The sequence below is a fragment of the Thermobia domestica genome, chromosome 7 (genome assembly GCF_964235325.1).
Source record: "Thermobia domestica chromosome 7, izTheDome1.hap1.1, whole genome shotgun sequence".
In the NCBI taxonomy this organism is placed as follows: domain Eukaryota; kingdom Metazoa; phylum Arthropoda; class Insecta; order Zygentoma; family Lepismatidae; genus Thermobia; species Thermobia domestica.
In genome coordinates, this window is record NC_137460.1 from 171,658,963 (window position 1) to 171,803,141 (window position 144,179).

Below are 144,179 nucleotides of genomic sequence, written 5' to 3' on the forward strand. Positions count from 1 at the left end.
TGATGGGTCACTTGCGATATTGCTGGCATCCCTGAGCTTGTGAAAGTTTTTGTAATATGCATCTGTAACACCAGAAATCACCTTAAAATGAGAACATTAAGATCTTTAACGTGATGTCACTAGACTTCAATGTAATAGTATTTTATACTGTCTCAAAAGAGATATTAATCAGGGAGGAGAGCGATTTCTAAGTGATGCGGTGACTAAAGAAATAATTTTCAGGATGGACCGCGATGTTCGATTTTTAATTAGTGTTTTAGGTGGCCACAGGCGTACCAATAATTCGAGGGTTCTCTTTCGAGGTGTCCGATAAGGCTAAACGGCTTCGACGTTCCTTCTTAAAATATTGTGAAATCTAGAAGTCAGCGGTGGACATCGGCATGTATTACCAAATTCTTCTTGGCTTGCAGCTAGCAAAGGCATTCAACACCCAATCGGAGGCCGCATGTAACTAGGTCTTAAATCGAAACAATAGTGCCTTTAAAGCTATTTAATTCACATTATACAATGGCGTTCCATTTTTAAAAAATCGTGGATTTACTTTTCCCTTTAATAAGACGATTGTATCACCAGTGATGAAAATTTTTCGGAAAATGTGGAACCGAAAATTTTCCAGATAATATTCCGATGCAAAATATCATACACTTGTTTTCCTACATCGTTGTATAGTCGTGATGTGAGGTGGAAAATTTTCTTCTATACTTTTCCGGAAAACTTTCCGTTAACAAATATCAATCAAGTAACAATTCCTAAGTATTCATAAAATTGATTAAAATAATGTATAGAAATGTTAAAAAGTGAAAGATCGTTTAAAGAATCTGAAAATTTTCTTAGCCCAGACAATTTTCAGTACTATGTAGGAACATGTGAAACTATTTTTCATGAACCGTAGAATTGTCTGTCCTATACAGTGATGAAAATTCTCCGAGTCATAATAACATACTCCCCATTCCTACATCTTTGTTTAGCCGTGATGTTAGGTTGAAAATGTTCTTCTATATTTTTCCCTAAAATTTTCCGCTCTTAACAAAAATCAGTGCTCAAGTAACAGAACGTCAGTATTCATAAAATTGATGAAATCATGTATAAAGATGTTAAAAAGTGAAAGATCGTTTAAAGAATCTGAATATTTTCATGGCTCACACAATTTTCAGTACTATGTATTAACAACTGAAACAATGTTTTATAAATCGAAATATTTTGTGTCTTGTATGGAAAAATTGAAGAAATTTTTTGGTCTAAAACTTTTCATTTTGAAAAAAAAAAGTAAAACAACTTTTTGTGTATCGGAAAGTTTTATTGATCTGTAGAAATAAATGTAAGGAATTTTTATAAATCTGAAAATTTGCATCACGATGAAACAACTGGAATAAACTTTTCGAACAGATAATTCGAACAGATTTTGATATGATTACAATTCCTGTAGAGGAACATTAGACAGCAACTAATTATAACTTTCCAATTAGATTTCGGGAACCAGAAAATTTTCTATTACTAGAAGTTGGGAAGTAAAAATTTACAAAGTCTCTCTCTCTCTCTCTCTCTCTCTCTCTCTCTCTCTATTATATGTACTTATGTATAAATGTTACAGAATGTGCAGAATGTAAATCTATAAAAGTAGTAAAGCTATGAGAAAACCGTCTTATGCGTATTAAACTGACGAAATCTAATATTGTAAGATCAAACGTGGATTCCGAAGGAAGAACGAATTGAAGTTTTTGAAACATTCTAGAAATGAAGAATCGTTAGATTTTTACTTCTTGAAACTTTTTAAGACAATATTTATTATCAATAAATTTTACAGCTAAACATCGATGTAGGAATTCGTAGAGTATGCTTTTGTGAATCGGAAAACATACATGACTTTTTATAAATTGAAATATTAAATAATAGAATGGTATGTTTGTACTCTACGAACTTAGGTTCTCTGCACTTTGCATACACAAACACACACACACACACATACACACACAGAAAGTGAGAGAGAAAGGAGTTGAATGACTTAATTTTGAGTTTAACGTCCCTTTCAGCGGCGTGACTATATAAGACGGGACCAACAGATTAACGAGAAATCCGAACTACAGTTGGTGCACTAAGCTGCTACTGAAGCTTACCAGAATATTCTCACCGGTGAGAAAACGTTGAGATGATTGAGAAATGCTAACCCTGCAATATGCTTAATAAGAGGGTGCGATTATTGCAGTCTGTAGCGGAAGATGAGAGGATAAGAAATAATTTTGAGGATGGACGGGGATATTCAATTTTCAATTAGTTTTTTAGGGACAACAAGCGTGCTAATAATTCGAGGGTTCCCTTTCGAGGTGTGCGGTCAATCTAAACGGCATCTACGTTCCTTCTTGTAATGCTGCGAAATTTAGAAGTTAGCAGTGAACATCGACATGTATTAGTTAATTCCTATTGACCTACAGCTAGTAAAGGAATCAACACCAAATCGGAGGCCGAAAGATCTTGTATTCTTTAACTGGGCCATAAAAAGGAAGCCGTAGTCACTTAACTCACATTATACAATGGCATACCATTTAAAAAACCGTGGATTTAGTTCTCCCTTTAATAAGATGGGTGTATCAAACACGTATAGCTTCCGGAACTTACAGTGGATTGTTTTAGGTGGGCCCTTGGGATTGAAAAATGTTGTGATACCATATGTAAAAAACATAAGTATTAATTTATCAATGATAATCAAGCAATAGCTATACTTCCCGTTTATATGCTACTACAATACTCTTTGAGAGTGCTTGTTGCTGAAGAAATCTACATTAGCCTGATAAAAACTGTTTAATCCAACGAATTGCGTTGTTACGAATAAATAAATCAACCCTCGAAGCTAACAAATATGCATTTAGTTAGCATCAAATATGCTCATTACGGAATACACTAGGTAGCATACACTAGGTCACGGTCTATCATTAATTCCGATTGTATTTGTCAAACAAACTTTGGATAGCTATTCATATTATGAAAGCTTCGCCAAAACCATTGTTGATTGTGAGATACACAAGGAGCAAAATGTAGCCGTATATGGACAGCAGTAATGGAAGAAATTACAAACGGGGAATCTGTAGCTGTTGTTTGGCCTAGTTCAGATCTTTTAAAAATCTTGCTATAAGACATCTTGAGAAGTTCCTGACTCTCTTATGGCCATATACAAGCAGAACTGAAAGGAAATGCTATGAAATCATTAAATTAAGAGAAACTCTGGCGTTATTAAAAGAATGCTTTTACTTTTTTCATGATGGAACAGGCTGTAACACGACCTTTATTATACTCACATGAAACAGTTTTCAGCCTACAAGATTCTTAAAATAGAAAATGAATATTGCAAGTTAGAGTCTTCAAACAACCATATCTCAATCCTGACAAAATGGTTATAATTAGACATATTCGCATTTATGGAGAAGGAAACATATCCTCTTTGGCATAAGCATTTATCAGGTATAAAAAGAACTTACGAAACTTCAATATGGCCACTTTCCCCCTACTAACACGGCAGCTGTGGAGCAACCAACTCGGAATACTTCAATGTCCGGGAGCGATATGGTCTAAGCATGAACCGAATCGAATAAGGTTTGTGTGTCAAAGAGGATATGCAAATTCCAGGACCCGCACAGCTACCATCAGCTCCAGCCGGATAAGCTTACTTACCTGTACATAAAAAGTGACAGCAAGATAGGATTGTGAATGGGCCACATGTTAGTGAAAAGAGCCGATATGAAGTATTCAAGGTTTTGTGCATTCTGCCAAAGGAGTTCATGTACTAATGGCAGATCGGTGGACAATCAGATATAGATGATGTCGGACAACAGCTGTAGAAAACCAATGTGTCATTGACAACGACTTAATTGTTGATTCAATTAATTATGATTATTATTTTGTAATAACGTCCACGCCTTATAGAAAAAACAAAATGGACACGAAGACAATCTTGATGTAAATTTCAATGGAGCTATAAAGATAAGGTATAAAACAAGAAGGTGGTTTATGATCTAATTAAATTTTTTTGGAATCCATTAACACGAACGGCTTTGGTACCCGATGAGAAAACGAAACCGTTGCAGGACACATTAATTTAAACGAGCTAAACTAATTCATTGGATATCACATTCGAGTACTACAGTATAATTCAATTGTACGTTGATAACATTTGTTTAATATCTGATTGTTTATTTGTTAAGATGTTCAACAGCAGATTATTGACTCCAAAAATTCTGCCATCTGCATGGACACTTAAAATTGTGTAACAACCGTTTACTTTTCGACTCCTACAAAGAAGCAAAGTTTATCACTCTTAATAAAGAACGATGTTTGTATATTGCGCACATGCAAACACTCATGCACTTTTTTATCCAAGCCTTGGTCGTAAGAATGAAAGCTCTAATACACGTCGATTCCAGTTGGTTTCATCTTATTGCCCTAGGTATAAGCGACATAAGGATAATCAATACTTTGTGTTTAGCACCTTCTTCCTTTGCGGCTGTACCAAGCTGCTTTTCAGACAGAAGCGCACGAAGCTAACCAATATTGCTTAACAGTTATATTACACTTATGCTCGTAAGCTTGTAAAGGATTCACATGCAGGAGATTGGCCTGAATCTCTAGTATGTGATCCTTAGATAATTAGCTACCTTGTAGAAAAAGGCCCGCCTCTCTCGGTTTTTGAGACAAGTCCTGTCGTTAAATTACTAAAGCAAGCGTAGTAAAGCACTGATTCACGCTACAAAGAAAATACACAGGCCTGGTAGGACAGGTTTAAAATAGAGACATCAACAAAATTATCAATTGATGAATTTTTTTTACTTTGGTTACAATGGGATAGTTTTAGTTAATTACACCTGAAAGATTTAAAACTTCCTAGCCTCACTTACCACATCTTGGACCACAAGCCATGAACTTCCCCTCTTGGGAATAGTTTTCGAGTCACGCTGCCCGAAGAAAGTGAAACAGACTGGGAATAACCTCCGATTAGACTGAAAGTTAAACTTGGGTGTATAAAAATTTTCGAAGCGTCTTTTATAACCTGTCTCACTTCATCAAGATGCTATATTGATAACGCTACGTATCTCTCACTATGATCTTTAGGTATAGAAACTTAAAATCTCTCTGGCTCGCACGGCTCATCTTCCGCTACAGACTGCAATAATCGCACCCTCTTATTAAGCATATTGCAGGGTTAGCATTTCTCAATCATCTCAACGTTTTCTCACCGGTGAGAATATTCTGGTAAATTCAGTAGCAGCTTAGTGCACCAACTGTAGTTCGGATTTCTCGTTAATCTGTTGGTCCCGTCTTATATAGTCACGCCGCTGAAAGGGACGTTAAACTCAAAATTAAGTCATTCAACTCCTTTCTCTCTCACTTTCTGTGTGTGTATGTGTGTGTGTGTGTGTTTGTGTATGCAAAGTGCAGAGAACCTAAGTTAGTAGAGTACAAACATACCATTCTATTATTTAATATTTCAATTTATAAAAAGTCATGTATGTTTTCCGATTCACAAAAGCATACTCTACGAATTCCTACATCGATGTTTAGCTGTAAAATTTATTGATAATAAATATTGTCTTAAAAAGTTTCAAGAAGTAAAAATCTAACGATTCTTCATTTCTAGAATGTTTCAAAAACTTCAATTCGTTCTTCCTTCGGAATCCACGTTTGATCTTACAATATTAGATTTCGTCAGTTTAATACGCATAAGACGGTTTTCTCATAGCTTTACTACTTTTATAGATTTACATTCTGCACATTCTGTAACATTTATACATAAGTACATATAATAGAGAGAGAGAGAGAGAGAGAGAGAGAGACTTTGTAAATTTTTACTTCCCAACTTCTAGTAATAGAAAATTTTCTGGTTCCCGAAATCTAATTGGAAAGTTATAATTAGTTGCTGTCTAATGTTCCTCTACAGGAATTGTAATCATATCAAAATCTGTTCGAATTATCTGTTCGAAAAGTTTATTCCAGTTGTTTCATCGTGATGCAAATTTTCAGATTTATAAAAATTCCTTACATTTATTTCTACAGATCAATAAAACTTTCCGATACACAAAAAGTTGTTTTACTTTTTTTTTTTCAAAATGAAAAGTTTTAGACCAAAAAATTTCTTCAATTTTTCCATACAAGACACAAAATATTTCGATTTATAAAACATTGTTTCAGTTGATAATACATAGTACTGAAAATTGTGTGAGCCATGAAAATATTCAGATTCTTTAAACGATCTTTCACTTTTTAACATCTTTATACATGATTTCATCAATTTTATGAATACTGACGTTCTGTTACTTGAGCACTGATTTTTGTTAAGAGCGGAAAATTTTAGGGAAAAATATAGAAGAACATTTTCAACCTAACATCACGGCTAAACAAAGATGTAGGAATGGGGAGTATGTTATTATGACTCGGAGAATTTTCATCACTGTATAGGACAGACAATTCTTCGGTTCATGAAAAATAGTTTCACATGTTCCTACATAGTACTGAAAATTGTCTGGGCTAAGAAAATTTTCAGATTCTTTAAACGATCTTTCACTTTTTAACATTTCTATACATTATTTTAATCAATTTTATGAATACTTAGGAATTGTTACTTGATTGATATTTGTTAACGGAAAGTTTTCCGGAAAAGTATAGAAGAAAATTTTCCACCTCACATCACGACTATACAACGATGTAGGAAAACAAGTGTATGATATTTTGCATCGGAATATTATCTGGAAAATTTTCGGTTCCACATTTTCCGAAAAATTTTCATCACTGGTGATACAATCGTCTTATTAAAGGGAAAAGTAAATCCACGATTTTTTAAAAATGGAACGCCATTGTATAATGTGAATTAAATAGCTTTAAAGGCACTATTGTTTCGATTTAAGACCTAGTTACATGCGGCCTCCGATTGGATGTTGAATGCCTTTGCTAGCTGCAAGCCAAGAAGAATTTGGTAATACATGCCGATGTCCACCGCTGACTTCTAGATTTCACAATATTTTAAGAAGGAACGTCGAAGCCGTTTAGCCTTATCGGACACCTCGAAAGAGAACCCTCGAATTATTGGTACGCCTGTGGCCACCTAAAACACTAATTAAAAATCGAACATCGCGGTCCATCCTGAAAATTATTTCTTTAGTCACCGCATCACTTAGAAATCGCTCTCCTCCCTGATTAATATCTCTTTTGAGACAGTATAAAATACTATTACATTGAAGTCTAGTGACATCACGTTAAAGATCTTAATGTTCTCATTTTAAGGTGATTTCTGGTGTTACAGATGCATATTACAAAAACCTTCACAAGCTCAGGGATGCCAGCAATATCGCAAGTGACCCATCAACTTGTCAATCATTTTAACGCGCTTTCGCTTTACTAATTTTACAAAACAATAACTTACGAGCTCACCGTGATATTCCTTTTTTCTCTGCTAATGACCTTGTTTCGCACGTCACTGGGTTTCGCATATCACTCGAATATTTCGAACTAGCAAGTCCTAAGGACTATTAGACCAGCCGTACCTTTCCCATTTGAATCCACCCGCACTCGTGCGTTATACTGCACGCAAACTGATTCCACTCCTTCTAATGCAAGCATCATGGCGGATTTTGACATCTACTGTTATTTTTTATTTTTTATCTATCTATCCTATGCTTTTTATCTAAATGCATCCTGATATCTACAATTCGTAATACCATTATTGCTGCAGAAAGCCACACCTGCAGCCTTCTAGATAAATCAAATCTTTTCCCATATCAAAGTAATGCTTCAAGATATTTTAGTCTATTACAACGTGAGAGTTGCAATAAAAAAATCTGAATTTCACCACCCTTCTTATCAAATATTACTATGTCGGGTTGGTTGTAGTAATGCTAACTGCTTCCATTCGTTGTAACACGTACCTCAACATCTCCTCTTAGTAAAATGTTATCTGAATGTTCGTGATGTCTACACTTGGTAATACAATGTTCTCTGAAAACATTCTGAAGTATAGTTCTAAGCACATAACTGTTTTTCGATTTTCTTCTTAACGGCCATGGATATGTTCGCAAACATAACAGGCCAAATGACAGTCTGATTCAGTGTTAGAGATGTGTACACTTCGTAAATCCTACTCAGCTCTGTACGTAAGTCCTAGTGAGCAGAAACGACACTAATTAAATCCATATTTGATAGCCTCTAGTGATAACACACATGAGACTTTGTTTAAATAATATATCTGTAAGAGCACAACTCTTTGGATTAAACAGTTTTTATCAGGCTAACGATCAAGAAAAAGGTGAGAGCGTTATGAGTGCTAAGTAAGGTTATTCAGCAGGAAGCACTATCAAAGAGTATTATAGTTGCATATAAACGGAAAGTATAACTACTGTTTCATTATCATTAATAAAGTAATATTTTGTTTTTTTTACATTTGGTATCACAACCTTTTTCAACCCCAAGGGCCCACCTAAAACAGAGATGCTGTACGTTCCCAAAGCTAAACGTTTGTGATGCCCTCGTCTTGTTAAAGGGTGAAGTAAATCCACGGTTTTTTAATTGGTACGCCTCTCTATAAGGTGTGTTAAGTAGGTCTGAAAGCACTACTGCTTCGTTTTCAAGACCGAGGTAAACAATACAAGATCCTGCGGCCTCCGATTCGGTGTTGAATTCCTTAACTGACTGTAAGCCAATAGGAATTAACGAAAACATGCCGATGTCAAATGCTGACCTAAATTTCACAGCATTTTAAGATGGATCTTTTAAGCCGTTTAACCTTACAAGATATCTTGAAAAAAAAAAAACCTCGGAATATTGTCACTCCGTTTTACCCTAAACCAAAAATTAAAAACCCCGTCCAACCTCTAAATTATTTCTTTAGTCACCGCATCACTCAGAGATCGCTTCCATCATTGATTAATATCCCTCTTAGATAATGTAGAATACTATTACAATGAAGTTAAGTGAGCTTACTGCTAATGTTCACATTTTGAGCTTACTTCTGACGTTGCAGATCCATACTACAAAAAGCTTCAAAGGCTCATTGATGCCTAGCCTATGGCTACTGACCCATCAGCTTGTCCAACTTTTTATCGCGCTTTCTCATTACTAATTTAGCGAAAACAATTGAAGAAGGATAAATATAACACATAAGACCATGAGAGAGCTACAATTAGTAATACGATTTTTTCTGCAGAAAGCCACAGCAGGCAGCCTCGCAGATAAATCTCAAATATGAAAGTGATGTTTCAACACATTTTAGTCTTTTAGAGCGTGCGAGAGGCGATTGAAAAATCTTAATCTCACGTCCCTTCCAATCATATATAGCTATGTCTGGTTGGTTGTAGTGCATGCTAACTGCTTGCATTTGTTTTGATAAGAGAACAACAAGCAACTCTACATCACTTCTTAGTAAAATGTTATCTCAATGTTTCGTGATGTATTGACTTGGTAATGCAATGTTCTCGGAAAACAGTCAGAAATATATAAGCACATATATGTGAGATTCGACTTTCTTCTAGCCATTGTTACCAGCTCTTAGCTGGACTGTCCAGGGAATGTACTCTATGCAGTTTGCCATGATATTTCGCAATATGCAGCGAACAACTATGAAGAATTCTTCAGACGACTTGGTGCTTCTATTTTTGTAAAGGAATTTACTTGGTGATCTAGGGTGGCTCTGGTCAACGGCCATGGATATGCTCGCGAACATACCAGTCCAAATGAAAGTTTGGTTCAGTGTTAGAGAAGTTTACACATCGTAAGGCTCAGAGAAGATACCTATGAGTCGGTGGAGAGTACACGCTAGCTCCTTTCACGTAATCGAGATGAGGTAGATTTGAATTTAATAAATATGATTACTGGAGGTCTTTTTCTTGATCATTCCGTCTCTGATATGAAAAGTGTCGAAAAGTATTGAAACAGTTGGTGCATTAGTCTGCTACTGAAGCTTACCAGAAATTTACTCGCCGGTGAGGAAACGTTGAGAAGATTGAGAAATCATAATCCTCCAATAAGCTTAATAAGAGTGTGCGATTATGGCAGACGTAGTGCAAGATGAACCGTGCGAGCCAGAGACATTTTAAGGTTGTATAGCCTAAAGATCAGAGTGAGAAATTCGTATCATTATAAATATAGCATCTTGAAGAAGTGAGTCAGGTTATAAAAGACGCCTCAATAATTTTTATAGACGCAACTTTAACTTTCAAGCTAATCAAAAGTTAATCGGAGTCTCTTTTACTTTCTTTGGGCAGCGAGACTAAGTTCCCGAATACAGTTCCCAAGAGGGGAAATTCGTGGCTTCTGGTCCAAGACGTGGGAAGTGTGCCTAGGCAGTTTTATATCTTTAAGGTGTACTTAACTGAAAATCTCCTAAAGCAACCTAAGTAAAAAAAAAAAAAAAAAAATCTGTCAGTTGATAATTTTGCTGACGTCTCTGTTCTAAACCTGTTGTACCAGGCCTGTACATATTTTTTGTATTGCGAATCAGTGCTTTACAACACTAGCTTTAGTTATTCATCGCCAGGACTTGTCTCACAGGTCGAGAGAAGCGGGACTGGTTCTAAAAGGTAATCACGATCCAATTACCTAATGACCAACTATTAGTGTTTGAGGCCAATAAAATACATATGAATCCTTTACCAACTTACGACTATAAGTGTAATATAACTGTTACGGAAAGTTGCTATGCTTTGTGGGTTTCTGTCTGGCAAGCAGCCTGGTAGAGTCGCAAAGGAACAACTGCTGATAAATATAGATTTATTATCCTTATGTCGCTTATACCTAGGGCAATAAGTTGAAACCAACTGGAATCGACGTCCATTAGAGCTTTCATTCTTACGACCCCGTCTTGGATAAAAATGTACTTGGAGTGTTTGCATGTACGGAATATCCAAAAATCGTTCTTTATTAAGAGTTTTAAACTTTGCTTCTATGCAGGAAAGACGAAAAGTAAACGGTAGTTACAAAATTTTAAGTGTCTTTGCAGATGGCAGGATCTTTGGAGTCAATTATCTGCTGTTGAACATTTTAACAGATAAACGATCAAAAAAGACAGAAATGTTATCAACTCATAATTGAATGATATTGTAGTACGCGAATGTGATATCTAACGAATTGGTTAAGCTCGTTGAATTAAATGTGTCCTGCTACGGTTTTGTTTTCTCGTCGGGTATCAAAGCCGCATCTTTTAAGAGATTCCATAATATGTAAAAACAAACAACAAAAAAAAATACATTTTTATGTTTCATAACTTGCCTTTATACCTTCATTTACAGATACATGTTTCGTCATTATCTAGAAGATTCTCTTCCGATCTACCATTTGTACATGAACTCCTTTGGCAGAATTCACGAAACCTTGAATACTTCATATCGGCTCTTTTACACTATCATTTGGAATGTTCACAATCCTATCTTGTAGTCACTTTTTACTTACAGGTAAGTAAGCTTATCCGGCTGGAGCTGATGGTCCAGGATAGCTCTGTGGATCCTGGAATTCGCATACACTCACCTTATTCGTTGGCTTCATACTTAGATCATTTCTGTCTTGTACTTGCTGGTACTTCCGAATTGAATGCTGCACAGCTGCCGTGTTAGTAGGAGGAAAAGTGTCCATATTGAAGCTTTGTAACGACTTCCTTCTTATACCTGATGTGGCTTATACGAAGAGGTGAACAGGCGAATGAAAATGTCTAAACTCTACCATGTTGTCAGGATTTAGATTTGGTTTGTTCAAGACTGTGACTAACTTGTATAGTTCTTTTTCTTTTTGAAGGATCTTTAAGACTGTAACTTTTGACCTGTGAGTATAGCTGAGGTCGTGTCACAGAATGTTGCATCATGAAGAAAGTGAAAGCAGTCTTCTAAAGACCCTAGTGTTTCTTCAAATTTTATAATTTCGTAGCATTTCCTTTCAGTTCTGCTTGTATGTAGCCATAAGCAAATCAGCAATTGCTCATGAAGTCTTCTAGCAAGATTCTTAAATAATCTGAAACTGACATATCAACATCTACAGATTTCCCGTTAGTAGTTTCTTCCATTACTGTTGTAGATATACAGCTAGCTACCTTTTGCTTCTTCGAAAACTGTTTGTATCATTTGAAGCCGTCTAGTATTGTTCTCTAACTTTCTCAAGAACTGTCATTGAATTGTCGTGGCTTCTATGGCATAATTAATATCGTTCGTTGCAGATATTTCCCGAAAGCTCTTTCTTGTCTTTCGGTAATTTCCGTGTGTAATTGTTTTTTTTATCCATAAAATATAAGGTGAAAATGCTGCTTAACATAATTTATATACGTACTTAACGCAGATATCACATGCCATTTTTGTCCAAACCATTCCGTATAGATGGACCCCTCCTCCTACGTGCGGGTTTTGAAACACAATGGAACAGAGACTCTGACATATACACCGCAGTCGAATTGATATTCTTACGAATTAAGAAATTATCACATCAGGAAGGAGGCATCAGCTCAACGTGCCGCTCAGATGACAAACTGTTTCTCACAAAAGTCTTGTAGAACTTCTCCTATCGTAACAGTATTTAGGGTTCAAGGATTAGTCTTGCTGACGTAGTGTCTGACGTTGAGTTTATCCCCCAGAAGATTTTGTGGCTTTCATTAAGCACTGTTCGATAATTATATCATTTGGACTTCGCTCCGAAGGCCTCTTTTTCTGCGAATTGTGAAGGTTTGTTGTGTTGTTAATTTCTTGTAATAATGTGATACCGTAGTTGCCTCCAAGGCTTCTATCTGATGAGTGTTGTGATGTGCAAATTTTGCGTAGAAAAGACCAGCTGCGTGGGAAAACAGAAACTAATTTAATTGCCTACAAATGATGTTTCTAGTCCCCTGTTCGAACTACTTGCTTTGGATGAATAGCAATACGATTCTGACATTCTCTGTATACTGCAGCCAAAGTTTACCGCTTCGGTATAGGTCATCGTCTTAATTTTTGAGATTTCCTCAAAATCGTTTTTTTTTTTTTTTTTTTTTTTTTGCAGCTTCATTTTATAATAAATGTCGCTGATTGATTTCCTCATCCAGAAATTTTTGAAAAAGATCGCAGATCCTAGATTTTGTCATGTCTACAGAGGGTTATAAATGTCTTCATTGCCACACGTAGAGGTCGCCGAGCAAACTATATTCATGAGTTTTCGACTATCTTGAGTAGGCATTTCGATTCAGCATTTCACTAATGTTTTTTCGCGTACAGGATACCCCAAAGTACCTCTATACCATTCCCTGACATAATGTATCGAATCGTCCTAGAAATTACTTAAGTGGAAACTCCTAAGGGCGGTACAATTTTGGACAGTTCAGAAGTTTCCTCTTCTGCAGCTACGATTTGAACACATTTCAGTATAATCGATAACCTAATGTAATAACACATTTGCTCTTTCCACTTTTCTTGCACTTATTTACTTTATACATAAGAGTAGAATATATAGTATAGGCACTTGATATTGAATTATTGATGAGATACAAAGGAACTACACTGCTTATATCAAAAGCGGAGGTTTGTATCTCAAATTCCACAATCGTTGTGGGAATGGCTTCACAAGATGAATAGCTATCCAAAGGATGTTTGAGAAAAGATAATTGACACGCGAGACGCAGGTGAAGACTTGATTAAATCTTCCGAATAAGGCAGCATTGACAAACCTAGCATTAGAGAGGAAGATGTCAGAATTACGAAATGTGATTCGATATTCTTATCAAGACAATGCTACCGTGATATCATATTACTTTTTCTTTCAAGAACTTGGATATGGAGTATTTTCATCAAGAGACTTCTGAAAATAATGACTTTTTCTGCTCCATGAAATGTGTGGCACTTTGTTACTTATGAAAGCATATAGTGAGCACATATGAACAGTTTATTTCATTAGCCCACAGTTTTTTTGCTTTCTGATGACCAGTTTTACAAAGTTGGTAGCGAACATAAGGCAGACTATACCATAAATATTTTCCACCTAACCGTTTAAGGGAAGATCTCAAAGGAACTTAAAATAGATTCTTCATTTGTCTCATCTACCCTGATCACCGGTCTCAGGCTCAAAGTAAGGCTCTTTCGGAGATCAGAATATAATGGGTAACATAGCAAGTTTTACAGGATAAAATTGGGAAAATATTGTTAATGATTACCGGACCATAGTGTATCCTATACAACGCTGTATGTAAGACCAAGTGAGCAGCAAGAACGCTAATTAAATCCATATTTATAGCTTCGAGTGTTAACACACATGAGACTTTGGTTAAACCATGGTTAAAAATCGAATATCACCGTCCATTTTCAAAATTATCTATTTAATGACCGCATCACTTAGAGTTCGATTTCATTTCGGATTAATATGTCTTTTGAGACAATGTAGAAAACTATTACAATGAAGTCAATTGACATTAATGCTAATGTTCTCAATTGATTTCTGAAGTTGCAGATGAACATTACAAAAAGCGTCACCAGCTCAGGGATGACTGGCCTATCGCTAGTGACCCATCAACTGGTCCATCATCTTAACGCGCTTTCTCATTACCTGTTTTATGAAAACTATACCTTTTTAGCTTAACCTGATATACATTCTATCTCAGTTTAAGACTTCTTGTACCACCCGTCACTGGGTTTATACTGGAAAAATTCGAACTTGATAGTCTTAAGATCTATATGTACTACTGTAGTTTTCCTATTTCACTCCACCTGATCTCGTATGTTGTACTGAATGCAAACTGATTCCACTCGTTCTAATGCAAGTATCATGGCGGATCTGGACTTCTACTGATATTATCTTTTTATTTAAAAGCAATTTGATATCTACAATTAGTAATACCATCAGTTCTTCAGAAAGCCACAGCCGGCAGCTTGTAGATAATCTTAAATCTTTTGCCATATGAAATTAATGTTCAATAGATTCTAGCCTATTACAGCTTTTGAGATGCCGATGAAAAATCCTAATCTCACTACGCTTCTCATCAAATATTACTATCTGTTTGGTTGGTCTGAACTCTCTTGGCAGAATGCACAAAACCTTGAATACTTCATATCGGCTCTTTTATACTAACATGTGGCTTATTCACAATCCTATCTTGCAGTCCCTTTTTATGTACAGGTAAGTAACCCTATCCGGCTGGAGAGGATGGTAGCTGTGTGGGTCCTGGAATTCGCATACCCTAAACTCATTCTATTGGGTTCATGCTTAGACAATTTCGCTCGGACTTGGAGGTACTTCCTCTTTGGAAGCTGCACAGCTGCCGTGTTAGTAGAAGGAAAATTGGACATATTGACGCTTCGTAAGTACTTCCTTGTTATACATGATATGGCTTATACCAAAAAGGACCTGTTTCCTTATCGATAAATGCTAATAAGAAAAGTCTAATCATGACCATTTAGTCAGGGTTGAAAATTGGTTGGTTGAAGATTCTGACTAACCTGTAAAATTCTTTCTCTTTTTGAAAGATCTTGAAGGCTGGAACTATTCTCTTTTCAGTATAGCTGAGGTCGTGTCTCACTCAGCCTGTTGCATCATGAAGAAAGCGAAAGCAATCTTTTAAAGACTCCAGAGTTTCTTCAAATTTAATAATTTCGTATCATATCCTTTTGTTCTGCTTGTATGTGACCTGAAGAGAATTAGCAAATGCTCATGAAGTCTTCTAGCAAGATCCTTAAAAGACCTGAATCAGACCCATCAACATCTACAGTTTTCACGTTTACAGTTTCTTGCATTACTGTTGTCCATATACAGCTACTTTTTCCTCCTTCGAAACTGTGTGTATCATTGAAGACTGAGCGATATTCACCTCTGTCGAATTCATATTCTTGCGCAACGATGTATTATCACACAAGAAAGGTGACATTAGCTCAACGTATTATCATTTTTATTTCGCACCGGAAAAACTCTTTTTCTGCGAACTTTGATTGTTCCTTGAAATGTTAATTTCTTGTAATCTTCTGATACCGCTGTTGCCTCCAAGGCTTCCATCAGCTTAATATAGTGATGTCATCTTGCATAGAAATGATGACCAAGTGCTTGAGAAAAGAGAAGCATTAATTAATTGCCTACAAATGATGTTTCTAGTACCATGTTCGATCCAGTTCCTTTGGAAAATAGCGATACGATTTTGACCTTCTCAATATACTGCAGCCAAATTTACCGCTTCGGTATAGGTCATTGTCTTAATTTTGGGATTTCCTCGATATCGCTTTTTTTTTTCATGAAGCTTCATTTTTTTTTTTTTTTTGTAAATGTGCATATTGATTTCCTCATCCAGACATTGTTGAATAAGATAGCTGATCCTAGATTTTGTCATCTCCTCAGAGGATTGTAAATGTCTTCATAACCACATGTAAAGGTCGCAGAGCAAAGTCTAGAGCGACTTTTCAATGATCCTGAGTAGGCATGGCCATTCAGCATTTTCACTAATGTTGTCTTAGCGTACACGATATCCCAAAGTTCTACGATACCAATTCTTGTCATAACGCCTCCAATTGTGACTAGAAATTACTTAAGTGAAAACCTACTAAAGGAGGTAGAACTTTGGACAGTTCAGAAATTTCATAAGTTGCAAGTACGATTTGAACAACTTTCCAGTATTAAAGCTGATCTAATGTCATAACATGTTCTTTGTCCATTTTTCTTGCACTTATTTACTGTATGCACAAGAGTAGAATATATATTATAGATACTTGATGTTATTTACTTAAGAAATACAGAAGGCCTACACTTCTTATATCAAAAGGTGTGGTGTGTATCTCAGCATTCCAAGATGAATAGCTATCCAAAGGTTTTTTGAGAAAAGGAAATCAGCACGCGAGACGCGAGCGAAGACTTGATTAAATCTTCTGATGAAGACGGTATTGACACACCAAGAACTTGAGTGTATAGCATTAGAGGGGAGGAGTATATCAGAATTGCGAAATATGATACGATATTCTCATGAAGAGAATGGTACCGTGATATCAGATTACCTTTCATTCAAGAACTTACATATGAAGAATTTACATCAAGAGACTTCTGAAATGAATGATTTTTCTGCTCTATGAAATTTGTGGCACTTGGTTACAATTTAAAGCTTACAGTGACCTTCTATGAAAAAATTATTTGATTAGCCCACAGTATGGTTGCTTTGTGATGACATGTGTTACTAAGTTAGTAGCGAACGCGGGATTGACTATACCGTAAATATTTTCCACCTACCGTGTAAGAGAAGATCGCAAAAGAACTTAAAATCGTTTTTTTGTTTGTCTCATCGATCCTGATCACCAGTCTCATTCCCATAATAAGGCAGTTTCGGAGATCAGTATATAATGGGTTCCATAGAAAGTTTTACAGAATACAATCTGGAAAATATTATTAATGATAGATTGGAACCTAGAGAAGGCTACACAACTCTCTATGTAAGCCCTAGTGAGCTGCAAGGACGTTAACTAAACGCATATATGATAATAGTAAGTGTTAGAACACAGGAGACTTTGTTCAAATAAATTATCCGTATAAAGTTTTTGGATTAAACAGATTCTATAAGGCTAACGATCAAGAAAAAGGTGAGGGCGTTATAAGTGCTAAGTAGATTTCCTAAGCAGGAAGCACTCTCAAATAGTATTGTAGTTGCTTATAATCGGAAATATAGAAATAACTTGACTATCATTCATGAATTAATGCTTATGTTTTACATATGGTTTCATAACTAGTTTCAATCCCAAGGGCCAGTTTAAAACAAACCGCTGTACGTTCCCAAAGCTATAGATCTGTGATACCCACGCCTTATTAAAACGAGAAGTGAATCCACGGTTTTCAAATACTACGCTATTGTTTAATGTGAATTAGGTAGCTCTAAAAGCACTACTGTTTTGTAATTAAGACCTAAGTACACAACACAAGATACTGCGGCCTCCGATTTGGTGTTGAATGACTTTGTTAGCTGTAAGCAAACAGCAATTAAGGAATACTTGCCGATGTCAACCGCTGACTTCTAGATTTCACAGCATTTTAAGAAGTAACGTCGAAGCCGTTTAGCCTTACCGGATACCTCGAAAGAGAACCCTCGAATTGATGGCACGCCTGTGACCCTTTAAACCACTAATTAAAAATCGAACATCCTCGTCCATCCTGAAAATTACTTCTTTACTCACCGCATCACTTAGAAATCCCTCTCTTCACTGATTAATATCTTTTTTGAGACAAAGTAAATTACTATTACAATGAAGTCAAGTGACATCAACGTCAATGTTTTTAAAGTTCACATTGCCGAAGCGTATTACAAAGAGCTTCAACAGCTCAGGGATGCCAGCCCTATCGCAAATGACCAATCAACTTGTCCGTCACTTTAACGCGCTTTCGCATTACTAATTTTACGAAAACAATAACACGAGCTCACCGTGATATTACTCTTTTCTCAGCTAATTTCTAGTTTCGCAAGTCCTGAGTTACGCTCGTACTCGAATATTTCGAATTAGCAAGTCCTAAGGACAATATGAGCTGCCGTGCTTTTCCCATTCCGACCCACCCGCACTCGTCGGTTGTACTTTATGCAAACTGATTGCACTCGTTCTAATGCAAGTATCATGGCGGATCTCGACATTTACTTTAGTATCTTTTTTATGAAAATGCATCTTGATATCTACTATTAGTAATACCATTATTGCTGCAGAAAGCCACAGCCGGCAGCCTTCTAGATAAATTTTAAATATTTTGCCATTTAGTCTATTACAGCGTGTGAGTTGCAATTGAAAAATCCTAATCTCACCACGTTCTTATCAAATATTAGTATGTTTGGTTGGTTGTAGTGCATGCTAACTGCTTGCTTTCGTTTAATAAGAAAACAACACATATCTGAATATCTCCTCCTAGTAAAATGATATCTGTTGTTTCGTTATGTCTGCACATGGTAATACAATGTTCTCTGAAAACATTCTGAAGTATAGTTCTAAGCAGATAACTATGTTTTTCGATTTTCTTCTTGCCGGTGTTAACGGCTCTCAGCTGGACTCTGCAAGAAATATACTCTAGGCAGTAGCCATGATATTCCTTTTTATTCAGAGAAATACTATGCCGAATTCTACAGATGATTTAGTGCTTTTAATTTGTAAAGGAATTTCCTTCGTGTTCTAGGATGGCTCTGGTGAACGGGCAAGGATATGTTCGCAACCATACCAGGCCAAATGACAGTCTGGTTCAGTGTTAAAATGAATACACTTCTTAAGTTTCAGCTGCTGGCGATTAATCGAGTACATTTTTTGGAGTAGCTTTCTGCTCTTGAGAAGATACCTTTGAGTCGATGGACAGTACACGCACATCTATTTACGTCAGCGTGATGAGGTGCTGTTGAGTTTAATGAATAAGATTACAGAAATTCTTCTTGTTGATCATTCCGTCGCAGATATGAAAGGGGTGGAAAGCAAACTCACACGTTAAGGATTTTAAACGCGCCTGCCCTATAAAGACTCCTAATATTCCATGTTCCAAATCTCATGTCCATTTTCTTTTGCTGAGGTCGTGCCAAATTATCAGTTCTTCTCCGAGGCTTTTGTGAATATTTCTGAACGCGTTTTTTTCTTTTTTTTTACAGGATGAGGTTGTTAGCCCCACCCAAACCCCCAAGCTGGAGGAACACTCATAGTCGGCTGTCCGTGACTACCTATTCAGTATATTCTCTAGAGCCCTTCCCCTTGATCCGCAACCTGAGGACGCGACATGCCGTAGTGACAAGAACCCACGTTACACGGAGTGAAGTGTGTCAAGTTATAAAAGACGTTTAGTAATTTTTTTGGACTAATCGAAAGTTAATCGCAGTCTCTTTTACTTCTTTGCGCAGCGAGACTAAGTCCTCGAACACCATTCCCAAGAGAGGAACTTCATGGCGTGTGGTCCAAGATGTGGGAAGTGAGCCTAGGAAGTTTTATATCTTTCAGAAGTACTTAACTGAAAATCTCCCAAAGTAACCTTAGTACAAAAAAAAAAAAAAAAAAAAAAATGTCAATTGATAATTTTGTTGATGTCTCTGATTGCTCACCTGTTCTACCAGGCCTGTATAGCTTCTTTCTATCGCGAGTCAGTGCTTTTACTACACTAGCTTTATTTATTCATCGGCAGGACTTGTATCAGAAACCAAAAGAAGCGGCCCTGGTTGTAGAAAATACCTAATTACCCATTTACCTAAAGATCGCCTGCTAGAGATTCAGGCCCATAACTTGGATGTGAATCCTTTACAAGCTTACGACCATAGGTGTAATATAATTGTTACGGAAAATTGTTAAGCTTCGTAGGCTTCTGTCTCAAAAGCAGCTCGGTATAGCCGCAAAGGAACAAGGTGCTAGGCAATAAGCATTGATTATCCTTATATCGCATAAATCCAAGGGCAATAAGTTGAAACCAACTGGAATCGAAGTCTATTAGAGCTTTCATTCTTACAACTCCGTCTTGGAAAGAATTGTACTTGGAGTGAAGGAATATCCAAACATCCTTCTTTATTAAGAGTGTTAAACTTTGCTTCTTTGTAGGAGAGTCTAAAAGTAAACGGTAGTTACACAATTTTAAGTGTCCTTGCAGATGGCAGAATAATTGGAGTTAATATTCTGCTGTTGAACATCTTAACAGATAAACAATAAAAATATGGACAACAGTAATAGAAAAAACTTCAAACGGAAAATCTGTGGCTGTTGATGGGTCTTATACAGTTCTTTTAAGAATATTGCTAGAAGACTTCATGAGCAGTTGCTTCCGTGTTTTCACAACTGGTCATCTTTTCTATGTAAAATTTCCACATCACTATTCTCAGCAGATGGAATCCTTGAAGGCAACCACGGTATCAGATGATTACAAGAAACTTAACAACTCAAGGAACTTTCACAATTCGCAGAAAAGGAGGTCTTCTGGTGCAAAGCAAAAGGGATATGATTATCGAACAGTGCTTAATGAGGCCACGAAATTTTACTGGGGGATTAACTCAACGTCAGACACTACGTTGGTAAATTAACCCTTCTCTCCCAAATACGGTCACGATAACAGAAGTTCTAAGGACCTTTGTAGGAAACAGTTTGCATCTGAGAGGCACGTTCAGCTAATGCCACTTTACTTGTGTGATAATATCTCATTCCGCATGAATGTCAATTCGAATGCGGTGAATATTGTAGAGTCTCTGTTCACTTGAGTCTTAAAATCCTCACGTAGAAGATAGTGTCCTTCTACGCGCAATGGTGTGTATTAATCATGGCAAGTCATATCTGCGTTATATATGTATATAAATTATGTTAAGCGTTTTTTGCACCTTATATTTTATGGATATAAATTACAAAAAAACACTGAAAGTGGCGACAGGCCATAAAGAGCTTACGGGATATATCTGCAACGATCGAATTTAATTCTGCCATTGAAGCAACGACAATTGAATCACAGTTGTTGAGAAACTTCATATGAAGAAAACAGTTTGCGAAGGAGCAAAAGGTAGCTGTATATGGATGGGTTCTGGATCAAACTTGCGTCCTTTAAAAATTTCGAGGTGTCTTTTCAACCTTGACTCACTTAAACACGATGGTATATTGATAAGCCTAAGTATCTCTCACACTAATCTTTCATCTTATAGAACCCTAAAATCTTATAGAAACTTAAAATATCACTAGCTAGCACGGTTCAACTTGCACCACAAACTGCCATAATCACACAGTCTTATTAAGGTTATTGTAAGAATTGAATTTCTCAATCTTCTCAACGTTTTCTCACCGGTGAGTGAATTTCTGGTACGCTTCTACTCAGAAGCAGACTAGTGCACAAACTCAGGTTATCGACACCTTTCATATCTCAGACGGAAAGATAAACAACAAAAATTTCTGTAATCATATTTATTAAATTCAACACTACCTGATCTCGCTGACTTGAATACAGTATGCGTGTCCTCGCCACCGAGTCAGAGGTATCTTCTTAAAAGCAGAAAGCTACTCCAAAAAATATACCCCATTAATCGCCAGCAGTTGAGGCTTACGAAGTGTACTCATCTCTAACACTGAACCTGACTGTCATTTCGCCTGGTATGTTTGTGAGTATAACATGGCCGTTGACCAGAGCCATCCTAAATCACCAAGTAAATTCCTTTACAAAAATTAAAGCACCAAATCGTCTGTAGAATTCTGCATAGATTTTCACTGGATATAGAGAAAAATCATGACAAACTGCCTACAGTCCAGCTAAGAGCCGTTAACATTGGTAAGAAGAAATTCGAAACACACAGATATGTGATAAGATCTATACTTCAGACTGTTTTTAGAGAACATTGTATTACCAAGAGCAGACATCGCGAAACATTTCGACAGCATTTTACAAAGAGTAGGTGTCGGGATACGTGTTGTTCCCTTATCAAAACAAATGCAAGCATTTAGCTGGCACCACAACCAGCCAGATCAATTTTTATTTGATAAGAAGTGTAGTGATATTAGGACTTTTCAATTGCAACTCACACGCTGTAATAGACTAAAATCTTTTGAAACATTACTTTTATATTGCAAAAAATTCAACATTATTTACAAGGCCGCCGGCTGCGGCTTTCTCTAGAAATAATGGTATTACTAATCATAGATATCATGATGCATTTAGATAAAAAGATAACAGTAGATGTCGAGATCCGCTATGATACTTTAATTAAAACGAGTGGAATCAGTTTGCATGCATTACAACCGACTTAGCGGATGGGTTGAAATGGAAAAAATACAGCAGGTCATATTGTCCTTAAAACTAGCAAATTCGAAATATTCGAGTTAAAACTCAGTGACGTGCGGAACAAGAGTCTAAAGCTGATAAAGAAGGAATATCACGGTGAGCTCTAAAAGTATTCTTTTCGTACAACAAGTAAAGCGAAAGCGCGTAAAAAAGATGGGCATTTTGACGGATCACTTGCAATAGGGCAGGCATACCTGAGCTGTTGGAACTTTATGTAATATGCATCTGCAACGTTAGAAATCACCTCAAATTGAGAACATTAGCAGGGATGTCAATTGACTTAAATGTAATAGTATTACACATTGTCTCAAAAGCGATATTAATCAAGTAAGTAAGCGATCTCTATAACTTTGGAAATGTACAGCGGCTTCTTTTAGGAGGTTCCTTGGGATTGAAAACTATTGTGACACCAAATGTAAAAAAAAAAATAATTAAGAAATTATGAATGATAATAAGCAATAGCTATACTTACCGTTTAAATGCCACTACAATACTATCTGAGAGTGCTTCATGCTGAAGAAATCTACTTAGCACTCATAACGCTCTCTCCTTTTCTTATCGTTAGCCTGATAGAAACTGTTTAATCAAAAGAGTTGTGTTCTTAAGTATCTATGATTCAAACAAAGTCTCCTGAGTCTTGACACTCGGGGCTATTAAATGTGAATTTAATTAGATTCCTTGCTGCTCACTAGGACTTAGATACAGAGTTTTGTAGGATTCTCTAGGTTCCGGTCAATTATTAATATTTTCCCGACTGTATCCTGTTAAACTTTCTATGGAACCCATTATATTTCAACCTCCGAAACATAATTACTTTGGGCATGAGACCGGTGATCAGACATAATGATAGACTTGAACATAATCATACACAAATCTGTATGTAAACTCTAGTGAGCAGCAAGGACGCTAACTAAATGCATATTTGATAGCTTCGAGTGTTAACAAACAGGAGTCTTTGTTTCGGTAATTCATCCTTAACTACACAACTCTTTAGATTAAACAGTCTCTATATGGTAACGATCAAAAAAACGTGAGTGTGTTATGTGTGCTAAGTAGATTTCTTCAGCAGGAAGCACTCTCGAATACTATTGTAGTTGAATATGAACGGGAAGTTCAGCAATTGCTTCATTATCACGATAAATTAATACTTATTTTTTTTACATTTGGTATAAGAACATTTTTCAACCCCAAGGGACTACCTAAAAAAAAACTGTTTGAAAAACTTGAAATAATCTGAACTGCACTATTCTCGAATATTTGTGTTGAAAGTAACAATGAGTTAATTCCGTGTAATATTTCGGCGGGAATAGTTTGGAATCACACAAAAAGGCGAAGTTTGACGCAACTACGGAATTCTTGTGTTACCAAGAAGCCGCCGATTCAAAATGAACGATCTTTTTTCATACTGTACAAAACCCGGTTAATGACGATAATGAAGAAGCCTGAATCAAGATATAGAAGTTCATAGTACAAGATTTTGAGAAATGATTCTTCTTCAGATGCCAGGGCTAATAGCTCATCTGTCTGGCAGAGAATATGGTTTACTTTCAGAAGGATTTGACATAATAAGTTAGTTGGAAAAAGACATTGATGGCAGCGTAAGTCAACCAACTTCAACTATTAGCCAACTTATATTTTATATCTTTCATGAGAAAGCAGGCAATATTGAAAGCACAGCAAGGCACAAAGGCTATCGCGAGCAACCCTTTCCTCTACATGTTGGACTGAGCGGTTATGCTAAAACTCGTAAAAAATATTTCATAAAATAAATGCATTCACTAGGGATTTGTATATCGTCTACATGTGTAAAGGAAATATCTTCAATTCTTTCTGAGTACTTGATAAATCAAAGTGACTAAATGTATGTCGTGCAACTCTTCGTCGAGGTGTTTTAACCATTCCAACATTAGATAATATTGACTACAATACTTCTAGCACGTCAAGGATTCTTTTCATGGTACGAACATTTCCATTTTCCAGCATCTGTCTAAAGATAACCTTGGCATTCAAGGTGACCATGTCTCAATTGATAATGTCTACCGTCAAATGGGGTGAATAGAAACACATTTTTGGCTATATGAGAATATAAGTCTGGTAATGTTAAATATTTCGCGTATCAGATTATTCCAAAAGAAAGGTCTTAATATGCTAATGAATTTCAGTAAACGTCATATTAATTTATCAACTCCACTTTTCTTCACCTTGATTTTTCTTAATGTTTCTATTCACCCCTACCCATGGGGTGAATAGAAACAATTACTTTATTTTCATTGTTGTTTCTTTTATACTATTGGAAAGGTAAAAAAGAAACCGCGTATTTGTTGAAACGAACGATTTATTTGATACCTGCAAGATATTAGTTCAATAAGACCAGTATTACATAAGTTACAAACTTATAAAACAATACAATGCACAATATAGGTATAAACGACCATATAGTTTTGATGATATTTGAATAAGATTTAAACCACTGAAATCATCAGGGAAACTTATTATGAGTTGAGTTGATTTTGAGGTTTACGTCCCGTTCAGCAGCGAGGCTATATGAGACGTGGACCTACTGATTAACGTAGAATCAGAACTACATGAGCTCCAGCCGGGAATCGAACCCGGGTCTCCCTCGCCAAAGGCGCGTACGCTAACCGCTTAGCCACGGAGGGCCCCGAAAGTTATCATATACTTAAAGCGTGCTGACGATTTCCTAATAAAACCCAACAGTTTCGTTCTGAAAATTTCATTGTTTATGTGCTCTCTTATAAAACACTCCCACATATGCATCATGTTCCCATTTTTGCACTTGGGTGCTGAATAGTCTCATCGAGTTTTAGCTTCTCATTTTACCACAGCAAAATCACCAGCTTTAGAAAATCATCATCTAGTTCGTGATCGTCTGGAATGTTGTCTTCTGGAGTGTTGTCTTTCTCCTCTTCCGACAATACAAAGGTAGGTTGAGTTTCGTTGTGATTTGATGAAAATGTATCATTTTCAGAAAACAAACCAAAACTATTACCAGAAACATCTATTCGTACTCTCTTCTTCCCTTATTTAATTTTTTCATCTTCTCTCATGCTCCTGAGAAGATCCATAAGGAAACGGTTTACAGTCTGATATGACTTTTGCTGTTCTGTTTCTTCTCGTTCATTGTCTTTTTTTGGCAACATCCTCAGTATTTGGTCTCGACAAAGGGGAAAAATTCCACACTTTTCAAATCCAGCCCTGATATTTTCCTTCTTCAGTTTCGCACTTTTTTTTTTTTTCAGAAGACTTGGAAATTTGTTCTTAGAGATGGTTGATACATTCCTATCAGGTCCTTTTTTCTGCTCCTCAAGAATTTTCCACTCCTTGAGGAATTTCAAGAATTTCCCAAGAAGTGTTTCTATTCACCCCACTAATTAAAAATCATAACAATAACCCAGTAAAGTTAAATTTTGATTGAAAATAATTTACAAAAGGAAAACTTTTACTATGAACGTCAGTAAATGAAACAACAAACTACAAAATAGGCATATGTTCAAATGCAACAAATATGAAAATGTCATACTTACCAAGAAAGTTTAAGGAGCGCTAAAATACCGTGTAAGATTTCAGTAGCACATTAATGCTACTGCCGTCTACCTCAGTGTTCCCAACTCAGTAAAACATTTTGTCTCTGCCCTGGACACTTTAGCCGTATAAGACTATGTTAAGAAATTTCAGTTTTCTTGATTAATTTATCGTCCAGATAAATCCAAATCTAATCTGGGAGTTTTGTTTCTATTCACCCCCATGTTTCTATTCACCCCATTTGACGGTATATAAAAAAGAGAACTGCTCCAGTTCTCCGTGATTAATATGCTCTTGTACTTCCTTCTTATATCACTGATAAGGAACTAGTTTTACCTCATCAGAACATGCAGTTTGTATAGATAGTTCTTCACGAAGTGGATTTTTCGCAGAAGAAGAAGAAAAAAACGCTGAATGTCAGCTTGATGCATGCTTAAAAATGACACTACTTGCACTTGCTCTGTACACCATGCCTCGAAAACTCAAAACTTTGTACATGCCATGTCTGCTTCGGTTGTTTAAGGATGAATCTAAATTTATTGCTTTGATACGGCACGGAATGAATGTTGTACCAGAACTTACAGACAAACTCACCAAAAACAAATAATGGATTAATTACTATTTGCCTTGGGAAACGATTGAGTTATATGGCGAAGATCAAATTTTGACACATCCAACAAGCCTTTCGGCTTCTTATAGGCAAATGGTTAGATGGAAGTGGTGGGTAAAAATTTTATTCAAATCAGATGTAGCAACGGCAGCAACTGCTGACAGTTTATTGTAAGTAACTCACATTACAAAATATCGTTTTGCTCATCAGTATACTCTGACAGTTTTACATCATTTGCTGCGTGATGCATATCAGAATTCTCCATCAGCGCTATCTTTCAATGACGAGTACACTGAAAAGGGATCGTCGTGTCCAACGTTTAAGTTTCGGATAATGTATTACCGTCTCGTGATTTTACTCTTAATTTACATCTGAGCCATACGCCAAGGGAATTTCAAGCTCTACGTTGAAACACTAAAACCAATTGCAGAATGGTTTTTCGCAACGAACCATCTGAACTGTGCTCGTTGGGGTTCACGTTCGCATTTTTGATTTGAAGAATTTGGAAGAAACACATCCTGAGATTATGAATGCTTTCGAAATGGGTTACTTTGTGTTAAGAAAGACATCAAGACCTTTCTCTGCAATAGCTATAGTTCGGCTCACAAACAGAATAACAAAATTGTAAAAGGGGATGGCGAAGCAATTGGTCTCTTAGACGACTTCAATGCTCTTGTAAAATGGATGACAGCAGGACCAGGAATTAGTAGGCTAATTAACGAAATTAAAATGTCATATAATGATAATGATTTTGATAATAAGCACCATGAAGATTACTCGTCGATGCAAGAAAAATTTAAATCGGCTGTTGGAAAGATGAAAGAAGTCTTCGTCGAATTTGTGGAATACGTTTGTAGAAAATAGTGGAGTTGTTAATGTTGCTTCCAGAATCATCTATAGCAGTGATATACGGTAATTGAATCCCTATATTCAGTAGAAGAAAAGGGGTCTAAGGTGTACAAGGAATTTGTGCATGAAGATAAGTAGAATGAACCAAGCAATTCTTTTCTCTTATGAAAAAATCTTCTCTAGTGCTCCATTCTTCCATTTAAAAAAGACAAACAGAATAAAATAAAATTACTTTAGACGGACGTTGAGCTAGTCTCTCGCCTACTACACGTCAGTCTCTATACTTGGAAAAATTTTTTCAGCACGAGAATCAACCAATTCTACAGTCTCTCTACCATAATTCACAATCCTCAAAGTCGGATTTACTTATGCATTTAGAGAGTGAAGCCAACGTCAAAGAAGAACACTTTCCTAATTCTTGTGACGTTTTATTATTTGATGGAGAATTTAGGTTCACATTTTGCAACCGGCATCAGTAGAAACATTTTATGATTATTTCAATGCAATTTCATAAAATATGCTCAAAGAGAAGAGGACACATTCCATGGAAAGCGAGTGGATTTGATATAGGATATAATCTCTTCAGAGAGCATAAATTTTTCCTCAAGAGAAAGCAGGGGTCTAGCAATAATGAGAAAAGTAACACGAACTACACCATTTCCTTCGTAACCACGAAAATGAAGAGCTGTTTCTTTTTCTTGGAAGTATATGTGTTAAAAGGAAGGAAGTAAATTTGAGGAAGCAACAAGCAATGGATATAATATAGAAACTTCAAGATACCTTCCAACTTTTTAAAACAAGTCATCAGGAAATTATTTAAAAGAATTGATAGTAGGATAATGTTATATTCCTTTGATGCAACAATAAATGGACGAAAGAAGATAGTTATCCGTACAGTTGACACAATTGTTGTAATACTTGCTGTATCGTTTTTCTACGACTTTGAACGACACGGTCTAGAAGAATTATGAATATCTTCCGGCACAAAGAAACCATCGAATTCTGCCAATTCATCATATTTCAAAAACATAAGGAAACAAAAATCAACTACGTTAAGAGACTTCCACGCGTTTGCAGGATGTGATACAGTGTCATACTTTCTCGGAAATAGAAATATATCACCATGGGAAACATTGCTTTTGTATACAGAGGTTACCACACCTTTCCTATCAATTTCACACCCTGTTTACTGGTACAATATAAACAATCCACATAAGCGAAGATTGTTTTAATTCACTAACACGATATGTTGTCCTAATATATCCAATAACAAGTGAAACATTTCAAGTTAATAAATCCCGGCGACTAATCCTCCAACTTGTCATGCCTTGTTTCTTCACACAAAACGTGCAACATACCAAACTAGACAAATCTGGGCCAGGCAATAATGAAGACAGCATATATTCCTTTACCACTAAACTGGGGATGTAGTGACAATGGAAGTGAACTTTCTCCAACATGGGCTTCCATTCCAGTTGTATACGATGCATGTAGAAAATTCTTTTTGAAATGTGCCTGCAAACACATATACCCCAATATGTTGTTGTAGTAGTGCAATCGCCCCGTGCAGCTTTTTTGTGTAATATGTATAGGGGAACATGTGGAAAGGTGATGGAAACTTAAGACGAAAATCTAGACCAATAAAACTTTAAAGTAGTACTCATTATTTTAAAAAATTCTGTTGATCCATAGTAAATTTACACCACGTTGGAAATGTACCAATAAATAGTTAAACTTAAATTTATGGTCTTTTAGAATAACTTGTACACAGAGTAATATTAACTGTTCGTCGAAATCATAAAACTGTTTCTACGCGTAAAAAACCAAAAGATATACTGTGAATTTCAAATTATCGAACCAAATGTTTGTGTTGTATTTCTGTTCTTACAATACGAAAGAAATTATTTACTTTCTAATTTATAACAATATATTGCTTTATGTATAATCCTTATAATATTGTAAAGGATGTAAAACCAATGTCTATGGTTTACATACATGAACTTACTTCTTAAGACTTCCTGTGCAGTTCCCTTTCAATTCAGATAAAACCATAAACCTTATCTAACGTAACGCTATGCACGTATTTTCTTAAGATATTCTTAAATTTAATTCATGTGTAAAAGTGAATAGTAACAGAATAGGTGATATTGGTTTGTGCGTATTCGTAAAGAAACTAACCTTTATGTTTTATAATTAATGGTCGCCATATGGGATTCATAACCGGGCTTGATCAGGCTACTTTGTGCTTCTGCTGAAAGTGAAAATTGTGAAGAACACATCACAAGAGAATGATTTGTTTCGTACAATGCAGCGTCCATGAGTAATGTTTTATTACGGTAAATGAACACTCTTTCGATATTTGGGAAAATCAATCGACTCAACGTGAATCTTAAAATTGTCATAATTTCGTTGTTTATTAACCAATCTGAATGAAATATATACAAAAAGTAAGATAATCTAACACTCTTTAAAAAGTTATACCACATATTTTTTGATAATCCTAGCCGTTTACTTGTTATTTTAAAAAATATAAGTAAAATCCATCAGAAGAAATGCAAAGTTCCAAAATAACAAATTTTTGTAGGTGTTAATTTCTGAGCGAAGTAAAAACTTGTTAATTTTATAGACCCTGTTTTCTTCTACGTTGTTTAGTTTTTGAATCGTGAAGATTCGACTATTAGTTATATTCCACGCGTATAGTATATTATAGTCTAAAACTAACCCTATGAATTCGTAGAGGAGGCCATATTTATAGTCATATAATTGATTCTTCCCACCTGTCAGAGTGGAGCCACTTCGATTCTTGCTTAGTTGGATCAGGAAAACTACTTAACCGACTTGCACCTTTATAAAAGAAAGTGCAGGATAATTCCCGTAAGATCCCCTACTAAGTAAGGCTGTTACGGAGGTTAGAATATAATGAATGGGTTCCATACCAAGTTTTACTGGATACAATCGGGAAAATATTATTAATGGTAGACCGCAACCTAGTGAATCCTACAAAACTCTGTACGTAAGCCCTAGTGAGCACCAAGGACGCTAACTAAATGCATATTTGATAGCTTCGAGGGTTAACACACAGGAGACTTTGTTTAAGTAATTTAGCCATAACAACACAACTTAGATTAAACAGCTTCTATCAGATAACAATCAAGAAAAACGAGAGAGTGTTATGAGTGCTAAGTAGATTTCTTCAGCAGGAGTATTGTAGTATTGTAGTTGCATATGAACGGTTAATATATCAATTGCTTGATTATCATGATAAATTAATACTTATATTTTTACATATGGTATAACAACCTTTTTCAAACCCAACGGCCTACCTAAAAAAAAATGCTGTGCGGTCCCAAAGCTATACGTCTGTGATACCCTCTTCTTATTAAAGGGAGAAGTAAATCCATGGTTTTTAAAATTCTACGCCAATTTATAATGTGAGTTAAGTAGCTCAAAAAGCACTTTTCCTTCGTTTTTTAATTCCTAGGTACAAATACAAGATCCTGCGGCCTCCGGTTCGTTTTTGAATTCCTTTACTAGCCGTATTACAGATTTTAGTGTATTACAGCGTGAGTTGCAATTGAAAAATTCTAATCTCACTAGGCTTCATATTAAATATTACTATTTCTGGTTGGTTGTCGTGCTTGTAGTGGTTGTAGTGCTTTCGTTTTCATAAAAGAACAACACTTATCTTCACATCTCCTCTTAGTAAAATGTTGTCTAAATGTTTCGTGAAGTCTGCACTTGGTAATACAAAACGGTCTCTGAAAACGGTCTGAAGTATAAATGTGTTTCGACTTTCTTCTTGCCAGTGTTCACGGGACTTAGGTGGACTGTGCTGGAAATGTACTCTAGGCAGTTTGCCATGATTTTCCGATATATGCAGCGAACACCTATGCAGAATTCCACAGACGACTTGGTGCTTTTTGTTAGTAAAGGAATTTACTTGGTGATCTAGGATGACTTGTCAAAGGCCATGGATATGCTCGCAAATGTACCAGGTCAAATGTCAGTCTGGTTGAGAATTAGAGATGAGTACACTTCCCAAGCCTCAACTGCTGGTGATTAATCGGGTACATTTTGTGGAGTAGCTCACAGTTCTTGGGAAGATACCTTTGAGTCGGTCGACAGGACACGCAAGCTCTATTCAAGTCAGCGAGATGACGCAGTGTTTAATTTTATAAATAAGATTACAGAAATTCTTCTTGTTGATCATCCCCTGTCAGAGATGAAAGGTGTCGAAAATCAAATGCATTTGGTTCACTATTCTGCTACTGAGCGGAAGCTTACCCTGAAAATTTCTCACCTGTGAGAAAACGTTGAGAAGATTGACAAATTCAAATCCTCCAGTAAGCTCAATTAGAGTTTGCGATTAAGGAAGTCTGTAGTACAAGATTAAACGTTTGAGCCAGTGAGATTTTAAGGTTTTTTTTAGCCTAAAGGTTAGTGTGAGAGATACGTAGCGTTATCAATAGAACATCTTCATAAAGTGAGTGAAAGTAGCAGAAGATGCCTCGAAATTGTTTATAGACAAAAAAAAAAAAAACTCTGACAATTGATAATACTCTTGATTTGTGTGTTCATACAGACATGTATAACTTTTTTGTATCGCGAATCAGTGCTTTACACAGCTATCTTTTGTAATTCATTTGCAGGACTTGTCTTAAAGGTCAACAGAACCGGGTATGGTTTTACAGCTAATGAAATCCCCAATTCTCTAAAAATATACTACTAGATTTTGAGGCCAATAAAATGCATGTGAATCCTTTACAAGCTTACGACTATAAGTGTATTATAATTGATACGAAAATTTGGTAAGCATTGTGGGCTTCTGTTTGCAAAGCAGCTTGGTATAGTCGCAAAAGAATAAAGTGCTGAGCAGTAAGCATTGATTATCCTTGTGTCGTATAAAACCTAGGGCAATAAATTGAAAACAACTGGGTTCTAGCTGTAGTAGAGTTTTTAATCTTGCGACCCCGTCTAGGATAAAAATGAATATGCAGTGTACGAATGTACGGAATATCCCAACATCTTTCTTTATTAAGATTGTTAAACTGATTGTAGGAGAGTCGAAAACTGAATGGTAGTTACACAATTTCAAGTGTCCATGCAGGTGGCAGAATCGTTGGAGTCAATCATGTGCGGAAGCCCGCTTCAATAATCCTATCAATTGGAACTTCGCTCCCGAAGGCCAGTTTTTCTGAGAATTGTGAAAGTTACATGAGTTGTAAATTTCTTGGAATCAACTGATACCGTACTTGCCTCCGAGGCTTCCATCTGCTGAGTTAGTGATGTTCAATATTTGCATAGATACGATGACCAGCTGCGTGAGAAAACGGAAGCAAAAATTTAATTGATTACAAAAGAAGTTTCTAGTCCCCTCTTCGATCTAGTCCCTTTGGATGAATAGCAATAAGATTCTGAGGTTCTCTATATATAATGCAGCCGAAGTTTCTCACAAACCAGGAGATGACGGGTCCTACAACGTAATCACGTACCTTATTACCTAAGGATTACCTACTAGAGTTTTAGGCCAATAACCTGTTTGTGAATGCTTTACAAGCTTACGACTATAAGTGTAATTAACTGTTACGGACGTAATGAGCCTCTCAACTTTCTGTCATTATCAAACCTCTCATAGCAGTCGTAGTAAAGTGCGTGATTAATAATATTTTGCATTATGTTCATAATCTATTATATAAAAGAGAACGCACAAATCCTTTGTTAGCTCATCACGCTAATACGGCTGAACCAATTTCTTTCATTTTTGGGGGGTTATTAGGATTTGGACCCTAGATGGTTTTTATCTTATCACTTTAATTTTTAATTACCAGTGTCTTGAGATAATTGACCAATCAAGTGTCCATAACGTACATATCCTTTGTTAGTTCAACATAGGTATAAAAATAAACGTATTTATATGCAACCCGCATGACCGTGTCACTCGGAGGATTAACATAAATGACAGGCGCTATAATGTTAACATTTACTGCAATTTGAAAGCGAAAAAGTAAAAATTATCTAAGTAACAAAGTTTATTGCGTTCCGGGGTGACCGCAGCGAAGCGGGGTGAACGCTGCTAGTCATGAATAATTTAGCTGTGAAGTTCAGCAATCTTACATATAGAACATCGAGGGAATTTTAAGCTATTTAATGCATAATTACGTTTTCCAACATTTTACTCACTAAATTAATTAAACTTATAAACAGTCTGTTATAATAACTTCAGTAGTCCGACGATTTCACTTTTCTTTTGAATTATTAGAACAGCAAAGTATACTGTATTAAACTTTCTTCTAAGAAACACACTTTGTTGCAACTTATTCTCACACAAACTAGAAGAAAAGAAAATGCATCTACTAAGTATTTAAAGAGATCACATGATTACTAGTACATAAAGCTCATGAACATAAATGCAAAATTCTAATAAAATTTAATACATTAAAATAACATTCAGTAATCATAATTAAACAAATACATATGCCAATAATTAAACGTTGAATACAACTATTTAGACAAAATAAAACGAACAGGTTGAATATACCTATTTAGGCAGAATAAAACTGGAACAGAATAAACAGTCTCTTAGACGGAAAATCGTCAAGCTTCGTAGGCTTATGTCTGAAAAAAAGCTTGGTTCAGTCGCAAGGAACAAGGTGCTGATTATTCTGCATTCATTATCGTTATATCGTATAAAACCTAGGGCAATAAGTGGAAACCACCTGAGATCGACGTGTAGTAGAGCGTTCATATTTACGACCCCGTCTTGGATAAAAATGTACATGGAAAATTTATATGTACGGAATATCCAAACATCTTTCTTTATTAAGAGTGTAAGACTTTGATTCTTGGAAGAAGAGTCGAAAACTAAACGGTAGTTACAAAATTTTAAGTATCCTTGCAGATGGTAGAATCCTTTGAGTCAATTATCTGCTGTTTAACATTATCACAGATAAACAATCAAACAATGAACAAATATTATAAACATACACTTGATTGATACAGTAGTCCGCGAATGTGATATCTAAATGAATTGAATTAACTCATTAAATTAAATGTGTCCTGCTATGGTCTCGTTCTCTCTTTGTGTACGAAAGCCGCTTGTGTTGAAGGATTCCAAAATATGTAAAGATAATAATAAACCACCACCATGTTTTATACCTGGTATCTCTCTATATTTTCATTTAAAGTTACATCAATATCGTCTTCATGTCCATTTTGTTAGGTCTGTAAGAGGGGGACGTTAATACAAGATAACGACCATAACTGAGTGGATTAAAAACTAAGGCGTTATCAATGACATATTGATTTTCTACAGCTGTTGTTCGTCATCATCAATATCAGAATGTTTCCCGATTCGGCATTTGTTCATGAACTACCTTGGCAGAATGCACAAAACCTTGAAACTTTATATCGGGTCTTTTACACGAACATGTGGCTCGTTCACTATCCTATCTTGCGGTCACTTTTTATTTACTGGAAATTAAGCTTATCCGCCTGGAGCTGATGGTAGCTGTGTGGATGCTGGAATTCGCATACACCAACCTCATTCGAAGGAGCCTAGACCATTTCGCTCCTGGAATTGAAGATACTTCCGAATTGATTGCTGCATAGCTCCCGTGTTAGTACAGGGAAAAGTGGCCATATTGAAGCTTTGTAACTAGTTCCTTGTTATACCAGGAAGGACATGTTTCCTTCTCCATACAGGCGGATAACAAATACCTAATCTTTATCATTATGTCAGGATTGAGATTTGCTTGGTTGAAGACTCTGACTATCTTGTTCAGTTCTTTTTTCTTTTTGAAGGGTCTTGAAGGCTGGCAACTATTCCCACCTGAGGTCTTGTAACAGCCGCTTGCATCATTAAAAAAATCAAAGCTATGTTTTAAAGACTAAAGAGTTTCTTCAAAATTTAATGATTTCGTAGAATTTCCTTTCAGCTCTGCTTGAATGTGACATTAAAAGACTGAAGAGCTTCTCATGAAGTCTCCTAGCAAGATTCTTAAAACACCTGAATCACACCCAGCAACAATTACAGATTTCCCGTTTATAGTTTCTTCAATTATTTTTGTCCATATACAGCTACCTTTTGCTCCTTCGAAAATTGTTTCCTACATTCGAAGAACCTCAACAACTGCGATTGAATTGTCGTTGGCAGAATTGCGGAATGGCAGATGGCAGAATTAAATTCGATCGTTGCAGATATTTCCCGTTAGCTCTTTATGGCCTGTCGGCACTTACAGAGTCTAATTGTAATTTATATCCATAAAAGATAATTTGCAAAAAACGCTTAACATAATTTATATACATGCTTAACGCAGATATGACTTGCCATGATTAGTCCACACCTTTGCGTGTAGAAGGACGCTTTCTTCTACGTATGGATTTTCAAACTCAAGTCAACAAAAGAGACTGCAATATTCACCACAGTCGTATTGACATTCATGTGGATTGAGATATTATCACACAATTAAAGTGGCATTAGCTCAACGTGACGTCTGATGACAAGCTGTTTCTTAGAAAAGGTCCTTAGAACTTCTGTTATCGTGACAGTATTTGGGAGAGAAGGGTTAATTTACTAACGTAGTGTCTGACGTTGAGTTAATCACCCAGTAAAATTTCGTGGATATCCCTTTTACTTCGCACCAGAAGGCCTACTTTTCTACGACTTGTGAAAGTTCCTTGAGTTTTAATTTCTTGTAATCATCTGATACCGTAGTTGCCTTCAAGGATTCCATCTGCTGAGTATAGTGATGTGGAGATTTTACATAGAAATGATGACCAGCTGGGTGAAAAAACGGAAGCAATATTTTAATTGCCTGCAAAAGAATCCAAATGAAGTTCGATCCAAATGAAGTTTCTAGTCCCCTCTGGATAAATATCAATACCATTCTAACTTTCCCTATATACTGCAGCCAAAGTTTACCGGTTCGGTAAGGGTGATCGTGTTATATTTGAGATTTCATAAACATCGTTTTTTTTCATGCAGATTCATTTCCTTGTAAATGTTGCATATTGATTTCCTCTTTTAGACATTTTTGAATAAGATCGCAGATTTTAGAATGTTTCATCTCTTCAGAATGTAAATCTATTCATAACTACATGTAAAGATAGCCGAGCAAAGTCCTTAACTGAGTTCTCAATGATCGTGTGTATTCATGGCAATTAAGCATATTCACTTACGTTTTTTACACCTACAGGATACCCCAAAGTTTTTTTTATACCATTTCCTGACATAAAGTATCGAATCGTGCTTATAAATTACTCAAGTGAGGACCTCCTTAGGGCGGTACAACGTTCGAAAGATCAGAAATTTCCTCAGCTGCAGATAGGATTTGAACACCTTTTACGTATACATAGCTGAATGAATGTCATAACAAATATGCTTTGTCCACTTTTCTTGCAGTTATTTACTGTATGCAGAGGACTAGAATATATTATTGTTATTTGATGTTGAGTTATTGAAGAAATACACTGTTTATATCAAAAGGAAAGGTGTGTAACTAGCAATTCGAGAATCCTTGTCGCGAAGATTTTACAAGATGAATAGCTATTCAAAAAAAGATTGAGAAAAGGACGCGGAACAAGAGTCATTAGCTGATAAAGAATGAATATCACGGTGAGCTCTAAAAATATTGTTTTCGTAAAAACTAGTAAAGAGAAAGAGCGTAAAAAAGATGGGCATCTTGACGTATCACTTGCAATACGGTAGGCATACCTGAGGTTTTGGAGCTTTTTGTAATATGCACCTGCAACGTCAGTAAACACCTCAAAATGAGAACATTAGCAGGGATGTCAAATGACTTAAATGTAATAGTATCCTACATTGTCTCAAAAACGATATTAATCAAGGAAGAGAGCTATTGCAGAGAAAGGTTTTGATGTCTTTCTTATCACAAAGTAACCCATTTAGAAAGCATTCATAATCTCAGGATGTGTTTCTTCCACATTCTTAGATCAAAAATGCGAAGAAGAATCCAACGAGCATAGTTCAGGTGGTTCGTTGGGAAAAAACATTCTGCAATTGGTTTTAGTGTTTCAACGTAGAGCTTGAATTCCCTTAAGAGTAAAATCACGAGACGGTAATCCATTATCCGAAACTTAAATATTGGACACGACGATTCCTTTTCAGTGTACTCGTCATTGAAAGATAGCACTGATGGAGAATTCTGATATGCATCACGCAGCAAATGATGTAAAGCTGTCAGAGTAATCTGATGAGCAAAACGATCTTTTCTAACGTGAGTTACTATCAATAAACTGTCAGCGGTTCCTGGTGTTGCTACATCTGAATTGCATAAAATTTCTACACACCACTTGCATCTAACCATTTGCCTAAAAGACGCAGAAAGGCTTGTTCGATTTGTCAGAATTTGATCTTCGCCATATAACTCATTCTTTTCACAAGGCAAATAGTAATTAAACCATTATTTGTTTTTGGTTGTTTGTCTGTAAGTTCTGGTACAATATTCATTCCGTGCCATATCAAAGCAATAAATTTAGATTCTTCCTTAAACAACGGAAGCAGACAGCATATACTTGGCATGAACAAAGTTTTGAGTTTTCGAGGCATGGTGTAGCAAATGCAAGTAGTGTCATTTTTAAGCATGCACCAAGCCAACAATCAGTGTTTTTTCTTCTTCTTCTGGGCAAAATCCACTTCGTGAAAGAACTATCTCTACAAACTGCGCGTTCTGTTGAGGTAAAACTGGTTCCTTATCAGTGATATAAGCAGGAGGTACTAGAGTTAATTTTTCGGGGAGAACAGGAGGAGTTCAGTTTTTTATATTGATATTATCCAGTGAGACATGGTCACCTTAACTGCCAAGGTTGTCCTTAGACAGATGGTGGAAAGTAGAAATGTTCGTACCATGAAAAGAATCCTTTGATGTGTTAGAAGGATTGTAGTCAATATTATATAATGTTGGAATGGTTAAAACACCTCTACGAAGAGTGGAAGGACATACATTTCGTCACTTTGATTGATCAAGCTCTGAGAAAGAATTCAAGATATTTTCTTTACACATGTAGACGATATACAAATCGTTAATGAATGCAATTATTTTATGAAATATTTTTTACGAGTTTTAGCATAAACGCTCCGTGCAACATGAAGAGGAAAGGGTTGCTCGGGATTGCGTTTGTGCCTTGCTGTTTTTCTTTTAATATCGGAAGCTTTCTGATGGAAGATATAAAATATAAGTTGGCTAATAGTTGAAATTGGTTGACTTACGCTGCCAACAATGTCTTTCTCCAACTCATTTATCAGATCCTTCTAAAAGTAAACCATATTCCCTGCCAGACAAATGAGCTAATAGCTCTGGCCTCTGACGGAGAATTTTTTCACAAATTCTTTTACTATGAACTTCTATATCTTGATCCGGGCTTCTTCATTATCGTCATTGAACGTGTTTTGTACAATATAAAAAGATTGATCATTTTGAATCGGCGTCTTCTTGGTAACACAAGAATTGCGCAGTTGCATCAAAGTTCACCTTTCTGTGTGATTCCAAACTATTCCCGCCGAAACAATACACGGGATTTGTCGGCTATCTTTACATGTAGTTATGAATAGATTTACTACATTCTGAAGAGATGAAACATTCTAAAATCTGCGATCTTATTCAAAAATGTCTGGATGAGGAAATCAATATGCAACATTTACAAGGAAATGAATCTGCATGAAAAAAAAACGATATTTATGAAATCTCAAATATAACACGATCACCCTTACCGAACCGGTAAACTTTGGATTGTGAACGAGCCAAACGTTCGTTTAAAAGTACCGAGTTGAAGTTACAAGGTGTTGTGCATTCTGCCAAGGTAGTTCATAAAGAAATGTCGGATCGGGAGACAATCTGATATTGTTGACCAACAAGAGCTGTAGAAAATAAATATGTCATTGATAACGCCTTAGTTTTTAATCCACTCAGTTATGGTCATTATCTTGTAAAAACGTCCCCGTCTTATAGACCAAACAAAATGGACACGAAGACGATATTGATGTAACTTTAAATTAAAATATAGAGAGATACCAGGTATAAAACATGGTTGTGGTTTATTATACTCTTTACATATTTTGGAATCCTTCAACACAAGCGGCTTTCGTACACAAAGAGAGAACGAGACCATAGCAGGACACATTTAATTTAATGAGTTAATTCAATTCATTTAGATATTACATTCGCGTACTACTCTATCAATCAAGTGTATGTTTATAACATTTGTTCATTGTTTGATTGTTTATCTGTGATAATGTTAAACAGCAGATAATTGACTCAAAGGATTCTGCCATCTGCAAGGATACTTAAAATTTTGTAACTACCGTTTAGCTTTCGACTCTTCTTCCAAGAATCAAAGTCTTACACTCTTAATAAAGAAGGATGTTTGGATATTCCGTACATATAAACTCTCCATGTACATTTTTATCCAAGACGGGGTCGTAAATATGAACGCTCTACTACACGTCGATCTCAGGTGGTTTCCACTTATTGCCCTAGGTTTTATACGATATAACGATAATGAATGCAGAATAATCAGCACCTTGTTCCTTCCGACTGTACCAAGCTTTTTTTCAGACTTAATCCCTCGAAGATTGACGATTTTCCGTGTAACAGACTGTTTATTCTGTTCCAGTTTTATTTTGCCTAAATAGGTATATTCAACCTGTTCGTTTTATTTTGTCTAAATAGTTGTATTCAACGTTTAATTATTGTCATATGTATTTGTTTAATTTTGATTACTGAATGTTATTTTAATGTATTAAATTTTATTAGAATTTTGCATTCATGTTCATAAGCTTTATGTACTAGTAATCATGTGATCTCTTTAAATACTTAGTAGATGCATTTTCTTTTCTTCTAGTTTGTGTGAGAATAAGTTGCAACAAAGTGTGTTTCTTAGAAGAAAGTTTAATACAGTATACTTTGCTGTTCTAATAATTCAAAAGAAAAGTGAAATCGTCGGACTACTGAAGTTATTATAACAGACTGTTTATAAGTTTAATTAATTTAGTGAGTAAAATGTTGGAAAACGTAATTATGCATTAAATAGCATAGAAAATTCCCTCGATGTTCGATATGTAAGAATGCTGAACTTCATAGCTAAATTATTCATGAATATGAACATAATGCAATATATTATTAATCATGCACTTTACTACGACTGCCATGAGAGGTTTGATAATGACAGAAAGTTGAGAGGCTCATTACGTCCGTAACCGTTAATTACACTTATAGTCGAAGCTTGTAAAGCATTCACAAACAGGTTATTGGCCTAAAACTCTAGTAGGTAATCCTTAGGTAATAAGGTACGTGATTACGTTGTAGGACCCGTCTTCTAATGGTTTGTAAGAAACTTCGGCTGCATTATATATAGAGAACCACAGAATCTTATTGCTATTCATCCAAAGGGACTAGATCGAAGAGGGGACTAGTAACTTCTTTTGTAGTCAATTAAATTATTGCTTTCGTTTTCTCACGCAGCTGGTCATTGTATCTATGCAAATATTGAACATCACTATACTCAGCAGATGGAAGCCTCGGAAGCAAGTACGGTATCAGTTGATTCCAAGAAATTTACAACTCATGTAACTTTCACAATTCTCAGAAAAACAGGCCTTCTGGAGCGAAGTTCCAATTGATAGGATTATTGAAGCGGGCTTCCGCACATGATTGACTCCAACGATTCTGCCACCTGCAAGGACACTTGAAATTGTGTAACTACCATTCAGTTTTCGACTCTCCTACAATCAGTTTACAATCTTAATAAAGAAAGATGTTGGGATATTCCGTACATGCGTACACTGCATATTAATTTTTATCATAGACGGGGTCGCAAGATTAAAAACTCTACTACAGCTGGAACCCAGTTGTTTTCAATTTATTGCCCTAGGTTTTATACGACACAAGGATAATCAATGCTTACTGCTCAGCACTTTATTCTTTTGCGACTGTACCAAGCTGCTTTGCAAACAGAAGCCCACAATGCTTACCAAGCCCACAATGTTTCCCCGGTGACAAATTTTCTGGTAAGCTTTATTAGCAGACTAGTGTATTAGCGTTTCGACACTTTTCATATCTCAGACGGAATCATCAACAAAAACAATTCCAGTAAGATTATTTATTAAATTCAAAACTACCTCATCTCGCTGACAATAAAAATGAATACTGCTAAGCACCTTGTTCCTTTGTGACTGTACCAATCTGCGACCTTGACAGTCTGAAGAGTATTACCCCTTGTTACATCGACCTGATGTTAAATGATCGTTTATGTGTGTGTGAGTGCTTTTTTTTTTCATATTCACAAGTGCAAGAATGGTTTCGTTGAACGTAACTAAATTATACAGATCTATGTATGCGGAACACGAATATTTCCAAATATAGAATTAATATGAACGATAATCGTACCACATTTTAACAATATATAGTAGCGTGAAATACTGGTATTAAAATGATATAACAAACAGGCATAAGCTTTTTTTCTAGCATGGCAACTCATTAAAGGTAACTCATTAAATTTTGGGAATTACAAATTATCACCTTACGCGTCGTTGTATTCCTATTCTTTTTCACGTTCAAGCGACGAAAAAAGAAATTGTAGTAATAGTGATAAAAATCGAATTCGAGATTTCAATGAAATCTAGTTTCACGCCCCCAAATATCGAAAAAGTGACTTTGATGTCTGCCCATCTGTTCGTATGTTGGTTGTCATGCTTTTACATGCATTCAAATAGAGGCCATACTGTTCGACGTATGACTTAAGTCTACATGAAGGTTTTATAACACTTTATCGTTTCGAATTCTATATTCTCCGACACTTGAAAATAAGGGTATTTTACTCTAGGATGAAAATTTAAAATAATTAAATTGTTTCAAAAATAGCTGTAAAGATTTTGTTTATTTATTTATTTATTTTTACAAATATAGTTTGAATCTTTGCTCTGAAAAAATACATAAGGTGTAATTTTTATATGGGATGCGTATTTCCAGCAATTTTCTTAATCACATTTCATAAATAATTGTATCATTAATAATTTAACAATATGACACAACTCGTTCGTCCTGTAAACATTAAGAAGAGGTAGTTTACTCTTCTCCGACGATTTTCCCATTAACGCCTGACGCAATTTTGTTCATAGTTCATAAATGAATGTCACATAAAGAACCTAACGATATGGTATAACTCCATCATCCTAAAAAGCTAGAAGTGGTATATTACTTTTCGGGGCAATTTTTACCCTACGATTTTGTCGAGAATGACTCTGGCAATTTTGTTCGAATTTCAGAAATAGCATAATTCGTTTGTCCGGAAAGATACACAAGGGATATTTTATTCTTGGGGAAGACTTTTTTGACGATTTCTCAGAAAGTACTCAGACACTTTTGCTCATAGGTCACATACAATTTTTCCTTAATAATTCTAATATATGGCATAAGTTATTTCTAACGGAAATATGACCAATGGGTACTTTACTTTTGGACATAAGTTGCTTCGAACTAAGTTTTCCAAAAACACATTATTTTATTCGCATTTCCCAAATAAATGTATCAGTAATAGCTGCAGCCTAACAGGAGTCAGTTTAAGAAATTCGAGCGAGAAAATTCACTGCGTTTAATCCGTACCCATTCTTAAATATATTTTTAAATGTTACACCTAATCACAATTTTCCTAACAAAATCGAAACTTCTATTTAAATGTGCCTTGATGTGGCCAAATGGTTCAAGTCCATTGGTTCTGGATTTGATTCTAGGCGAGAGCTAGTATATTTTTATCCAACGTTAAGGTATAGGTATTAAGTAGGCGCAAAGAGAAAAGTGTTGAAACAAACCTAACCAACCTAATAAATAATACAAAGAAATAATACAATATTACAAAATTATAGAAGAAACGTTGTTAATATTATATATTTGCGTGTGAGATTGTCCAACCGATGACTGTCAACTCCAAAGGTAAGATAGTGAAACATCCAATACCAGGTTAATCAGTGGTCTCTACGTAAAGCTATCGTACTAGGAAGTGATTGAGAAACCAAAAAATGTTGTAATCGCTGGGAGACATGTTGGGAGAATACATTGGGGGAGAGACTTTAACTCATGAATAGTCTACACCTTCATTGGTGTATTGAAGTGCGTAGGTGGTGTGTGTTTAGCACATCCGGTTCCTTTGTTGTTAGTCCCAGCTTTCTAGACCGGATGCAGTTATTCCCGGTAGAAAATACAAGAAAATATACATTTCTATTACTATTAAAGTAAATAATTACACTCATTCCCTCAATGTGATACTTCTTTGTTTAACTGTATAGAGAGCTGATCCGTGGAAGAATCGTTCATAATAATAAATAAAATAGACTCGACAAATATTCTTGTAAATAGTAGGTAAAAGTTTGCGTCACACTGTTCGTTTTGCTGGGCACGCCAGTGTGCCATGTTAACCGGTTCTGGCACACAGGAATATAGGGAATCGCTTTCTATTTTTTCCTAACTATTTTAACTGCTTCAATTGAAATCAATTTATAATAATAAGAGAGTGAATTTAGCCTTCTTACCCTTCGATTTAGAAATAAGGTCCGCTAGAATTTTATATATAAAAAATAATAATACTCAGAATTTCATAGAGAAGTTTGTTTTATTCGAAATGACATACTTCCTGCAACTGTTTGGGTTAAAATTATTTGAAATCAAATCTTTAAGTTTTACGACCCACGGTTATACAGGCTAGGCCAAAGGACACGGTGATGATGAGAAATGAATACAATGGTGGAATGAAAAAAGTGAGAGAAAACGGGAGAACCTCGAGAAAACCCATGCACATGGTGTTTCTCCACCACAAAATTTATATCTTTCAGGTGTACTTAACTGAAAGTCCCCTAATGTAACCTAAGTACAAAAAAAATCTGTCAATTGATAATATTGTTGATTTCTCTGTCCTACACATGTTCTACCAGGCCTGTAGAACTTCTTAATAATCAAGTTCTTAAAGAAATAGTAATGTGATATCACGGTTGCATTGGTTTGATAAGAATATCGTATCACATTTCGTAATCCTGACATCCTCTTCCCCTATAATACAATATACTCATCTTCTAGGTATTTCAATACTCTCTTCCTCGGAAGAATGAATCAAGTCTTCACTCGCGTCTCGCGTATCGATTCCCTTTTCCCAAACAAACCTTTCAATACCGTTCCATCTTGTGAAAGTTTCGCCACAACGATAGTGTAATTGTGTAATACACACTTCTCCTTTTGAAATAAGAAGAGTTACAGCTGCGGCTTTCTGAAGAACTAATGGTATTACTAATTGAAGATATCAGGATGCATTTAGATAAAAAGATAATAACAGTAGATGTCGAGATCCGCCATGATACTTGATTAGAACGAATCGAATCACTTTGCAAGCAGTACAACGGACGAGATCGGGTGAATTGGAATGGTAAAAGTAGGGAGCTCATATTGTCCTTAGGACTAGCAAATTCGAAATATCGGAGTTTAAACCTAGTGACGTGTGGGACAAGAAGTCTTTAACTGAGAAAGAATGTATATCAGGTTGAGCTATTAAGGCATTGTTTTCGTAAAACTAGTAATGAGTAAACACGTTAAAATAATGCATAAGTTGATGGGTCACTAGCGATAGTCCAGGCATCCCGGAGCTTTGAAGCTTTTTTTAATATTCATCTGCAACGTTAGAAATCACATTAAAATGAGAAGGTTAACAATAATCTCACTTGATTTCTTTGTAATAGTATTCTCCATTGTCTGAAAAGAAATATTAATCAGGGATGAAAGCGAACTCTGAGTGATGCGGTGATTAAAGAAATAATTTTGAAAATGGACGGAGATTTTCAATTTTTAATTACAGTTTAGGGTGCAACAGCCGTGCCAATAATTGGAGGGTTCTCTTCCGAGGTATCCGGTAAGGCTAAGCGGCTTGTAAGTTCCTTCTTAAATTGCTGCAAAATTTAGAAGTCAGCAGTGGACATCGACATGTATTCCTAAATTCTTATTGACCTACAGCTAGTAAAGGAATTTTTAACAGAATCGAAGGCCGCAAGATCTTGTGCTTTTTACCTAGATTCCTGAAACGAAGCAGTAGTGCTTTTAGAGCTACTTAACTCACCTTATAGAGAGGCATACCATTTAGAAAACCGTGGATTTACTTCTCCCTTTAATAACACGATGGTATCACAGACGTTAAATTAAAAGAAACTCTAGCTAGTTTAAGAGACTGCTTTCACTTTTTTTCATGATGGAACATGCTGTGACAGGACCTTAACTATACGCAGAAGAAACAGTTGGCAGCCTACTGGATTCTTCAAAAGGAAAATGAATTGTGCAAGTTAGTCTTCAACCAACCAAATTTCAATCCTGACAAATAGTTCAACATTAGATATATCTTATTCGCATTTGTGGAGAAGAAAAATGTCCTCTTTGGTATAAGCATATAAGGTATAACAAGGAAGTAGTTACGAAGCTTCAATACGGCCACTTTTGCCCCTACTAACACGGCAGCAGTGGAGCAATAAATTCGAAAGTACCTCAAAGTCCAGGAGCGATATGGTCTAACCATGAACCGAATCGAATAAGGTTGGTGTGTCAAAAAGGATATGCGAATTCCAGGACCCACACAGCTACCATAAGCTTCAGCCGCGTAAGCTAACTTACCTGTAGATAAAAAGTGACTGCAAGACACGATTTTGATCGAGCCACATGTTAGTGTAAAATAGCCGATATGAAGTATTCATGGTTTTCTGCATTCTGCCAAAAAAATTCATGTATAAATGGCAGATCTGAAGACAATCTGATATAGATGATGGCCATCAACAACTGTAGAAAACCAATGTGTTATTGACAACGAGTTAATTGTTGATCCAATCAGTTATGATTGTTATTTTGTAATAACTTCTTCGCCTTTTAGAAGTAACAAAATGGACATGAAGACGATCTTGATGTAACTTTAAATGAAGCTATAAAGACAAGGTATAAAAATTGAAGGTGGCTTATTTTTCTCTTTACATATTTTGGAATCCTTTCACATGAGCGGCTTTCGTATCCGAAGAGAATACGAAACAGTTGCAGGACACATTAAATTTAACGAGCTAAATTAATTAATTTAAACATCAATTCTGTACTAGAGTATAAATCAATTCTACGTTGAAAACATTTGTTTATTTTTTATTATTTATTGTTAAGATCTTCAACAGCAGATGTTTAACTGCAAATATTCTGCCATCTGCAAGGACACTTAAAATTGTGTAACTACCGTTTACTCTTCGAATCTCCTACACAGAAGCAAAGTTAAAACAGAAGCAAACACTCTTAATAAAGAACGATGTTTAGTTATTTCGTACATGCAAATACTCCATGTACATTTTTTTCTATGACGAGGTCGTAAGAATGAAAGCTCTAATAAACGTCGAATCCAGTTGGTTTCAACTTATTGCCCTCGGTTTTATGCGACATAAGGATAATCGATACTTACTGCTCAGCAGTTGTTCCTTTGCGACTGTACCAGGCTGCTTGCCAGACAGAAGTCCACAAAACACAGCAACTTTCCGTAACATTTATATTACACTTATAGTCGTAAGTTTGTAAAGGATTCATATGTATTTTATTGGGTTCAAACACTACTAGTTAATTTAAGGTAATTAGGTCGTGATTACCTTTTAGAACCAGTCCCGCTTCTCTCGGCCTGTGAGACAAGTCCTGGCGATGAATTACTAAAGCTAGTGTAGTAAAGCACTGATTCGCATTACAAAGAAAATGTACAGGCCTGGTACAACAAGTTTAGAACAGAGACATCAACAAAATTATCAACTCACAGATTTTTTTTTTTTTTTTTTTTTTTAATATATATAGGTTACTTTAGGAGATTTTCAGTTAAGTACACCTGAAAGATATAAAACTGCCAAAGCACACTTCCAACATCTTGGACCAGAAGCAACGAATTTCCTCTCTTGGGAACTGTGATCGAGAACTTACTCTCGCTGCCCAAAGAAAGTAAAAGAGACTGTGATTAACTTTCGATTAGCCTGAAAGTTAAAGTTGCGTCTGTAAAAATTATTGAGGGCTATACAACCTTAAAATCTCTCTGGATCGCACGGTTCATCTTGCACTACGACTGCCATAATCGCACACTCTTATTAAGCTTATTGGAGGATTATGATTTCTCAATCTTCTCAACGTTTTCTCACCGGTGAGTAAATTTCCGGTAAGCTTCAGTAGCAGACTAATGCACCAACTGTTTCGATACTTTTCGACACTCTTCATATCAGAAACGGAATGATCAACAAAAAGAGCTTCAGTAATCATATTTATTAAATACAAATCAACCTCATCTCCATTACGTGAATTAGGCTCGCGTGTACTCTCCACCGACTCTAAGGTATCTTTTCAAGAGCAGAAAGCTACTCCAAAAAATGTATTCCATTAATCGCCAGCAGTTTTGGCTTACGATGTGTATACTTCTCTAACACTGAACCAAACTTTCATTTGGACTGGTATGTTTGCGAGCATATCCATGGCCGTTGACCAGAGCCACCCAAGATCACCAAGTAAATTCCTTTACAAAAATAGAAGCACCAAGTCGTCTGAAGAATTCTTCATAGTTGTTCGTTACATATTGCGAAATATCATATTAAACTGCATAGAGTACATTCCCTGCAAAGTCCAGCTAAGAGCTGGTTACAAAGGTTAGAAGAAAATCGAAACACACATATATGTATTTAGATCTATATTGGATTACTATATTAGATCATTACCAAGTCCATACATCACGAAATATTGAGATAACATTTTACTAAGAAGTGATGTAGAGTTGCTTGTTGTTCCCTTATCAAAACAAATGCAAGCAGTTAGCATGCACTACAACCAACGAGACAAAGCAATATTTGATAAGAAGGGAGGTGAGATTAGGATTTTTCAATCGCATGTTGCACGCTCTAAAAGACTAAAATCTGTTGAAACATTACTTTCATATTTAAGATTTTCTACGAGGCTGCCGGCTGTGACTTTCTGCAGAAATAATTGTATTACTAATTGTAGCTATCTCATGGTCTTATCTGTTATATTTATCCTTCTTCAATTGCTTTCGTAAAAGTAGTAATGAGAAAGAGCGTTAAAAACATGGACAAGTTTATGGGTCAATAGGCATAGGTTAGGCATCAATGAGCCTTTGTAGCTTTTTGTAATATGCATCTGGAACGTCAGAAGTATTCTCAAAATGAGAATATTAGCAGTAAGTTCACTTGACTTCATTGTAATAGTATTTTACATTATCTCAAAAAGGTTATTAATCCATGATGGAAGCGATCTCTGAGTGATGCGGTGATTAAAAAAGTAAATTTGAGGTTGGACGGGGTTTATAATTAGTGGTTTAGGGTGCAACCGGAGTGCACATAATCCGAGGGTTCTTTTTCGAGATATCTGGTAAGGTTAAACGGCTTATAAGTTCCTTCTTAAAATGCTGTGAAATTTAGGTCAGCAGTGGACATCGGTATGTATTCCTTAATTCCTATTGGCTTACAGTCAGTAAAGAAATTGGTAAAGATCTTGTGTTGGTTTCCTCGGTCTTAAAAACGAAGCAGTAGTGCTTTCAGACCTACTTAACACACCTTATAGAGATGCGTACCATTTAAAAAACCGTTGATTTACTTCACCCTTTAATGAGACAAGGGCATCACAAATGTCTAGCTCTGGGAACGTACAGCATCTTCTATTTAGGTGGGCCCTTGGGGATGAAAAAGGTGTGATACCAAATGTAAAAGCCATAAGTATTAATTTATCAATGATAATCAAACAGTAGTTATACTTCCCGTTTATATGCAACTATAATACTCATTAATAGTGCTTCCTACTGAAGAACCCTACTTTGCACTCATAACGCTCTCACCTTTCTCTTGATCGTTAGCCTGATAAAAACTGTTTAATCCAAAGAGTTGTGTTCTTACAGATATATTATTTAAACAAAGTCTCATGTGTGTTCTCACTCGAGGCTGTCAAATATGCACGTAATTAGTATCCTTGCTGCTCACTAGGACTTACATACAGAGCTGAGTAGGATTCACTAGGTTCCGGTCTATCATTAATAATATTTTCCCGATTGTATCTTGTAAAACTTGCTATGGGACACATTATAATCTAACCTCCGAAACAGCCTTACCCTCGGTCTGAGACCGGTGATCTAATCAATGAGACAAATAAAGAATCGTTTTTATGTTCTTTTGAGATCTTCTCAGACGGTTAGGTGGAAAATATTTAAAGGATAGTAGTCCTGTGTTCGCTACCAGCTTCCCAACACTGGTCATCACAAAACAACCAAACTGTGGTATAATGAAATAATCTTTTCATATAAACTCACTGTATGCTTTGATTAGTAACTATGTGCGCTCATTTGATAGAGCAGAAAAGTCATTCATTTCATAATTCTCTTGATGAAATTCTCTATATCTAAGTTCTTGGTGAAAAAGTATAATGATATTTCGGTAGCATTGTCACAATTGGTAATACTAAAATCCTTTTCCCCACTAATGATATATACTCATGTTGTTGGTGTCTCAAGCCTGTCTTGTTCGGAAGAATTAATTAAGTCTTCACTCCCTTCTCGCGTATCGATTTCTTTTTCTCAAACAAGTTTTGGATAGTTATTCATCTTTTAAATGCCTCGCCACAACGATACTGGAATGCTGAGATACACACCTGTATTTTTGCAACCTTGACTTATTTCCTTAAGATATTTTATTGATAAAGCTACGTATCTCTATCACTAACATTTAGGCAATAAAATCTTAAAATCTCATTGCTTCGCTCGGATCATCTTGCACTACAAACTGCCATATAGCACACTCTTATTCAACTTATTGGAGGATTTGAATTTCTCAATCTTCTAAACGCTTTCTCAACGGTGAGTAAATTTCTGGTAAGCTTCCGCTTAGGAGCAGACTAGTGCACCAACTGTATTAGCTTTTCAACACCTTACATATCTGAGACGGCATGATCAACCAGAAGAATTTCTGTAATCATATTAATTAAAATCAACACTATCTCATCTCACTGACGTGAATAGATGTTGCGTGTCCTGCCCACCGACTCTAAGGTGTCTTCTCAAGAGCAGAAATCTACTCCAGAAATTTGTACCCGATTAATCCCAGATGTTGAGACTTACGAAGTGTCCTCATCTCTAACACTGAACCAGACTGTCATCTTGATGTAACTTTAAATGAAGGTATAGAGAGGGACAAGGTATAAAACATGAAGGTGGTATATTATTCTTTTTACATATTTTCGACATGAAGACGATATTGATGTAACTCTGAAGATATAAAGACAAGGTATGAAACATGAAAGTGGTTTGTTGTTATGTTTACAAATTTTGAAATTCTTTAACACCAGCGGCTTTGGTACCCGAAGAACAAACGAAATCGTAGAAGGACACATTTTTTTTAACGAGCTAATCCAATTTATTTAGATATCACATTCGCGTACTAGTGTATCATTTAATTGTATTTTTATAACATTCGTTTCTTGTTTGATCTTTTATCTGTTAACATGTTCAACAGTACTTAGTAGACTCCAAGGATCCTGCCATCGGCAAGGGCACCAAAAATTATGTAACTACCGTTTAGTTTTCGTCTCTCCTATAAAAAAGAAAAGTTTAACACTCTTAAAAAAAAAATGTTGGATATTTCGTACATGCAAATACTCCATGTACATTTTTATTCAAGACAGGATCGTAAGAATGAAAGTTGTTTTCAACTTATTGCCCTAGACTTTATAGGACCTAAGGAATATCAATGATTAGTGCTCAGCAGTACGGCTTTGGTGCCCGAAGAGAAAACGAAACCGTTGCAGGACACATTTAATTTAACGAGCTAAACTAACCAATTTGAATATCACATTCGAGTACTACATTATAATTCAATTGTACGTTGATAACATTTTTTTATTGTCTGATTGTTTATTTGTTAAGATGTTCAACAGCAGATGACTGACCGAAAATTCTGCCATTTCCATGGACACTTAAATTGTGTAGCTACCATTTACTTTTCGACTCTCCTACAAAGAGGCAAAGTTTAACACTCTTAATAAAGAACGATGTTTGTATATTCCGTACATGCGAACACTCCATGTACATTTTTATCCAAGACTTGGTCGTATGAATGAAAGCTCTAATACACATCGATTCCAGTTGGTTTCAACTTATTGCCCTAGGGATAAGCGACATAAGGATAATCAATGCTTTGTGTATAGCACCTTCTCTTTTTTTCGGCCGTACCAAGGTGCTTTTCAGAGAGAGGCCCACGAAGCTTAAGAATTTTCCGTACCAGATATATTACACTTATGGTCGTAAGCATGTAAAGGATTCACATGCAGGTTATTGGCCTGAATCTCTAGTAGGTGATCCTTAGGTAATTAGGTAATAAGGTACTTTGTAGAAGCAGGCCCGCTTCTCTTGGTTTGTGAGACAACTCCTGGCGATGAATTACTAATGCTATCGTAGTAAAGCACTGATTCGCGATACAAAGAAGATATACAGGGCTGGTAGAAAAGCTTTAGAACAGAGACATCAAAAAAATCTGAATTGACAGAAATTTTTTGTACTAAGGTTATTTTGGGAGATTTTCAGTTAAGTACATACACCTCAAAAATATATAATTTCCTATGCTCACTTCCCACATCTTGGACCACAAACCATTCATTTCCCCTCTTGGGAATAGTGTTCCAGAAATTAGTCTCGCAGCCTGAAGAAAGTAAAAGAGACTGCGATTAACTTTCGATTAGCCTGAAAGTTAAACTTGCGTCTCTAAAAATATTCGAGGTATCTTTTATAACCTGACTCACTTCAAAAGATGCAATATTTATAACGCTACGTATCTCTCAGTTTAGGCCTTAGTAACAAAATCTCTCTGGCTCTCACGGTTCAGCTTGCACTACAGACTGCCATAATCGGACACTCTGTATAAGCTTATTGGAGGATTAGGATTTCTTAATCTTCTCAAAGTATTCTCACCGGTCAGAAAATTTTTGGTAAACTTCAGTAACAGAATAGTGCACCAACTGTATTAGCGTTTCGACAGTTTTGATATCTGAGATGGAATCATCTAAACAAAATATTCCAGTAATCTTATTTATTAAATTCAAAACTACCTAATCTAGCTGAGAATAATAATGATTACTGCTAAGTCCTTGTTCCTTTGTGACTGTACCAAGCTGCTTTCCAGACTAATTTACAAGTCAGCAGTGGACATCGGCATGTATTCCTTAATTCCATTGGCTTCCAGTCAGTAAAGGAATTCAACACCGAATCGGAGGCCGCGAAAACTTTTGTCGTGTATCTTGGTCTTAAAAAGGAAGCAATATTTTTTTAGATCTACTTATCTCACATTATACAATGGCGTGCCATTTGAAAAACTGTGAATTTGGAAACGAACAGCGGTTAGTTTTTGGTGGGTCCTTGGCATGGTAAAAGGTTGTGATGCCAAATGTAAAAAACATAAGTATTTACGGTATAGTCAGTCATGTTTTCACTACCAAATTAGTAACACTGATCTTCGCAAAGCAACCAAACTGTAGGCTAATCAAATAATCTTTTCATATAAGTTCACTGTATGCTTTTATTAGTAACTAAGTGCCACACATTACATAGTACGGAAAAAGTCATTCATTTCAGAAGCCTCTTGAAGAAAATTCTCTATATCCAACTTCTTGAACAAAAAAGTATCTGATATCACGGTAGCGTGGTCTTGATAAGAATGTCGTATCACATTTCGTAATTCTGACGTCCTTTTCCCTCTAGTAGTATATATTCATGTTGTAGGTGTGTCAATGCTGTCTTACTCGAAAGAATTAATCGTCTTCACTCGCGTCTCGTGCCTCGATTTGCTTTTCTCAAACAACCTTTGGATAGCTATTCATATTGTAAAAGCATCGCCACAACGAGTGTGGAACTGTGACGTACACACAACTTCTTTTGATATAATCATGTAGTCCTTCTGTATATCTTCAATAATTGAACATCAAATAGCAATGACTAGCAACGATTCTACTCATCTGGATGCAGTAAATAATTACAAGAAAAGTGCACAAAGCACATGTTTTATTACGTTAGATCAGCTATTATACTTTAAAGGTGTTCTAATCGTACCTGAAATTGAGGAAATTTCTGATCTGTCCAAGTTGTACCAACCTTCGGAGGTTTCGACTTAAGTAATTAATAGGCAGGATTGGATACATTATGTCAGGGAATGCTATAAAGAATGTTGGGGTATCCTGTACTCTAAGACAAAATTGGCGAAAATGCTGAATGGCCGTGCCACTGAAGATCATTGAAAACTCACTTCTCGACTTGCTCGGCCATCTTTACGTGTGGTTCTGGAGAGATTTTGCTAATCTCTGAGCAAATGACACAATCTAGGATCTTATATCTCATTCAACAATTTCTGGATTGTAAAATCAATATACAACATATAGAAGGAAATGAAGCTGCAGGGGAAAAAAACGATGGATGACCTTCACCTAACGGGTAAACTTTGGCTGCGGTATATAAAGAAGGTATAGTCTATTAGTATTAATCAAAAGGAACTAGATCGAACAGGGGACTAGCAAATTCATTTGTAAGCAATTAAATTAATGCTTCCGTTTACTCACGCAGTTGGTCATCTCTTGTATTGAAATTTGCACATCACTATACTCAGCAGATGGAAGGCTAGCAGTCAACTATGGTATCGGATGATTACAAGAAATTAACAACTCAAGGACAATTCGCAGAAAAAGAGGCCTTCGGAGCGATGTTCCAAGTCATATAATTATCGAGCATTGCTTAATGAAGGCTACGAAATATTTCGGGGGATTAACTCGACGTCAGACGCCACGTTAGCGAGACTAATCCTTGAATCCTAAATAGTGTTACGATAGGAGAAGTTCTGCAAGACTTTTGTGGGAAACACTTTGGCATCTGAGCGGCACGTTGAGCTATGCCTCCTTCGTGGTTTGATAATTTTTCAATACGCATGAATATCAATTCGAATGCGGTGAATATTGCAGTCTTCAAATGATGCAAACAGTTCTCGAAGGAGAAAAAGGTAGCCGTATATGCACAATAGTAATGGAAGATACTACAAACAGGAAATCTCGAGATGTTGATGGGTCTGATTCAGGTCTTTTAAGAATCTTGCTAGAAGACTTGATGCGCATTTGCTGATTTCCTTAAGGCATCATACAAGCAGAACTAGAAAGAAAATGCTACGAAATTATTAAATTTGAAGAAACTCTAGAATCTTTAAAAGACTGCTTTTCCTTTCTTCAAGTAGCAACAACCTGAGACACGACCTCAGCTATACTCAGGAGTGAATAGTTCCACCCTTCAATATCCTTCTACAAAAGAAAAAAACTGTACAAGTTAGTCAAAGTTTTAAAACAAGCAAATCTCAATCCTGACAAAATGATCAAGATTAGACAATTGTTATTCGCCACTATAGAGAAAGAAACATGTCGTTCCTCGAATAGGCCACATCAGGTATAAGAAGGAAGTAGTTACAAAGTTTCAATATGGCCACATTTCCCCTGCTAACACGACAGCTGTGCAGCATTCAATTCGGAAGTACCTACAAGTCCAAAAGAGAAATGGTCTAAGCATGAAGCCATCGAATCAGGTAAATGTATACGAATTCCAGGACCAGGTAAGATCAGCTCCAGCCGGATAAACTTACTTACCTGTAGATAAAGAGCCACAGCAAGATAGGATTGTGAACGATCCACATGCTAGTATAAAAGAGCAGATACATAGTATTCAATGTTTAGCGACTTTTGACAAAGGTGTTTATGTACAAATAGCAGATCGGAAGAAAATCTGGTTTAGATGTTGTCCAAAATCTGTTGTTGTATACAGATTATAGGGGAAGATGATGTCAGAATCACGAAAAGTGATACGATATTCTATTCAAGACAATGCTACCATGATATCAGATTAATTTTTCATTCAAGAACTTGGATATAAAAATTTTCATCAAGAGATTTCCCAAATGAATAACGTTTTCTGCCCTATGAAATTTGCGACACTTAATAATCAAAGCATACAGTGAGTTTATATGTAAAGATTATTTGAATAGCCCACAGTTTTACTGCCTTGTGATGACCAGTGTTACTAATTTCGTAACGAACACAGGACTGATTATACCATAACTATTTTCCACTGTCTAAGTGGCTAAGAGAATATCTCAAAGGAAGTAGATTCTTTATTTGTCTCTTCGATCAGATCACCAGTCTCACGAGTATGGTAAAGCTGTTTCGGAGGTTATTATATAATGGGTTCAATAGCAAGTTTTACAAGATACATTCGGAAAAATATTACTAATGATAGATTCGTACATACTGGATCCTACAAATAGTTATGTAAGGTCTAGTTAGTAGCAAAAGTGCTAACTAAATGCACATTTGATAGCTTCGAATGTCTTTGTTTAAGTACTTTATACCTAACTACACAACTCTTTTGATTAAACAGTTTCCATCAGGTAACGATCAAGAAAAAGTGAGAGTGTTATGAGTGCTAAGTAGATTTCTTCAACAGGAAGCACTCTCGATTAGTATTGTAGTTGCATATGAATGGGAAGTATAGCAATTGCTTGGTTATCATGATAAATTAATACTTATTTTTTTTACATTTCGTATAACCAACTTTTTCAAACCCAAGGGACTACCTAAAATAATTAAGTGTTTGAAAAACTTGGAATAATCACAACTGCAGTATTCTCGAAGTATTTGTGTTGAAAGTAACAATGAGTAAATCCCGTTTAATGTTTCGGCGGGAATAGTTTGCAATCACTCAAAAAGGCGAAGATTGAGGCAGCTGCGCAATTCTTCTGTTACCAAGAAGCCGCCGATTCAAAATGAACAATCTTTCTATACTGTACAAAACACGGTTAATGACTATAATGAAAATGACTGAATCAAGATATACAAGTTCATAGTACAAGATTTTCTGAAAGGATTCTCGTAAAAGGCTAGAGCTAATAGTTCATGTGCCTGGAAGAAAATATGGTTTACTTTCAGAAGGATCTGACATAATAAGTGTGTTGGAGAAAGACATTGATGAAGATGCTATGGAACTAAGCCGTGTTGTTAAGATGGTTCGAAAGGATATGGTAAACCACAAGTCTTTTTTCAGGAAAATTTGAGAATCTCTGCCAGGAAGATTCTGTTTGTCCTTCAATAATAGCTGCTGCCGTTAATATGTTACTTTATGGTTCAACTGCCACCCTGATAACAGCGTATGTCAACCAACTTCAACTATTAGCAAACTTATATTTTATAACTTCCATGAGAAAGCAAGCGATATTTAAAAAAAAGCAGCAAGGTACAAATGCAATCGCGAGCTACCCCTTCCTCTCCATGTTGGACTGAGCATTTATGCTAAAACTCGTAAAAAATGTTTCATAAAATAATTCCATTCATTAGGGATTTGTATATCGTCTACATGTGTAAAGGAAATATCTTCAATTCTTTCTCAGTGCTTGATAAATCAAAGTGACGAAATGTATGTCCTCCACTCTTCGTCGAGGTGTTTTAACAATTCCAACATTAGATAATTTTGACCACAATCCTTCTAGCTCAAAAAAGGATTCTTTTCATGGTACGAACATTTCCATTTTCCAGCATCTGTCTAAGGATAACCATGGCATTCAAGATGACGATGTCTCACTGGATAATGTCTATATAAAAAAGAGAACTGCTCCTTTCTCCCCGATAAATATGATCTAGTAACTCCTGCTTATATCACTCATAAGGAACCAATTTTACCTCAACAGTACCCGCAGTTTGTAGAGATAGTTCTTTCACGAAGTGGATTTTCGCAGAAAAAGAGGAAGAAGTTGAGTCTGATGTTGTCTTGATGCATGCTTAAAAATGACACTACTTGCACTTGCTCTGTACATCATGCCTCGAAAACTCAAAACTTTGCACATGTCAAGTACATGCTGTCTGCTTCCGTTGTTTAAGGAAGAATCTAAATTTTTTGCTTTGATACGGTACGGAATGAATGTTGTACCAGAACTTACAGACAAACTCAACAAAAGTCAAATAATGGATTAATTACTACGTATTTGTCTTGGAAACGAATGAGTTATATGGCGGAGATCAAATTCTGACACATCGAACAAGCCTTTCTGCGTCTTATAGGCAAATGGTTAGATGGAAGGGATGGGTAGAAATTTTATGCAAGTTAGATGTTGCAACACCAGGAACCGCTGACAGTTTATTGAAGTAACTCACATTACAAAAGATCGTTTTGCTCATCAGATTACTCTGACAGTTTTACATCATTTGCTGCGTGATGCACATCAGAATTCTCCATCAGCGCTATCTTTCAATGACGAGTACACTGAAAGGAATCAACCTTTAAGTTTCGGTTAATGTATTACCGTAACGTGATTTTACTCTTAATTTACGTGAGAGCCATACGTCAAAACAATTTCAAGCTCTACGTTGAAGCTCTAAAACCAATTGCAGAATGGCTTTTAGCAATGAACCACCTGTTGAACTATTCTCGTTGGATTCCCATTCGCATTTTTGATTTTAGGAATTTCGAAGAAACACGTCCAGAGATTATGAATGCTTTTGAAATGGGTTACTTTGTGATAAGAGAGACATCAAAACCTTTCTCTGCAATAGCTATAGTTCGGCTCACAAACAGAATAACAAAATTATAAAAGGGGATTGCGGGGCAATTGGTCCCCTACACAACTTCAATGCTCTTGTCAAATGGATGACAGCGGGACCAGAAATTAATAGGCTGATTAACGAATTCAAAATGTCATATAATGATAATGATTTTGATAATAAGCACCATGAAGATTATTCGTAGATGCAAAAAAAATTTAAATCGGCTGTTGGAAGGATGAAAGAAGTCTTCTTCGAATTTGTGGAATCCGCTTGAAGAAAATAGTGGAATTGTTAATGTTGCTTTCAGAATCATCAATAGCGGTGATATTCGGTAATTGAATCCCTATATTCAGCAGAAGAAAAATGGTCTAATATTTACAAGGAATTTGTGCAAGAAGATAAGTAGAATGGACCAAGCAATTCTTTTCTCTTATGAAAAAATCTTCTCTAGTGCTTCATTCTTCCCTTTAAAAGAACAAGACAATCTATTATATAAAAGAGAACGCACAAATCCTTTGTTAGCTCATCACGCTAATACGGCTGAACCAATTTCTTTCATTTTTGGGGGGTTATTAGGATTTGGACCCTAGATGGTTTTTATCATATCACTTTAATTTTTAATTACCAGTGTCTTGAGATAATTGACCATTCAAGTGTCCATAACGTACAAATCCTTTGTTAGTTCATCATAGGTATAAAAATAAACGTATTTATATGCAACCCGCATGACCGTGTCACTCGGCGGGTTAACATAAATGACAGGCGATATAATGTTAACATCTACTGCAAGCATATTTCACGGGTATTAAACACATGAGATATGGAGTTGTGCATTTAAATTTTCATTTCAACCCAGCGAAGCGGGTAATATATGCTAGTATTGAATATCCTTATGTCGTATAAAACCTAGGGCAATAAGTTGAAACCAAATGGGTTCGACCTGTAGTACAGTTTTTAATCTTACGACTCCGTCTAGGATAAAAATGTATATGCAGTGTACGCATGTATGGAATATCCAAACATCGTTTTTTATTAAGATTGTTAAACTTTGATTGTTTGTAGGAGAGTCGAAAACTAAACGGTAGTTACACAATTTTAAGTGTTCTTGCAGGTAAGAGAATCCTTGGAGTCAATTATCTGCGCATGCACTCTTCTTCAATAACCATATCACTTGGAACTTCGCTCCAGAAGGCCTGTTTTTCTGCGAATTGTGAAAGTTACATGAGTTGTTAATTTCCTGTAACCTACTGATACCGTAGTTACCTAGAAGGCTTCAATCTGCTTAGTATAGTGATGTACTAATTTTGCTTAGATAAGATAACCGGCTGCGTGAGTAAAACAGAAGCAATAATTTAATTGCCTACAAAGAAGTTTCTAGTGCCCTCTTCGATCTAGTCCCTTTGGATGAATAGCAATAAGATGCTGAGCTTCTCTATATATAAAGCAGCCGAAGTTTCTCACAAACCAAGAGAAGACAACGAAGTTTCTACAAGGTAATTACGTACCTAATTACCTAAGGTTTACCTACTAGAGTATCAGGAAAATAACCTGCTTTTTATACTTATAAAAGCTTAAATTTAATTGTCAAGCTTCGTGGGCTTCTGTGTGAAATGCAGCTTGGTACAGTCGCATGGAAGAAGGTGCTGATTATCCTGGATTGATTATCGTTATATCGTGTAAAACGAAGGGCAACAAGTTGAAACTACCTGGGATCGACGTGTAGTAGAGCGTTCATACTTACACCCCGTGTTGGATAAAAATGTACATGGAGAGTTTGTATGTACGGAATATCCAAACCTTCCTTCTTTATTAAGAGTGTTAAACTTTAAATCTTAGAAGGAGAGTAGAAACCTAAACGGTAGTTATACAATCTTATGTGTCCTTGCAGTTTATTTGCTGTTGAACATCTTAACACGTAAACAATCAATCGAAAATAATTGTTATAATCATACGATTGAAAGATACTTGTAGTACGCGAATGTGATTTCTAAACGAATTAATGTAGCTCGATAAATAAATGTTTCTTTCTCTCTTCGGGTACCAAAGACGCACGTGTTAAAAGATTAAAAACTTCGTAATCATATAAACAAACCACCTTCATGTTTTTTACCTTGTCTTTATACCTTCATTTAAAGATACATCAATATCGTTTACATGTCCACTATAACGTGGGGACGTTATTACAAAATAATAATCATAACTGATTGGATCAACAATTAAGCCGTTGTGAATGACATATTGGTATTAGATTCATTGTTGTTCGTCATGGTCTATATCAGAATGTCTTCCATTTGTAAGTGAACTCTCTTGACATAATTCACAAAACCTTGAATACTTCTTATCGGCTTTTTTGGACTAACATGCGGCTCGTTCACAATCCTATCTTGTTGTCACATTTTATCTTCCGGTAAGTAAACTTCTCCAGGTGGAGCTGATGGTAGCTGTGTGGCTGCTGGAATTCGCATACACTAACCTAATTCCGTTGCGTTCATGCTTCGACCTTTTCTCTCCTGGACTTACAGGTACTTCCGAATTGAATGCTGCCAGCTTCCTTGGTAGTAGGGGAAAAAAAGGTAATTTTGAATCTTTGCAACTCTTCCTTGTAATACTTGATACGGCTTATAGCAGGGATGACATATTTCCTTCTCCGTACAGGCGGATAAGAAATGTCTAATCATGACCATTTTGTCAGGATTGAGATTTAGTTGGTTCTGACTGATTAGATTGCATAATGCCTTTTTTTTTGAAGGATCTTGAAGGCTGCCAGCTATTCTTGTCTGAGTTTAGTTGAGGTCATGTCACAGGCTATTGCATCACGAAAAAAGTGAAAGAAGTCATTTAATGACGCTAGGGTCTCTTTGTATTTAATGATTTGTAACGTTCATTTCAGTTCAGCTTGTATGTGGCCTTATCAGAAAATGCAACTGCTCATGAAGTCTTCTAGCAAGATTCTTATAAGATCTTAATCAGACCCATCAACAGCTACAGATTTCCCGTTTGAAGTTTTTTCCATTATTGTTGTCCCTATACAACTACCTTTTAAGCCGTATCATTTTAAGCATTGCATCACTTTATGCCGTCTATAATTGATCTCCAAGACAATGCTGAATGGCCATCACTACTCAAGATCTTTGGGATCTCGCTTCTAGACTTTGCTCGGCGACCTTTACGTGTGGTTATGAAGAGATTTACGAGACTGAACAAATGACACTCTTGGATCTGCGATCTTATTCGACAATTAGTGGATTTTGAAATCAATATGGCGTTTCCGTATTCAATATGACGTGATGATATCAATATGACAATTAATGTTTCCGGTTTGGCTCGAAGCCCGGTTTGGCTAGTATCTTTTCTATGCAAAATTTCCACAGAACTGTACTCAGCAGAGGGAATCCTTGGTGGCAAATACGGTATCAAGTGATTTCAAAGAAAATAACAAAAGAATCTTTCACAATTCGCAGAAAAAGTGCTTCTGCGCTCAGTAGCGGATTAGTGCACCAACATTATTTTCTTTCCAGCTGTTTCATATCTGTGACGGAATGATCAACAAGAAGAATTTCTGTAATCTTATTCATTAAATTCAACACCACCTCATCACGCTGACGTAAATAGAGATTGCGTGTACTCTCCATCGACTCAAAGGTATCTTCTCAAGAGCAGAAAGCTACTCCAAAAAATGTACTCGATTAATCGCCAGCAGCTGAGGCTTAAGAAGTGTATTCATCTTAACACTGAACCAGACTGTCATTTGGCCTGGTATGGTTGCGAACATATCCATGCCCGTTGACCAGAGCCATCCTAGAACACGTAGGAAATTCCTTTACAAATTAAAGCACTAAATCATCTGTAGAATTCGGCATAGTATTTCTCTGAATAAAAAGGAATATCATGGCTACTGCCTAGAGTATATTTCTTGCAGAGTCCAGCTGAGAGCCGTTAACACCGGCAAGAAGAAAATCGAAAAACATAGTTATCTGCTTAGAACTATACCTCAGAATGTTTTCAGAGATCATTGTATTACCATCTGCAGACATAACGAAACAACAGATATCATTTTACTAGGTGGAGATATTCAGATATGTGTCGCTTTTTTATTAAAACAAAAGCAAGCAGTTAGCATGCACTACAACCAACCAAACATACTAATATTTGATAAGAAGCGTGGTGAGATTAGGATTTTTCAATTGCAACTCACACGCTGTAATAGACTAAATGGCAAAATATTTAAAATTTATCTAAAAGGCTGCCGGCTGTGGCTTTCTTCATAAATAATGGTATTACTAATTGTAGATATCAGGATGCATTTTGATAAAAAGATACTAAAGTAAATGTCGAGATCCGCCATGATACTTGCATTAGAACGAGTGCAATCAGTTTGCATGAAGTACGACCGACGAGTGCGGGTGGGTCGAAATGGGAAAAGTACGGCAGCTAATATTATCCTTCGGACATGCTAATTCGAAATATTCAAGTCACGTGCGTAACTCAGGACTTGCGAAACTAGAAATCATTAGCTGAGAAAAGAGGAATATCAGGGTGAGCTCGTGTTATTGTTTTCGTAAAATTAGTAATGCGAAAGCGCGTTAAAGTGACGGACAAGTTGATTGGTCATTTGCGATAGGGCTGGCATCCCTGAGCTGGTGAAGCTTTTTGTAATACGCTTCGGCAATGTCAGAAATCACCTTAAAATGTGAACTTTAAAAACATTGACGTGGATGTCACTTGACTTCATTGTAATAGTAATTTACCTTGTCTCAAAAAAGATATTAATCAGAGAAGAGAGGGTTTCTAAGTGATGCGGTGAGTAAAGAAGTAATTTTCGGGATGGACGAGGATGTTCGATTTTTAATTAGTGGTTTAGAGGGTTACAGGCGTGCCATCAATTCCAGGGTTCTCTTTCGAGGTGTCCGGTAAGGCTTAAGGCTTCGACGTTCCTTCTTAAACTGCTGTGAAATTTAGAAGTTACCAGTGGGCATAGGCTAGTATTCCATAATTGCTATTTGCTTACAGCTAACAAAGACATTCAACACCGAATCGGAGGCCGCAGAATCTTGTGTTGTGTACTTAGGTCTTAATAACAAAACAGTAGTGCTTTTAGAGCAACTTAATTCAAATTAAACAATAGCGTAGTATTTGAAAACCGTGGATTCACTTCTCCTTTTAATAAGGCATGGGTATCACAGTCCTATAGCTTTGGGAACGTACAGCGGTTTGTTTTAGACTGGCCCTTGGGATTGAAAATAGTTATGAAACCATATGTAAAAACATAAGTATTAATTTATGAATGATAGTCAAGCTATTTCTATATTTCCGATTATAAGCAACTACAATACTATTTGAGAGTGCTTCCTGCTTAAGAAATCTACTTAGCACTTATAACGCCCTCACCTTTTTCTTGATCGTTAGTCTAATAGAAACTGTTTAATCCAAAAAGTTTTTACGGATAATTTATTTGAACAAAGTCTCCTGTGTGTTAACACTTACTATTATCAAATATGCGTTTAGTTAACGTCCTTGCAGCTCACTATGGCTTACATAGAGAGTTGTGTAGCCTTCTCTAGGTTCCAATCTATCATTAATAGTATTTTCCCGATTGTATTCTGTAAAACTTTCTATGGAACCCATTATATTCTAACCTCCGAAACTGCCTTATTATGGGAATGAGACTGGTGATCAGGATCGATGAGGCAAATAAAGAAACGATTTTAAGTTCTTTTGCGATCTTCTCTTACACGGTTAGGTGGAAAATATTTACGGTATAGTCAATCCCGCGTTCGCTACTAACTTAGTAACACATGTCATCACAAAGCAACCATACTGTGGGCTAATCAAATAATTTTTTCATAGAAGTTCACTGTAAGCTCTAAATAGTAACCAAGTGCCACACATTTCATAGAGCAGAAAAATCATTCATTTCAGAAGTCTCTTAATGAAAATTTTCCATATGTAAGTTCTTGAATGAAAGGTAATCTGATATCAGGGTACCATTCTCTTGATGAGAATATCGTATCATATTTGGTAATTCTGTATATTCCACCCCTCTAATGCTATATACTCAAGTTCTTGGTGTGTCAATACTGTCTTAATTAGAAGATTTAATCAAGTCTACGCTCGCGTCTCGCGTGTTGATTTCCTTTTCTCAAAAAACCTTTGGATAGCTATTCATCTTGCGAATGCTTCGCCAGAACTACTGTGGAATGGTGAGATACACACCTCACCTTTTGATATAAGAAGTGTAGGCCTTCTGTATTTCTTAAGAAAATAACATCAAGTATCTATAATATATATTCTACTCTTGTGCATACAGTAAATAAGTGCAAGAAAAATGGACAAAGAACATGTTATGACATTAGATCAGCTTTAATACTGGAAAGGAGTTCAAATCGAACTTGCAAATTATGAAATTTCTGAACTGTCCAAAGTTGTACCTCCTTTAGTAGGTTTTCACTTAAGTAATTTCTAGTCACAATTGGAGGCGTTATGTCAAGAATGGGTATCGTAGAACTTTGGGGTATCGTTACGCTAAGACAACATTAGTGAAAATGCTGAATGGCCATGCCTACTCAGGATCATTGAAAAGTCGCTCTAGACTTTGCTCTGCGACCTTTACATGTGGTTATGAAGACATTTACAATCCTCTGAGGAGAAGACAAAATCTAAGATCAGCGATCTTATTCAACAATGTCTGGATGAGGTAATCAATATGCACATTTAAAAAAAAAATGAAGCTTCATGAAAAAAAAAGCCATATCGAGGAAATCTCCAAATTAAGACAATGACCTATACCGAAGCGGTAAATTTGGCTGCAGTATATTGAGAAGGTCAAAATCGTATTGCTATTTTCCAAAGGGACTGGATCAAACATGGTACTAGAAACATCATTTGTAGGCAATTAAATTAATGCTTCTCTATTTCTAAGCACTTAGTCATCATTTCTATGCAAGATGACATCATTATATTAAGTGGATGGAAGCCTTGGAGGCAACAGCGGAATCAGAAGATTACAAGAAATTAACATTTCAAGGATCAATCAAAGTTCGCAGAAAAGGAGTTTTTCCGGTGCGAAATAAAAATGATAATACGTTGAACTAATATCACCTTTCATGTGTGATAATACCTCGTTGCGCAAGAATATCAATTCGACTGAGGTGAATATCGCACAGTCTTCAAATGATACACACAGTTTCGAAGGAGGAAAAAGTAGCTGTATATGGACAACAGTAATGTAATAAACTATAACCTTGAAAACTGTAGATGTTGATGGGTCTGATTCAGGTCCATATAGCGGAATATCATGGCAAACTGCCTAGAGTATATTCCCAGCAGAGTCCACCTAAGTAAGGCTCGTTAACACTGGCAAGAAGAAAGTCGAAACACACAGATATCTATACTTCAGACCGTTTTCAGACAACATTGTATTACCAAGTACAGACTTAACGAAACAATTACACAACGTTTTATTAAGAGATGTGGAGATATGTGTTGTTTATTCTCTAAACTAATGCAACCAGTTACCAAGCACAACATCCAACTATACATAGTAATATTTGATACGAAGCGTAGTGAGATTAGATTTTTGAATAGCAACTCACCCGCTGTAATACACTAAAATCTGACAAAACATTTGATTCACATTTCAAAAGAGTTAAGATAATCTACAAAGCTGCCGGCTTTGACTTTCTGCAGAAATAAAGGTATTACTAATTGTAGATATCAGGATGGATTTAGATAAAAAGATAATAACAGTAGATGTCGAGATCCGCCATAATAGTTGCATTAGAACGACTGGAATCTGCTTGCTTGCAGTACAATCGACGAGATCGGGTGGATTGATATGGGAAAACTATAGTAGCTCATATATTCGTTAGGATTTGCAAATTGAAAAAAATCGAGTGATGTGCTAAACTAGTAGTCATTAGGTGAGAAAAAAAAAATATCACGGTGAGTTCGTAAGTTATTGCCTTCGTAAAATTAGTGAAGGGAACGCGAAGTTTAAGTTAGCGTCATTGTAGTGTAGTTCGGAAAAGAAGCACGGAGGAATCTGTGTCTTTACAAATGATGTAAAATATACTGAATTAGATATGTTAGTTCATCTGTGAAATGCACATTCAAGCAACGGCCCTGAAACTAAATGAGTAATGTTTACATAATATGTCTAGATAGACTTTATGCTGGCGATATGTCTATCTTTTTTCATAAATTAGAATCCATGCTGAATCATTTGTTTGTTAAGCCTCGAAATGTAATTATTTGTGGTGATGTAAATATTTATTGGTTAATTGACTCGAAGTATGTCTTAGTTAGAGGGTTTGCTGAACATATTTTATATGCATGCCGTTAAAAACGAACCCACGCGATTTGGAAAAACAGCTTTAGATCAGTTCATAATTATGAAAAATCAACCAATCAATGTATCACGTGTTTTCAATCCTGGTTTTTCAGATCGTGACGCTATATACGTAAAATTACCATTGATAGATAAATTAGTTAAAATAAAAAACTATACAGCTTTAAAGAGATCCTTTACATGGTCGAATATTCAATATGTGTTATTTAATAAGTCAAGAAACATGGGAGGAGATATATAAATATAGTTGCATGGATGATAAGTTTAAAGCTTTTATGGACACATTTTTATATTATTTTAACATAGCTTTTCCTCTAAAAAGGCGTACTATTTCGAAACGCATTGATAAAATTTGGATTATAATGGATAAACAATCCACAGCAAATTGCTGATATATTTAACGATCATTTTGTGAATTCAGCTGATCAAACGAAAAATACTGATCACTCAAAAATAATGCCGAATCCCAAATCAAGGAGAAATAAACACAAAGCCTATGTTCTTATATCCAGTTTCTCTAGATGAGTTAATAGGAATAATTAAATCTTTATCAAACAGCAGTTCTTCAGGTATGGATGAAATTCCTTCCATTGTAATTATAAAATGTGCGAAACATACCACATATCAACATTGTTACCTTATAAATTTCTCGTTAGAAAACGGTATATTTCCCACGCTACTTAAAAATGCTAAGGTTCTTCCAACTTTTAAAAAGGGTGATGAGAATGTCATGACAAATTATCTACCTATTTTAGTGCTATCGACATTTTCAAAAATATGAGTCAGTCATGGCAAGACGTCTTAACAATTTTTTAATAAATCATAATAATATCTCGACTTTTCAGCACGAATTTCAGAAGAATAAAAGTATTGATACCGCTTTATTTGATTTTCTTACAGATGTCCTGAAATCACTCGATAATAAGAATTATGTTATAGGTTTATTCATCGATCTGTCAAAGGCAATTGAAAAAATTGATAACAATATTATGCTATATAAATTGTCTCAATATGGCATACGTGGCGTAGCAAACCAGTGGTTTTCATCCTACCTAACAAATAGCTGTCAAACTGTTCAAATTACAAAAGCTGAATCAAATCGATCCTGCACTTTCTTCTCAAAACAAACAAAAATTACCAGAGGTGTCTCTCAGGGCTCTATTTTAGGCCCTACTCTATTCATAATTTATTTGGTCTAGGAATTAATTCGTGCGGGTGGACAAGAGATGGCGCAACGAACGGAGCGTCCCACAGTTCCGTGTATCCACACATGTGTTGCAAACCCCTGTCATCGCGTATCGTTCGTAGTATAGGGCAGTGGATTAAAGAGTAAACAACACGTTTGTAGTTAAGTGAACATGGCGCAATTTGTGCCTGATAAAGTGTTTTTGCGGGGTGTCCTGCTGCATTACTTTAACATGCAGAAAAGTGCGACTGAAAGTCATCGTATTTTGGTGGAAGTGTATGGTGACCATGCTCTAGCTGAGCGAACGTGTCAGAAGTGGTTTGCACGGTTTAGAAGTGGTGATTTCGGCTTGGCAGACCAAGAGCGAGCTGGACAGCCAAAAAAATTTCAAGACGAAGAATTGACAGCAATGCTCGAGCAGGATTCGTGTCAAACGCAGGAACAACTTGCAGCAGCATTAGGCGTTGATCAAACAACAGTCTCCAAACGCTTGAAAGCCATGGGAATGATTCAAAAGATGTCACATTGGGTTCCACATGAATTGAAAGACAGAGACGTTGAAAGACGAAAAACCATTTGCGAATTGCTGCTTCAACGACAGAGCAGAAAGGGGTTTCTGCATCGAATTATTACGGGTGATGAGAAATGGATCCATTACGAGAACCCTAAACGAAAAAAGGCCTGGGTGAAACCAGGTGAACCAGGTCCATCACAACCAAAACGAGATATTCACTGTGCAAAGGTTATGCTGTGCATATGGTGGGATATGAAAGGTGTGGTGTACTATGAGCTGCTGCAACCGGGTGAAACTATGAATGGAGAACGTTATCGACGACAATTAACGCGTTTGAAGCAAGCTCTGGCCTGAACACGACCAGAATGGGAGAACAGACATGATAAACTTATTGTTCAACATGATAACGCTCGCCCACATTTCGCAAAACCGGTCAAAACCTATTTAGAAAATGTCGGATGGGAAGTTTTACCCCACCCGCCGTATTCACCAGACGTTGCTTCTTCGGACTACTACTTGTTCGATTGCCTGAACAACGCTTTGATTGGACAGCGGTTTACTTCTTCAGAAGATATCGAAACATGGGTCTCTGACTGGATCGCTTCCAAGGATGAGGACTTCTTTCGCCACGGAATCCGTACATTGCCTGACAGATGGGCGAAAGTGGTGGCTAGCGATGGACAATATTTTTCTTAAGGTATTTATGTATTTGTGTTTGTACTACAATTTAAATGTGTGCGTACCAACCGCACGAATTAATTCCTAGACCAAATACATAAATGATTTGATAAAAACTTTACACCCCACAAAATGCATGCTATATGCTGATGATATAAATATAGATATTACTGAACAAGACCCAAATTTAGTATTGGTAAAGACAGAAAAGGTTATAAGCAAAATAGTCACTTGGTTGAATGCAAATAATCTTCTCCTAAATACAGATAAAACAGTCAAAATTAACTTTCGTTTTCCAGGAAATAATCCATCCTTCCCTTCGCTAAACATAAATGGAAAACAAATTGAGTATTCTAATGGAACAAAATTCCTTGGTGTATGTTAAAACATTAAATAAAAAATTGATTTATGTTTTGCGTTCTTTAGGTTACGAGATACAGTTTCACAAAATAGCCTATTATCGATATACTATGCAAAAGTCTAATCACTCCTCAGTTTTGGAATTATCTTTTGCGGGTCAGCCGCATGCAGTCAGGAAATATTTCGGATACAAAAGATAATACTACGAATAAATTAACACTAAATAAAAGAACATCATGTAAATAAATATTTAGATCATAAAATATTTTAACCCTTCCAAGCCTATACATATATAAATCTATACACTTCGTGAAATAAAACTAACAGATGTTTATACAAACAAGATATATTCATGCATACAACATGCGGCAATTAAACGACATTTACGTAGTAGAACAAAATTACTCCAAGTACCGAAAAGAAGTTTCTTTAAATTGTACGAGACTTTATACTATGTTACCGTCACATTATAAAGAGGTAAATTTTAATACTCATAAATTCGTACTTTGTTACTTTCTAAAGCATATTATTCAGTTCAGGAATTAGCAAATGATAGCGATGTATGAATATGATGTATTTATCTAAAAAATTTAACATGTGATGTTTATTATAATTTTGTACTTCAAATGGTGTAATAAGCTGTATACGTATAAAAATTATGTTAAACGTTTTTTGCACCTTATATTTTATGGATGCAAATTCAATTAGACAGTGAAAGTCTCGAAAGGCCAGAAAAGGCTTACGTTAAATATCTGCAACTACCGAATTTAATCCTGCCATTGAAGCTACGACAATTCAATCAAAGTTGTTGAGAAACTTCAAATGAAGCAATCAGTATTCGAAGGAGCAAAAGGTAGCTGTATATGGACAACAGTAATGGAAGAAACTTCAAACGGGAGCTGTTGATGGGTCTTATACAGATCTTTTAAAAATCTTGCTAGAAGACTTCAAGAGCAGTTGCTGATTCTCTTAAGAGCACACACATGCATAACTCAAAGGAAAAGCTATGAAATCTTTAAATTTTAAAAAATCTAGCGTCATTAAAAGACTGCTTTCACTATTTTCATGATGCAACAGACTGTGACACGACTTCAGCTGTACACAGGAGAGAGTAGTTGGAAGCCCACAAGATCCTTAAAAAACCAAAATAATTGAGTAAGTAAGTCGGTCTTCCACAACCAAATCGCGATCCTCACAAAATAGATAAGATTAGACATTTCTTATTCGCCTGTATGCAGAAGTATGCATGTCCACTTTGGTATAAGCCATATCAAGTATAACAAGGAATAAGTTGCAAATCATTAGTATGGCCACTTTTCCCCCTACTAACACAGAAACTGTACATCATTCAAATAGGAAGTACCTACAAGTACAAGAGAGAAATGATCTTAGCTTGAACCCAACCATTGAGGTTAGTGTATATGATTTCCAGGACCCACAATTTTAACATCAGCTCCAGCCGGATAAGCTTACGTACCTGTAGAAGAAAAGTGACTGCATAATAGGAGTGTGAACGAGCCACATGTTAGAGTATAAAATCCGATATGAAGTATTCAAGGTTTTGTGCATTCTGCCAAAGGAGTTCATGTACAAATGGCAGATCGGTTGACAATCTGATATAGATGATGACGAACAACAGCTGTAGAAAACCAATATGTCACTGACATCTACTTAATTGTTTATCCAATCAGTTATTATTATTATTTTGTAATAACTTCCCCGCCTTATAAAAAAACAAAATGGTCATGAAGACGATTTGGTGTAACTTTAAATGAAGGTAAAACATTAAAGTGGTTTGCTGTTATGTTTACATATTGTAGAAGATTTTATGACGAACGGCTTTGGTACCCAAAGAAAAAACAAAACCGTAGCAGGACACATTTAATCTAACGAGCTAAACCAATTCATTTAGTAATCACACTTATGTACTACAGTATCATTCAATTGTATAACATTCTTGTTTGATTGTTTATCGGTTAAGATTTTGAACAGCAGATATTTGACTCCAAGCATCATGCCATCGGCAAGATAATTTAAAATTTTTTAACTACCGTTTAGTTTTTGTTCTCCAACATAGAATCAAAGTTCACTATAAGAACACTCTTAATAAAGAACGATGTTTGGATATTCCGTACATGCAAACATTCCATGTTCATTTTTATCCAAGACAAGGTCGTAAGAAGGAAAGCTCTAATAGACGTCGAAACAGTTTCACTTTATTGCCCTAGGTTTTATACGAGATTAGGGTAATTAATGTTTAGAGCTCAGCATCTTGTTGCTTTGCGGCCGTACCAAGCTGCTTATCAGAAAGTAGCCCGCGAAGTTCAAGAATTTTCCGTAACAGTTATATTACGCGAGATGCGAGTGAAGACGAATTATTCTTACGAGTAAGACAGCTTTGACATACAAAGAACATTTGTACATATCACTAAAGAAGAAAAGGATGTCAGAATTACGAAAAGTGATACGATATTCTTATCAAGACAATGCTACCGTGATATCAGATTACTTCTTCATTCAAGAACTTGGAGAATTTTCGTCAAGAGACTTCTAAACCAATGACTTTTTTGCTCTATTAAGCGGCACTTAATTACTAATCAAAACATACAATAAGGTTATATGGAAAGATTATATGATTTACCAACAGTCTGGTTGTTTTGCGATGACAAGAGTTGTTAAGTTAGTAGCGAACAGAGGACTGAATGTACCATAAATATTTTCCACTTAACTGCCTAAGAAAAGATCACAAACGAACTTGAGATCGTTTGTGACTTCTTTATTTATCTCATTGATTATATCACCAGTCTCAGGCCCAAGGTAAGGCTGTTTTGCAGGCTGGAATATAATGGGTTACACGGAATGTTTTACAAAGTTTTAATAATTGACCGGAACCTAGAGAATCGTACACAACTATGTATGTTGACCATAGTGAACAGCAAGGACCCTAATTAAATACACATTTATAGCATCGAGTGTTAACACACATTAGACTTTGTTTAAAAAATATTACCGTAAGAACACCACTCTTTGGATTAAACAGTTTCTATCAAGCAAACGATCATTATGTTTTTTACATTTGGTATCACGATATTCTTCCATCCCAAGGGCCGACCTAAAACAAACCGCTGTACGTTCCCAAAGCTATACCTCTGTGATACCGTCGTCCTATTAAAAAGAGAAAAAAATCCACAGTTTTTTAAATGGTACGCCAATGTATAATGTGAGATAAGTAGCTCTAAAAGACTACTACTTCGTTTTAAAGACCTAGTTACACGACACAAGTTTCTGCGTCTCCGATTCGGTGTTGAATTCCTTTACTGACTGGAAGCCAATAGGAATTAAGGAATACATGCCGATGTCCACTGCTCGCTTCTAAATTCCATTCTGAAAAGCAGATTGGTACAGTCACAAAGGAACAACGTGCTTAGCAGTGTTAGCGAGATGAGGTAGTTTTGAATTTAACAAAATAAAATAACTGGATTTTTTTTTGTTGATCATTCTGCTTGTCAAAACGCTAATACAGGTGGTGCACTCAGCTGCTACTGAAGCTTACCAGAAATTTTCTCACCGGTGAGAAAACGTTGATATGATTGAGAAATGCTAATCCTGCAATAAGCTTAATAAGAATATGCGATTACTGTAGTCTGTAGTGCAACATAACAGCGCGAGCCAGAGAGATTTTGTTTCTGTAGCCTAAAGATCATAGTGAGAGATAAGTAGCGTTATCAATATAGCATCTTGATGGAGTGAGTCAGGTTATATAAGACGCCTAGAGAATTTTTATAGTCGCAAGTTAAATATTCAGCGTAATCAAAAGTTAATCGCAGTCTCTTCCACTTTCTTCGGGCAGCAAGGCTAAGATCTCGAACACTATTCCCAAGAGGGGTAATTCATGGCTTGTGGTCCAAGATGTGGTAAGTGAGCCTAGGAAGTTTCAAATATTTCAGGTGTACTTAACTAAAAATCTCCCAAAGTAAACTAAGTACAAAAAATTCTATCAATTGATAATTTTGTTGATGTCTCTGTTCTAAACCTGTTCTACCAGGCCTGTGTATCTTCTTCGTATCGCGAATCAGTGCTTTACTACGCTAGCTTTAGTAATTCATCGGCAGGACTTGTCTCAAAAAGCGAGAGAAGCGGGCCTGGTTGTACAAGGTACCAAATTACCCAATTACCTAAGGATCACCTACTAGAGTTTCAGGCCAATAACCTGCATGTAAATCCTTCACAAGCTTACGACCGTAAATGTAATATAACTTTTAAGCAAAATTGTTAGGCTTCGCTCGCTTCTGTCTGAAAATCAGCTTGGTACAGCGGCAAAGGAAAAGGTGCTAAGCACAAAGCATTGATTATCCTTATGTCGCTTATACCTAGGGCAATAAGTTGAAACCAACTGGAATCGACGTGTATTAGAGCTTTCATTCTTACGACGCCGTCTTAGATAAAAATGTACATGGAGTGTTTGCATGTACAGAATATACAATTATCGTTCTATATTAACAGTGATAAATTTTGCTACTTTGTAGGAGTCGAAGAGTAAACGGTTGTTACACAATTTTAAGTGTCCATGCAGATGGCAGAATTTTTGGAGTCAATAATCTGCTGTTGAACATCTTAACAAATAAACAATCAGACATTAAACAAATGTTATCAACGTACAATTGAATTATACTGTAGTACTCGAATGTGATATCCAAATGAATTAGTTTAGCTCGTTAAAATAAATGTGTCCTGCAACGGTTTCGTTTTCTCTTCGCGTACCAAAGCCGTTCGTGTTAATGGATTCCAAAAAAATTTAATTAGATCATAAACCACCTTCTTGTTTTATACCTTATCTTTATAGCTTCATTGAAATTTACATCAAGATTGTCTTCGTGTCCATTTTGTTTTTTCTATAAGGCGTGGACGTTATTACAAAATAATAATCATAATTAATTAAATCAACAATTAAGTCGTTGTCAATGACACATTGGTTTTCTACAGCTGTTGTCCGTCATCATCTATATCTGATTATCTACCGATCTGCCATTAGTACATGAACTCCTTTGGCAGAATGCACAAAACCTTGAATACTTCATATCGGCTCTTTTCACTAACATGTGGCCCATTCACAATCCTATCTTGCAGTCACTTTTTACTACAGGTAAGTAAGCTTATCCCGCTGGAGCTGATGGTAGCTGTGCGGGTCCTGGAATTTGCATATCCTCTTTGACACACCAACCTTATTCGATTCGGTTCATGCTTAGACCATATTGGTCCCGGACATTGAAGTACTTCCGAGTTGGTTGCTCCACAGCTGCAGTGTTAGTAGGGGGGAAAGTGACCATATTGAAATGCTTATGCCAAAGAGGATATGTTTCCTTCTCCATAAATGCGAATATGTCTAATTATGACCAGTTTGTCAGGATTGAGATATGGTTGTTTGAAGACTCTAACTAGCAATAATCATTTTCCTTTTAAAGAATCTTGTAGGCTGCCAACTGTTTCTCCAGCGTATAGTTAAGGTCGTGTCACAGCCTGTTCCATCATGGAAAAAATGAAAGCAGCATTTTAATCTCAGAGTTTCTTTTAATGATTTCATAGCATTTTTTCAGTTCTGCTTGTATGTGGTCATAAGAGAATCGGCAACTGCTCAAGAAGTCTTCTAGCAGGATTCTTTAAAGATTTGAATTGGCCATTGAACAGCTACAGATTTCCCGTTTGTAAAATCTTCCATTACTGCTGTCCATATACGGCTACATTTTGCTCCTTGTGTATAGCACAACCACAATGGTTTTGGTGAATCTTTCACAATAAGAATAGCTATCCAAAGTTTGTTTAACAAAAGAAATCGGGACAAGAGACGCGATTGAAGGCGATTAATTCTTTCGATTAAATAGTATTGACACACCAAGAACATGAGTATATACTACTAGAGGGGAAAAGGATGTCAGAATTACAAAATGTGATACGATATTCTTATCAAGACTATGCTACCGTAATATCAGATTACTTTTTTATTAAAGAAATCGGATATGAAGAATTTTCAGCAAGTTACTTCTGAAATGAATGACTTTTTCTGCTCTATGAAACGTGTGGCACTTAGTTGATAATAAAGGCATACAGTGAGCTTATATGAAAAGATTGTTTTATTAGCCCAGTGTGGTTGCTTTTCGATGACCAGTGTTATAAGTTTTTGCGAAAACATGGCTCACTATACCGAAAATATTTTCCACCTAATCGTCTAACTCTAACGACCTTTAAATCGATTCTTTATTTCTCTCATCGATTAGATCATCGGTCTCAGGACCAAAGTAAAGCTGTTTCGAAGGTTAGAATATAATGGGTTAACAGCAAGTCTTACAGGATTCAATCGGAATTAATGGTAGATTGTGACCTAGTGTATGCTACTTAGTATATTCCCTAGTGAGCATATTTGATGCTAACTAAATGCATATTTGTTAACTTCGAGGATCGAGTTATTTATCCGTAAGGACGCCATTCTTTGGATTAAACAGTTTTTATCTGGCTAATGTAGATTTCTTCAACAAGAAGCACTCTCAAAGATTATTGTAGTAGCATATAACTGGGAAGTATAGCTATTGCTTGATTATGATTGATAAATTAATACTTATGTTTTATACATATGGTATCACAACCTTTCTCAATCCCAAGGGAACACCTAAAACAATCCGGTGTAAGTTCCAAAAGCTACTCGTGTGTGATAACCTCGTCCTACTAAAGGGAGAACTAAATCCATGGTTTTTTAAACGGTACGCCATTGTATAAAGTGAGTTAAGTGATTCTGAAAGCACTACTGCTTCTCTTTTTATGGCCTAGCTAAAGAATACAAGATCCTGCGGCCTCCGATTCGGTGTTGATTCCTTTAGTAGCTGTAAGCCAATAGGAATTAACTAATACATGTCGATTTTCACTGAGAATTTCTAAACTTCGCAGCATTTTAAGAAGGAACGTAGAAGCCGATTAGCCTTACCGGACGCCTCGAAAGGGAACCCTCGAAATATTGACACGCTTGTTGTCCCTAAAATGCTAATTAAAAATTGAATATCCCCGTACATTCTCAAAATTATTTCTTTAATAAACGCATCACTTAGAGATCGCTTTCGTCCCTGATTAATATCTCGTTTGAGACGATGTAGAAACTACTACAATCAGGTCAAGTGACATCCCTGATAACGATCTCATTTTAAGGTATCGAAAGTCGCAGATGCATATTACAAAAAGCTTCACTATCTCCGGGATGCCAGCTGTATCTCAAGTGACTCATGAGCTTGTTTATCATTTTAGCTCGCTTTCCCTTTATTAGTTTTACGGAAACAATACCTTATAAGCTCACAAGGAAAATTTTCTTTTCTCAGCTAAAGACTTCTTGTTCATTACGTCACTGGGTATAAACTCGAATATTTCGATTTTGTAAGTCTTAAAGACAATATATGCTTCCGTGCTTTACCATTTCAATCCACCCGAAGCAGTCGTTTGTATTGCATTCAAAGTGATTCCCATCGTTCTAATGCAAGTATCATTCCGGATCTCGACATCTACTGCTATTATCTCTGTAGCAACAAAGGGACTAGATCGTCAGGGGACTAGAAACTTCATTTTTAGTCTATTAAATTAATTCTTCCGTTTCTAACGCAGTTGGTCATCTCTTGTATGCAAAATTAGCACATCACTCTACTCAGCAGATGGAAGCCTTGGAGGCAACTACGATATCAGATGATTACAAGAAATTAACAATTCAAGTTACTTTCACAAGTCGCAGAAAAGGAGGCCTTCTGGTGCGAAGTAAAAGGGATATGAGTATCGAACAGTGCTTAATGCGGCCAGGAATTTTTTTGGGGGTTTAACTCAACGTCAGACACTACGCTAGATTTATAATTCATTCCTATATACTGTTACGATAACTGAAGTTCTACAGGACTTTTGCGGTTAACATTTTGACATCTGAGTGGAACGTAGAGCTAATGCCACCATCCATATTTGATTATATCTGAAACACAAGAATGTCTATTATACTGCGGTGAGAGACATATTGGTTTTCTGCAGCGTTTCTTCCTCCTTATCTGTATCAGATTTTTTCCGATCTGCCATTTGTACATGAATCTCTTGTCAGAATACACAAAGCATTGAATACTTCATATCGGCTCTTTTATACTAACATGTGGCTCGTTCACAATCCTATCTTGCAGTCACTTTTTATCTACAGGTAAGTTTATCCTTTTGGAGCTGATGGCATTTGTGTGGGTCCTGGAATTCATATACATTAACCTCATTCGATTGGGTTCATGCTTATACGTTTTCGCCATTCTGGATTTTCACTTGTATTGTCCTAGCGTACAGGATACCTCAAAGTTCTTCTATACCATTCCCTGAAATAAAGTAGCTAATCGTGCCTACAAATTACTTAAGTACAGACTTCCTGAGGGCGGTTAAACTTTGGACAGTTCAGAAATTTCCTCAGCTGCGTGTACGATTTGCAAATTTTAAAGTATATTGGCTCATGTAGTAAAGTCATTACAGAAGTGCTTTGTCAACTTTTCTTGTACTTATATATTGTTTGCAGAAAAATAGAATTTATAGGATTAGTACTTGATGTTGAATTATTGGGGATAAACTTATATTTTATAACTTCCATCAGAAAGCAAGTGATATTAAAAAAAAGCAGAAAGGTACAAATGCAATCGCGAGCTACCCCTTCCTCACCATGTTGGACTGAGCATTTATGCTAAAACCTGCAAAAAATGTTTCATAAAATAATTGCATTCACTAGGGATTTGTATATCGTCTACATGTGTAAAGGAAATATCTTCAGTTCTTTCTCAGTGCTTGAAAAATCAAAGTGACGAAATGTATCTCCTTCCACTCTTAGTCGAGGTGTTTTAACCATTGCAACATTAGATAATATTGACTACAATTCTTCTAGCACATCAAAGGATTCTTTTCATGGTACGAACATTTCCATTTTCCAGCATCTGTCTAAGGATAACCTTGGCATTCAAGGTGGCAATTTCTATAAAAAAAGAGAACTGCTCCTTTCTCCCCGAAAAATATGCTCTAGTACCTTCTGCTTATATCACTGATAAGGAACCAATTTTACCTCAACAATACCCGCAGTTTGTAGAGATAGTTCTTTCAAAGTGGATTTTTCGCAGAAGAAGAAGAAAAAAACGTTGATTGTTGGCTTGATGCATGCTTAAAAAAGACACTACTTGCACTTGCTCTGTACACCATGCCTCGAAAACTCAAAACTTTGCACATGCCAAGTATATGCTGTCTGCTTCCGTTGTATAAGGAAGAATCTAAATTTATTGCTTTGATACGGCACGGAATGAATGTTGTACCAGAACTTACAAACAAACTCAACAAAAAACAAATGGATTAAATACTATTTGCCTTGGAAAACGAATGAGTTATATGGCGAAGATCAATTTCTGACACATCGAACATTTCCTTCTGCGTCTTATAGGCAAATGGTTAGATGGAAGGGGTGGGTAGAAATTTTATGCAAGTTAGATGTAGCAACACCAGGAACCGCTGACAGTTTATTGAAATTAACTCACATTACAAAAGATCGTATTGCTCATCAGATTACTCTGACAGTTTTACATCATTTGCTGCGTGATGCATATCAGAATTCTCCATCAGCGCTATCTTTCAATGACGAGTACACTGAAAGGAATCATTGTTTAAGTTTCGGTTAATGTATTACCGTATCGTGATTTTACTCTTAATTTACATCAGAGCCATACGTCAAAGGAATTTCAAGCTCTACGCTGAAACTCTAAAACCAATTGCAGAATGGTTTTTCGCAATGAACCACCCGTTGAACTAATCTCGTTGGATTCCCGTTCGCATCCACGCGTTTGCAAGATGTGATACAGTGTCATACTTTCTCGATAATGGAAATAATTCAGCATGGGAAACATGGCTTTTGTATACAGAGGTGACCACAGCTTTCCTAACAATTTCACACCCTGTAATCCACAAGAGCGAAGATTGTTTTAATTCACTGCCACGATATGTTGTTCTAATATATTGAATAACAAGTGAAACATTTCAAGTTAATGAATCCCGGCGAGAAATCCTCCAACTTGTCATGCGTTGTTTTTTCAGACCAAACGTGCAACATACCAAACTAGACAAATCCGGGCCAGGCAATAATGGCAATTCCTTCACCAGAAAACTGGGGATGGACTGACAATGGAAGTGAACTTTCTCCACCATGGAAATCCATTCCACTTGTATACGAAGCATGTAGAATATTCTTCTTGAAAGTGCCTGCAATCACATGTACCACAATATATTGTTGCAGAAGTGCAAGTGCCCCGTGCTGCTTTTTTGTGTTCTGTGGGTAGGGGAGCATGTGGAAAGGTGATGGAAACTTAAAACTAAGATCTAGACCAATAAAACTTTAATGTAAGTAGTACTCAATATTTTTGAAAATTCTGTTGATCCATAGTAAATTTACACCACGTTGGAAATGTACCAATAAATACATAAACTTAAATGTGATTCTTATAGAATAGCTTGTACACAGAATATAATTAACTGTTCGTCGAAATCATAAAACTGTTTCTACACGTAAAAAAACAAAAGATATATATTGTTAATTTCAAATTATCGAGCGAAATGTTTGTTATATTTCTCTTCTTACAATACGAAAGATATTATTTACTTTATTATTTATAACAATATATTACTTTATGTAATTTCCTTATAATATTCTTAGGGATGTAAAACCAATGTCTATGGTTTACACACATGAACTGATGAAACCATTTGAACCATCAGATGAGACCATAAAACTTTTCTAACGTCACGCTATGTACGTATTTTCTTAAGATATTCTTAAATTTAATTAATGTGTAAAAGTGAATAGTAACAGAATAGGTGATATTGCTTTGTGCCTATTCGTTTACAAATCTAGATACTCGGGTCAATATTTCGCAAGAAGCAAACCTTTACGTATTATAATTAATGGCCGCCATATGGGATTCATAGCCGGGCTTAGTCAGGCTACCTTTACCTTCTGCTGAAAGTGGGACATGTGAAGAACACATCACAAAAGAATGATTTGTTTCGGACAATGCAGCATCCATGAGTAATGCTTTATTACGGTAAATTAACTCTCTTTCCATATTTGGGAAAATCAATCAACTCAACGTGCATCTTAAATTTGTCATAACTTCGTTGTTTATTAACCAATTGAATGAAATATATACAAAAAGTAAGATAATCTAACACTCTTAAAAAGTTATATGACATCTTTTTCGATAATCCCAGCCGTTTATTTGTTATTTTAAAAAATATGAGTAAACTCCATCAGAAGAAATGCAAAATTACAAATTAATAAATTTTTGTAGATGTTAATTTCTGAGCGAAGTAAAAACTTTTGTTAATGTTTTAGTCCCTGTTATCTTCTACGACGTTTAGTTTTTGAATCGCGAAGATTCGACTATTAGTTAAGTAGATATAGTTTAAAACTAACACTATGAATTCGTAGAGGCGGCCATTTTATCTAGCCGACATATTGGATTCTTCCCACCTGTCATAGTGGGGCCACTTTGATTCCTGCTTAGTTTGATCAGGGAAACTACATATCCGAGTGGACCTTTTTATCACAAAGTACACGATACTTCCCGTAAGATCCCCTTCTAAGTAAGGCTGTTACGGAGGTTATAAAATAATGAATGGGTTCCATACCAAGTTTTACTGGATACAATCGGGAAAGTATTATTAATGATAGACCGGAACTTGGTGAATCCTACACAACTCTGTACTTAAGACCTAATGAGCAGCAAGGGCGCTAACTAAATGCGTATTTGATAGCTTCGAGGGTTAGCACAAAGGAGACTTAGTTTAAGTAATTTAGCCATAAGAACACAACTCTTTAGATTAAACAGTTTCTATCAAGTAACGATCAAGAAAAACGTGAGAGTGTTTTGAGTGCTAAGTAGATTTCTTTTCTTCAGCAGGAAGCACTCTCGAATAATATTGTAGTTGCTTATGAACGAGAAATATAGCAATTGCTTGATTATCATTATAAATTAATACTTCCTGTTTTACATATGGTATAACAACCTTTTTCAACCCCAAGGACCTACCTAAATCATACTGCTGTCCGGTCCCAATGCTATACGTCTGTGATACCCTTTTGTTATTAAAGGGAGAAATAAATCCACGGTTTTTAAAATTCTGAGCCAATTTATAATGTTAGTTAAGTAGCGCTAAAAGCACTTTTGCTTCGTTTTTAAGTACTAGGTACACAACACAAGATCCTGCGGCCTCCAGTTCGGTGTTGAATTCCTTTATTAGCTGTAAGCCAATAGGAATTAAGAAATACATGCTGATGTCCCCTGCTGACTTTCTAAATTTTTTAGAATTTACGATGGACTTTCTAAACCGTTTAGCCTTAACGGACACCTCGAAAGAGAACCCTCGAATTATTGGCACGCCATTTGCAGCCTAAACTACTAATTAAAAATCGAACATCCCCGTCCATCCTCAAAATTATTTCTTTATTCACCACATCACTCAGAGATCGCTTTCATCCCTGATTAATATCTCTTTTGAGATAATGTAGAATTCAATTACAATCAAGTCAAGAGACATCCGAGCAATTGTTCTCATATAAGGTGGTTTCTAAATTTACAGATGCACATTACAAACAGCTTCACCAGCTCAGGGATGCCTGCCCTATCGCAAGTGACACATCACTTGTCCATCATTTTAACACCCTTACCCTTCACTAATTTTACGAAAGCAGTAACTTACGAACTCACCGTCATATTCCTTTTTTCTGACCTAATGACTTCTAGTTTAGCACGTCACTGGGTTACGCACGTCACTCGAATATTTCGAATTTCCAAATCCTATCGAACATATGAGCTACTATTGTTTTACCATTTAAATGCACCCGATCTCGTCGATTGTACTGCAAGCAAGCTGGTTCCACTCGTTCTAATGCAAATATTACGGCGGATCTCGTAATCTACTGTTATTATATTTTTATCTAAATGCGTCCTGAGATGAGTACACTTCCCAAGCTTCAACAGCTAGCGATTAATCGGGTACATTTGTGGAGTAGCTCTCTGTTATTGGGAAGATACCTTTGAGTCGGTGGACAGGACAAGCAAACTCTATTCACGTCAGCGAGATGAAGTAGTGTTTAATTTAATAAATAAGATTAGAGAATTCTTCTTGTTTATCATTCCGTGTCAGAGATGAAAGGTGTCGAAAAGCATATGCATTGGGTTTACTAGTCTGCTACGGAGCGGAAGCTTACCAGAAAATTTGCAGCGGTGAGAAAACGTTGAGAAAATTGAGAAATTCAAATCGTTCAGTAAGCTTAATTAAAGTGTGCGGTTATGGTATTCTTAGTACAGTATTGAATATCCAAACATGATGAACCGTGTGAGCCAGTGAGATTTTGTTTTTTTTTAGCCTAAAGGTTAATGTGAGAGATACGTAGCGTCATCAATATAGCGCCCTCATAAAGTGAGTGAAGGTAGCAAAAGACGTCTCGAAATTTTTATAGAAAAAAAAAATGTCAAATGATAATATTCTAGATTTGTGTGTTCATACCTGTAACACCAGCCATGTATAATTTTCTTGTAACGCAAATCAGGGCTTTACACCGTCATCATTAGTAATTCATCAGCAGGACTTGTCTTAAAGGTCAAGAGAACCGGGAATGGTTTACAGCTAATCAAATACCTAATTACCTAAGGATATACTACTAGAGTTTGAGGCCAAGAAAATGCACGTAAATCCTTTACAAGCTTATGACTATAAGTGTAATATAACTGATATGACAAGTTGGTAAGATTTATTAGCTCTTGTGTGCAAAGCAGCTTGATACAGTCGCAAAAGAACAAAGTGCTGAGCATTGATTATCCTTACGTCGTATAATACCTAGGGCAATAAGTTGAAACCAACTGGGTTCCACCTGTAGTAGAGTTTTTAATCTTACGACTCCGTCTAGGATAAAAATGTATATGCAGTGTACGCATGTATGGAATATCCCAACATCGTTCTTTATTAAGATAGTTAAACTTTTATTGTTTGTAGGAGGGTCAAAAACTAAACGGTAGTTACACAATTTTAAGTGTCCTTGCAGGTAAGAGAATCCTTGGAGTCAATTATCTACGGAAGCACTCTTCAATGATCATTCACTTGGAATTTGGCTCCAGAAAATTTTTTTCCGAATTGTGAACTTCACATGAGTTGTTAATTTCTTGTAATCTACTCATACCGTAGTTACCTCCAAGGCTTCTATCTGCTGAGTATAGTGATGTTCTAATTTTGCTTAGATAAGATGATCGGCTGCGTGAGAAAACAGAGCAATAATTTAATTGCCTACAAAGAAGTTTCTAGTGCCCTCTTCGATCTAGTCCCTTTGGATGAATAGCAATAAGATGCTGAGCTTCTCTATATATAACGCAGCCGAAGTTTCTCACAAACAAGAGAAGACAACGAAGTTTCTACAAGGTAATTACGTACCTAATTACCTAAGGATTACCTACTAGAGTATCAGGTTATACCCTGCTTTTTAAACTTATAAAAGCTTAAATTTAATTGTCAAGGTTCGTGGGCTACTGTGTGAAAAGCAGCTTGGTACAGTCGCAAGGAAGAAGGTGCTGATTATCCCGCATTGATTATCGTTATTGGAATAAAACGAAGGGCAACAAGTTGAAACCACCTGGGATCGACTTGTAGTAGAGCGTTCATACTTACACCCCGTGTTGGATAAAAATGTACATGGAAAGTTTGTATGTACGGAATATCCAAACCTTCCTTCTATATTAAGGGTGTTAAACTTTAAATCTTAGAAGGAGAGTAGAAACCTAAACGGTAGTTACACTATTTTAAGTGTCCTTGCAGATGGCAGAATCCTTTGAGTCAATTATCTGCTATTAACCAACATAACAGATAAAAAACAAAAGAATAAACAATTGTTATAAACATACACTTGATTGATACAGTAGTACGCGAATGTGATATCTAAATGAATTGATTTTACTCATTAAATTAAATGTGTCCTGCTATTGTTTTGTTTTCTCTTTGTATACCAAAGCAGCTCGTCTTAAAGGGTTCCAAAACATGTAAAAAGAATAATAAACAACCACCTTGTTTTATACCTGATTTCTATATTTTCATTTAAAGTTACATCAATATCGTCTTCATGTCCATTTTGTTTGGTCTGTAAGACGGGGACGTTTTTACAAGATAATGACCATAACGGAGTGGATTACAAACTAAGGCATTATCAATGACATATTTATTTTCTACAGCTCTTGTTCGTCATCATCAATATCAGATTGTCTCCCGATCCGACATTTCTTCATGAACTACCTTGGCAGAATGCACAAAACCTTGTAACTTCAACTCGGTTCTTTTACACGAAAGTGTGGCTCGTTCACAATCTTATCTTGCCGTTACTTTTTGTTTACAGGTAAAAAGATGATCGTAGCTGTGTGGATGCTGGAATTCGCATACACCAACCTCATTCGTTTGGGTACATGCTTAGACCATTTCGCTCCTGGACTTGGAGGTACTTCCGGATTGAATGCTGCACAGGTCCCGTGTCATTGGGGGGAAAAGTGGCCATATTGACCTTTGTAACTATTTCCTTGTTATACCAGGGAGGACATGTTTTTTTCTCCATACAAGCGGGTAACAAATGCCTAATCTTGATCATTATGTCAGGATTGAGATTTGCTTGGTTGAAGACTCTCACTACCTTGTACAGTTCTTTTTCTTTTTGAAGCATCAGGAAAGCTGGCAACTATTCTCACATGAGGTCGTGTAACAGCCGGTTGCATCATTAAAAAAATGAAAGCTGTGTTAGATAAAGAGAAAGGACTCTAGCTGTGATAGAGAAAGGACTCTAGAGTTTCATTAAAATTTCATGATTTCGTTGCATTTCCTTTCAGTTCTGCTTGTATGTGGCATTAAGAGAATGAGGAACTAAGCATGAAGTTTTCTAGCAAGATTCTTAAAACACCTGAATCAGACCCAGCAACAATTACAGATATCCCGTTTTTAATTTCTCCATTACTGTTCCCCATATACAACTTTTATTTGTTCCTTCGAAAACCTTTTTGCATCATTTAAAGCAGTCTAGTATTGATATTCAAGTTTTACAGTAATCAATCGGGAAAATATTTTTAGTGAAAGAGCGGAACCTAGTGAATCTTACGCAACTCTGTTTGTAAGACTTAGTGAGCAAAAAGGACGCTAATTAAATGCTCAGTTGATGCAATGCTTCAAGTGTTAACACACAGAAGACTTTGATTAAATAATATATCCGTAAAAACCCAACTCTTTGGACATCTCTTCATACTAAAATGTTATCTGAGTGATTCGTGATTTCTGCACTCGGTAATATATATTTCCTTGAAAACAGTCTGAACTATAGACCTAAGCACATATCTATGTGTTTCGCCTTTCGTCTTGCCAATGTTAACTGCTATTAGCTGAAATGTGAATGGAATATACTCTAGGCAGTTTGCCATGATATTGCGCAATATGCAGCGAACAGCTATGCGGAATTCTACAGACGACTTGGTGCTTCTATTTTAGTAAGGTAATTTACTTGGTGATCTAGGGTGCCTCGGGTCAAAGACCATGGACTGCTCGCAAACATACCAAACTAAATGACAATCTGGTTCAGTGTTGGAGACTAGTACACACTGTCGAGTAGCTTTCTTCTCTTGGAAGATACATTCGAGTCGGTGGACAGGACAAGCAAGTTCTATTCACGTCAGTGAGATAAGGTTGAGTTGAATATAATAAATGAGATTACAGAAATTATGCTTGTTGATCATTCCGTCTAAGATATGAAAGGTGTCGAAGAGCTAACAGAGCTTGTGCAATAGTCTGCTTTTGATCGGAAACTTACCATAAAATTACTCACCAGTAAGAAAATGTTCAGAAGATTGAGAAATGCAAATCATCCAACAAGTATAAGAAGAGTGTGCGACTATGGCAGTCTGTAGTGGAAGATGAACCGTGCGAGCTAGAGAGATTTAAGGTTCCATAGCTGAAAAGTTAGAGAGAGAGATACGTAGTATCATCTTGATAAAATGAGTTATTGCAAAAAAACGCCACGAAATATTTTATAGACGCAAGTTCATTTTTCAGGTTAGTCGAAAGTTTATCGCAGTCCCTTTTACTTTCTGTGGACAACGAGACTAAGCTTTAGAACACTAACTATTCCCAAGAATATAAATTCATGGTGTCTGGTCCAAGATGTGGGAACAGACTAGGAAGTTTTATATCTTTCAGGTGTGCTTACTTAAAGTCTCCCAATGTAACACACATACAAAAAAAAATCTTTCAATTAATAATTTGGTGATGTCTCTTTCTACACCTTTTCTAACAGGCCTGTATAACTTCTGTGGAATGCGAAACAGTGCTTTACACCGCTAGTATTAGTAATTCATCGGCAGGACCTGTCTTACAGGCCCAAGAGAAGCGGGCATGGTTTTACAAACTAAACAAATACCAAGTTACCAAAGGATATACTACTAGAGTTTGAGACCAATAAAATGGATGTGAAACCTTTACAAGCTTACGACTAGAAGTGTAATATAACTGTTACGGAGAGTTGGTAAGCTTTGTGGGCTTCGGTCTGGAAAGCAGCTTGGTACAGTCGCCAAGAAACAAAGTATTGAGCAGTAAGCATTGATTATCCTTATGTCGTATAAAACCTAGGGCAATAAATTGAAACAAACTAGGATCGACGTGTAGTAGAGCTTTCATTCTTCTGACCCCATCTAGGATAAAAACGTACATATAGGGTTTGTATGTATGGAAAATCCAAACATGGTTCTTTATTAAGATTGTTAAACTGATTGCTTGTAGGAGAGTGAAAACTAAACGGTAGTTACACATTCTTAAGTGTTCTTCCAGATTGCAGGATCCTTTGAGTTGAGTTGAGTTGATTTTAGTTTAGCGTCCCTTTCAGCAGCGAGGCTATATGAGACGTGGTCCTACTGATTAACGTGGAATCCGAACCACATGAGCAGGATCCTTTGAGTCAAACATTAGCTGTTGAACATCTTAACATGTAAACAAGGAAACAAAAACATTTGTTATAATCATACGATTGAAAGATACTTGTAGTACGCGAATTCGATATCTAAATGAATTAATTTAGCTCGATAAATAAATGTTTATTTTTCTCTTCGGGTACCAAAGCCGCTCATGTTAAAAGATTAAAAACTACGTAATCATATAAACAAACCACCTTCAAGTTTTTTACCTTGTCTTTATACCTTCATTTAAAGGTACATCAATATCGTTTTCATTTCCACTTTGTTAAGTCTATAACGTGGGGACGTTATTACAAAATAATAATCATAACTGATTGGATCAACAATTAAGCCGTTGTCAATGACATAATGGTATTAGGTTCATTGTCGTTCGTCGTCGTCTTTATCAGAATGTCTTCGGATCAGCCATTTGTACGTGAACTCTTTTGACAGAATTCACAAAACCTTGAATACTTCTTATCGGCTCCTTTGCACTAACTTGCGGCTCGTTCACAATCCTATCTTGGAGTCACTTTTTATCTTCAGGTAAGTAAGCTTCTCCAGGTGGAGCTGATGGTAGCTGTGTTTCTGCTGGAATTCGCATACACTAACCTCATTCGATTGGGTTCACGCTTAGACCTTTTCTCTCCTGGACTTACAGGTACTTCCGAATTGAATGGTGCCACCTTCCGTGGTAGTAGGGGGAAAAAGGTATTTTTTAATCTTTGCAACTCTTCCTTGTATAGCTGATACGGCCTATAGCAGGGAGGACATATTTCCTTCTCCGTACAGGCGGATAAGAAATTTCTAATAATGACCATTTTGTCAGGATTGAGATTTAGTTGGTTCTGACTGATTAGATTGGATAATTCCTTTTTTTTTTTTTTGTAGGATCTTAAAGGCTGCCAGCTATTCTTGTCTGAGTTTAGTTGAGGTCATGTCACAGGCTGTTGCATCACGAAAAAAGTGAAAAAAGTCATTTAATGACGCTAGAGTCTCTTTTAGAGAGTCTGTTTTAAACTGGCCCTTGGGATTGAAACTAGTTATGAAACCATATGTAAAACATAAGCATTAATTCATGAATGATAGTCAAGTTATTTCTATATTTCCGATTATAAGCAACTACAATACTATTTGAGAGTGCTTCCTGCTTAGGAAATCTACTTAGCACTTATAACGCCCTCACCTTTTTCTTGATCGTTAGCCTTATAGAATCTGTTTAATCCAAAAACTTTATACGGATAATTTATTTGAACAAAGTCTCCTGTTTTCTAACACATACTATTATCATATATGCGTTTAGTTAACGTCCTTGCAGCTCACTAGGGCTTACATAGAGAGTTGTGTAGCCTTCTCTAGGTTCCAATCTATCATTAATAGTATTTTCCAGATTGTATTCTGTAAAACTTTCTATGGAACCCATTATATACTGATCTCCGAAACTGCCTTATTATGGGAATGAGACTGGTGATCAGGATCGATGAGACAAACAAAAAAACGATTTTAAGTTCTTTTGCGATCTTCTCTTACACGGTAGGTGGAAAATATTTACGGTATAGTCAATCCCGCGTTCGCTACTAACTTAGTAACACATGTCATCACAAAGCAACCATACTGTGGGCTAATCAAATAATTTTTTCATAGAAGGTCACTGTAAGCTTTAAATAGTAACCGAGTGCCACAAATTTCATAGAGCAGAAAAATCATTCATTTCAGAAGTCTCTTGATGTAAATTCTTCATATGTAAGTTCTTGAATGAAAGGTAATCTGATATCACGGTACCATTCTCTTCATGAGAATATTGTATCATATTTCGCAATTCTGATATACTCCTCCCCTCTAATGCTATACACTCAAGTTCTTGGTGTGTCAATACTGTCTTCATCAGAAGATTTAATCAAGTCTTCGCTCGCGTCTCGCGTGCTGATTTCCTTTTCTCAAAAAACCTTTGGATAGCTATTCATCTTGCGAATGCTTCGCCAGAACTACTGTGGAATGCTGAGATACACACCACACCTTTTGATATAAGAAGTGTAGGCCTTCTGTATTTCTTAAGTAAATAACTACAAGTATCTATAATATATATTCTACTCTTGTGCATACAGTAAATAAGTGCCATTAAAATTGACAAAGAACATGTTATGACATTAGATCAGCTTTAATACTGGAAAGTTGTTCAAATCGTACTTGCAACTTATGAAATTTCTGAACTGTCCAAAGTTCTACCTCCTTTAGTAAGTTTTCACTTAAGTAATTTCTAGTCACAATTGGAGGCGTTATGTCAAGAATTGGTATCGTAGAACTTTGGGATATCGTGTACGCTAAGACAACATTAGTGAAAATGCTGAATGGCCATGCCTACTCAGGATCATTGAAAAGTCGCTCTAGACTTTGCTCTGCGACCTTTACATGTGACATTTACAATCCTCTGAGGAGATGACAAAATCTAGGATCAGCGATCTTATTCAACAATGTCTGGATGAGGAAATCAATATGCACATTTACTAAAAAAAAATGAAGCTTCATGAAAAAAAAAAGCGATATCGAGGAAATCCCAAAATTAAGACAATGACCTATACCGAAGCGGTAAATTTGGCTGCAGTATATTGAGAAGGTCAAAATCGTATTGCTATTTTCCAAAGGAACTGGATCGAACATGGTACTAGAAACATCATTTGTAGGCAATTAATTAATGCTTCTCTTTTCTCAAGCACTTGGTCATCATTTCTATGCAAGATGACATCACTATATTAAGCGGATGGAAGCCTTGGAGGCAACAGCGGTATCAGAAGATTACAAGAAATTAACATTTCAAGGAACAATCAAAGGTAGCAGAAAAAGAGTTTTTCCCGTGCGAAATAAAAATGATAATACGTTGAGCTAATGTCACCTTTCTTGTGTGATAATACCTCCTTGCGCAAGAATATGAATTCGACAGAGGTGAATATCGCTCAGTCTTCAAATGATACACACAGTTTCGAAGGAGGAAAAAGTAGCTGTATATGGACAACAGTAATGGAAGAAACTATAAACGTGAAAACTGTAGATGTTGATGGGTCTGATTCAGGTCTTTTAAGGATCTTGCTAGAAGACTTCATGAGCATTTGCTAATTCTCTTCAGGTCACATACAAGCAGAACAAAAGGATATGATACGAAATTATTAAATTTGAAGAAACTCTGGAGTCTTTAAAAGATCGCTTTCGCTTTCTTCATGATGCAACAGGCTGAGTGAGACACGACCTCAGCTATACTGAGAAGAGAATAGTTCCAGCCTTCAAGATCTTTCAAATAGAGAAAGAATTTTACAAGTTAGTCAGAGTCTTCAACCAACCAATTTTCAACCCTGACTAAATGGTCATGATTAGACTTTTCTTATTAGCATTTATCGATAAGGAAACAAGTCCTATTTGGTATAAGCCATATCATGTATAACAAGGAAGTACTTACGAAGCGTCAATATGTCCAATTTTCCTTCTACTAACACGGCAGCTGTGCAGCTTCCAAATAGAAGTACCTCCAAGTCCGAGCGAAATTGTCTAAGCATGAACCCAATAGAATGAGTTTAGGGTATGCGAATTCCAGGACCCACACAGCTACCATCCTCTCCAGCCGGATAGGCTTACTTACCTGTACATAAAAAGTGACTGCAAGATAGGATTGTGAATAAGCCACATGTTAGTATAAAAGAGCCGATATGAAGTATTCAAGGTTTTGTGCATTCTGCCAAGAGAGTTCAGACCAACCAAACAGATAGTAATATTTGATGAGAAGCGTAGTGAGATTAGGATTTTTCATCGGCATCTCAAAAGCTGTAATAGGCTAGAAACTATTGAACATTAATTTCATATGGCAAAAGATTTAAGATTATCTACAAGCTGCCGGCTGTGGCTTTCTGAAGAACTGATGGTATTACTAATTGTAGATATCAAATTGCTTTTAAATAAAAAGATAATATCAGTAGAAGTCCAGATCCGCCATGATACTTGCATTAGAACGAGTGGAATCAGTTTGCATTCAGTACAACATACGAGATCAGGTGGAGTGAAATAGGAAAACTACAGTAGTACATATAGATCTTAAGACTATCAAGTTCGAATTTTTCCAGTATAAACCCAGTGACGGGTGGTACAAGAAGTCTTAAACTGAGAAAGAATGTATATCAGGTTAAGCTAAAAAGGTATAGTTTTCATAAAACAAGTAATGAGAAAGCGCGTTAAGATGATGGACCAGTTGATGGGTCACTAGGCCACAACGATTGTGGAATTGTGTAATAAACACTTCTCTTTTTGAAGTAGGCAGAGATACAGCTGTGGCTTTCTGAAGAACTTATGGTATTACTAATTGAAGATATCAGGATGCATTTAGATAAAAAGATAATAACAGTAGATGTCGAGATCCGCCATGATACTTGATTAGAACGAATCGAATCACTTTGCAAGCAGTACAACGGACGAGATCGGGTGAATTGGAATGGTAAAAGTAGGGAGCTCATATTGTAATAGGGACTAGCAAATTCGAAATATCGGAATTTAAACCTAGTGACGTGTGGGACAAGAAGTCTTTAACTGAGAAAGAATGTATATCAGGTTGAGCTATTAAGGCATTGTTTTCGTAAAACTAGTAATGAGAAAACACGTTAAAATAATGCAATAGTTGATGGGTCACTAGCGATTGGCCAGGCATCCCGGAGCTTTGAGGCTTTTTGTAATATTCATCTGCAACGTCAGAAATCACCTTAAAATGAGAAGGTTAACAATAATCTCACTTGATTTCTTTGTAATAGTATTCTCCATTGTCTGAAAAGAAATATTAATCAGGGATGAAAGAGAACTCTGAGTGATACGGTGATTAAAGAAATAATTTTGAAAATGGACGGAGTTTTTAATTTTTAATTACATTTAGGGTGCAACAGCCGTGCCAATAATAGGAGGGTTCTCTTCCGAGGTATCCGGTAAGGCTAAGCGGGTTGTAAGTTCCTTCTTAAATTGCTGCAAAATTTAGAAGTCAGCAGTGGACATCGACATGTATTCCTAAATTCCTATTGACCTACAGCTAGTAAAGGAATTTATAACCGAATCGAAGGCCGCAAGATCTTGTGCTTTTTACCTAGATTCCTAAAACGAAGCAGTAGTGCTTTTAGAGCTACTTAACTCACCTTATAGAAAGGCATACCACTTAGAAAACCGTGGATTTACTTCTCCCTTTAATTAAAAGAAACTCTAGCTTGTTTAAGAGACTGCTTTCACTTTTTTTCATGATGGAACAGGCTGTGACACGACCTTAACTATACGCAGGAGAAACACTTGGCAGCCTACTGGATTCTTCAAAAGAAAATGAATTGTGAAGTTAAATTCTTCAACCAACCAAATTTCAATCCTGACAAATAGTTCAACATTAGACATATCTTATTCGCATTTATGGAGAAGAAAAATGTTCTTTGGTATAAGCATATAAGGTATAATAAGGAAGTAGTTACGAAGCTTCAATATGGCCACTTTTGCCCCTACTAACACGGCAGCTGTGGAGCAATAAATTCGAAAGTACCTCAAAGTCCAGGAGCGATATGGTCTAACCATGAACCGAATCGAATAAGGTTGGTGTGTCAAAAAGGATATGCGAATTCCAGGACCCACACAGCTACCATAAGTTTCAGCCGCGTAAGCTTAGTTACCTGTAGATAAAAAGTGACTGCAAGACACGATTTTGAACGAGACATATGTTAGTGTAAAAGAGCCGATATGAAGTATTCATGGTTTTCTGCATTCTGCCAAAAAATTTCATGTATAAATTGCAGATCTGAAGACAATCTGATATAGATGATGGCCATCAACAGCTGTAGGAAACCAATGGTCATTGACAACGAGTTAATTGTTGATCCAATAAGTTATGATAATTATTTTGTAAATACTTTTTCGCCTTTTAGAAGTAACAAAATGGACATGAAGACGATCTTGATGTAACTTTAAATGAAGCTATAAAGAAAAGGTATAAAAATTGAAGGTGGCTTATTTTTCTCATTACATATTTTGGAATCCTTTTACATGAGCAGCTTTCGTACCCGAAGAGAATACGAAACAGTTGCAGGACACATTAAATTTAACGAGCTAAATTATTTAATTTAAACATCAATTCTGTACTAGAGTATAATTCAATTCTACGTTGATAACATTTGTTTATTTTTTATTGTTTACTGGTTAAGATGTTCAACAGCAGATGACTAACTCCAAATATTCTGCCATCTGCAAGGACACTTAAAATTGTGTAACTACCGTTTACTTTTAGAATCTCCTACACAGAAGCAAAGTAAAAACAGAAGCAAACACAGAAGCAAACACTCTTAATAAAGAACGATGTTTAGATATTTCGTACATCCAAACACTCCATGTACATTTTTTTCTAAGACGAGGCTTAAGAATGAAAGCTCTAATAGATGTCAATTCCAGTTGGTTTCAACTTATTGCCCTAGGTTTTATGCGACTTAAGGATAATCGATGCTTACTGCTCAGCAGTTGTTCCTTTGCGACTGTACCAGGCTGCTTGCCAGACAGAAGTTCACAAAGCATAGCAACTTTCCGTAACAGTTATATTACACTTATAGTCGTAAGTTTGTAAAGGATTCATTTGTATTTTATTGGGTTCAAACACTATTAGTTAATATTTAGGTAATTAGGTCGTGATTACCTTTTAGAACCAGTCCCGCTTCTCTCGGCCTGTGAGACAAGTCCTGGCGATGAATTACTAAAGCTAGTGTAGGAAAGCACTGATTGACACTACAAAGAAATTGTACAGGCCTGGTGCAACAAGTTTAGAACAGAGAGAACAGAGACACCAACAAAATTATCAACTCACAGATTTAATTTTTTTATTTTATTTATTTTTTTAGTTATTTATTTTTTTTTTACTTAGGTTACTTTAGGAGATTTTCAGTTTAGTACACCTGAAAGATATAAAATTGCCTAGGCACACTTCCAACATCTTGGACCAGAAGCAACGAATTTCCTCTCATGGGAACTGTGATCGAGAACTTAGTCTCGCTGCCGAAAGAAAGTAAAAGAGACTGCGATTAACTTTCGATTAGCCTGAAATTTAAAGTTGCGTCTATAAAAATTATTGAGGGGTCTTTTATAACCTGACTCACTTCTTCAAGATGCTCTTTTTATAACGCTACAAATTTCTCACACTGATCCTAAAGGCCACTGAGCCACTGAGCCTAAAGGCTATACAACCTTAAAATCTCTCTGGATCGCACGGTTCATCTTGCACTACGACTGCCATAATCGAAACTCTTATTAAGCTTATTGGAGGATTATGATTTCTCAATCTTCTCAACGTTTTCTCACCGGTGAGTAAATTTCTGGTAAGCTTCAGTAGGAGACTAATGCACTAACTGTTTCGATACTTTTCGACACTCTTCATCTCAGAAACTGAATGATCAACAAAAGGTGCTCCAGTAATCATATTTATTAAATACAAATCAACCTCATCTCCATTAGGTGAATAAAGTTTGCGTGTAGTCTCCACCGACTCAAAGGTATCTTTTCAAGAGCAGAAAGCCACTCCAAAAAATGTATCCCATTAATCACCAGCAGTTTTGGCTTACAATGTGTATACTTCTCTAACACTGAACCTAACTTTTATTTGGACTGGTATGTTTGCGAGCATATCCATGGCCGTTGACCAGAGCCACCCTAGATCACCAAGTACATTCCTTTACGAAAATAGAAGCACCAAGTCGTCTGAAGAATTCTTCATAGTTGTTCGTTGCATATTGCGAAATATCATATTAAACTGCATAGAGTACATTCCCTGCACAGTCCAGCTAAGAGCTGGTAACAATGGCTACAAGAAAAACGAAACACACATATATGTACTTAGATCTATATTTCTGACTTTTTTCCGAGAACATTGCATTACCAAGTCCATACATCACGAAACATTGAGATAACATTTTACTAAGAAGTGATATAGAGTTGCTTGTTGTTCTCTTATCAAAACAAATGCAAGCAGTTAGCATGCAGTAGAACCAACGAGACAAAGCAATATTTGATAAGAAGGGAGGTGAGATTAGGATTTTTCAATCGCATGTCTCACGCTCTAAAAGACTAAAATCTGTTGAAACATTACTTTCATATTTAAGATTTATCTACGAGGCTGCCGGCTGTGACTTTCTGCAGAAATAATCGTATTACTAATTGTAGCTATCTCATGGTCTTATCTGTTATATTTATCCTTCTTCAATTGCTTTCGTAAAAGTAGTAATGAGAAAGCGCGTTAAAAAGATGGACAAGTTTATGGGGCAATACCCATAGGCTAGGCATCAATGACCCTTTGTAGCTTTTTGTAATATGCATCTGGAACGTCAAAAGTACGCTCAAAATGAGAATATTAGCAGTAAGTTCACTTGACTTCATTGTAATAGTATTTTACATTATTTCAAAAGGGTTATTAATCCATGATGGAAGCGATCTCTGAGTGATGCGGTGATTAAAGAAATAATTTTGAGGTTGGACGGGGTTTTTAATTAGTGGTTTAGGGTGCAACCGGAGTGCATATAATCCGAGGGTTCTTTTTCGAGATATCTGGTAAGGTTAAACGGCTTATAAGTTCCTTCTTAAAATGCTGTGAAATTTATGTTAGCAGTGGACATCGGCATGTATTCCTTAATTCCTACTGGCTTACAGTCAGTAAAGGAATTCAACACCGAATCGGAGGCCGCAGGATCTTGTGTTGGTTTCCTCGGTCTTAAAAACGAAGCAGTAGTGCTTTCAGCCCTACTTAACACACTTTATAGAGAGGCGTACCAATTAAAAAACCATGGATTTACTACACCCTTTAATGAGACAAGGGCATCACAGTTGTTTAGCTTTGGGAACGTACAGCATCTTTTATTAGGTGTCCCTTGGGGCTGAAAAAGGTGTGATACCAAATGTAAAAGCCATAAGTATTAATTTATCAATGATAATCAAACAGTAGTTATACTTCCCGTTTATATGCAACTATAATACTCATTAATAGTGCTTCCTACTGAAGAACCCTACTTTGCACTCATAACGCTCTCACCTTTCTCTTGATCGTTAGCCTGATAAAAACTGTATAATCCAAAGTGTTGTGTTCTTACAGATATATCATTTAAACAAAGTCTCATGTGTGTTCTCACTCGAGGCTGTCAAATATGCATTTATTTAGTATCATTGCTGCTCACTAGGACTTACATACAGAGCTAAGTAGGATTCACTAGGTTCCGGTCTATCATTAATAATATTTTCCCGATTGTATCTTGTAAAACATGCTATGGGACACATTATAATCTAACCTCCGGAACAGCCTTACACTCGGCCTGAGACCGGTGATTTAATCAATGAGACAAATAAAGAATCGATTTTATGTTCTTTTGAGATCTTCTCAGACGGATAGATGGAAAATATTTTAAGGATAGTAGTCCTGTGTTCGCTACCAGCTTCCCAACACTGGTCATCACAAACCAACCAAACTGTGGTCTAATCAAATAATCTTTTCATATACACTCACTGTATGTTTTGATTAGTAACTAAGTGAGCACATTTGGTAGAGCAGAAAAGTCATTCATTTCAGAATTCTCTTGAAATTCTCTATATCCAAGTTCTTGATGAAAAATATAATGATATTTCGTTAGCATTGTCGTAATTGGTAATACTAAAATCCTTTTCCCCACTAATGATATATACTCATGTTGTTGGTGTCTCAAGCCTGTCTTGTTCGGAAGAATTATTTGTCTTCACTCCCTTCTCGCGTATCGATTTCTTTTTCTCAAACAAGTTTTGGATAGTTATTCATCTTTTAAACGCTTCGCCACAACGATACTGGAATGCTGAGATACACACCTGTATTTTTCCAACCTTGACTTATTTCATTAAGATATTTTATTGATAAAGCTACGTATCTCTATCACTAACCTTTAGGCAATAACATCTTAAAATCTCATTGCTTCGCTCGGATCATCTTGCACTACAAATTGCCATATAGCACACTCTTATTAAACTTATTGAAGGATTTAATTTCTCAATCTTCTAAACGCTTTCTCAACGGTGAGTAAATTTCTGGTAAGCTTCCGCTTAGGAGCAGACTAGTGCACCAACTGTATTAGCTTTTCAACACCTTACATATCTGAAACGGCATGATCAACCAGAAGAATGTATGTAATCATATTTATTAAAATCAACACTATCTCATCTCACTGACGTGAATAGATGTTGCGTGTCCTGCCCACCGACTTTAAGGTGTCTTCTCAAGAGCAGAAATCTACTCCAGAAATTTGTACCCGATTAATCCCAGATGTTGAGACTTACGAAGTGTCCTCATCTCTAACACTGAACCAGACTGTCATCTTGATGTAACTTTAAATGAAGGTATAGAGAGGGACAAGGTATAAAACATGAAGGTGGTATATTATTCTTTTTACATATTTTCGACATGAAGACGATATTGATGTAACTCTCAAGATATAAAAACAAGGTATGAAACATGAAAGTGGTTTGTTCTTATGTTTACATATTTCGGAATTCTTTAACACCTGCGGCTTTGGTACCCGAAGAACAAACGAAATCGAAGAAGGACACATTTTTTTTAACGAGCTAATCCAATTCATTTAGATATCACATTCGCGTACTACAGTATCATTTAATTATATGTTTATAACATTCGTTTCTTGTTTGGTTTTTTATCTGTTAACATGTTCAACAGCAGATGACTGACTGAAAATTCTGCCATTTGCATGGACACTTAAAATTGTGTAGCTACCATTTACTTTTCGAATCTCCTACAAAGAAGCAAAGTTTAACACTCTTAATAAAGAACGATGTATGTATATTCCATCCATGCAAACACTCCATCTACATTTTTATCCAAGTCTTGGTCGTAAGAATGAAAGCTCTAATACACATCGATTCCAGTTGGTTTCAACTTATTGCCCTAGGGATAAGCGACATAAGGATAATCAATGCTTTGTGTTTAGCACCTTCTTTTTTTTGCGGCCGTACTAAGCTGCTTTTCAGAGAGAAGCCCACGAAGCTTAAGAAATTTCCGTACCAGTTATATTACACTTATGGTCGTAAGCTTGTGAAGGATTCACTTGCAGGTTATCGGCCTGAATCTCTAGTAGGTGATCCTTAGGTAATTAGGTAATAAGGTACTTTGTAGAAGCAGGCCCGCTTCTCTTGGTTTGTGAGACAACTCCTGGCGATGAATTACTAATGCTAGCGTAGTAAAGCACTGATTCGCGATACAAAGAAGATATACAGGGCTGGTAGAAAAGGTTTAGAACAGAGACATCCAAAAAATTTTTTTGTACTAAGGTTATTTTGGGAGATTTTCAGTTAAGTACATACACCTCAAAAATATATAATTTCCTATGCTCACTTTCCACATCTTGGATTACAAACCATAAATTTCCCCTCTTGGGAATAGTGTTTCAGAAATTAGTCTCGCAGCCTGAAGAAAGTAAAAGAGACTGCGATTAACTTTCGATTAGCCTGAAAGTTAAACTTGCGTCTCTAAAAATTTTCGAGGTATCTTTTATAACCTGACTCACTTCATTAAGATGCTATAATTATAACGCTACGTATCTCTCAGTTTAGGCCTTAGTAACAAAATCTCTCTGGCTCGCACGGCTCGCTCTCGCTTGTACTACAGACTGCCATAATCGGACACTCTGTATAAGCTTATTGAAGGATTAGGATTTCTTAATCTTCTCAAAGTTTTCTCACCGGTGAGAAAATTTTTGGTAAGCTTCAGTAGCAGACTAGTGCACCAACTGTATTTGCGTTTCGACAGTTTTGATTCTGACATGGAATCATCTAAACGAACAATTCCAGTAATCTTATTTATTAAATTCAAAACTACCTAATCTCGCTGAGAATAATAATGATTACTGCTAAGCCCTTGTTCCTTTGTGACTGTACCAAGCTGCTTTTCAGACTAATTTACAATTCAGCAGTGGACATCGGCATGTATTCCTTAATTCCTATTGGCTTACAGTCAGTAACGGAATTCAACACCGAATCGGAGGCCGCAGGATCTTGTGTTGTTTTCCTCGGTCTTAAAAACGAAGCAGTAGTGCTTTCAGACCTACTTGACACACTTTATAGAGAGGCGTACCAATTAAAAAACCGTGGATTTACTTCACCCTTTAATAAGACGAGGGCATCACAAACGTTTAGCTTTGGGAACGTACAGCATCTCTGTTTTAGGTTTGCCCTTGGGGTTGAAAAAGGTTGTGATACTAAATGTAAAAAAACCAAAGTATTACTTTATTAATGATAATGAAACAGTAGTTATACTTCCCGTTTATATGCAACTATAATACTCTTTGATAGTGCTTCCTGCTGAAGAACATTACCTAGCACTCATAATGGTCTCACCTTTTTCTTGATCGTTAGCCTGATAAGAACTGTTTAATCCAAAGAGTTGTGTTCTTACAGATATATTGTTTAGACAAAGTCCCATGTGTTTTATCACTCGAGGCTATCAATATGCATTTAATTAGTGTCCTTACTGCTCACTAGGACTTACATACAGAGCTGAGTAGGATTCACTAGGTTCCGGTCTATCATTAATAATATTTTCCCGATTGTATTTTTAAAACTCGATATGGGACACATAATCTAACCTCCGAAACAGCCTTACCCTCGGCCTGTGACCGCTTATCTAATCAATGAGACAAATAAAGAATCGATTTTATGTTAGTTTGTGATCTTCTCTTAGACGGTTAGGTGGAAAATATTTACGGTATAGTATACCTGTGTTCGCTACCAGCTTCCCAACAATGATCATCAGAAAACAACCAAACTCAGGTCTAATCAAATAATCTTTTCATATAAACTCACTGTATGCTTTGATTAGTAACTAAGTGCCACACATTTCATAAAGCAGAAGTCATTCATTTAAGAATTCTCTTGAAATTCTCTATATCCATGCTCTTGATGAAAAAGTAATCTGATATCTCGGTTGCATTGTCTTGATAGAAATATCGTATTACAATTGGTAATTCTGAAATCCTTTTCCCCACTAATGATATATACTCATGTTGTTGGTGTCTCAGGGCTGTCTTGTTCTGAAAAATTAATTAAGTCTTCACTCCCTTCTCGCGTATCGATTTCTTTTTCTCAAAACTTTTGGATACTTAATCATCTTTTAAATGCCTCGCCACAACGATTCTGGAATGCTGAGATACACACCTGTATTTTTGATATAAGCAGAGTAGTCCTTCTGTAATTCTTCAATAATTTAACATTAAGTACCAATACTGTATTTCTACTCTTCTGCATAAAGTAAATAAGTACAAGAAAAGTGGACAAACCAATGTGCTATTACATTAGATCAGCCATTATACTTTAAAGGTGTTCAAATCGTACCTGCAGTTTGTCGAAATTTCTGAACTGTCTAAAGTTGTACCACCCTTAGGACATTTCTAGTAATTTCTAGGCACGATTGGATACATTATGTCAGGAAATGGTATAGAAGAATTTTGGGGGATCCTGTTCGTTAAGGCAACTTTAGTGACAATGCTGAATGGCCATCACTACTCAAGATCCTTGGGATCTCGCTTCTAGACTTTGCTCAGCAACCTTTAAGTGTGGTTATGAATATATTTACAACCCTCTGAGCAGATGAGAAAATCGAGGATCTGCGATCTTATTCGACAATTTGTGGATGATGAAATCAATAATCACCATATACAAGAAAATGAAGCTGCAAGAAAATGAAGATATCTAGGAATCTCAAAATTAAGACGATTTCTTTTACCTAACCGGTAAACTTTGGCTGCAGTATATAGAAAAGGTCAGAATCTTATTGCAATTTTCCAAAGGAACTAGATCGAACAGGGGACTAGAAACATCATTTGTAGGATATTAAATTAACGTATCCGTTTTGGCAAGTCGCTTGTTATGTTTTCCATTCAAAATTTGCACATCACTATACTTAGGAGATGGAATCCTTAGAGGCAACTACGGTATCAGATCATTTCAAAGAAATTAACAACTCATGGATCTTTCAAAATTCGCAGAAAAAGTGCTTAATGAGGCCACGATTATATCTCTTCTCAACGTTTTCTCACCGGTGAGTAAATTACTGGTAAGCTTTCACTCAATAGCAGACTAGTGCATCAACTGTGCTTGCTTTCAACCCCTTTCATATCTCAGACGGAATGATCAACATGAAGGATTTCTGTAATCTTATTTATTAAATTCAACACTACCTCCTCTCGCTGACGTGAATACAGCTTGCGTGTACTGTGCATCGACTCAAAGGTTTCTTCCCAAGAGCAGAAAGCTACTCCAAAAAATGTACCCGATAAGTAGCCAGCAGCTGTGGTTTACGAAGTGTACACATCTCTAACACTGAACCAGACTGTCATTTGGCCTGTTTTGTTTTCGAACATATCCATGGCCGTTGACCAGAGCCATCCTAGATCAACAAGGAATTCCTTTACAATTACAAGCACTAAATCATCTGTAGGGTTCGGCATAGTTTTTCGCTGCATATAAAGGAATATCATGGCAACTGCCTAGAGTATATTTCTTGCACAGTCCAACTGAGAGCCGTTATCACTGGCAAGAAGAAAATCGAAAAACAGTGATGTGCTTAGAACTATACTTCAGAATGTTTTCAGAGGACATTATATAACCAAGTGTAGACATCACGAAACATTCAGATGACATTTTACTAAGAGGAGATGTTGAGGTACGTGTTACAACAAATGCAAGCAGTTAGCATTACTACAACCTACCCGACATAGTAATATTTGAGAAGAAGGGTAGTGAAATTAGGATTTTTCAATTGCAACTCTCACGCTTTAATAGACTAAAATATCTTGAAGCATTACTTTGATATGGCAAAAGATTTGATTTATCTAGAAGGCTGGAGGTGTGGCTTTCTTCAGCAATAATGGTATTACGTATTGTAGATATCAGGATGCATTTAGAATGAAAGTTAGTAAAAGTAGATGTCGAGATCCGCCATGATGCATGCATTAGAGAGAGTGGAATAAGTTTGCGTGCAGTACAACGGAAGAGTGCGGGTGGATTCAAATGGGAAAAGTACGGCTGCTCATATAGTCCTTCGAAATATTCGAGTGACATGCGAAACCCAGTGACGTGCGAAACAAAAAGTCATTAGCAGAGAAAAAAGGAATATCACGGTGAGTTCGTAAGTTATTGTTTTCGTAAAATTAGTATACCGAAAGCGCGTTAAAATGATTGACAAGTTGATGGGTCACTTGCGATATGGCGGGCATCCCTAATAATATGCATTTCCAACGCCAGAAATCACCTTAAAATGAGAACATTAAAATCATTAACGTGATGTCACTAGACTTCATTGTAATAGTATGTTACACTGTCTTAAAAGAGATATTAATCAGGGAGGAGAGCGATTTCTAAGTGATGCGGTGACTAAAGAAATAATTTTCGAGATGGACCGCGATGTTCGATTTTTAATTAGTGTTTTAGGAGGCCACAGGCGTGCCAATAATTCGAGGGTTCACTTTCGAGGTGTCCGATAAGGCTAAACGGTTTCGACGTTTCTTCTTAAAATGTTGTGAAATCTAGAAGTCAGAGGTGGACATCGGCATGTATTATTAAATTCTTCTTGCCTTGCAGCTAGCAAAGGCATTCAACACCTAATCGGAGGCCGCATGATCTTGTGTTTTGTAACTGGATCTTAAAAACGAATCAATGGTGCTTTTAGAGCTACTTAATTCACATTATACAATGACGTTCCATTTAAAAAATCGTGGATTTACTTCTGCCTTTAATAAGACTAGGGTATCACCAGTGATGAAAATTTTCCGGAAAATTTTGTAATCGAAAATTTTCCAGAAAATTTTCCGGAAAATATCCCGATGCAAAAAATCATACTCTAGTTATTCCTACATCATGATGTGAGGTGGAAAATTTTCTTCTATACTTTTTCGGAAATTTTTCGTTAACAAATATCAATGATCAAGTAAGAATTTCTCAGTATTCATAAAATTGATTGAAATAATGTATAGAAATGTTAAAAAGTGAATGATCGTTTAAAGAATCTGAAAATTTTCTTAGCCCAGACAATTTTCAGTACTATGTAGGAACATGTGAAACTATTTTTCATGAACCGAAGAATTTTCTGTTCTGTAGAGTGATGAAAATTCTCCGTCATAAATACATACTCCTCATTCCTACATCTTTGTTTAGCCGTGATGTAAGGTTGAAAGTTTTCTATATTTTTCCGGAGAATTTTCCGCTCTTAACAAATATCAGTGCTCATGTAACAGTTCGTCAGTATTCATAAAATTGATGAAATCATGTATAAAGATGTTAAAAAGTGAAAGATCGTTTAAAGAATCTCAATATTTTCATGGCTCACAAAATTTTCAGTACTATGTAGGAACAAGTGAAACAATGTTTATAAATCGAAATATTTTGTGGCTTGTATGGAAAAATTGAAGAATTTTTTTAGTCTAAAAATTTTCATTCATTTTGAAAAAAAAAAAGTAAATGAACTTTTTGTGTATCGGAAAGTTTTATTGCTCTGTAGAAATAAATGTAAGGAATTTTCATGAATTGGAAAATTTTCATCACTATGAAACAAGTGGAAGAAACTTTTCATAATTCGAACAGTTCTAAATATTATGTTTACAATTCCTGTAGAGGAACATTAGACAGCAACAAATTATAATTTTCCAATTAGATTTCGGGAACCAGAAAATTTTCTATTATTAGAAGTTGGGAAGTAAAAATTTGCATAGTCTCTCTTTCTCTCTCTCTCTCTCTCTATAAATGTACTTATGTATAAATGTGGCAGAATGTGCAGAATGTAAATCTATAAAAGTAGAAAGCTATGAGAAAACCGTCTTATGCGTATTAAACTGACGAAATCTTATATTGTAAGATCAAACGTGGATTCTGAAGGAAGAACGAATTAAAGTTATTGAAACATTCTTGAAATGAAGAATCGTTAGATTTTCACTTCATGAAATTTTAAGACAATATTTATTACCATTAAATTTTACAGATAAACATCGATGTAGGAATTAGTAGAGTATGCTTTTCTGAATCGGAAAACATTCATGACCTTTTATAAATTGAAATTTTAAATAATAGAATGGTATATTTGTACTCTACGAACTTAGGTTCTCTGCACTTTGCATACACAAACACACACACACACACATATACACAGAAAGTGAGAGAGAAAGGAGTTGAATTGACTTGATTTTGAGTTTAACGTCCCTTTCAGCAGTGTGACTATATAAGACGGGACCAACTGATTAAAGTGTAATCCGAACTATAGTTGGTGCACTAGGCTGCTACTGTAGCTTACCAGAAATTTTCTCACCGGCGAGAAGACGTGGAGATGATTGAGAAATGCTAATCCTGCAATATGCTTAATAAGAGTGTGCGATTATTGAAGTCTGTAGTGGAAGATGAACCGTGCGAGCCAGAGAGATTTTAAGTTTCCATACCTAAAGATCATAGTGAGAGATACGTAGCGAAATCAATATAGCGTCTTGATGAATTGAGACAGGTTATAAAAGACGCTTCGAAAATTTTTATACACCCAAGTTTCAGTTTAATCGAAGGTTAATCCCAGTCTGTTTCACTTTCTGAGGGCAGCGTGACTCGAACACTATTCCCAAGAAGGGAAATTCATGGCTTGTGGTCCAAGATGTGGTAAGTGAGGCAAAGAAGTTTTAAATCTTTCAGGTGTACTTAAGTAACCAAAGTAAAAGAAAATCATCAATTGATAATTTTGTTGATGTCTCTGTTCTAAACCTGTCCTACGAGGCCTGTGTATCTTCTTTGTATCGTGAATCAGTGCTTTACTACGCTAGCTTTAGTAATTTAACGGCAGGACTTGTCTCAAAACCCAAGAGAAGCGGGCCTGGTTCTACAAGGTACCTAATTACCTAAGGATCACATACTAGACATTCGGGCCAATAACCTGCATGTGAATGCTTTACAAGCTTACCAACATAAATGTAATATAACTGTTAAGCAAAATTGGTAAGCTTCGTGCGCTTCTGTCTGAAAAGCAGCTTGGTACAGCCGCAAAGGAAGAAGGTGCTAAACACAAAGCATTGATTATCCTTATGTCGTTTATACCTAGGGCAATAAGTTGAAACCAACTGGAAACGACTTGTCTTACGACCAAGTCTTGAATAAAAATGTACATGGTGTGTTTGCATGTACGGAATATACAAACATCGTTCTTTATTAAGAGTGATAAACTTTGCTTCTTTGTAGGAGAGTCGAACTGTAAGTGGTAGCTACACAATTTTATGTGTCCCTGCAGATGGCAGAATTTTCGGAGTCAGTCATCTACTGTTGAACATATTAACAAATAAACAATCAGACAATAAACAAATGTTATCAACGTACAATTGAATTATAATTTAGTACTCGAATGTGATATTCAAATGGATTAGTTTAGCTCGTTAAATTCAATGTCTCCTGCAACGGTTTCGTTTTCTCTTCGGGTACCAAAGCCGTACGTGTTAAAGGATTCCAAAATATGTAAGGTAGATGATAAACCTCCATCATGTTTTATACCATATCTTTATAGCTTCATTTAAATTTATATCAAGATTGTCTTCATGTCCATTTTGTTTTTTCTATAAGGCGTGGACGTTATTAGAAAATAAAATCATAATTACTTGGCTCAACAATTTAGTCGTTGCCAATGACACATTGGTTTTCCACAGCTGTTGTTCGTCATCACCTATATTTGATTATCTACCGATCTGCCATTTGTACATGAACTCCTTTCGCAGAATTCACAAAACATTGAATACTTCATTACGTCTCTTTTGCACTAACATATTGCCCGTTCACAATCCTATCCTGCTGCCACTTATCCGGCTACAGCTACAGGTAAGGTAATCTACAGGTAAGTAAGCTTATCCGGCTGGAGCTGATGGTAGCTGTGTGCGTCCTGGAATTTTCATATTCTCTTTGACACACCAACCTCATTCGATTGGGTTCATGCTTAGACCATATCGCTCCTGGACATTGAGGTACTTCCGAATTGGTTGCTTCACAGCTGCCGTGTTAGTAAGGGGGAAAGTGGACATATTGAAGTTTCGTAAGTACTTTCTTGTTATACCTTCTATGGCTTATATCATAGGGGATATGTTTTCTTCTCCATAAATGCAAAAGAGATATGTCTAATTATGACCATTTTCTCAGGATTAAGATATGGTTTTTGAAGACTCTAACTTGCAATATTCATTTTCTATATGAAGAAGCTTGTAGGCTGCCAGCTGTTTCTTGTGAGTATAGTTAAGGTCGTGTCACAGCCTGTTCCATGATGAAAAGAGTAATAGCAGTATTTTAATGACGCCAGAGTTTCTTTTAACCCTCGGTTAGTCGCAACATTTAGGTCCAAGGTTTTTGTCGCAATGTATCAGATTGATACATTCGCTTTTCCCTTTGATTTAATACTAGTAGTTATTTTTTATTACTTTTTTAAAAAAGAACATGAAATCATTGGCTTATGCTATGGTGATTGATTACGTCGCATTGTGTTTTAAATGTTCTAATTTGAGGAAAAAAATATATTTTGAAAACATTATGAAATCACAGTAGCTAAAGAAAAAAATAGTCACGGAATAAGTCGCAAGGTATCAGACTGATACCCAAATTTCTGGAAGCTTTCTTCTTTGTATGCTTTTGCATCGAAAACACAAACATATTACATATTGCTTTTATTTATTCAAAATCTAAAGCACTAGACAACTAAAGCAAGATTATTATAACAACTCAATCCTCCGTGAATGATATTGCTAAGCACAAACACTGCTTAGGAATGTTGTAGTGTCTCGAAACAAAATAAGTATAGGAGAGTATAAAGAAAAAATAAACTTATATTAAGTCATTATATCCCTGATATCACGTTAGTTCGAATTAAAAAAAAAATAGAAATATAAACAATCACAAATCATTTACTCGTCACTCGATTCAACTGGTATTGTTTCTAATCGAGGAAAGCAATCGGTGCACACGGGATCCATATGCTGCAGACAAATTGGTGGGCTGCATTTCTTGCATTTAGTTCTGGTCAATCTTCGTTTTTTGTTCTTCCTACATAAATCACAGTTCCGCCGCTTTTCTGAACGTTCAGTTCCTTTACCAACCGATTCTTCATCTGCTCCATTTGTTGGTCGATACTTTTCCAGACTCGCTTGCAAAACAGATGGAATCCCTTGACTTAGAAGACTTCTCTTGCAGAGCTGCTCATGACACAGAGTTGTACAAGCTCATGACTTAGTTGTTTCAAGAAACACTTCCTAGTAATTTTAGCCTGACCATTAACAAGAAAGATTATTTGTGAATTTATACCAGCTATATTCAGCACCGAGAAAAATACAACACACAGCCAGCGCTGTGTATTTCTGGCAACATTGAACGAGGCACACATTTTGTCCAAAATGTCAACACCTGATTTCGTCTGATTATGAAAGGTAATCATTTCTGGCTTTGCGGCAATTCCACTTGTTTCGTCTATACGATCATCAAAATGCTGGCTTGATACTACTAAAAAATTCGGTTTTTTCTTCGATACATACGAAACGAGAGTAACATCATTCGAAAACGCAAACATGCTTGACTTTTCAGGCCTATACTTTAGATTCAAAAGTTCGAGCGGCAACTGTCAGCAATTACATTCAAATCGGTAAACCAATTGTCTGCAATTATATTTCGTCCTGTACCAACTATGGGGTGCACTAATCTCTTGACAACATCACCCGGCTTGTTACTAATGGAATAAGGTCCGTCAGGCATTTTTCCTGCATAAATTTCCGTGTTGTAAGTATAATATAATTTTGCATCAACCAATGAATAGATCTTAATTCCATACTTAGTAGGCTTTGCAAGGATGTACTGTTTGAAGCGGAAACGGCAGAGGAAAGTATCCAGCTTTTCATCTATAGTAACATTAGTGGACAAAGAATAGTTCTTTTGGCAGTTTTCAACAAAACATGTAAACAGTTCCCGAATAGCAGCAATATTGTCCACCTGTTTTCTTTCGTCTCGTGTAGTACGGTCATCAAACATGAGGCATCTGATCAGAAATCTAAATCTTCGGAGACTCATAAAATGTCTAAATATTTCCACACCATCCCTATCAGTTCCCCATAGATCATCCAGTGTCCGTCTATTTGCGTCCAATGTTCCGGCGAAATAAAGAAGACCAAGAAGGTTATCCCTTTACCTCACACAAATCGGTATCGCCTGCATCAAGTTCCTTTTGAAACTACCCCGCACAATATTTATGTATTGATTAGTATATCGAGCGATGTGTTCAAGCATTTCTTCAGTGAAAAAATTTTGCCAGCACTGTAATGGAGTCTTACTTTCTTTAGCAACACCAATCACACCGGGATGTTTTATAACTATATTTTGGGGAGGCACTCGTCTATTCATTTGCCGCGGAACAATTTGCCACTTTGTAGTCTTATCTCTAGCAAGGTACACTAATTTCTCATTTGGTTCACTTTCTTCTTCAGTGCCACTCTCTTCTGTTTCAGAATCTGTTTCACGTATTTCTGGCGTACATTCTTCTGCATCAATGTCGGCAACGTCACTAAAATCTTCGATTTCAGCTGGATGAATTGACCCATCATCATCAAACAATATTTTCCGAATTTCTTGAACATCAGTCGAATCAGTGAAATTAAATACACGTTCACGTTCTCCATTATATACAGTAGCAACTGTGGGCTTAAAACTTGAAATACTTGTCTAAGAATAAATGAAGAAAAATTGAGCTAATTGAAACATAAGATACTTCTCTTATAACACGATTAGTCGCAACCGTTCTATCTGATACACAGCCGTAACTACAGCGCCATGTGCGAATGTCACCGTCAACTCTACTACTCATAGGTTTGTAAAGTGGAGCTTGAGGAATACACGGAACGGGAGCCGCGAGCGACATCGCAGTCAAAAATGTGCGTAGAAAAACGTTCCGCTGTATCAATCAGAACCCCATGCGACTAACCGAGTGTTAATATAATGATTTCATAGGATTTCCCTTCAGTTCTGCTTGTATGTGACCTTAAGAGAATCAGCAACTGCTCAAGAAGTCTTCTAGCAAGATTCTTAAAAGATCTGAATTAGGCCAATCAACAGCTACAGATTTCCCGTTTGTAATTTCTTCCATTAATGCTGTCCATATACGGCTACATTTTGCTCCTTGTGTATATCACAATTCACAATGGTTTTGGCGAAGCTTTCACAATATGAATAGCTATCCAAAGTTTGACAAATACAATCGGAATTAATTATTGACCGTGACCTAGTGTATTCTCTAGTGAGCATTTTTGATGCTAATTAAATGCATATTTGTTAGCTTCGAGGGTTGATTTATTTATTCGTAACAACGCAATTCGTTGGATTAAACAGTTTTTATCAGGCTAATGTAGATTTCTTCAGCAAGAAGCACTCTCAAAGAGTTTTGTAGTAGCGTATAAACGAGAAATATAGCTATTGATTGATTATCATTGATAAATTAATACTTATGTTTTTTACATATGGTATCACAACCTTTTTCAATCCGAAGGGCCCACCTAAAACAATCTGCTGTAAGTTCCCGAAGCTATACGTGTGTGATACACTCGTCTTATTAAATCGAGAAAAAATCCACGGTTTTTTAAATGGTACGTCATATTATAATGTGAGTTAAGTGACTTTGAAAGCACTACTGCTTCATTTTTATGGCCTAGCTAAAGAACACAAGTTCCTGCGGCCTCCGATCCGGTGTTGATTCCTTTACTAGCTGTAAGCCAATAGGTATTAACTCATACATGTCGATGTTCACTGCTAACTTCCAAATTTCGCAGCATTTTAAGAAGAAACGTAGAAGCCGTTTAGCCTTACCGCACACCTCGTAAGGGAACCCTCGAATTATTGGCACGCTTGTTGTCCCTAAAAAACTAATTAAAAATTGAATATCCCCGTCCATCCTCAAAATAATTTCTTTAATAAACGCATCACTTAGAGATCGCTTTCGTACCTGATTAATATCTCTTTTTAGACCATGTAGAAACTATTACAATCAGGTCAAGTTACACCCCTAATAACGTTCTCATTTTAAGGTGATTTTTAAAGTCGCAGATGCATATTACAAAAAGCATAAACATCTGAGGAATGCCAGCTGTATCTCAAGTGATCCATCAGCTTGTTTATTATTTTAACGCGCTTTCGCTTTATTAGTTTTACTAAAACAATACCTTATAAGCTCACTGTGATAATTATCTTTTCTCAGCAAAAGACTACTTCTTCATCACGTCACTGGGTCTAAATACGAATATTTCGAATTTGCATGTCCTAAAGATAATATATGCTTCCGTGCTTTCCCATTTCAATCCACCCGATGTTGTCGTTTGTTTTGTATTCAAAGTAATTCCCATCGTTCTAATGCAAGTATCATGGCGGATCTCACATCTACTGCTATTATCTCAGTAGGGACAAGGTGACTAGATCGTACATGGGACTAGAAACTTGATTTGTAGGCTATTAAAATAATTTTTCCGTTTCTCAAGCAGTTGGTCATTTCTTGTATGCAAAATTTGCTCATCATTATACTCAGCAGATGGAAGCCTTATACGGTATCAGAAGATTACATGAAATTAACAATTCAAGTTACTTTCACAAGTCGCAGAAAAGGAGGCCTTCTGGTGCGAAGTAAAAGGGATATGATTATCGAACAGTGCTTAATGCGGCCAGGAATTTTTTTTGGGGGATTAACTCAACGTCAGACACTACGCTAGCTAGATTAATCCTTCATTCCTATATTATGTTACGATAACTGAAGTTCTACAGGACTTTTGTGGGAAACATTTTGTCATCTGAGTGGCACGTAGAGCTAATGCCACCTTCCATATGTGATTATATCTTAATACTCAAGAATGACAATTCGACTGCGGTGAATGTCATATTGGTTTTCTGCAGCTTTTCTTCGTCCTCATCTGTATCAGATTGTCTTCCGATCTGCGATTTGTGCATGAAATCTCTTGTCAGAATACACAAAACATTGAGTAGTTCATATCGGCTCTTTTATACTAACATGTGGCTCGTTCACAATCCTATCTTGCAGTCACTTTTATCTACAGGTAAGTAAGTTTATCCGGCTGGAGCTGATGGCATTTGTGTTGGTCCTTGAATTCGTATACATTCACCTCATTCGATTGGGTTCATGCTTATACTTTTCGCCATTCTGAATTTTCACTTATATTGTCTTAGTGTACAGGATACCCCATATCCTACTGTACCATTTCCTGAAATAATGTTTCTAATCATGAATTAAGTGTAGACTTCCTGAGGGCGGTAAAACTTTGGACAGTTCAGAAATTTCCTCAGCTGCGTGTACGATTTGCACAATTTTAAAGTATAATGGCTGATGTAGTAAAATCATAACAGATGTGCTTTGTGAACTTTTCTTGCACTTATATATTGTATGCAGAAGAGTAGAATATATAGTATTGGTACTTGATGTTGAATTATTGGAGATATACAGAAGGGCTACACTGGCTATATCGAAAGGAGTTGTGTGCATCTCACCCTTAAAGAATCGTTGTGGCGTAGCTTTCACATAATGAATAGTTATCCAAACGTTGTTTGAGAAACGGAAATCGACACGCGACATGCGAGTGTAGATTTGATTAAATCTTCCGTGTGAGACAGGATTGACACACCATCAACATGACTATATAGCATTAGAGGAGTAAGGATCTCAATATTACTAAGTGGGATACGATATTCTTATCAAGACAAGGCAACCGTGATATCAGATTACTATTTCATTCGGAAATTGAATATGGAGAATTTTCATCAAGACTTCTGAAATGATTGAGTTTTTCTACTCTATGAAATGTGTGGCACATAGTTGATAATCAAAGCATACAGTTTGTTTATATGAAAAGGTTATTTGATTAGCCTACAGGTTGGTTGCTTTGTGATGATCAATGCTACTAAGTTGGTAGCGAACACAGGACTACTATACCGTAAATATTTTCCACCTAACCGTCTAAGAGAAGATCTCAAAAGACCTTTAAATTGATTCTTTATTTGTCTCATAGATTATATCAGCGGTCTCAGAGATAGATTTGGCTGTTTCGGAGCTTAGAATATAATAGGTTCCATAGTAAGTTTTACAGAATAAAATCGGGAAAATATTATAAATGATAGAGAGGAACCTAGTGAATTCTACACAACTCTGTGTTTAAGCTTTTGAGAGCAGTACGAACGCTAATTAAATATATATTTATAGCCTCGAGTGTTAAAACACTGCACACTTTGATTATATATGTCCGTAAGAAAACAGCTTTTTAGCCTGTTGAATCCTAAACCACTAATTAAAAATTAAGTGCGCACATTTGATAGAGCAGAAAAGTCATTCATTTCAGAATTCTCTTGCTGAAATTCTCTATATCCAAGTTCTTGATGAAAAAGTATAATGATATTTCGGTAGCATTGTCAGAATTGGTAATACTAAAATCCTTTTCCCCACTAATGATATATACTCATGTTGTTGGTGTCTCAAGGCTGTTATGTTCGGAAGAATTAATTAAGTCTTCACTCCCTTCTCGCGTATCGATTTCTTTTTCTCAAACAATTTTTGGATAGTTATTCATCTTTTAAATGCCTCGCCTTAACGATACGGGAATGCTGAAATACACACCTGTATTTTTGCAACCTTGACTTATTTCATTATGATATTTTATTGATAAAGCTACGTATCTCTATCACTAACCTTTAGGCAATAACATCTTAAAATCTCATTGGTTTGCTCGGATCATCTTGCACTACAAATTGCCACATAGCACACTCTTATTAAACTTATTGGAGGATTTGAATTTGTCAATCTTCTAAATGCTTTCTCAACGGTGAGTAAATTTCTGGTAAGCTTCCGCTTAGGAGAAGACTCGTACACCAACTGTATTAGCTTTTCAACACCTTATATATCTGAGACAGAATGATCAACCTGAAGAATTTATGTAATCATATTTATTAAAATCAACACTATCTCATCTCACTGACGTGAATAGATGTTGCGTGTCCTGCCCACCGACTCTAAGGTGTATTCTCAAGAGCAGAAATCTACTCCAGAAATTTGTACCCGATTACTCCCAGATGTTGAGACTTACGAAGTGTCCTCATCTCTAACACTGAACCAGACTGTCGTCTTGATGTAACTTTAAATGAAGGTATAGAGAGGGACAAGGTATAAAACATGTAGGTGGTATATTATTCTTTTTACATATTTTCGACATGATGACTATATTGATGTAACACTGAAGATATAAAGACAAGGTATGAAACATGAAAGTGGTTTGTTGTTATGTTTACATATTTTGAAATTCTCTAACACCAGCGGCTTTGGTAAACGAAGAACAAACGAAATCGTAGAAGGACACATTTTTTTTAACGAGAAAATCCAATTCATTTAGATATCACATTCGCGTACTACAGTATCATTTAATTGTATGTTTATAACATTCGTTTCTTGTTTGATTTTTTATCTGTTAACATGTTCAACAGCACATAGTTGACTCCAAGGATCCTGCCATCGGCAAGGGCACCAAAAATTATGTAACTACCGTTTAGTTTCCGACTCTCCTACAAAAAAGAAAAGTTTAACACTCTTAATAAAAAAAATGTTTGGATATTTCGTACATGCAAATACTCCATGTACATATTTATTCAAGACGGGATCGTAAGAATGAAAGCGGTGCTACACGTGGATCATAGTTGTTTTCAACTTATTGCCCTAGACTTTATAGGACCTAAGGAATATCAATGATTAATGCTCAGCAGTACGGCTTTGGAGCCCGAACAGAAAACGAAACAGTTGCAGGACACATTTAATTTAACCAGCTAAACTAACCCATTTGAATATCACATTCGAGTACTACATTATAATTCAATTGTACGTTGATAACATTTGTTTATTGTCTGATTGTTTAATTGTTAAGATGTTCATCAGCAGATGACTGACTGAAAATTCTGCCATTTCCATGGACACTTAAAATTGTGTAGCTACCATTTACTTTTCGACTCTCCTACAAAGAAGCAAAGTTTAACACTCTTAATAAAGAACTATGTTTGTATATTCCGTACGTGCAAACACTCCATGTACATTTTTATTCAAGACTCGGTCGTAAGAATGAAAGCTCTAATACACATCGATTCCAGTTGGTTTCAACTTATTGCCCTAGAGATAAACGACATAAGGACAATCAATGCTTTGTGTTTAGCACCTTTTTTTTGCCGCCGTACCAAGCTGTTTTTCAGAGAGAAGCCCACGAAGCTTAAGAATTTTCCGTACCAGTTATATTACACTTATGGTCGTAAGCTTGTAAAGGATTCACATGCAGGTTATTTGCCTGAATCTCTAGTAGGTGATCCTTAGGTAATTAGGTAATAAGGTACTTTGTAGAAGCAGGCCCGCTTCTCTTGGTTTGTGAGACAACTCCTGGCGATGAATTACTAATGCTAGCATAGTAAAGCACTGATTCGCGATACAAAGAAGATATACAGGGCTGGTAGAAAAGGTTTAGAACAGAGACATCCAAAACATTCTGAATTGACAGAAATTTTTTTGTACTAAGGTTATTTTGGGAGATTTTCAGTTAAGTACGTACACCTCAAAGATATATAATTTCCTATGCTCACCTCCTACATCTTGGACCACAAACCATGAATTTCCCCTCTTGGGAATAGTGTTCCAGAAATTAGTCTCGCTGTCTGAAGAAAGTAAAAGAGACTGCGATTAACTTTCGATTAGCCTGAAAGTTAAACTTGCGTCTCTAAAAATTTTCGAGGTATCTTTTATAACCTGACTCACTTCATTAAGACGCTATATTTATAACGCTACGTATCTCTCAGTATAGGCCTTAGTAACAAAATCTCTCTGGCTCGCACGGTTCAGCTTGGACTACAAACTGCCATAATCGGACAATCTGTATAAGCTTATTGGAGGATTAGGAATTCTTAATCTTCTCAAAGTTTTCTCACCGGTGAGAAAATTTTTGGTAAGCTTCAGTAGCAGACTAGTGCACCAACTGTATTAGCGTTTCGACAGTTTTGATATCTGAGATGGAATCATCTACCCAAACAATTCCAGTAATCTAATTTATTAAATTCAAAACTACCTAATCTCGCTGAGAATAATAATGATTACTGCTAAGCGTTTGTTCCTTTGTGACTGTACCAAGCTGCTTTTCAGACTAATTTACAAGTCAGCAGTGGACATCGGCATGTATTCCTTAATTCCATTGGCCTCCAGTCAGTAAAGGAATTCAACACCGAATCGGAGGCCGCAGAAACTTTTGTCGTGTAACTAGGTCTTAAAAAGGAAGCAGTAATTTTTTAGATCTACTTATCTCACATTATACAATGGCGTGCCATTTGAAAAACCGTGGATTTGGAAACGAATAGCGGTTAGTTTTTGGTGGGTCCTTGGCATGGTAAAAGATTGTGATGCCAAATGTAAAAAAACGTAAGTATTTACGGTATAGTCAGTTGTGTTTTCACTACCAAATTAGTAAAACTGATCTTCGCAAAGCAACCAAACTGTAGGCTAATCAAATAATCTTTTCATATAAGCTCACTGTATCCTTTTATTAGTAGGTGCCACACATTACATAGAGCTGAAAAAGTCATTCATTTCAGAAGTTTCTTGATAAAAATTCTCCATAACCAATTTCTTGAACGAAAAAGTATGTATTATCACGGTTGCATGGTCTCGATAAGAATTTCATATCAGATTTCGTAATTCTGACGCCTTTCCACCTCTAACGTTATATACTCATGTTGTAGGTGTGTCAATGTCAATGTCAATTCAGTAAAGGAATTTAACACCGAATCGGAGGCCGCAGGATCTTGTGTTGTTTTCCTCGGTCTTAAAAACGAAGCAGTAGGTCTGAAAGCACTGAATGACGTTTTCTACCCAATGAAATTTGTGACACTTAATAATCAAAGCATACAGTGAGTTTATATGAAAAGATTATTTGAATAGCCCACAGTTTTATTGCCTTGTGATGACCAGTTTACTAATTTTGTAACGAACACAGGACTGATTATACCATAACTATTTTCCACCGTCTAAGTGGCTAAGAGAATATCTCAAAGGAAGTAGATTCTTTATTTGTCTCTTCGATCAGATCACCAGTCTCACGAGTATGGTAAAGCTGTTTCGAAGGTTATTATATAATGGGTTCAATAGCAAGTTTTACAGGATACATTCAAAAAAATATTACTAATGATAGATTCGTACTTCCTGAATCCTAGACAAATAGGTATGTAAGGTCTAGTTAGTAGCAAAAGCGCTAACTGAAAGCATATTTGATAGCTTCGAATGTCTTTGTTTAAGTAATTTATACGTAACTACACAACTCTTTTGATTAAACAGTTTCCATCAGGTAACGATCAAAAAAACGTGAGAGTGTTATGAGTGCTAAGTAGATTTCTTCAACAGGAAGCACTCTCGATTAGTATTGTAGTTGTATATGATGGGAAGTATAGCAATTGCTTGATTATCATGATAAATTAATACTATTTTTTTTTACATATCGTATAACAATCTTTTTCAAACCAAAGGGACTACCTAAAAAAACTAAGTGTTTGAAAAACTTGGAATAATCACAACTGCACTATTCTCGAAGTATTTGTGTTGAAAGTAACAATGAGTAAATCCCGTTTAATGTTTCGGCGGGAATAGTTTGGAATCACACAAAAAGGCGAAGATTGAGGCAGCTGCGCAATTCTTGTGTTACCAAGAAGCCGCCGATTCAAAATGAACAATCTTTTTATATTGTACAAAACACGGTTAATGACGATAATGAAGATGACTGAATTAAGATATACAAGTTCATAGTACAAGATTCTATGAAAGGATTCTCGTCAGAGGCCAGAGCTAATAGCTCAAGTGTCTGGCAGAAAATATGGTTTACTTTCAGAAGGATCTGACATAATAAGTGTGTTGGAGAAAGACATTGATGAAAATGCTATGGCACTAAGCCGTGTTGTTAAGATGCTTGGAAAGGATATGGTAAACCACAAGCCTTTCTGTAGGAAAATTTAAGAATCTCTGCCAGGTAGATTCTGTTTGTCCTTCACTAATAGCTGCTGCCGTTAATATGTTACTTTATGGTTCATCTGCCACCCTGATAACAGCGTATGTCAACCAACTTCAACTATTAGCAAACTTATATTTTATAACTTCCATCAGAAAGCAAGTGATATTAAAAAAAAGCAGAAAGGTACAAATGCAATCGCGAGCTACCCCTTCCTCTCCATGTTGGACTGAGCATTTATGCTAAAACCTGCAAAAAATGTTTCATAAAATAATTGCATTCACTAGGGATTTGTATATCGTCTACATGTGTAAAGGAAATATCTTCAATTCTTTCTCAGTGCTTGAAAAATCAAAGTTACGAAATGTATCTCCTTCCACTCTTAGTCGAGGTGTTTTAAGCATTGCAACATTAGATAATATTGACTACAATTCTTCTAGCACATCAAAGGATTCTTTTCATGGTACGAACATTTCCATTTTCCAGCATCTGTCTAAGGATAACCTTGGCATTCAAGGTGGCAAATTCTATAAAAAAAGAGAACTGCTCCTTTCTCCCCGAAAAATATGCTCTAGTACCTTCTGCTTATATCACTGATAAGGAACCAATTTTACCTCAACAGTACCCGCAGTTTGTAGAGATAGTTCTTTCAAAGTGGATTTTTCGCAGAAGAAGAAGAAAAAAACGTTGATTGTTGGTTTGATGCATGCTTAAAAAAGACACTACTTGCACTTGCTCTGTACACCATGCCTCGAAAACTCAAAACTTTGCACATGCCAAGTATATGCTGTCTGCTTCCGTTGTTTAAGGAAGAATCTAAATTTATTGCTTTGATACGGCACGGAATGAATGTTGTACCAGAACTTACAAACAAACTCAACAAAAAACAAATGGATTAAATACTATTTGCCTTGGAAAACGAATGAGTTATATGGCGAAGATCAATTTCTGACACATCGAACATGCCCTTCTGCGTCTTATAGGCAAATGGTTAGATGGAAGGGGTGGGTAGAAATTTTATGCAAGTTAGATGTAGCAACACCAGGAACCGCTGACAGTTTATTGAAAGTAACTCACATTACAAAAGATCGTTTTGCTCATCAGATTACTCTGACAGTTTTACATCATTTGCTGCGTGATGCATATCAGAATTCTCCATCAGCGCTATCTTTCAATGACGAGTACACTGAAAGGAATCATTGTTTAAGTTTCGGTTAATGTATTACCGTATCGTGATTTTACTCTTAATTTACATCAGAGCCATACGTCAAAGGAATTTCAAGCTCTACGCTGAAACTCTAAAACCAATTGCAGAATGGTTTTTCGCAATGAACCACCCGTTGAACTAATCTCGTTGGATTCCCGTTCGCATTCTTGATTTTTGAATTTGGAAGAAACACGTCTAGAGATTACGAATGCTTTTGAAATGGGTTACTTTGTGATAAGAGAGACATCAAAACCTTTCTCTGCAATAGCTATAGTTCGGCTCAAAAACAGAATAACAAAATTATAAAAGGGGATGGCGGGCAATTGGTCCCTAACACAACTTCAATGCTCTTGTCAAATAGATGACAGCGGGACCAGAAATTAATAAGTTGATTAGCGAATTCAAAATGTCATATAATGATAATGATTTTGATAATAAGCACCATGAAGATTATTCGTAGATGCAAGAAAAATTTAAATCGGCTGTTGGAAGGATGAAAGAAGTCCGTCGAATTTGTGGAATCCGTTTGAAGAATATAGTGGAATTGTTAATGTTGCTTCCAGAATCATCAAAAGCGGTGATATACGGTAAATGAATCCCTATATTCAGCAGAAGAAAATGGTCTAATATGTACAAGGAATTTGTGCAAGAAGATAAGTAGAATGGACCAAGCAATTCTTTTCTCTTATGAAAAAATCTTCTCTAGTGCTTCATTCTTCCCTTTAAAAGAACAACACAAACAGAAATAAAATAAAATTACTTTACATGGACGTTGACCTATTCTCTGGCCAACTACACGTCAGTCACTATACTTGGATAATTTTTTTCTCCACGAGAATCAACCAATACCACAGTCTCTCTACCATAATTCACAATCCTCAAAGTCGGATTTAGTTATGCATCTAGAGAGTGAAGCCAACATCAAAGTAGAACACTTTCCTAATTCTTGTAACGTTTTATTATTTGATGGAGAATTTTAGTTCACATTTTGCAACCGGCATCAGTAGAACATTTTATGTTTCTTTCTAGAGCAATTTCTTAAAATATGCTCAAAGAGAAGAGGACACATCCCATGCAAAGCGAGTGGATTTGATATAGGATATATACTCTTCAGAGAGCATAAAATCATCCACAAGAGAAAGCAGGGGTGTAGCAATTAGGACAAAACTAACACGAACTACACCATTTCCTAGGAAGTGGAATGTTTCCTTCGTAACCACGAAATTAAAGAACTGTTTCTTTTTCTTGTAAAGTATAAGTGTTAAAACGAAGGAAGTAACTTTGAGGTAGCAACGAGGAATGGATATAATATAGAAACTTTAAGAAATCTACCAACATTTTAAAATAAGTCATCAGGAAATCATTTAGAAGACCTGATAGTAGGATCATGTTATATTCCATTGATGCAACATTAAATGGACACAAGAAGATCTTCCGGCACCAAGAAACATCATCGAATTCTCCCAATTCATCATATTTCAAATGCATAAGGAAAAGAAAAATCAACTACGTTAAGAGACTTCCACGCGTTTGCAAGATGTGATACAGTGTCATACTTTCTCGATAATGGAAATAATTCAGCATGGGAAACATGGCTTTTGTATACAGAGGTGACCACAGCTTTCCTAACAATTTCACACCCTGTAATCCACAAGAGCGAAGATTGTTTTAATTCACTGCCACGATATGTTGTTCTAATATATTGAATAACAAGTGAAACATTTCAAGTTAATGAATCCCGGCGAGAAATCCTCCAACTTATCATGCGTTGTTTTTTCAGACCAAACGTGCAACATACCAAACTAGACAAATCCGGGCCAGGCAATAATGGCAATTCCTTCACCAGAAAACTGGGGATGGACTGACAATGGAAGTGAACTTTCTCCACCATGGAAATCCATTCCACTTGTATACGAAGCATGTAGAATATTCTTCTTGAAAGTGCCTGCAATCACATGTACCACAATATATTGTTGCAGAAGTGCAAGTGCCCCGTGCTGCTTTTTTGTGTTCTGTGGGTAGGGGAGCATGTGGAAAGGTGATGGAAACTTAAAACTAAGATCTAGACCAATAAAACTTTAATGTAAGTAGTACTCAATATTTTTGAAAATTCTGTTGATCCATAGTAAATTTACACCACGTTGGAAATGTACCAATAAATACATAAACTTAAATGTGATTCTTATAGAATAGCTTGTACACAGAATATAATTAAATGTTCGTCGAAATCATAAAACTGTTTCTACACGTAAAAAAACAAAAGATATATATTGTTAATTTCAAATTATCGAGCGAAATGTTTGTTATATTTCTCTTCTTACAATACGAAAGATATTATTTACTTTATTATTTATAACAATATATTACTTTATGTAATTTCCTTATAATATTCTTAGGGATGTAAAACCAATGTCTATGGTTTACACACATGAACTGATGAAACCATTTGAACCATCAGATGAGACCATAAAACTTTTCTAACGTCACGCTATGTACGTATTTTCTTAAGATATTCTTAAATTTAATTAATGTGTAAAAGTGAATAGTAACAGAATAGGTGATATTGCTTTGTGCCTATTCGTTTACAAATCTAGATACTCGGGTCAATATTTCGCAAGAAGCAAACCTTTACGTATTATAATTAATGGCCGCCATATGGGATTCATAGCCGGGCTTAGTCAGGCTACCTTTACCTTCTGCTGAAAGTGGGACATGTGAAGAACACATCACAAAAGAATGATTTGTTTCGTACAATGCAGCATCCATGAGTAATGCTTTATTACAATAAATTAACTCTCTTTCCATATTTGGGAAAATCAATCAACTCAACGTGCATCTTAAATTTGTCATAACTTCGTTGTTTATTAACCAATCTGAATGAAATATATACAAAAAGTAAGATAATCTAACACTCTTAAAAAGTTATATGACATCTTTTTCGATAATCCCAGCCGTTTATTTGTTATTTTAAAAAATATGAGTAAACTCCATCAGAAGAAATGCAAAATTACAAATTAATAAATTTTTGTAGATGTTAATTTCTGAGCGAAGTAAAAACTTTTGTTAATGTTTTAGTCCCTGTTATCTTCTACGACGTTTAGTTTTTGAATCGCGAAGATTCGACTATTAGTTAAGTAGATATAGTTTAAAACTAACACTATGAATTCGTAGAGGCGGCCATTTTATCTAGCCGACATATTGGATTCTTCCCACCTGTCATAGTGGGGCCACTTTGATTCCTGCTTAGTTTGATCAGGGAAACTACATATCCGAGTGGACCTTTTTATCACAAAGTACACGATACTTCCCGTAAGATCCCCTTCTAAGTAAGGCTGTTACGGAGGTTATAAAATAATGAATGGGTTCCATACCAAGTTTTACTGGATACAATCGGGAAAGTATTATTAATGATAGACCGGAACTTGGTGAATCCTACACAACTCTGTACGTAAGACCTAATGAGCAGCAAGGGCGCTAACTAAATGCGTATTTGATAGCTTCGAGGGTTAGCACAAAGGAGACTTAGTTTAAGTAATTTAGCCATAAGAACACAACTCTTTAGATTAAACAGTTTCTATCAAGTAACGATCAAGAAAAACGTGAGAGTGTTTTGAGAGCTAAGTAGATTTCTTTTCTTCAGCAGGAAGCACTCTCGAATAATATTGTAGTTGCTTATGAACGAGAAATATAGCAATTGCTTGATTATCATTATAAATTAATACTTCCTGTTTTACATATGGTATAACAACCTTTTTCAACCCCAAGGACCTACCTAAATCATACTGCTGTCCGGTCCCAATGCTATACGTCTGTGACACCCTCTTGTTATTAAAGGGAGAAATAAATCCACGGTTTTTAAAATTCTGCGCCAATTTATAATGTTAGTTAAGTAGCGCTAAAAGCACTTTTGCTTCGTTTTTAAGTACTAGGTACACAACACAAGATCCTGCGGCCTCCAGTTCGGTGTTGAATTCCTTTATTAGCTGTAAGCCAATAGGAATTAAGAAATACATGCTGATGTCCCCTGCTGACTTTCTAAATTTTTTAGAATTTACGATGGACTTTCTAAACCGTTTAGCCTTAACGGACACCTCGAAAGAGAACCCTCGAATTATTGGCACGCCATTTGCAGCCTAAACTACTAATTAAAAATCGAACATCCCCGTCATCCTCAAAATTATTTCTTTATTCACCACATCACTCAGAGATCGCTTTCATCTCTGATTAATATCTCTTTTGAGATAATGTAGAATTCAATTACAATCAAGTCAAGAGACATCCGAGCAATTGTTCTCATATAAGGTGGTTTCTAAATTTACAGATGCACATTACAAACAGCTTCACCAGCTCAGGGATGCCTGCCCTATCGCAAGTGACACATCACTTGTCCATCATTTTAACACCCTTACCCTTCACTAATTTTACGAAAGCAGTAACTTACGAACTCACCGTCATATTCCTTTTTTCTGAGCTAATGACTTCTAGTTTAGCACGTCACTGGGTAACGCACGTCACTCGAATATTTCGAATTTCCAAATCCTATCGAACATATGAGCTACTATTGTTTTACCATTTAAATGCACCCGATCTCGTCGATTGTACTGCAAGCAAGCTGGTTCCACTCGTTCTAATGCAAATATTACGGCGGATCTCGTAATCTACTGTTATTATATTTTTATCTAAATGCGTCCTGAGATGAGTACACTTCCCAAGCTTCAACAGCTAGCGATTAATCGGGTACATTTTGTGGAGTAGCTCTCTGTTCTTGGGAAGATACCTTTGAGTCGGTGGACAGGACAAGCAAACTCTATTCACGTCAGCGAGATGAAGTAGTGTTTAATTTAATAAATAAGATTAGAGAATTCTTCTTGTTTATCATTCCGTGTCAGAGATGAAAGGTGTCGAAAAGCATATGCATTGGGTTTACTAGTCTGCTACGGAGCGGAAGCTTACCAGAAAATTCGCAGCGGTGAGAAAACGTTGAGAAAATTGAGAAATTCAAATCGTTCAGTAAGCTTAATTAAAGTGTGCGGTTAAGGTATTCTTAGTACAGTATTGAATATCCAAACATGATGAACCGTGTGAGCCAGTGAGATTTTTTTTTTTTTTTTAGCCTAAAGGTTAATGTGAGAGATACGTAGCGTCATCAATATAGCGCCCTCATAAAGTGAGTTAAGGTAGCAAAAGACGTCTCGAAATTTTTATAGAAAAAAAAATTGTCAAATGATAATATTCTTGATTTTTGTGTTCATACCTGTAACACCAGCCATGTATAATTTTCTTGTAACGCAAATCAGGGCTTTACACCGTCATCATTAGTAATTCATCGGCAGGACTTGTCTTAAAGGTCAAGAGAACCGGGAATGGTTTACAGCTAATCAAATACCTAATTACCTAAGGATATACTACTAGAGTTTGAGGCCAAGAAAATGCACGTAAATCCTTTACAAGCTCATGACTATAAGTGTAATATAACTGATATGACAAGTTGGTAAGATTTATTAGCTCTTGTGTGCAAAGCAGCTTGATACAGTCGCAAAAGAACAAAGTGCTGAACATTGATTATCCTTACGTCGTATAATACCTAGGGCAATAAGTTGAAACCAACTGGGTTCCACCTGTAGTAGAGTTTTTAATCTTACGACTCCGTCTAGGATAAAAATGTATATGCAGTGTACGCATGTATGGAATATCCCAACATCGTTCTTTATTAAGATAGTTAAACTTTTATTGTTTGTAGGAGGGTCAAAAACTAAACGGTAGTTACACAATTTTAAGTGTCCTTGCAGGTAAGAGAATCCTTGGAGTCAATTATCTACGGAAGCACTCTTCAATGATCATTCACTTGGAATTTGGCTCCAGAAAATTTTTTTCCGAATTGTGAACTTCACATGAGTTGTTAATTTCTTGTAATCTACTCATACCGTAGTTACCTCCAAGGCTTCTATCTGCTGAGTATAGTGATGTTCTAATTTTGCTTAGATAAGATGATAGCTGCGTGAGAAAACAGAGCAATAATTTAATTGCCTACAAAGAAGTTTCTAGTGCCCTCTTCGATCTAGTCCCTTTGGATGAATAGCAATAAGATGCTGAGCTTCTCTATATATAACGCAGCCGAAGTTTCTCACAAACAAGAGAAGACAACGAAGTTTCTACAAGGTAATTACGTACCTAATTACCTAAGGATTACCTACTAGAGTATCAGGCCATACCCTGCTTTTTAAACTTATAAAAGCTTAAATTTAATTGTCAAGGTTCGTGGGCTACTGTGTGAAAAGCAGCTTGGTACAGTCGCAAGGAAGAAGGTGCTGATTATCCCGCATTGATTATCGTTATTCGAATAAAACGAAGGGCAACAAGTTGAAACCACCTGGGATCGACGTGTAGTAGAGCGTTCATACTTACACCCCGTGTTGGATAAAAATGTACATGGAAAGTTTGTATGTACGGAATATCCAAACCTTCCTTCTATATTAAGGGTGTTAAACTTTAAATCTTAGAAGGAGAGTAGAAACCTAAACGGTAGTTACACTATTTTAAGTGTCCTTGCAGATGGCAGGATCCTTTGAGTCAATTATCTGCTATTAACCAACATAACAAATAAAAAACCAAAGAATAAACAATTGTTATAAACATACACTTGATTGATACAGTAGTACGCGAATGTGATATCTAAATGAATTGATTTTACTCATCAAATTAAATGTGTCCTGCTATTGTTTCGTTTTCTCTTTGTATACCAAAGCAGCTCGTCTTAAAGGGTTCCAAAACATGTAAAAAGAATAATAAACAACCACCTTGTTTTATACCTGATTTCTATATTTTCATTTAAAGTTACATCAATATCGTCTTCATGTCCATTTTGTTTGGTCTGTAAGACGGGGACGTTTTTACAAGATAATGACCATAACGGAGTGGATTACAAACTAAGGCATTATCAATGACATATTTATTTTCTACAGCTCTTGTTCGTCATCATCAATATCAGATTGTCTCCCGATCCGACATTTCTTCATGAACTACCTTGGCAGAATGCACAAAACCTTGTAACTTCAACTCGGTTCTTTTACACGAAAGTGTGGCTCGTTCACAATCCTATCTTGCCGTTACTTTTTGTTTACAGGTAAGAAAGCTGATCGTAGCTGTGTGGATGCTGGAATTCGCATACACCAACCTCATTCGTTTGGGTACATGCTTAGACCATTTCGCTCCTGGACTTGGAGGTACTTCCGGATTGAATGCTGCACAGGTCCCGTGTCATTGGGGGGAAAAGTGGCCATATTGACCTTTGTAACTATTTCCTTGTTATACCAGGGAGGACATGTTTCCTTCTCCATACAAGCGGGTGACAAATGCCTAATCTTGATCATTATGTCAGGATTGAGATTTGCTTGGTTGAAGACTCTCACTACCTTGTACAGTTCTTTTTCTTTTTGAAGCATAAGGAAAGCTGGCAACTATTCTCACATGAGGTCGTGTAACAGCCGGTTGCATCATTAAAAAAATGAAAGCTGTGTTAGATAAAGAGAAAGGACTCTAGCTGTGATAGAGAAAGGACTCTAGAGTTTCATTAAAATTTCATGATTTCGTTGCATTTCCTTTCAGTTCTGCTTGTATGTGGCATTAAGAGAATGAGGAACTAAGCATGAAGTTTTCTAGCAAGATTCTTAAAACACCTGAATCAGACCCAGCAACAATTACAGATATCCCGTTTTTAATTTCTCCATTACTGTTCCCCATATACAACTTTTATTTGTTCCTTCGAAAACCTTTTTGCATCATTTAAAGCAGTCTAGTATTGATATTCAAGTTTTACAGTAATCAATCGGGAAAATATTTTTAGTGAAAGAGCGGAACCTAGTGAATCTTACGCAACTCTGTTTGTAAGACTTAGTGAGCAAAAAGGACGCTAATTAAATGCTCAGTTGATGCAATGCTTCAAGTGTTAACACACAGAAGACTTTGATTAAATAATATATCCGTAAAAACCCAACTCTTTGGACATCTCTTCATACTAAAATGTTATCTGAGTGATTCGTGATTTCTGCACTCGGTAATATATATTTCCTTGAAAACAGTCTGAACTATAGACCTAAGCACATATCTATGTGTTTCGCTTTTCGTCTTGCCAATGTTAACTGCTATTAGCTGAAATGTGAATGGAATATACTCTAGGCAGTTTGCCATGATATTGCGCAATATGCAGCGAACAGCTATGCGGAATTCTACAGACGACTTGGTGCTTCTATTTTAGTAAGGTAATTTACTTGGTGATCTAGGGTGCCTCGGGTCAAAGACCATGGACTGCTCGCAAACATACCAAACTAAATGACAATCTGGTTCAGTGTTGGAGACTAGTACACACTGTCGAGTAGCTTTCTTCTCTTGGAAGATACATTCGAGTCGGTGGACAGGACAAGCAAGTTCTATTCACGTCAGTGAGATAAGGTTGAGTTGAATATAATAAATGAGATTACAGAAATTATGCTTGTTGATCATTCCGTCTAAGATATGAAAGGTGTCGAAGAGCTAATAGAGCTTGTGCAATAGTCTGCTTTTGATCGGAAACTTACCATAAAATTACTCACCAGTAAGAAAATGTTCAGAAGATTGAGAAATGCAAATCATCCAACAAGTATAAGAAGAGTGTGCGACTATGGCAGTCTGTAGTGAAAGATGAACCGTGCGAGCTAGAGAGATTTAAGGTTCCATAGCTGAAAAGTTAGAGAGAGAGATACGTAGTATCATCTTGATAAAATGAGTTATTGCAAAAAAACGCCACGAAATTTTTTATAGACGCAAGTTCATTTTTCAGGTTAGTCGAAAGTTTATCGCAGTCCCTTTTACTTTCTGTGGACAACGAGACTAAGCTTTAGAACACTAACTATTCCCAAGAATATAAATTCATGGTGTCTGGTCCAAGATGTGGGAACAGACTAGGAAGTTTTATATCTTTCAGGTGTGCTTACTTAAAGTCTCCCAATGTAACACACATACAAAAAAAAATCTTTCAATTAATAATTTGGTGATGTCTCTTTCTACACCTTTTCTAACAGGCCTGTATAACTTCTGTGGATCGCGAAACAGTGCTTTACACCGCTAGTATTAGTAATTCATCGGCAGGACCTGTCTTACAGGCCCAAGAGAAGCGGGCATGGTTTTACAAACTAATCAAATACCAAGTTACCAAAGGATATACTACTAGAGTTTGAGACCAATAAAATGGATGTGAAACCTTTACAAGCTTACGACTAGAAGTGTAATATAACTGTTACGGAGAGTTGGTAAGCTTTGTGGGCTTCGGTCTGGAAAGCAGCTTGGTACAGTCGCCAAGAAACAAAGTATTGAGCAGTAAGCATTGATTATCCTTATGTCGTATAAAACCTAGGGCAATAAATTGAAACAAACTAGGATCGACGTGTAGTAGAGCTTTCATTCTTCTGACCCCATCTAGGTTAAAAACGTACATATAGGGTTTGTATGTATGGAAAATCCAAACATGGTTCTTTATTAAGATTGTTAAACTGATTGCTTGTAGGAGAGTGAAAACTAAACGGTAGTTACACAATCTTAAGTGTTCTTCCAGATTGCAGGATCCTTTGAGTTGAGTTGAGTTGATTTTAGTTTAGCGTCCCTTTCAGCAGCGAGGCTATATGAGACGTGGTCCTACTGATTAACGTGGAATCCGAACCACATGAGCAGGATCCTTTGAGTCAAACATTAGCTGTTGAACATCTTAACATGTAAACAAGGAAACAAAAACATTTGTTATAATCATACGATTGAAAGATACTTGTAGTACGCGAATTCGATATCTAAATGAATTAATTTAGCTCGATAAATAAATGTTTATTTTTCTCTTCGGGTACCAAAGCCGCTCGTGTTAAAAGATTAAAAACTACGTAATCATATAAACAAACCACCTTCAAGTTTTTTACCTTGTCTTTATACCTTCATTTAAAGGTACATCAATATCGTTTTCATTTCCACTTTGTTAAGTCTATGACGTGGGGACGTTATTACAAAATAATAATCATAACTGATTGGATCAACAATTAATTTATTGTCAATGACATATTGGTATTAGGTTCATTGTTGTTCGTCGTCGTCTTTATCAGAATGTCTTCGGATCAGCCATTTGTACGTGAACTCTTTTGACAGAATTCACAAAACCTTGAATACTTCTTATCGGCTCCTTTGCACTAACTTGCGGCTCGTTCACAATCCTATCTTGGAGTCACTTTTTATCTTCAGGTAAGTAAGCTTCTCCAGGTGGAGCTGATGGTAGCTGTGTTTCTGCTGGAATTCGCATACACTAACCTCATTCGATTGGGTTCACGCTTAGACCTTTTCTCTCCTGGACTTACAGGTACTTCCGAATTGAATGCTGCCACCTTCCGTGGTAGTAGGGGGAAAAAGGTATTTTTTAATCTTTGCAACTCTTCCTTGTATAGCTGATACGGCCTATAGCAGGGAGGACATATTTCCTTCTCCGTACAGGCGGATAAGAAATTTCTAATAATGACCATTTTGTCAGGATTGAGATTTAGTTGGTTCTGACTGATTAGATTGGATAATTCCTTTTTTTTTTTTTTGTAGGATCTTAAAGGCTGCCAGCTATTCTTGTCTGAGTTTAGTTGAGGTCATGTCACAGGCTGTTGCATCACGAAAAAAGTGAAAAAAGTCATTTAATGACGCTAGAGTCTCTTTGTATTTAATGATTTGTAACATTTGTTTCAGGTGGCGTTATCAGAATCAGCAACTGCTCATGAAGTCTTCTAGCAAGATTCTTATAAGATCTACCTACCTTTTAAGCCGTATCATTTTAAGCCGTCTATAATTGATCTCCAAGACAATGCTGAATGGCCATTACTACTCAAGATCATTGGGATCTCGCTTCTAGATTTTGCTCGGCGACCTTTACGTGTGGTTATGAAGAGATTTACAACACTGAACTAATGACAAAATCTTGGATCTGCGATCTTATTCGACAATTTGTGGATTTTGAAATCAATATGGCGTTTCCGTATTCAATATGACGTGATGATATCAATATGACAATAATGTTTTCGGTTTGGCTCGAAGCTTATCCTCTTTTCTATGCAAAATTTGCACATCACTATTCTCAGCAGAGGGAATCCTTGGTGGCAAATACGGTATCAGATGATTTCAAAGAAAATAACAACTCAAGCATCTTTCACAATTCGCAGAAAAAGTGCTTAATTAGGCCACGATTATGTCTCTTCTCAATTTTTTTGGTGAGTAAATTTCTGGTAAGCTTTCGCTCAGTAGCAGATTAGCGCACCAACTTTATTTGATTTCCACCCCTTTCATATCTGCGACGGAATGATCAACAAGAAGAATTTCTGTAATCTTATTCATTAAACTCAACACCACCTCATTACGCTGACGTAAATAGATGTGCGTGTACTGTCCATCGACTCAAAGGTATCTTCTCAAGAGCAGAAAGCTACTCCAAAAAATGTACTCGATTAATCGCCAGCAGCTGAGGCTTAAGAAGTGTATTCATTTTAACACTGAACCAGACTGTCATTTGGCCTGGTATGGTTGCGAACATATCCTTGCCCGTTCACCAGAGCTATCCTAGAACACGAAGGAAATTCCTTTACAAATTAAAAGCACTAAATCATCTGTAGAATTCGGCATAGTATTTCTCTGAATAAAAAGGAATATCATGGCTACTGCCTAGAGTATATTTCTTGCAGAGTCCAGCTGAGAGACGTTAACACCGGCAAGAAAAAAATCGAAACACATAGAAATATGCTTAGAACTATACTTCAGAATGTTTTCAGAGAACATTGTATTACCATGTGCAGACATAACGAAACAACAGATATCATTTTACTAGGAGGAGATATTCAGATATGTGTTGTTTTCTTATTAAAACGAAAGCAAGCAGTTAGCATGCACTACAACCAACCAAACATACTAATATTTGATAAGAAGCGTGGTGAGATTAGGATTTTTCAATTGCAACTCACACGCTGTAATAGACTAAATGGCAAAATATTTAAAATTTATCTAGAAGGCTGCCGGCTGTGGCTTTCTGCAGCAATAATGGTATTACTAATTGTAGATATCAAGATGCATTTTCATAAAAAGATACTAAAGTAAATGTCGAGATCCGCCATGATACTTGCATTAGAACGAGTGCAATCAGTTTGCATGAAGTACAACCGACGAGTGCGGGTGGGTCGGAATGGGAAAAGCACGTAGCTCATATTGTCCTTAGGACTTGCTAATTCGAAATATTCGAGTGACGAGCGTAACTCAGGACTTGCGAAACTAGAAATTAGCTGAGAAAAGAGTAATATCACGGTGAGCTCGTGTTATTGTTTTCGTAAAATTTGTAATGCGAAAGCGCGTTAAAGTGACGGACAAGTTGATTGGTCATTTGCGATAGGGCTGGCATCCCTGAGCTGTTGAAGCTCTTTGTAATACGCTTCGGCAATGTGAACTTTAAAAACATTGACGTTGATGTCACTTGACTTCATTGTAATAGTAATTTACTTTGTCTCAAAAAAGATATTAATCAGTGAAGAGAGGGATTTCTAAGTGATGCGGTGAGTAAAGAAGTAATTTTCAGGATGGACGAGGATGTTCGATTTTTAATTAGTGGTTTAAAGGGTCACAGGCGTGCCATCAATTCGAGGGTTCTCTTTCGAGGTATCCGGTAAGGCTAAACGGCTTCGACGTTACTTCTTAAAATGCTGTGAAATCTAGAAGTCAGCGGTTGAAATCGGCAAGTATTCCTTAATTGCTGTTTGCTTACAGCTAACAAAGTCATTCAACACCAAATCGGAGGCCGCAGTATCTTGTGTTGTGTACTTAGGTCTTAATTACAAAACAGTAGTGCTTTTAGAGCTACCTAATTCACATTAAACAATAGCGTAGTATTTGAAAACCGTGGATTCACTTCTCGTTTCAATAAGGCGTGGGTATCACAGATCTATAGCTTTGGGAACGTACAGCGGTTTGTTTTAAACTGGCCCTTGGGATTGAAACTAGTTATGAAACCATATGTAAAACATAAGCATTAATTCATGAATGATAGTCAAGTTATTTCTATATTTCCGATTATAAGCAACTACAATACTATTTGAGAGTGCTTCCTGCTTAGGAAATCTACTTAGCACTTATAACGCCCTCACCTTTTTCTTGATCGTTAGCCTTATAGAATCTGTTTAATCCAAAAACTTTATACGGATAATTTATTTGAACAAAGTCTCCTGTGTTCTAACACATACTATTATCATATATGCGTTTAGTTAACGTCCTTGCAGCTCACTAGGGCTTACATAGAGAGTTGTGTAGCCTTCTCTAGGTTCCAATCTATCATTAATAGTATTTTCCAGATTGTATTCTGTAAAATTTTCTATGGAACCCATTATATACTGATCTCCGAAACTGCCTTATTATGGGAATGAGACTGGTGATCAGGATCGATGAGACAAACAAAAAAACGATTTTAAGTTCTTTTGCGATCTTCTCTTACACGGTAGGTGGAAAATATTTACGGTATAGTCAATCCCGCGTTCGCTACTAACTTAGTAACACATGTCATCACAAAGCAACCATACTGTGGGCTAATCAAATAATTTTTTCCTAGAAGGTCACTGTAAGCTTTAAATAGTAACCGAGTGCCACAAATTTCATAGAGCAGAAAAATCATTCATTTCAGAAGTCTCTTGATGTAAATTCTTCATATGTAAGTTCTTGAATGAAAGGTAATCTGATATCACGGTACCATTCTCTTCATGAGAATATCGTATCATATTTCGCAATTCTGATATACTCCTCCCCTCTAATGCTATACACTCAAGTTCTTGGTGTGTCAATACTGTCTTCATCAGAAGATTTAATCAAATCTTCGCTCGCGTCTCGCGTGCTGATTTCCTTTTCTCAAAAAACCTTTGGATAGCTATTCATCTTGCGAATGCTTCGCCAGAACTACTGTGGAATGCTGAGATACACACCACACCTTTTGATATAAGAAGTGTAGGCCTTCTGTATTTCTTAAGTAAATAACTACAAGTATCTATAATATATATTCTACTCTTGTGCATACAGTAAATAAGTGCCATTAAAATTGACAAAGAACATGTTATGACATTAGATCAGCTTTAATACTGGAAAGTTGTTCAAATCGTACTTGCAACTTATGAAATTTCTGAACTGTCCAAAGTTCTACCTCCTTTAGTAAGTTTTCACTTAAGTAATTTCTAGTCACAATTGGAGGCGTTATGTCAAGAATTGGTATCGTAGAACTTTGGGATATCGTGTACGCTAACACAACATTAGTGAAAATGCTGAATGGCCATGCCTACTCAGGATCATTGAAATGTCGCTCTAGACTTTGCTCTGCGACCTTTACATGTGGTTATGAAGACATTTACAATCCTCTGAGGAGATGACAAAATCTAGGATCAGCGATCTTATTCAACAATGTCTGGATGAGGAAATCAATATGCACATTTACTAAAAAAAAAATGAAGCTTCATGAAAAAAAAAAAGCGATATCGAGGAAATCCCAAAATTAAGACAATGACCTATACCGAAGCGGTAAATTTGGCTGCAGTATATTGAGAAGGTCAAAATCGTATCGCTATTTTCCAAAGGAACTGGATCGAACATGGTACTAGAAGCATCATTTGTAGGCAATTAATTAATGCTTCTCTTTTCTCAAGCACTTGGTCATCATTTCTATGCAAGATGACATCACTATATTAAGCGGATGGAAGCCTTGAAGGCAACAGCGGTATCAGAAGATTACAAGAAATTACATTTCAAGGAACAATCAAAGTTAGCAGAAAAAGAGTTTTTCCGGTGCGAAATAAAAATGATAATACGTTGAGCTAATGTCACCTTTCTTGTGTGATAATACCTCGTTGCGCAAGAATATGAATTCGACAGAGGTGAATATCGCTCAGTCTTCAAATGATACACACAGTTTCGAAGGAGGAAAAAGTAGCTGTATATGGACAACAGTAATGGAAGAAACTATAAACGTGAAAACTGTAGATGTTGATGGGTCTGATTCAGGTCTTTTAAGGATCTTGCTAGAAGACTTCATGAGCATTTGCTAATTCTCTTCAGGTCACATACAAGCAGAACAAAAGGATATGATACGAAATTATTAAATTTGAAGAAACTCTGGAGTCTTTAAAAGATTGCTTTCGCTTTCTTCATGATGCAACAGGCTGAGTGAGACACGACCTCAGCTATACTGAGAAGAGAATAGTTCCAGCCTTCAAGATCTTTCAAATAGAGAAAGAATTTTACAAGTTAGTCAGAGTCTTCAACCAACCAATTTTCAACCCTGACTAAATGGTCATGATTAGACTTTTCTTATTAGCATTTATCGATAAGGAAACAAGTCCTATTTGGTATAAGCCATATCATGTATAACAAGGAAGTACTTACGAAGCGTCAATATGTCCAATTTTCCTTCTACTAACACGGCAGCTGTGCAGCTTCCAAATAGGAAGTACCTCCAAGTCCGAGTGAAATTGTCTAAGCATGAACCCAATAGAATGAGTTTAGGGTATGCGAATTCCAGGACCCACACAGCTACCATCCTCTCCAGCCGGATAGGCTTACTTACCTGTACATAAAAAGTGACTGCAAGATAGGATTGTGAATAAGCCACATGTTAGTATAAAAGAGCCGATATGAAGTATTCAAGGTTTTGTGCATTCTGCCAAGAGAGTTCAGACCAACCAAACAGATAGTAATATTTGATGAGAAGCGTAGTGAGATTAGGATTTTTCATCGGCATCTCAAAAGCTGTAATAGCCTAGAATCTATTGAACATTAATTTCATATGCCAAAGATTTAAGATTATCTACAAGCTGCCGGCTGTGGCTTTCTGAAGAACTGATGGTATTACTAATTGTAGATATCAAATTGCTTTTAAATAAAAAGATAATATCAGTAGAAGTCCAGATCCGCCATGATACTTGCATTAGAACGAGTGGAATCAGTTTGCATTCAGTACAACATACGAGATCAGGTGGAGTGAAATAGGAAAACTACAGTAGTACATATAGATCTTAAGACTATCAAGTTCGAATTTTTCCAGTATAAACCCAGTGACGGGTGGTACAAGAAGTCTTAAACTGAGAAAGAATGTATATCAGGTTAAGCTAAAAATGTATATCAGGTATAGTTTTCATAAAACAAGTAATGAGAAAGCGCGTTAAGATGATGGACCAGTTGATGGGTCACTAGCGATAGGCCAGTCATCCCTGAGCTGGTGACGCTTTTTGTAATGTTCATCTGCAACTTCAGAAATCAATTGAGAACATTAGCATTAATGTCAATTGACTTCATTGTAATAGTTTTCTACATTGTCTCAAAAGACATATTAATCCGGAATGAAATTGAACTCTAAGTGATGCGGTCATTAAATAGATAATTTTGAAAATGGACGGTGATGTTCGATTTTTAACCATGGTTTAACCAAAGTCTCATGTGTGTTAACACTCGAAGCTATAAATATGGATTTAATTAGCGTTCTTGCTGCTCACTAGGTCTTACATACAGCGTTGTATAGGATACACTATGGTCCGGTAATCATTAACAATATTTTCCCAATTTTATCCTGTAAAACTTGCTATGTTACCCATTATATTCTGATCTCCGAAACAGCCTTACTTTGAGCCTGAGACCGGTGATCAGGGTAGATGAGACAAATGAAGAGTCTATTTTAAGTTCCTTTGAGATCTTCCCTTAAACGGTTAGGTGGAAAATATTTATGGTATAGTCTGCCTTATGTTCGCTACCAACTTTGTAAAACTGGTCATCAGAAAGCAAAAAAACTGTGGGATAATGAAATAAACTGTTCATATGTGCTCACTATATGCTTTCATAAGTAACAAAGTGCCACACATTTCATGGAGCAGAAAAAGTCATTGTTTTCAGAAGTCTCTTGATGAAAATACTCCATATCCAAGTTCTTGAAAGAAAAAGTAATATGATATCACGGTAGCATTGTCTTGATAAGAATATGGAATCACATTTCGTAATTCTGACATCTTCCTCTCTAATGCTAGGTTTGTCAATGCTGCCTTATTCGGAAGATTTAATCAAGTCTTCACTGGCGTCTCGCGTGTCAATTATCTTTTCTCAAACATCCTTTGGATAGCTATTCATCTTGTGAAGCCATTCCCACAACGATTGTGGAATTTGAGATACAAACCTCCGCTTTTGATATAAGCAGTGTAGTTCCTTTGTATCTCATCAATAATTCAATATCAAGTGCCTATACTATATATTCTACTCTTATGTATAAAGTAAATAAGTGCAAGAAAAGTGGAAAGAGCAAATGTGTTATTACATTAGGTTATCGATTATACTGAAATGTGTTCAAATCGTAGCTGCAGAAGAGGAAACTTCTGAACTGTCCAAAATTGTACCGCCCTTAGGAGGTTTCCACTTAAGTAACTTCTAGGACGATTCGATACATTATGTCAGGGAATGGTATAGAGGTACTTTGGGGTATCCTGTACGCGAAAAAACATTAGTGAAATGCTGAATCGAAATGCCTACTCAAGATAGTGGAAAACTCATGAATATAGTTTGCTCGGCGACCTCTACGTGTGGTAATGAAGACATTTATAACCCTCTGTGTAGATGAAAAATCTAGGATCTGCGATCTTTTTCAAAAATTTCTGGATGAGGAAATCAATCAACGACATCTATTATATAAAAGAGAACGCTCAAATCCTTTGTTAGCTCATCACGCTAATACGGCTGAACCAATTTCTTTCATTTTTGGGGGGTTATTAGGATTTGGACCCTAGATGGTTTTTATCATATTACTTTAATTTTTAATTACCAGTGTCTTGAGATAATTGACCATTCAAGTGTCCATAACGTACAAATCCTTTGTTAGTTCATCATAGGTATAAAAATGAACGTATTTATATGCAACCCGCATGACCGTGTCACCCGGCGGGTTTACATAAATGACAGGCGATATAATGTTAACATTTACTGGAATCTACTATGGGTTTTATCATATCACTTGAAAGCGAAAAAGTAAAAATTATCTAAGTAACACAGTTTATTGCGTTCCGGGGTGACCGCAGCGAAGCGGGGCGGGTTAACATAAATGACAGGCGATATAATGTTAACATTTACTGCAATCTTCTATGGTTTTTATCATATCACTTGAAAGCGAAAAAGTAAAAATTATCTAAGTAACAAAGTTTATTGCGTTCCGGGGTGACCGCAGCGAAGCGGGGTGAACGCTGCAAGTTTATTATAAAATGAAGCTGCAAAAAAAAAAAAAAAACGATTTTGAGGAAATCTCAAAAATTAAGACGATGACCTATACCGAAGCGGTAAACATTGGCTGCAGTATACAGAGAATGTCAGAATCGTATTGCTATTCATCCAAAGCAAGTAGATCGAACAGGGGACTAGAAACATCATTTGTAGGCAATTAAATTAGTTTCTGTTTTCCCACGCAGCTGGTCTTTTCTACGCAAAATTTGCACATCACTACACTCATCAGATAGAAGCCTTGGAGGCAACTACGGTATCACATTATTACAAGAAATTAACAACACAACAAACCTTCACAATTCGCAGAAAAAGAGGCCTTCGGAGCGAAGTCCAAATGATATAATTATCGAACAGTGCTTAATGAAAGCCACAAAATCTTCTGGGGGATAAACTCAACGTCAGACACTACGTCAGCAAGACTAATCCTTGAACCCTAAATACTGTTACGATAGGAGAAGTTCTACAAGACTTTTGTGAGAAACAGTTTGTCATCTGAGCGGCACGTTGAGCTGATGCCTCCTTACTGATGTGATAATTTCTTAATTCGTAAGAATATCAATTCGACTGCGGTGTATATGTCAGAGTCTCTGTTCCATTGTGTTTCAAAATCCGCACGTAGGAGGAGGGGTCCATCTATACGGAATGGTTTGGACAAAAATGGCATGTGATATCTGCGTTAAGTACGTATATAAATTATGTTAAGCAGCATTTTCACCTTATATTTTATGGATAAAAAAAACAATTACACACGGAAATTACCGAAAGACAAGAAAGAGCTTTCGGGAAATATCTGCAACGAACGATATTAATTATGCCATAGAAGCCACGACAATTCAATGACAGTTCTTGAGAAAGTTGGAGAACAATACTAGACGGCTTCAAATGATACAAACAGTTTTCGAAGAAGCAAAAGGTATATATCTATATATACCTATAGGTATATATAGGTATATACCTATATATATATATCTGTATATCTACAACAGTAATGGAAGAAACTACTAACGGGAAATCTGTAGATGTTGATGTGTCAGTTTCAGATTATTTAAGAATCTTGCTAGAAGACTTCATGAGCAATTGCTGATTTGCTTATGGCTACATACAAGCAGAACTGAAAGGAAATGCTACGAAATTATAAAATTTGAAGAAACACTAGGGTCTATAGAAGACTGCTTTCACTTTCTTCATGATGCAACATTCTGTGACACGACCTCAGCTATACTCACAGGTCAAAAGTTACAGTCTTAAAGATCCTTCAAAAAGAAAAAGAACTATACAAGTTAGTCACAGTCTTGAACAAACCAAATCTAAATCCTGACAACATGGTAGAGTTTAGACATTTTCATTCGCCTGTTCACCTCTTCGTATAAGCCACATCAGGTATAAGAAGGAAGTCGTTACAAAGCTTCAATATGGACACTTTTCCTCCTACTAACACGGCAGCTGTGCAGCATTCAATTCGGAAGTACCAGCAAGTCCAAGACAGAAATGATCTAAGTATGAAGCCAACGAATAAGGTGAGTGTATGCGAATTCCAGGACCCACAGAGCTATCCTGGACCATCAGCTCCAGCCGGATAAGCTTACTTACCTGTAAGTAAAAAGTGACTACAAGATAGGATTGTGAACATTCCAAATGATAGTGTAAAAGAGCCGATATGAAGTATTCAAGGTTTCGTGCATTCTGCCAAAGGAGTTCATGTACAAATAGTAGATCGGAAGAGTATCTTTTAGATAATGACGAAACACAGCTGTAGAAAACAAATATGTCATTGACAACGGCTTAATTATTGATCCAATCATTAAGATTATTATTTTGTAATAACGTTACCGCCGTATAGATCTAACTAAATGGACATGAAGACAATCTTGATGTATCTGTAAATGAAGGTATAAAGGCAAGTTATGAAACATAAAAATGTATTTTTTTTGTCGTTTGTTTTTACATATTTTGGAATCTCTTAAAAGATGCGGCTTTGATACCCGATGAGAAAACAAAACCGTAGCAGGACACATTTAATTCAACGAGCTTAACCAATTCGTTAGATATCACATTCGCGTACTACAATATCATTCAATTATGAGTTGATAACATTTCTGTCTTTTTTGATCGTTTATCTGTTAAAATGTTCAACAGCAGATAATTGACTCCAAAGATCCTGCCATCTGCAAAGACACTTAAAATTTTGTAACTACCGTTTACTTTTCGTCTTTCCTGCATAGAAGCAAAGTTTAAAACTCTTAATAAAGAACGATTTTTGGATATTCCGTACATGCAAACACTCCAAGTACATTTTTATCCAAGACGGGGTCGTAAGAATGAAAGCTCTAATGGACGTCGATTCCAGTTGGTTTCAACTTATTGCCCTAGGTATAAGCGACATAAGGATAATCAATCCTTATTTATCAGCAGTTGTTCCTTTGCGACTCTACCAGGCTGCTTGCCAGACAGAAGCCCACAAGCATAGCAACTTTCCGTAACAGTTATATTACACTTATAGTCGTAAGTTGGTAAAGGATTCATATGCATTTTATTGGCCTCAAACACTAATAGTTGGTCATTAGGTAATTGGATCGTGATTACCTTTTAGAACCAGTCCCGCTTCTCTCGGCCTGTGAGACAAGTCCTGGCGATGAATTACTAAAGCTAGTGTTGTAAAGCACTGATTCGCAATACAAAAAATATGTACAGGCCTGGTACAACAGGTTTAGAACAGAGACGTCAGCAAAATTATCAACTGACAGATTTTTTTTTTTTTTTTACTTAGGTTGCTTTAGGAGATTTTCAGTTAAGTACACCTTAAAGATATAAAACTGCCTAGGCACACTTCCCACGTCTTGGACCAGAAGCCACGAATTTCCCCTCTTAGGAACTGTATTCGGGAACTTAGTCCCGCTGCCCAAAGAAAGTAAAAGAGACTCCGATTAACTTTTGATTAGCTTGAAAGTTAAAGTTGCGTCTATAAAAATTATTGAGGCGTCTTTTATAACCTGACTCACTTCTTCAAGATGCTATATTTATAATGATACGAATTTCTCACTCTGATCTTTAGGCTATACAACCTTAAAATGTCTCTGGCTCGCACGGTTCATCTTGCACTACGTCTGCCATAATCGCACACTCTTATTAAGCTTATTGGAGGATTATGATTTCTCAATCTTCTCAACGTTTCCTCACCGGCGAGTAAATTTCTGGTAAGCTTCAGTAGCAGACTAATGCACTAACTGTTTCAATACTTTTCGACACTTTTCATATCAGAGACGGAATGATCAAGAAAAAGACCACCAGTAATCATATTTATTAAATTCAAATCTACCTCATCTCGATTACGCGAAAGGAGCTAGCGTGTACTCTCCACCGACTCATAGGTATCTTCTCTGAGCCTTACGATGTGTAAACTTCTCTAACACTGAACCAAACTTTCATTTGGACTGGTATGTTCGCGAGCATATCCATGGCCGTTGACCAGAGCCACCCTAGATCACCAAGTAAATTCCTTTACAAAAATAGAAGCACCAAGTCGTGTGAAGAATTCTTCATAGTTGTTCGCTGCATATTGCGAAATATCATGGCAAACTGCATAGAGTACATTCCCTGGACAGTCCAGCTAAGAGCTGGTAACAATGGCTAGAAGAAAGTCGAATCTCACATATATGTGCTTAGATCTATATTTCTGACTGTTTTCCGAGAACATTGCATTACCAAGTCAATACATCACGAAACATTGAGATAACATTTTACTAAGAAGTGATGTAGAGTTGCTTGTTGTTCTCTTATCAAAACGAATGCAAGCAGTTAGCATGCACTACAACCTACCAGACATAGCTATATATGATTGGAAGGGACGTGAGATTAAGATTTTTCAATCGCCTCTCGCACGCTCTAAAAGACTAAAATGTGTTGAAACATCACTTTCATATTTGAGATTTATCTGCGAGGCTGAATGCTGTGGCTTTCTGCAGAAAAAATCGTATTACTAATTGTAGCTCTCTCATGGTCTTATGTGTTATATTTATCCTTCTTCAATTGTTTTCGTTAAATTAGTAATGAGAAAGCGCGATAAAAAGTTGGACAAGCTGATGGGTCAGTAGCCATAGGCTAGGCATCAATGAGCCTTTGAAGCTTTTTGTAATATGGATCTGCAACGTCAGAAGTAAGCTCAAAATGAGAACATTAGCAGTAAGCTCACTTGACTTCATTGTAATAGTATTCTACATTATCTAAGAGGGATATTAATCAATGATGGAAGCGATCTCTGAGTGATGCGGTGACTAAAGAAATAATTTAGAGGTTGGACGGGGTTTTTAATTTTTGGTTTAGGGTGAAACGGAGTGACAATATTCCGAGGTTTTTTTTTTCAAGATATCTTGTAAGGTTAAACGGCTTAAAGGATCCATCTTAAAATGCTGTGAAATTTAGGTCAGCATTTGACATCGGCATGTTTTCGTTAATTCCTATTGGCTTACAGTCAGTTAAGGAATTCAACACCGAATCGGAGGCCGCAGGATCTTTTATTGTTTACCTCGGTCTTGAAAACGAAGCAGTAGTGCTTTCAGACCTACTTAACACACCTTATAGAGAGGCGTACCAATTAAAAAACCGTGGATTTACTTCACCCTTTAACAAGACGAGGGCATCACAAACGTTTAGCTTTGGGAACGTACAGCATCTCTGTTTTAGGTGGGCCCTTGGGGTTGAAAAAGGTTGTGATACCAAATGTAAAAAAAAAACAAAATATTACTTTATTAATGATAATGAAACAGTAGTTATACTTTCCGTTTATATGCAACTATAATACTCTTTGATAGTGCTTCCTGCTGAAGAACCTTAAATAGCACTCATAACGCTCTCACCTTTTTCTTGATCGTTAGCCTGATAAAAACTGTTTAATCCAAAGAGTTGTGCTCTTACAGATATATTATTTAAACAAAGTCTCATGTGTGTTATCACTAGAGGCTATCAAATATGCATTTAATTAGTGTCGTTTCTGCTCACTAGGACTTACGTACAGAGCTGAGTAGGATTTACGAAGTGTACACATCTCTAACACTGAATCAGACTGTCATTTGGCCTGTTATGTTTGCGAACATATCCATGGCCGTTAAGAAGAAAATCGAAAAACAGTTATGTGCTTAGAACTATACTTCAGAATGTTTTCAGAGAACATTGTATTACCAAGTGTAGACATCACGAACATTCAGATAACATTTTACTAAGAGGAGATGTTGAGGTACGTGTTACAACGAATGGAAGCAGTTAGCATTACTACAACCAACCCGACATAGTAATATTTGATAAGAAGGGTGGTGAAATTCAGATTTTTTTATTGCAACTCTCACGTTGTAATAGACTAAAATATCTTGAAGCATTACTTTGATATGGGAAAAGATTTGATTTATCTAGAAGGCTGCAGGTGTGGCTTTCTGCAGCAATAATGGTATTACGAAATGTAGATATCAGGATGCATTTAGATAAAAAGCATAGGATAGATAGATAAAAAATAAAAAGTAACAGTAGATGTCAAAATCCGCCATGATGCTTGCATTAGAAGGAGTGGAATCAGTTTGCGTGCAGTATAACGCACGAGTGCGGGTGGATTCAAATGGGAAAGGTACGGCTGGTCTAATAGTCCTTAGGACTTGCCAGTTCGAAATATTCGAGTGATATGCGAAACCCAGTGACGTGCGAAACAAGGTCATTAGCAGAGAAAAAAGGAATATCACGGTGAGCTCGTAAGTTATTGTTTTGGAAAATTAGTAAAGCGAAAGCGCGTTAAAATGATTGACAAGTTGATGGGTCACTTGCGATATGGCTGGCATCCCTGAGCTTGTGAAGGTTTTTGTAATATGCATCTGTAACACCAGAAATTACCTTAAAATGAGAACATTAAGATCTTTAACGTGATGTCACTAGACTTCAATGTAATAGTATTTTATACTGTCTAAAAAGAGATATTAATCAGGGAGGAGAGCGATTTCTAAGTGATGCGGTGACTAAAGAAATAATTTTCAGGATGGACCGCGATGTTCGATTTTTAATTAGTGTTTTAGGTGGCCACAGGCGTACCAATAATTCGAGGGTTCTCTTTCGAGGTGTCCGATAAGGCTACAACGGCTTCGACGTTACTTCTTAAAATATTGTGAAATCTAGAAGTCAGCGGTGGACATCGGCATGTATTACTAAATTCTTCTTGGCTTGCAGCTAGCAAAGGCATTCAACACCCAATCGGAGGCCGCATGTAACTAGGTCTTAAATCGAAACAATAGTGCCTTTAAAGCTATTTAATTCACATTATACAATGGCGTTCCATTTTAAAAAAATCGTGGATTTACTTTTCCCTTTAATAAGACGATTGTATCACCAGTGATGAATATTTTTCGGAAAATGTGGAACCGAAAATTTTCCAGAAAATTTTCCGGGTAATATTCCGATGCAAAATATCATACACTTGTTTTTCTACATCGTTGTATAGTCGTGATGTGAGGTGGAAAATTTTCTTCTATACTTTTCCGGAAAACTTTCCGTTAACAAATATCAATCAAGTAACAATTCCTAAGTATTCATAAAATTGATTAAAATAATGTATAGAAATGTTAAAAGGTGAAAGATCGTTTAAAGAATCTGAAAATTTTCTTAGCCCAGACAATTTTCAGTACTATGTAGGAACATGTAAAACTATTTTTCATGAACCGAAGAATTGTCTGTCCTATACAGTGATGAAAATTCTTCGAGTCATAATAACATACTCCCCATTCCTACATCTTTGTTTAGCCGTGATGTTAGGTTGAAAATGTTCTTCTATATTTTTCCCTAAAATTTTCCGCTCTTAACAAAAATCAGTGCTCAAGTAACAGAACGTCAGTATTCATAAAATTGATGAAATCATGTATAAAGATGTTAAAAAGTGAAAGATCGTTTAAAGAATCTGAATATTTTCATGGCTCACACAATTTTCAGTACTATGTATTAACAACTGAAACAATGTTTTATAAATCGAAATATTTTGTGTCTTGTATGGAAAAATTGAAGAAATTTTTTGGTCTAATACTTTTCATTTTGAAAAAAAAAAAGTAAAACAACTTTTTGTGTATCGGAAAGTTTTATTGATCTGTAGAA